The sequence below is a fragment of the Pyricularia pennisetigena genome (assembly GCF_004337985.1).
Source record: "Pyricularia pennisetigena strain Br36 chromosome Unknown Pyricularia_pennisetigena_Br36_Scf_18, whole genome shotgun sequence".
Classification (NCBI taxonomy): Eukaryota; Fungi; Ascomycota; class Sordariomycetes; order Magnaporthales; family Pyriculariaceae; genus Pyricularia; species Pyricularia pennisetigena.
In genome coordinates, this window is record NW_021940930.1 from 1 (window position 1) to 118,788 (window position 118,788).

General features: G+C 49.2%; 29 protein-coding genes across 29 annotated transcripts; 17 read left to right on the top strand and 12 right to left on the bottom strand.

The window, feature by feature from the left end:
- On the top strand, nucleotides 1–279 carry PpBr36_11260 (uncharacterized protein; the record flags this gene model as incomplete). The annotated part of the gene is made up of 1 exon (XM_029898362.1): nucleotides 1–279. A coding segment is annotated over one exon (279 nt), but the record flags the coding sequence as incomplete, so codon positions are not given.
- Nucleotides 280–413: 134 nt separating this feature from the next.
- PpBr36_11261 (uncharacterized protein) lies at nucleotides 414–2,651 on the bottom strand (the record flags this gene model as incomplete). Its single annotated transcript, XM_029898363.1, has 3 exons — nucleotides 414–1,758; nucleotides 2,075–2,323; nucleotides 2,503–2,651. Coding segments are annotated over 3 exons (1,743 nt in total), but the record flags the coding sequence as incomplete, so codon positions are not given.
- Nucleotides 2,652–8,412: 5,761 nt separating this feature from the next.
- Nucleotides 8,413–8,739, top strand: PpBr36_11262 (uncharacterized protein; the record flags this gene model as incomplete). Its single annotated transcript, XM_029898364.1, has 1 exon — nucleotides 8,413–8,739. The coding sequence occupies one exon, from the start codon at nucleotides 8,413–8,415 to the stop codon at nucleotides 8,737–8,739; it is 327 nt and encodes a 108-aa protein (XP_029743307.1).
- A 1,309-nt stretch (nucleotides 8,740–10,048) lies between these two features.
- Nucleotides 10,049–10,213, bottom strand: PpBr36_11263 (uncharacterized protein; the record flags this gene model as incomplete). The annotated part of the gene is made up of 1 exon (XM_029898365.1): nucleotides 10,049–10,213. One exon carries the CDS (start codon nucleotides 10,211–10,213, stop codon nucleotides 10,049–10,051), a length of 165 nt encoding a protein of 54 aa, XP_029743299.1.
- A 1,019-nt stretch (nucleotides 10,214–11,232) lies between these two features.
- On the top strand, nucleotides 11,233–14,394 carry PpBr36_11264 (uncharacterized protein; the record flags this gene model as incomplete). Its single annotated transcript, XM_029898366.1, has 5 exons — nucleotides 11,233–11,320; nucleotides 11,673–13,113; nucleotides 13,317–13,335; nucleotides 13,744–14,171; nucleotides 14,214–14,394. 5 exons carry the CDS (start codon nucleotides 11,233–11,235, stop codon nucleotides 14,392–14,394), a joined length of 2,157 nt encoding a protein of 718 aa, XP_029743302.1.
- Nucleotides 13,789–14,414, bottom strand: PpBr36_11265 (uncharacterized protein; the record flags this gene model as incomplete). The annotated part of the gene is made up of 2 exons (XM_029898367.1): nucleotides 13,789–14,109; nucleotides 14,346–14,414. The coding sequence occupies 2 exons, from the start codon at nucleotides 14,412–14,414 to the stop codon at nucleotides 13,789–13,791; spliced, it is 390 nt and encodes a 129-aa protein (XP_029743303.1).
- Nucleotides 14,415–18,088: 3,674 nt separating this feature from the next.
- Nucleotides 18,089–20,328, bottom strand: PpBr36_11266 (uncharacterized protein; the record flags this gene model as incomplete). Its single annotated transcript, XM_029898368.1, has 3 exons — nucleotides 18,089–18,313; nucleotides 18,370–18,897; nucleotides 18,946–20,328. 3 exons carry the CDS (start codon nucleotides 20,326–20,328, stop codon nucleotides 18,089–18,091), a joined length of 2,136 nt encoding a protein of 711 aa, XP_029743304.1.
- A 1,292-nt stretch (nucleotides 20,329–21,620) lies between these two features.
- On the bottom strand, nucleotides 21,621–23,859 carry PpBr36_11267 (uncharacterized protein; the record flags this gene model as incomplete). Its single annotated transcript, XM_029898369.1, has 9 exons — nucleotides 21,621–21,962; nucleotides 22,030–22,076; nucleotides 22,139–22,251; nucleotides 22,310–22,422; nucleotides 22,478–22,577; nucleotides 22,633–22,894; nucleotides 22,946–23,012; nucleotides 23,067–23,682; nucleotides 23,738–23,859. 9 exons carry the CDS (start codon nucleotides 23,857–23,859, stop codon nucleotides 21,621–21,623), a joined length of 1,782 nt encoding a protein of 593 aa, XP_029743305.1.
- Nucleotides 23,860–24,386: 527 nt separating this feature from the next.
- On the top strand, nucleotides 24,387–25,196 carry PpBr36_11268 (uncharacterized protein; the record flags this gene model as incomplete). The annotated part of the gene is made up of 2 exons (XM_029898370.1): nucleotides 24,387–24,474; nucleotides 24,784–25,196. 2 exons carry the CDS (start codon nucleotides 24,387–24,389, stop codon nucleotides 25,194–25,196), a joined length of 501 nt encoding a protein of 166 aa, XP_029743286.1.
- A 2,821-nt stretch (nucleotides 25,197–28,017) lies between these two features.
- Nucleotides 28,018–28,332, bottom strand: PpBr36_11269 (uncharacterized protein; the record flags this gene model as incomplete). Its single annotated transcript, XM_029898371.1, has 1 exon — nucleotides 28,018–28,332. The coding sequence occupies one exon, from the start codon at nucleotides 28,330–28,332 to the stop codon at nucleotides 28,018–28,020; it is 315 nt and encodes a 104-aa protein (XP_029743301.1).
- A 1,080-nt stretch (nucleotides 28,333–29,412) lies between these two features.
- Nucleotides 29,413–30,673, top strand: PpBr36_11270 (uncharacterized protein; the record flags this gene model as incomplete). The annotated part of the gene is made up of 2 exons (XM_029898372.1): nucleotides 29,413–29,911; nucleotides 30,561–30,673. The coding sequence occupies 2 exons, from the start codon at nucleotides 29,413–29,415 to the stop codon at nucleotides 30,671–30,673; spliced, it is 612 nt and encodes a 203-aa protein (XP_029743298.1).
- A 496-nt stretch (nucleotides 30,674–31,169) lies between these two features.
- Nucleotides 31,170–31,563, bottom strand: PpBr36_11271 (uncharacterized protein; the record flags this gene model as incomplete). Its single annotated transcript, XM_029898373.1, has 2 exons — nucleotides 31,170–31,315; nucleotides 31,431–31,563. 2 exons carry the CDS (start codon nucleotides 31,561–31,563, stop codon nucleotides 31,170–31,172), a joined length of 279 nt encoding a protein of 92 aa, XP_029743297.1.
- Nucleotides 31,564–32,260: 697 nt separating this feature from the next.
- PpBr36_11272 (uncharacterized protein) lies at nucleotides 32,261–32,814 on the top strand (the record flags this gene model as incomplete). The annotated part of the gene is made up of 2 exons (XM_029898374.1): nucleotides 32,261–32,332; nucleotides 32,554–32,814. 2 exons carry the CDS (start codon nucleotides 32,261–32,263, stop codon nucleotides 32,812–32,814), a joined length of 333 nt encoding a protein of 110 aa, XP_029743296.1.
- A 5,465-nt stretch (nucleotides 32,815–38,279) lies between these two features.
- PpBr36_11273 (uncharacterized protein) lies at nucleotides 38,280–38,714 on the top strand (the record flags this gene model as incomplete). The annotated part of the gene is made up of 1 exon (XM_029898375.1): nucleotides 38,280–38,714. The coding sequence occupies one exon, from the start codon at nucleotides 38,280–38,282 to the stop codon at nucleotides 38,712–38,714; it is 435 nt and encodes a 144-aa protein (XP_029743295.1).
- A 3,104-nt stretch (nucleotides 38,715–41,818) lies between these two features.
- On the top strand, nucleotides 41,819–43,510 carry PpBr36_11274 (uncharacterized protein; the record flags this gene model as incomplete). Its single annotated transcript, XM_029898376.1, has 3 exons — nucleotides 41,819–42,365; nucleotides 42,556–43,439; nucleotides 43,475–43,510. 3 exons carry the CDS (start codon nucleotides 41,819–41,821, stop codon nucleotides 43,508–43,510), a joined length of 1,467 nt encoding a protein of 488 aa, XP_029743300.1.
- A 383-nt stretch (nucleotides 43,511–43,893) lies between these two features.
- Nucleotides 43,894–44,679, top strand: PpBr36_11275 (uncharacterized protein; the record flags this gene model as incomplete). The annotated part of the gene is made up of 3 exons (XM_029898377.1): nucleotides 43,894–44,047; nucleotides 44,122–44,336; nucleotides 44,467–44,679. The coding sequence occupies 3 exons, from the start codon at nucleotides 43,894–43,896 to the stop codon at nucleotides 44,677–44,679; spliced, it is 582 nt and encodes a 193-aa protein (XP_029743294.1).
- A 2,470-nt stretch (nucleotides 44,680–47,149) lies between these two features.
- Nucleotides 47,150–48,761, bottom strand: PpBr36_11276 (uncharacterized protein; the record flags this gene model as incomplete). The annotated part of the gene is made up of 3 exons (XM_029898378.1): nucleotides 47,150–47,155; nucleotides 47,650–48,266; nucleotides 48,395–48,761. 3 exons carry the CDS (start codon nucleotides 48,759–48,761, stop codon nucleotides 47,150–47,152), a joined length of 990 nt encoding a protein of 329 aa, XP_029743293.1.
- A 1,109-nt stretch (nucleotides 48,762–49,870) lies between these two features.
- On the top strand, nucleotides 49,871–50,785 carry PpBr36_11277 (uncharacterized protein; the record flags this gene model as incomplete). Its single annotated transcript, XM_029898379.1, has 2 exons — nucleotides 49,871–49,896; nucleotides 50,032–50,785. The coding sequence occupies 2 exons, from the start codon at nucleotides 49,871–49,873 to the stop codon at nucleotides 50,783–50,785; spliced, it is 780 nt and encodes a 259-aa protein (XP_029743292.1).
- A 14,440-nt stretch (nucleotides 50,786–65,225) lies between these two features.
- On the top strand, nucleotides 65,226–65,901 carry PpBr36_11278 (uncharacterized protein; the record flags this gene model as incomplete). Its single annotated transcript, XM_029898380.1, has 2 exons — nucleotides 65,226–65,577; nucleotides 65,630–65,901. The coding sequence occupies 2 exons, from the start codon at nucleotides 65,226–65,228 to the stop codon at nucleotides 65,899–65,901; spliced, it is 624 nt and encodes a 207-aa protein (XP_029743291.1).
- Nucleotides 65,902–69,756: 3,855 nt separating this feature from the next.
- On the top strand, nucleotides 69,757–71,698 carry PpBr36_11279 (uncharacterized protein; the record flags this gene model as incomplete). Its single annotated transcript, XM_029898381.1, has 2 exons — nucleotides 69,757–69,961; nucleotides 70,317–71,698. 2 exons carry the CDS (start codon nucleotides 69,757–69,759, stop codon nucleotides 71,696–71,698), a joined length of 1,587 nt encoding a protein of 528 aa, XP_029743290.1.
- Nucleotides 71,699–72,652: 954 nt separating this feature from the next.
- On the top strand, nucleotides 72,653–73,774 carry PpBr36_11280 (uncharacterized protein; the record flags this gene model as incomplete). The annotated part of the gene is made up of 3 exons (XM_029898382.1): nucleotides 72,653–72,955; nucleotides 72,988–73,476; nucleotides 73,583–73,774. 3 exons carry the CDS (start codon nucleotides 72,653–72,655, stop codon nucleotides 73,772–73,774), a joined length of 984 nt encoding a protein of 327 aa, XP_029743284.1.
- A 2,400-nt stretch (nucleotides 73,775–76,174) lies between these two features.
- PpBr36_11281 (uncharacterized protein) lies at nucleotides 76,175–77,266 on the bottom strand (the record flags this gene model as incomplete). The annotated part of the gene is made up of 1 exon (XM_029898383.1): nucleotides 76,175–77,266. The coding sequence occupies one exon, from the start codon at nucleotides 77,264–77,266 to the stop codon at nucleotides 76,175–76,177; it is 1,092 nt and encodes a 363-aa protein (XP_029743285.1).
- Nucleotides 77,267–79,023: 1,757 nt separating this feature from the next.
- PpBr36_11282 (uncharacterized protein) lies at nucleotides 79,024–81,572 on the top strand (the record flags this gene model as incomplete). The annotated part of the gene is made up of 2 exons (XM_029898384.1): nucleotides 79,024–80,797; nucleotides 81,100–81,572. 2 exons carry the CDS (start codon nucleotides 79,024–79,026, stop codon nucleotides 81,570–81,572), a joined length of 2,247 nt encoding a protein of 748 aa, XP_029743282.1.
- Nucleotides 81,573–82,775: 1,203 nt separating this feature from the next.
- PpBr36_11283 (uncharacterized protein) lies at nucleotides 82,776–83,148 on the bottom strand (the record flags this gene model as incomplete). The annotated part of the gene is made up of 2 exons (XM_029898385.1): nucleotides 82,776–82,814; nucleotides 82,939–83,148. 2 exons carry the CDS (start codon nucleotides 83,146–83,148, stop codon nucleotides 82,776–82,778), a joined length of 249 nt encoding a protein of 82 aa, XP_029743283.1.
- Nucleotides 83,149–83,478: 330 nt separating this feature from the next.
- On the top strand, nucleotides 83,479–84,108 carry PpBr36_11284 (uncharacterized protein; the record flags this gene model as incomplete). Its single annotated transcript, XM_029898386.1, has 2 exons — nucleotides 83,479–83,797; nucleotides 83,867–84,108. The coding sequence occupies 2 exons, from the start codon at nucleotides 83,479–83,481 to the stop codon at nucleotides 84,106–84,108; spliced, it is 561 nt and encodes a 186-aa protein (XP_029743280.1).
- Nucleotides 84,109–84,206: 98 nt separating this feature from the next.
- PpBr36_11285 (uncharacterized protein) lies at nucleotides 84,207–84,782 on the top strand (the record flags this gene model as incomplete). Its single annotated transcript, XM_029898387.1, has 2 exons — nucleotides 84,207–84,373; nucleotides 84,434–84,782. 2 exons carry the CDS (start codon nucleotides 84,207–84,209, stop codon nucleotides 84,780–84,782), a joined length of 516 nt encoding a protein of 171 aa, XP_029743281.1.
- Nucleotides 84,783–99,807: 15,025 nt separating this feature from the next.
- On the top strand, nucleotides 99,808–101,108 carry PpBr36_11286 (uncharacterized protein; the record flags this gene model as incomplete). Its single annotated transcript, XM_029898388.1, has 3 exons — nucleotides 99,808–100,326; nucleotides 100,413–100,922; nucleotides 101,004–101,108. The coding sequence occupies 3 exons, from the start codon at nucleotides 99,808–99,810 to the stop codon at nucleotides 101,106–101,108; spliced, it is 1,134 nt and encodes a 377-aa protein (XP_029743288.1).
- A 12,738-nt stretch (nucleotides 101,109–113,846) lies between these two features.
- On the bottom strand, nucleotides 113,847–115,686 carry PpBr36_11287 (uncharacterized protein; the record flags this gene model as incomplete). The annotated part of the gene is made up of 3 exons (XM_029898389.1): nucleotides 115,534–115,686; nucleotides 114,050–115,420; nucleotides 113,847–113,976 (listed from the first exon to the last, which is right to left on the bottom strand). Exons 1-3 carry the CDS (start codon nucleotides 115,620–115,622, stop codon nucleotides 113,847–113,849), a joined length of 1,590 nt encoding a protein of 529 aa, XP_029743279.1. The 5' UTR covers nucleotides 115,623–115,686.
- A 316-nt stretch (nucleotides 115,687–116,002) lies between these two features.
- On the bottom strand, nucleotides 116,003–117,420 carry PpBr36_11288 (uncharacterized protein; the record flags this gene model as incomplete). The annotated part of the gene is made up of 4 exons (XM_029898390.1): nucleotides 116,003–116,328; nucleotides 116,389–116,471; nucleotides 116,538–116,911; nucleotides 117,265–117,420. 4 exons carry the CDS (start codon nucleotides 117,418–117,420, stop codon nucleotides 116,003–116,005), a joined length of 939 nt encoding a protein of 312 aa, XP_029743289.1.
- Between the last annotated feature and the right edge of the window lie 1,368 nt (nucleotides 117,421–118,788).

The window sequence follows — 118,788 nt, forward strand, 5'->3', positions numbered from 1 at the left end:
TACCTTTTCGATAAGACGATACAGTTCCTGGAGGTCATCTCGCATCGATCAAGCGCTCTCGAGGTTGACGGGAAAATCCTCGTTGGTCTAAGGGATTCTCTTTTTCCCCAGGCTTTCCCGACCCGAGACGCTTCCGACCATCAGCCCAAACCCGTCCCACAATCCAATGGCCCAGTCCGTCTTCCATCCCTGTCGATGAGTCCTGTGCACAAGAGTCCAATCGGTCCTCCATTGGGGAACATACACCTTGGCGGCAATTCTTCAGATCGTGAAGGGTAAAAGAATCATCCTCTGTCTGACACTCGTGTTCACTAAAATCCTGAAGCGCCTCCTCAGTTCTGTCGTCAGTGGGCTTGGAGAAGGATTGGCCTTATATATTTATACCTCCTCATCACCAGTAATAACTTGAGTTCCTAACTACTATCACGACTCTTCTCAGCAGACTGAATGGTTGGCTTTTTGTTTTCTTGCTCTCGCACTGACAATGTGGGCTCCTCTGGGAGGACATCCTCGTACGTGGCCTTGGTGACGGAAGGACGTATTTCAACGTCCGACACGTACTGAGCAGCCGGTCGAAATTTCTTTGTGTCAGCATTATACGTGATCCAACGTCCCTCTTTGACGCCGTCCTCTGACGTTTCAATCTGGGCGATTTGGTAAGCGAGCCATAGACACCTCTCACGACGCTGATCTTTCATCGATGGGGTTTCAAACGTCCTCTCGTCTTCTTCCATGTTTTCATTGACTCTGAAATGGTCGGCCGGGAAGGCCATCTCCGCCCACACAAGCCCTCGCATTGCCCAATCCTCGGGAAGCGGCCTCCTCTCGGCCGTGCGGGGGAACTCGCTCGTCTCGTATTTCTTGGGAGTCTCAAAACCCGCTGCAAAAGAGTTTAAGCATAAACTGAGCAGATGCCAAGGGAAAGAAGCCTCGAGATGCGACATCGCTGGTGGTTTAGCCTCAGCCCCGCCTGGGCCCTTCAGGATGGCCATCTGACGCAAGAACATGAGTCTAACGTTGAGATAAGCAAGTATGTTCAAATCCCCCAGCCGTGAAAGAACAATTGTATCTGTGCTTTCCACAAATTGGAGAACTTCTTTAAAGCGCTTGGAAAGGTCGACCACGTCATCTTTGGCCTCCGTGGCGGTGGCAATTGGAGCATTTTTATCATCAGTATTGGTCGGTTTTTGCGTCTCTGAAGCTTCTTGGGACTTAGCCGAAGCCGGCTCATCCCCAACTACGATTTTCCGCTTGGGACTGTCTTTGGTCGAAGCGTCAAGTGCCCTCATGAGAACGTTGGTAGGCAGGCCGTAGTCCAAAAGTGCACAAAGATTTGTCACGGCGATTTGATATCCTGCCTCCAGCCAGCGGCGTGCGCCCTTGGCCACGGCCAGGTCGAGGTTCGAAAGAAATTCATTGCGCGCATCTTCGAGATCTTCGGTGCCCTTGCCGGTGAAGAAAGTCCCGTGACACCTGACCAGCGCACGATCAACGGGTTGCAGGTTACCGTGTGTGCCAGCCATAATGGGTTCGAAAAGGGTGAGAATTGAGTCCCTGGCGCTGCTGAAGGGAATGGGTACACACAAGCTTTTGGCGTAGTAAAAAAGCTGTGCTAAAACATTAGGTCTCGCCAAAATTGCTAGATGGTGATACAGGCGTCCAGTGCTGGGCGCCTTATCGCTAGCTCGCGAGTACCAGCCGCGAGAAACAGCTGTCCAGACCTCCCTGTCGCGAACGTCGTCGTCTTCGATGGCCATTCTAGACTCACGCAATACCAATTAGGCGGGCAATTTTTCAAAGGAGCGGAACACAGAAAGGGGCATACTCACCTATATCGTGAAAGGTCTCCCAAACATTCTATCCAAGTATATTCAAAAGCTGGCACAGTTTCATACAAAAGTGCCATCATAGAGTACGAGGAGTAGATGAATGTGAGCATGTACTCAAGTGAATGTGGTAAACGGTGCCTCAACAGCTCCAAACTTCAAGTAGAGCAAAGGTCAGTCTCGCCTGCCTCGTATAAAAAAAAGAAAAAAGAAAAGAAAACCGTGACGAAATTCTCATGAAGTCTTACAAACTATGGATGCCGTGTCGCCACATGCGCGCCGGCATTGCATATTTGGCGGCAAGTCGTTTCAGCGCTGGGCTTGCCGAAGGATGCTGCGAGGCGAGAAAAAAGTCGTGGTGCTCGTGTAGCAACGTCCGGTGCAAGGCAATGAGAGCCTGCCATTGGTCGGTGTTGAGCTTGGGGGAACCCGAATCGTTATTGAGCGACCTTTGTGCATTGTCGACCTCTATGCATTTGTTCTCGACCACAACAAGACTAGATTATAGCAAAATTAGTACGACATGGATCTCAGATGGCAGCCTCCCTCCAGATGACCCACTCGAATGCAGGCAATAAGGCTTCTTGTCACACGGACCCCCCTTTCGGCAGGCAGGCAGGCAGGCGGGAGGCCGCCCGTATCTTGTGCTTTGGTCCACGCCGGGGCCGAGACTTACCCAGCATATACGCCTTTTGCCTCAGCCACCAACTGCTCCTGACCTATAGGACGCGTCTCTGGCTGCTTTACCAACTCGTTGACCTTTTCGACTTCACCGGTGGCGTCGCTGACCCCGCCACCTCCCCTTGAGCCCAAAGCGCGCCGGCTCTGTTGGCCCGATGGCCCAACACGCGCATTATTTGTTGCTCCGCGCGTTTGAGTGGTGGGGGCTCCCACCGCCGCCTGTGAGTTTGTCATTCCCGGGGTTCCATCCTGCCAACGTGATTTGCGCGCCCGGGGCATGGGTTCGAAACCATTGTTGGGATCTGTAGCCGGTTCTTCTGCTGTTCCTTGATGTGCGGTTGCTGTCGTTGCTTGGGCAGTTGAAGGGGTACCTCTGGGACTTGACGACGCGTTTGTCGCATTGGTTGACAAGGCTGGTTCTTGTGAAGGAGACCACTTTTGCCTCTTAGCTCTCGGCTTGTCTAGGCCAGCGTCGCGGTCCGCGTTTGGGGTAGAGGAACCTCTTGATTCTGATGCTCCAGCTCCCCGCCTAAGGGATCCAACATATTGAGGAAGATGTTGACTGGATGTCCGTCTAATGCCAGCCGGTTGCGGGCATTGATCAGTCTGATTGTTCGGCATATTTCCTCACCCCAATGCTCTGGGGAAAAACAGTCATACAAAAGGTGATTTACGGTCTGCGTTACTGAAATAAGAGACGCAAACAGACGATGATGATAGCTGGGCTTTATATGTCAATCATATACCGCATAACCTTGCCTTTGGCTTTCCAAAGGCTAGTCGGTTGCCTTCTTTTTGCGGACTGCACGAGCGAACCAATGAGTTGCGGCTCAAAGGCATGCATTTTTCGGGCAAAACGAGCCGATAAAAACAATCCATGCCGTAAAGTGACTTTGACTCATCTATCGTAGTCAGCGGGCGGTTCAGCGTCACCCAGCAAGCATGAGGCGTTTTGGGCTTTCCCTTACCTAGCTTTTGGGAAGTTGCAAGTAAATCCTGGTGTGATTCATGTGAAGATGAATGGAAAGAGCCGCTGGTTTTAAAAAAACGAATTATGACAGTTGAGTGTCGAACTATGTTTGCAGTTAAGTGATGTACCTGAGAGTAATACAGACAACCTCTTCTGGAGGGCTGACTTGCATCCATCATCAAACACCTCATTGCAGTTTTTTACTACATTCCAGATGGAAGCTAACGACAAGAGTTAAGCTAATTTGTCCACTTCCAAATCTGGCCGGGCCAAAAGGCTGCTATCAGGCAGCAATGTTTACTTACCCCTGCATACGGAATACCATCCGGTTCTCCGTCAAGCTATGCCTCATCCAATGCCAATCGGCAGCGGCAGTATTTACTGCTTCGGTCACTTCACATAGAAGTCGGGCGCACGCCACTTGAAATTGCAATCGGCTTCGAAACAGGCCTATTTGATTTTTGTGGAAGCGATTGGTCGGCCACGATCAAAAAAGAAGGCACACTGATTGATCGGTGCGAGGCTGGGATATGACGTATTGAAGCCTTGTCTTGGAATCCCTACGGATCATCGATATCATCATCAATGTGGTTGAAGAATCAGGGGTGAATTTAATGCTGACTTTTCTGCGGGAACCTTTTGACCAGCTTGTTCCTATTGGCCTTCACCTCCACGGAGCATCCCGGCACTCAACTTGGATATGTTCCTCTCGATCTGCACTTGGCAAGATTCTTCGCCCTCCTTGCTTTGCGAATGCGGTGTAGGTTGACAAAAGGAGGTCATGCAGTGTTCAGGGGTATTTTCTCTTGGCACATTTCTGCACTAAGTAAATGGGCGAAAGAACCTGCTTTGGTAATGCGCCGTAAAAGTATGACCAGTTTTAACGCAATTCATACCCCAGCGCCGTAATACCTTTCACAGGAATTCAACCCTTGCACAGCCGTGTTGGCAAACCATGACAAACAAAGGCAACCACCAACGATCTAATCTGGCCCGAGCGGCTTCAAGACCCGGTCTTGACTCTCGCGGCTGATTGGTCCCAAAAAGATCCCAGGGAGAGGCCGGACGCGCTCCCGAGTGTTTGTGCTCGGCCTCCCCGAGATTACGTTGCCGTTTCTGGTTTCTTTCATGTAGAGAGTGCGAGCCAAGAATGAAATTTCTGCTTTCAGTCATCATTCCCAACAGTTTGGGCGCAGTCTTTGGAGAGGTTGACTCATTTAGCGCATTTCTTTTTGGTTGCCTGGTTCTTGGAATAATGTTCAAGAATTGGAAAATTTATGGATGCGTTGCAGGTTCGAAATGACAAAAAGTATTTAAGATCCCAGGCATCTAATTACTGCCATTCAATCTATACTATCCCAGCCGCTCTTTCCCCATAGCAGCCATTCTCAGGCTTGTACTTAGTTTGATCAAAGTTCTTTCATTGGCAGCTCTGCGAGGTTGGGAACTATGTCCCAGCCCGATGGACTGCAGCAGAACCTTCTGCCCGCCAGTATGGAGCCATATTTCTCCAAAAAAATAAATATATCTCGTGGACAGCTCTAACACCAGTTGACATCTTAGAGCGCACAGCCCTGCCATCAGCGCGGCGTGGACCAACCAATAGTAAGCATCAATTTCTCCAAGCCTGTCGCAAATCTATCTGACGCTGTTGTCAAAAATGTTAGATAATGCAGCGGAAGCACCCGCTTCCGTGGATACCGCGAGTAAAACTTCTCAGAGGACTGCCGCACCAAAGAGAAAGCGCAAGGCGCCTGATCAGTTGTCACTCGACTCAATACCCAACAAGATGGGCTCAAAATCCGTATCTAACCCTGAAGACACGACTATCGACATGCAGATGTTGGAAATAAAGCAAGTTTCGCAGGTTTGGGAAGCGATACTTGCGAAGATGACCTCGCAACAACTCAATTTCCATCATGATCTAATGGCAGAGCTTCGGCTACAACGTCAAGAGGAGCGCGCAAGGGCTGGGTGGAGGCTGGCGTACGAGGGTGTGAAACAGCAGTTGCAGAAGAAAGCCCTGGAGGTGATCGAACTACAGAAGAAGCTCGATGCTAAGGAGTCATCCCAGACTGTAAATGTCCAGACGGTGGCTCGGAGCGGCAGTACGGTTCAAGGCTGTGGGGTTGGCCATAGAAGAAGCATGCAAGCAAACGCAGCCACCCAACCACATTCGCAGAACGGCATGCGCAATTCTGAATCATCATGCCCGCAACAAACAGCCGTCGGGGATAACATGAACAAAACCTACAGATTTATAAATGTCGGATAGCTGACTAATGAGATCTGGATCAATACGATTTATCTACCTCTTTATTGCAATGGTATCCAATAAAAGTCATCCGCTATCTGCGAAGTCTGCTTGCCCTGTATTCTTGCCATCCGCAATCTCCTAAACGGTCTCTAGTCCATGTGATGTCTGTTTCAAGTAACCATGAGTTAGGCGCCCTGTTCCCCTCGCTCGTGACATATGTTTTCTGTAAATCTTGGGGATGCCAGCCACGGCCTGCTCGCCTCCCGGCTATGCATACTGTTGACTTTTCGCCTTGGCCACTGTTACGACCAAGAGCTGGGCCCAGGAAGACCAGGTGGGTCACACTCCTCCTGACAATAGAATACTACTTCGATATTCCTGCAGAGCGTGATTTTACTACCCTTCTCATCTATGGGCTGTGGCAGCAGGCAACAAGAAGTTTGTATCAGTCTCCTGAATTTTTATGGATCGTGTATAGTATTGTCCCCTGGCTCCCATAGCACTGAGGTAGATATAATCCTAGAAGATCATGATGACAACTTCTGACAACAAACCACCCATATCGAATCCATACTGCGTTCTATGTCGGCCCATCCCACCATATTCGTCTTGTTAACTGTCGTTAACGTTGGGCTCCACATCTCCGACCCCCCTAAAGTCCGGCCCCTAAAAATATCTACTCAGCCACGTCAACCCTTTGTTTTATTTTATAAATATCTAGACGAATTTTTCACTTTAGAACTTGCATTTTGAAGATTCTTGCTCCAAACTTTCCAATGAAACAGTACACTGAAAATCAGCTTCTTGCTGCCATTTCTGACATAAGAAATGGCAAATCAGTTCACAAAACCTCGCAAAAATGGGGTATTCCTCGGAGTACCCTTCACGATCGTTTAAAGGGGGCCCAGTCAATTCAACAAGCGAAAAGATTTTGTCAAAGGCTTTCACAGGAGCAGGAGACCTATTTGGCAGATTGGGTACTTGCGCAGGCCGCGTTAGGCCTTCCGCCAACGCATCAAGAACTACGCTATTTTGCGGAACGAATTCTTCAGGCCGCCGGAGAAAGAAAAAGCCTTGGGAAACATTGGGTTAGCCGTTTTATAGCCCGATATCCAATTTTGAAAACCCAAAGGCCCCGGCGAATAGAAAATGCCCGGGTTAATGGGGCTACAACCGAGGTAATTAAATCTTGGTGGTCCTATTTGAAAAATCCCGTTATCGATACTATAAAACCGGCCAACCGTTGGAATATGGACGAAACAGGTATAATGGAAGGCAAAGGATCTAATGGCCTGGTGTTAGGGCGTAATAAAATCCGGCCATTACAGCGAAAAGAGCCTGGAACGCGGGGTTGGACGAGCATAATCGAATGTGTATCAGCTACGGGGGCTGTTATACCTCCCCTCGTTATATTTAAGGGGAAAAACGTACAGCAACAATGGTTTCCAGCTGATTTAAGTCCTTTCGATACCTGGCAATTTCATGCAACAGAAAACGGGTGGACAAATAATGAAACAGGTATCGAATGGTTAAAAAAGGTGTTTATTCCAAATACCCAACCTTTAACTCCTGAAAAGCGTTTATTAGTTCTCGACGGCCACGGATCACACGTCAGCGACGAGTTTATGCTTGTTTGCCTCCAAAATAATATTCAGCTTTTATATTTACCTCCTCATTCGTCGCACGTTCTTCAACCGTTGGATTTATCGGTTTTTGGGCCGTTAAAGGAAGCTTATCGACGTCACCTGGGATTTGTAACCCAGTTTTGCTGTTCAACGGTTGTTGGGAAACGAAACTTTCTACTTTGCTATCGAAAAGCCAGATCAAAAGCATTTATAGCAAAAACCATTCAATCTGGTTGGCGTACGACGGGGTTATGGCTGGTGAACTTGGCAAAACCACTTTTAAACCCTTTTTTATTAGAAAATAGCAACGTCAACGTCGAAAAAGGTAAAAATAACGGCTTCAAAAGGGATAAAACACCGGGAAATCCAACCCAAAAAATTAACAACCAATCTTTACTTATTTGGAAAACCCCTAAAACGACCCGAGATATTCGACTTCAACTACAGGAAATTTCCCGGTCCGAAAAAAGTAGCGCCACTTCACGGCTTTTGTTTGCAAAAGTCCAAAAAAGCTTCGAAACCAAGGATACCTTATTGGCTGAAGCTCAGCAAAAAATCAGTTTGTTAAAAGCAAAATTGGAGGCGGTACGGCCGATCAAAAGGAAAAGGGTAATTCCGGATCCCAACGAGCTTTTGGTCAGCAAAAAAAACGTTTATAAAGCACAGGAAAATAATAGGGACTGTTTAAAGGATTGGAACGATGGAGAAGAGGTTAGCGAACCGGGAGAGCCTGACAATGACTGTATTATTGTGCGTTGATAGTTTTATATTTAAATCGGTTTATAAAAGGGGTATTTCGTCGTTACATTTTTCAAAGGGGCCGGACTTTAGGGGGGTCGGAGATGTGGGGCCCAACGTTACCGGCTCAAACATCTTCTATCACTTCCACATACAGAACTCGTTTCCTTTTCAGATGCCCAGGCAGCGTCGGACCAGGAGACAAAAGAACTATAGATAGCCAAGCCACCTGCACACATTTATTCACCTTCCTAAAAAGAAAAAAAAGACGAAAAATCCAATGTCTGATGAAGAGAAATAGGTCCCTATCGGAGAATGCACGGTACAGCCCGTTTGCCGCGCCACTCCGTGCAGACAGCTCCCCCAGTCGTGGTTCGGACCGGGAACCGCACCCCAGGGATCGACGCGGTCGAAGACACATGCGTAGTCCTCGATCACGGCGGGCAGGAAACGGCCGTACCAAGAACCTTTTCGACTTCACCCATGGCGCCAGCTTGTAATGCCGTCGGTTGGACACCATCACTGACTCGATTAACCGGCGGCAGAGGCTCCTCGTCATCCAGGGGCGCCAGCAGTGAAGAGAAAAGCATCTACTTTGCCTTACACACGCTCGCCATCGGGTGGCATGAGACCAGCCCCTGACCCCTATGTCGCGGGGCTGGTTGTTTCTGAGCAAATCAAGGTTACTGATGGGAGCGCCCTAGTGAGTAGCATTGTATTCCTCCCCCTCCCCTCTTTTCTCCTACGATTTTTTGATAAAAAGGCTATTTCTTTTCCCCCACAGAAACCCGCAAACGGACACTGGTACCATTCCTTGGTTTGCAAACGCTGGCGATGTCTTGATATGACCAGCTCAGGAAGGGAAGTCCATTTCAATCGCATGCGTCATATCACCGGCATGACTCACCTCAATATTCCTGACCAACGAACTACGCCAAGCCTCATTGCTTGCGTATGCGAGGCTTTCTTACCAGGTGAATAAGTTCTGCTGAAGTCACGGTTACTAATTCAACAGAATGATACCTTTGAAAGGAACCCAACCCTTGCACAGTCGTGTTGGCGAACCACGCCAAGCAAAGGCACCAACGACCTGATCTGGTCTGAGCGGCTCCATGACCCGAATTACCGTTTTGATAATACAGGTGGCCAAGAGAATCGTGACATCTGTTCCAAGTCGGATGTGACCCGTGAAGCAAATCGGAATCAAAGCCATTACATGGGGTTTGGTTAGGAATCCAGTTTATGTTTCCGGTGCCTGTGTTGGCCTCACCATGATTTCTTCTGGATGGGAAGGCTGACCCCAAGGTGGGGCACGATGGGCTTATCACCGGAAACAAGGGCTTTGATTGGTTCGTTTCGTATTTTGAGGCGATGAGCGGCCCCCTGAACTCGAGCAAGGCAACCGAAATAATGTAGAGCTAGATTTGGCAGTTGCTTTGCGCCTAGTCTCGCGTCTATCTATTCTGATCATATCGGAACGTCAAGCATAGACAGCTGTCCAATGCGATAGTCTAGTAAGGGAGATATGGGATAGAAGTACAGACCGGGGTCGGAACCGCGAAAGAAAAAAACATGTTGGCAGGATGCTAATGATCAAGTGAAGACAATGATTCTGGATTATTTTGGTGACACTTCAAACAAGTTCGTTTGCTTGGCAAAGACGTCGTCATGGTCCCTCTAGGAAATGTCAAGGATACATTGGTAGACGCACGCCAGGGAGGGGACATCCGCCGTTCCCGTCATTGGTGCCCACGTTCGCTGTTTGACAGCAAATCGATCAAAAGCAGGGACAGGTGGTGGCACAAAATTAGAAGCACAAAGCCAGGGCCAAAAACAGGGGTTTGGGAGGGGCAGTGAGCAGAACTAGGCCGATCACACCGAAAAAACTCTCCATCGCCATTCGTCATTACTTACAATTGAAAGTGTTAACAGATGGTAGCTAAGGTTGAGGTTAATCCCCACAAGCTGCCGTTTGGGACAGTTGTGGCCTGCACTGGGCGGGGTCGAAATAGGGTCCCGATAAACTTGAACCGGACCCGTTCCTATTGGCAACCGACCCTAAACGGCCCGCTTCAGCGCCGGGAGGTCCCGACTTACCTTCTAAGCCCTTCACCATCAGACTCGTATCTCAACAAAAACAAAACAAAACGTCGAAAGCAAACTTTGTAACAAGAAAAGTCTGGAACAGTCTCGCAATGTCCAAAAGTCAATCGAGGGATCTAAATCTCTCAAGATAGTATTACCCCTTTGACAAACACCGAAAGCCGATGTGAAGGTAAAACTTATGTGAAATTCCATAGTTTGTCATCCTATCCCTGCCTGCGCCTTGAGAATATTAACTAGCATTAATGTGCTTTCTAATTGCATGTAATCTTGAGATGTAGGCCAATTGGGATGGATGCCGTTAAAAGGGACTTTAAATGTTAACTGGTAGGAACGTACCTGGTAGTACCAACAGGATAGCTAGCGTTGCAATCCTGTAACCAGCCGGCGACCGAATGTAGCCAAGACAGGCTTTTCGCTTAAGCTAGGCAGGCACTTTTATGACAACTCTAACCACGCATTGGCAAGGGGGCCTCATCCTTAGGGATGAAATTTATAATGCCTAAGAAGCGGAGGGTGAGATTGCCAAGATACCAAGAGACCAGACCGGGAGCGGCTGTCTGCGAGTCCAATAGGCGTGCATATTCGGTATATCGCTTGCCTTGGCCAAAGGTTTCTCAGTGCAAGGCTAGCCGTTCGAGACTGCACAATAGCGGGGGCAGCAGACAAAGAGTCCTGAGCAGAGATTCTTGAGCAATCTTGTCATTAATACTGTCCATAGACCTCGTCTACGCGTATGGATCAAGCTTGAAACGAATAAGTTGTACGTCTCGCTGTAACTTGCGTCTATCTATCTCCTGAGTACATTTGCAGTCTGTTCCAAATACAAGGTAGCCCTGTCCAGAAGACTCTCTCCCACTGCCGTCATACCACCCTGAAGTTCAGGCAAGCGAAGGGCGCTTTCAGGTAACGCAATACCTGAACCATGGTCTGAGGCCTCAAGTTTGCCCAGTCCGCATGATTTATTGACAGGGGGTACCGCACCCTTAAGTTTATCTAACTTACAATCGATTTAGCTTTGAGGCACACACCATGGGCCGCATTTTATCTCAGCCTAGCCCCGGCTGGTCACTTCGTGGTTATGGTGACGAGGTTTGCAAGGAACAGCTTTTAATCAAGGGTATAAATAATCTCATCAAAGCATCGCGCATATGGACGCTGCCCACATTGCCACATCGTTTCTCTTGAGGATCTGCTTACAACAGTCCAGAAAATACTTGGTTTCAAATTAACTACAATTCTGGTTCTGGCCGCATGACATTGATAATTCGAGCCCTTTTGTCTTTAAGGTTTTGCCACATCCACAGCTTCCAATTTTCAACTTTCAATTTATTTGTCCCATTGTGTTACAATCTTCAGCTGGGATATGTCAACACTTGCGAACCTAATCAGCGGAACCGCTGCGGCGGGAACTGCACTGGCAGACCTCGCTCAGAAATTCACACTGAGAATGAATTTTCCCTTTTTATTAGGGCTGCTATCACTAGCTGGCGCCATATTACATCTGGTTGAGCACACAAAACGTATATTCTATGGTATCTGTTGGATTGTGATACCTCTTTTTACGGTGTTAGCGTCTGTACCAGCCGAGGATCGCCTATATGTGGACGTCATCAACTACCTCAGCAGCGAAGACTTGGCCAAAAGGAGAACCGGTACCCTGGTAGCGCGCACAGAGACTGCCGATCGCTGCATAGTTCCCTTCTGGCACCAGAAAACTACGAGAGACGATTCCCATGACTGCCAGATTATATACACTTCCAAGTTTGGAACAAGGTTCTTCTGCCACGACGGTAAACCTCTGTTCCTCCGCCTCCGATTTGCGAAGCCCTCTGGTCCCCAAAATAGCAGGAAGCCAGATTCGAACGAGGAACTGTTAGAGATTCTCTGCCTAGGTTGGTCTCGAGACCCAATCGACAAGTTCCTCCGCCATTGTCATAAATTTAGACAAGGACAGCGCAAAGGCTCAGTTGCTGTCTACATCCACCGGGGCAGTGATTTCGGCAGCCGGGCATTTTGGGACACAACGATCGTAAAGCCTCAAAGGTCACTAAGTACGGTGTACTTGGACGAAGGCGAAAAAAGCCGGCTCGTCGAGGATATTCGAGAGTATCTGCGCCCGCAAACCAGGAATTTTTACAGAGATCGCGGAGTACCCTATCGACGAGGGTATCTCCTACATGGACCTCCTGGTACGGGCAAATCTTCCCTCAGCCTGGCTTTGGCAAGTGAATTCAATCTCGACGTTTACATGTTGGAGATTCCGAGCCTCCGCAGTGACATAGAGCTGAAGGCGCTGTTCACACAACTGCCACAACGCTGTATCGTTTTATTGGAGGATGTTGATGCCATCGGCCTTCAGCGTCGACGCGCCCTATCAAATTCAGATTTGGAAGATGAGAGCGATAGCGAAGATGAACATTCAGATTCGGTTGAAAAGCGGTCCGGCTGTTCACTTTCTGGGCTGCTAAATTTGCTGGACGGGGTGGCAAGCCCAGAAGGGCGCATTCTTGTCATGACCACCAACGCCATTGAGAAGCTAGACACAGCGTTGTTTCGAGACGGAAGAGTTGATAGGAAAGTTTACCTTGGGAACATGGACAAGGAATCTGCCAGGTTGATGTTCAAAACCATGTATCAACTCCAATCGGAAACACTCCCCTCCGTCCAAGTTGATAACAGCACTAAGCAGCAATCGTGTCAATCGTGTCAATCGGCGAACGTTAAATCCAGACACGTCGATCTTAACAACCTAGCGCAAGATTTTGCCAGTCAAATACCAATAAATAGTCTTTCACACGCCAAAGTACAAGGGTACCTTTTATCTCACAAAGGAAATCCGCAGGAAGCGGTGGCGAACTTCAACCAATTTCTCATGGCCAACCAACCAACCAACCAACCACACCACAGGCAGTGACCCAGCAGCCCATCCCAAACAGAAAACACGAACATCCTTGGCTGGCTGTTTCGCAGAAACGAGGCTTAGCATATTGTGCAGACCATTCCTCGATATGCATACGGTTTACAGACAGCAGGTACACCGACACAGTTGTAATGTGTTGCTAACGAGAGCAGCAATGACGTTGTCACCACCATCGTTCGACGGCAGGCTATAGACGGCAGAGGAAACCCCGGGTATGTGACAAACACGTTAGCCAATCGAAAGCAGCCCCAGCAATTTTCAGGCAGGCCTTGGCAAAAATTCGACATCACAGGCCGGTTGTTATACTCACCAGACCCCAACGGCGACTCATTTTCCACGCGACGTACGGTGCGCGCAGGCAACAATAATTTTGTATTGTTTGCGTAACATGCGAGGGGGCAAATCACGTGCATAGCCACGCGATTCCAGAACACAGCAGAATATAGATTCATGTGGTCTTGTAGATAGTAACAATTAGCTGGTATTTTTATGCATAAGGATACCGACAATTTTGAAAGCTCCTCGTAGACAGGACCCCAGTGGGCACCGGGTTGGATGGAGGTGAGGGTCTTGTCGGCATGGTAAATGGTGGTGTTCATGGCGCCTGTACAGTCGGTTAGCGTAAGATGAGTCAGGTTTTAGGCTTTTGTTTGACTTTTGGATGTCTACACCAACTCACTGAAGTCAATTGTTACGCCATCCCGGATGTTGTTGGCTCCCGGATTGGCAGTGTGCCCAGCACCACGCACAGCGAACTTGCAGCTCTGGTTGCAACCCTTCAAGTTTCCGTCGTTGTTATCGGTGCCCGACACGCCCAGCACCTCCACGGCCGTGGCGACCTCCTCGGCGGACTGCGGAAAGAAAATGCATGCTGGGGAAATTTGTGTGCTATCCAAGGGCCAATAAGCCGACAGAGTATCGTCATAAAGAGTCGAGAGGTTGCTGGACAGGCGGTTGCCAAGGCCAACAGCCTCGAGGATGTCACACTGAAAGAAGGGCCTGGAAGGTTAGCATGTCGCTCAACAGGAGAGCTCAAGACACTGTTGACGTAAACAGTGCTCTCCAAAATTCTGGGCTTGAGCTAGGGCAGTTACAGCCAATGTGGTAGCAAACAGTTGAAGCTTCATTATAATCTAGCAAACACTCAAAACGGGCATTCAAGGTCTATGAGGGATCAGAGAACCCGTTCATGCAAGATTCGTTACACATATAAATCCCGTACAATTAAGAACGTCGACTTGGTCCATAATCGCCAAGACCTCAATATCTGAACTGCCCTGAGCTGTGCCATTGTCTCATTTCTGGTCAAGTCTCCTGTGGCGAGGTTCTTGTTGGCCCAGTTTCGGCTCCTCAAAATACCATTCGGTATCCCCGGGCTTCCCTTTAGTACTGTATGTGGCAATAAATGAGAATGTCCCAATCGTCGGAATTTTGTTACAGTACTGCGATTGACAGCGTTTGTCCCAGCGATGACGAGAAGGCCGGCCCAAATTTGGGACTAATTTTAATATGTAATCAATGGCCTCTAAGTGGGACGCGAGGAACAGGGGGTACGTCCACTAATACGTGACCTAAGCGGCACCGACGGTCGATAACAGGAGGAGACACCTGTGGTGGCCCGTGTATACACGAGCTAACTTACATAAGTGTATTAATATATTTGAGGCATGCATCGACCGAGGCATTATGTAATAGGAAGGATATAAGAAGGTAGAAAGCACCCTTTCCACGATCCAGTTTTACCTGGAGCACAGAACAAAAGAAGGAAAAAAAACCGAGTACAATTGGTCGCTTTCTTCTCAAGCTGCAAGTTTAAATATCGTCCGTTAGCTCGTTTGGCATCATTGATTTGGCATCATTGACAACACTGGGAGGAGCCGGACCGGGCTGATGCCACACTTTACTTGATGTCGTGAGCGGGCGGGTACGTCACGATTATGAATGCAAAATATGCAACAAAAACTCAAAACCTGGGCCAGAAGACAGCACTAGCCTTGTTCTTTCTTTATCGTTCCAGGAACCTGAATGTCAGCACCAACCCGAAGCTTGAATGCGAAAGACAACGACTTGTTTAAGAGTATTGTACTGTACAGTACAGATACAGTACAGACAGACTGATATTGGTAGTTTGCAAAAATAGGGCCTGCGCTCTCTCGGAAAACACTTCAAGCACCGGTGCGATGGGTGAAGCCTAGCGCAGTGGCAAAGGCCCGTTTTTAGGCCTTCACCTAGACTTGCATCAGCAGGGATTAAAGACATAATTTGAGAAATGTACATGTATACTGTAACACCCCATGGAGCAGGTCAAGTCAACGATTAGTTTAAAATATCCCGTTTGCTACAAGATCCTCTTTCAAGGGAGTCCGCATGCATTTGAGCTTCGCAGACTATACATCAAATCACAAATGCTACATACCGCAGTATGCTGCAAAGCTGTTGAGACAGGGGTGTACACCACGTTGGAGGGGTCGTCAAATAGATTATGGTTGGATATTTGTGGAGGCTACAGATTGATGCTATGCATAACGTTGGGCTCCACATCTCCGACCCCCCTAAAGTCCGGCCCCCTTGAAAAATGTAACGACGAAATACCCCTTTTATAAACCGATTTAAATGTAAACCTATCAACGCACAATAATACAATCATTGTCAGGCTCTCCCGGTTCGCTAACCTCTTCTCCATCGTTCAAATCCTCTAAACAGTCCCTATTATTTTCCTGTGCTTCATAAACGTTTTTTTTGCTGACCAAAAGCTCGTTGGGATCCGGAATTACCCTTTTCCTTTTGACCGGCCGTACCGCCTCCAATTTTGCTTTTAACAAACTGATTTTTTGCTGAGCTTCAGCCAATAAGATATCCTTGGTTTCGAAGCTTTTTTGGACTTTTGCAAACAAAAGCCGTGAAGTGGCGTTACTTTTTTCGGACCGGGAAATTTCCTGTAGTTGAAGTCGAATATCTCGGGTCGTTTTAGGGGTTTTCCAAATAAGTAAAGATTGGTCGTTAATTTTTTGGTTTGGGCTTTCCGGTGTTTTATCCCTTTGGAAGCCGTTATTTCTACCTTTTTCGACGTTGGCGTTGCTATTTTCTAATAAAAACGGGTTTAAAAGTGGTTTTGCCAAGTTCACCGGCCATAACCCCGTCGTACGCCAACCAGATTGAATGGTTTTTGCTATAAATGCTTTTGATCTGGCTTTTCGATAGCAAAGTAGAAAGTTTCGTTTCCCAACAACCGTTGAACAGCAAAACTGGTTTACAAATCCCAGGTGACGTCGATAAGCTTCCTTTAACGGCCCAAAAACCGATAAATCCAACGGTTGAAGAACGTGCGACGAATGAGGAGGTAAATATAAAAGCTGAATATTATTTTGGAGGCAAACAAGCATAAACTCGTCGCTGACGTGTGATCCGTGGCCGTCGAGAACTAATAAACGCTTTTCAGGAGTTAAAGGTTGGGTATTTGGAATAAACACCTTTTTTAACCATTCGATACCTGTTTCATTATTTGTCCACCCGTTTTCTGTTGCATGAAATTGCCAGGTATCGAAAGGACTTAAATCAGCTGGAAACCATTGTTGCTGTACGTTTTTCCCCTTAAATATAACGAGGGGAGGTATAACAGCCCCCGTAGCTGATACACATTCGATTATGCTCGTCCAACCCCGCGTTCCAGGCTCTTTTCGCTGTAATGGCCGGATTTTATTACGCCCTAACACCAGGCCATTAGATCCTTTGCCTTCCATTATACCTGTTTCGTCCATATTCCAACGGTTGGCCGGTTTTATAGTATCGATAACGGGATTTTTCAAATAGGACCACCAAGATTTAATTACCTCGGTTGTAGCCCCATTAACCCGGGCATTTTCTATTCGCCGGGGCCTTTGGGTTTTCAAAATTGGATATCGGGCTATAAAACGGCTAACCCAATGTTTCCCAAGGCTTTTTCTTTCTCCGGCGGCCTGAAGAATTCGTTCCGCAAAATAGCGTAGTTCTTGATGCGTTGGCGGAAGGCCTAACGCGGCCTGCGCAAGTACCCAATCTGCCAAATAGGTCTCCTGCTCCTGTGAAAGCCTTTGACAAAATCTTTTCGCTTGTTGAATTGACTGGGCCCCCTTTAAACGATCGTGAAGGGTACTCCGAGGAATACCCCATTTTTGCGAGGTTTTGTGAACTGATTTGCCATTTCTTATGTCAGAAATGGCAGCAAGAAGCTGATTTTCAGTGTACTGTTTCATTGGAAAGTTTGGAGCAAGAATCTTCAAAATGCAAGTTCTAAAGTGAAAAATTCGTCTAGATATTTATAAAATAAAACAAAGGGTTGACGTGGCTGAGTAGATATTTTTAGGGGCCGGACTTTAGGGGGGTCGGAGATGTGGAGCCCAACGTTATTCTGATTCCGTCAAAAAAAAAAAGGTCCCGATATGTATGCCAACCGGGTATTGGAGCGGCGGGTACTTTGTGCCGGAGCTTATTATGATCGACGCGGCATGTCGCTTAGTCTGTATGTTAAAGCAGCTGCTCAGGCACATATANTAGTGGACATATGAATGGGCAAAGTGCCCGTTTTGTTCAACACTCTGCTCTAGCTTGGACCAGATGCAAAGCACTTAGGCCCAGCCCAGCACATTTGATGAAAATGCAGTTCTTGCACCGAAATTGACATGTGTTTTGTGGATCACCAATGTGTGACCTGCCTTTTTGGGGCCGAGATTTGCAACGAATCCACAAAATGTACCCATTCTCTGCCTGCCGGATTTCTATCATCATACTTTTGAACTTAATCAAATTAAAAGAGCGTATGACCTCCTATGCCCAACCATTTGTTAACCTTTCCAGTGTGTCGACTGAAATCAGGATATCGCTGGATCCGTAAAGGTCCGCGTCTGAAACCAACATATAACTGGATGAAAATTCAATTAAGGAAAACAGCGAGAAGTGGCTCCTCATAACCCCGAAGGAAGATACCCGTCAGCGTCGCTGGAGATTTTCAAGGCTGCTCCTCAGTTTCTTTGCCCTGGCCCTAAGCTCTTCCCGCTTGCGGTTTTGTTTTTCCGACTCGGATCCGATTTGAAGAAGCTCGTCGTCCGTGAATCGGGAAACAGTCACTGGACTGAAAATCTCGGGGAGGGGCGCAATAATGTGACGCTCGACGACCTGCCGACAGACATTGTCCACGAAAGTCTTCATGGCGACCTGTTATCGAAAAGCTTTAGTATCTGCACTTTGCAATGGCGTCGTGTAAAACATACCTTGTAGTAAGCTTCCAACCCTGCCATGGCCTCAGCACATGCCTGGTCGTCAATGTCGACGTTGACTTTGCGCTTCATTGCCTCAAGGAACTTTTCAATATCCATGGGGATGTTGCTAACATGGAGTTTGCCATGATAATCCGAGCTTGCTGTCTCTCTGATAGCACCTTCCACGGCCTCACGCAGAAAGCCATGACGGGACTTTTGAATGTTGTCAATGTAGTAATGGTTGTACGTAATCGGCTGGCGCTGCTCGTCTTTTTTCAGTTTATCAAGCTCCATCAAAGCGTCATTGCCGGCGTCCTCCATCCACTGAGAGCAAATGGCAAGCACATCACCACGAAGCTTGTCCTCGGGTAGAACCACTCGAGTGGCGTGCTGCAGCCACCCGGTGACGATCGCGATGATGCTTTCCACGTGGGCTGTGGCAATGGGGAGCCAACGAGAGGATTGTTCCAAGAACAGCTCGGCCAGCAGGACGTGATTGTAGTTCCCTGGAAGCTCACGACCCCGTGTGCGCAAATACACCTGTACCATGTCAGTCGTACCCGTTTAAACAACCATATATGGACATACCTTTTTGACCCAGTTTTTCATTTCCTCTTGGGTTACGAAAAGCTCCTTCTCGTTGTTTTCCTTAATTGAATTTTCATCCGGAGTCCAGTCGATCTCTGACTCTGCCGGCCTCAAAACCCTTTGTTTGCCATGGGTACGGATGTCGGTAGCGAATTTGCCATTGATCTTGTGGACCACGGCGCGCAACCGCGAATCTTCAACGTGATCGAAAAACTCGTAGTATGGCCCATGATAGTTGCCATCCAAGGCAGCTTGGACCAGCTGGGCAAAGCTGGTGCTAACTTGCGTTAGAAAAATGCGGATGTGCCCGACAGTGGGACGGGCTTGGCCAAGTCGCGTCAAGCTCTCCTCTGTGGTGCGCAGGACCTTCCGAATATCTTCAACCACCTGGGGCATTTCCTTCTCGATGTGGGCGTCCAGGAGGTCCTGCAGAAACAGCTTCAGATTCTCGGCCCCTACACGACTCATATCGAGATGCTGCTTCCAAACGGGCTCCGAGAAAAATCTCAGCTCCCTCTGTGACCGCTGCTCAGGTTTGATACCCTCTTCAATCTCGGACGGCTTCGGGTTTTTTAAGAGGAAAAAGCCAAGGTTGAGCTTGATGTTGGCCTGGTTGTTCGCAAGCTGCGCCAAGCTGGCCTCGCTGCCCTCGTTAATGAGGTCCGCCTTGGTGATAATCCCCACCGTCCTCTGACCTTCCGGGTCATACTGTCGCGCAAGCTGGATGATGACTTGGTTGGCGATGTCGTTGGTGGCTTGCACAACTGCTAGCACAATCGTGCGAGAACTTTGAACATAGCCTTTGACCATGTCTTTGACCAGCTGGATGTCTTCTTCTGTTTGCTCTTCATTGGCCACAGAGATGAGTCCAGGTAGATCGACGATGGTCAGATTGAGGTTTGTCTGGCCCACAAATTCAATCCGCAAGACATCAGACGCAAACGCGTTCCCGAGACTATGGTCCGCATACCCACGGATCTCCATCAATGCGGACACCTGCTCAATAACATCAGGGAGTTCCGATATGTCTGCTAGCACGCGGCGGTATTGTAGAAGGGCATCTCTCTTTTCCTCTGGTCTGGAGGCGTGTGGGTGAATAGTGGCCATAATACGCGTAGCCGTGGAGTTGTGTCGAAGGATGATTTCAGTAGGGAACCTCGTACAAAGTCCACTCTTCCTTGGGAACGGGATGTTAGTGACGCTCTCCAAGACCGAGCTCTTGCCGGCCGACTGGTCGCCACAGACCACCAGCTGGGGTAGAGAAACAACATCTCCAATCCCATAGGCTCGTACTTGATCGATCTGGTTGATGCGCTCCGTCGACCTGGACGAGTTCAGGCCACGCACAACAGAAGACGATGCGCTAGGCTCTTCGCTACGCATAGTTGGTTGATTGAGTTGTACACCACTGTGATATTTCTTCTAGAGCTGGATATCACTCGGAATCTCAAAGTGATAAGGACCTGAGGGAAAGAGCGAACTTTATATAGAGGATTTTAGTGCGTAAGCATCACATGTAACGAATGTGAAAAAGAGTAAAAGAATGAAAGTAGTTGTAGACTGTACTTTCAGGCAAGAGGGAACGTAGCAAGAGAGCTGCTCACTTTTTGGGAAAAAAGGCCAATTCAAGTCATCTGGTACTCCAGTCTCGGCTGCACCCGCGGTAGTCCTCGGCTTCAGGAGGCCGTGGAAATAATGCAAGCTGCTAACATCTCAAGATCACATGCTGAATATGTCCCTGGAGTAAGCAGATATACTTTTTGGGACAGAATGCATGCAGCCACCAATTCGTCAGATTAACGGCAAACAAGAAAACAACCAAGTCAATGCTGGTTAAATCATATTCTGTTGGGTTAGGACATCATGGCCGTGCCTTTACGTGCTCGTGCAAATACAGCAACTGCGAAAGTTCAACACTAATCTTCGGCGCATGTGAGACCGGCAGTATTTGTGCCTAAGGTAAACAAAAAAATCGAAATTGAAGTTAGTCGATAGGATGGTGGATCCATCCGATGTATGGCGAACTGCCAAAGTGCCAAAATGTTGCAACCGTACTTACTAAAACGCACTGTACTATTCAGGTGGCAGACCTAGTTAATTGCTACAAACGACGGCCAACAGTTGGGAACCTCTTCTTTGTTTGCAAAGTTCCCCCACGAAATCTAAATTTGAATTTTGTCCAACCAGATTCAAATGTGACCTCATCAAATCGCAACATGGTTTATTGTCAGAAAACCCAGCACACAAACCTGTTCCTAAGGGTAAAGGTACAAATGGTTGACATAACTGAACGTCGTGTTAGGAACGGATACAGCAACCGTAGCACGGCGAAGCGAAAGCTTCGAAACCTTTGTCTCGTTATCCCCTATTCCACACTTATATGCACGCACTGGCAGTGACCCACTGCAACGTCGTAACATCTCGACAACGTGACTGGGGTTCTGAATGACTGAGGTGTACTTATGATCGGTTTCAAGTATTGAGGTTAACTAAAGATTGATTGCGGCTAAGCAATCCTGGAAGTAAATCATGCACATAGTAATGACCGTGTCTTTATTAGTCCGTGGTCCAGTCTAGTAACCATCGAAGGTGGGCGACTACCAATGCAGAGCCCAAAAAGAAAGCACTGTCGACTCGACTTTTGATCTTCACGAATGCCAGCCCAGACAGCAGAATCACTGGAAGCGAACGTTGACGCTTCTGGCACCCAGCTTTCGTCCGCCGATGTAGACACCAAACTCGACCGAGGCCCCTTGCGGCACCATCTCAACCTCGAAATCCAGCTGTTTGTACTTCTTGCCCAGTCTGTTTGTGTGCTGAGAGTATTCGTCTTTGTCTATCTTGGAATCGAAGGTTATAGTGCACATGGACTTGACGGCGTCAGTCTTACGCATTGGTGCCACCGGCTCTTCACAATCATACAATGAAAGTTTCATGGTAAGTGGGACGGTTGTCCCAAAATCATGCACACGATAGAAAGCTGCCCTTACCGCCGCGCAGTCTGGAACGCTCGACCCCTACATTTGTGAAGCGGTTCTTAGTGTGGAACAGTGGCAGCTTATAGCAAGGATCTAGGTACATTACCTTATGCAGGAACCAATCCATTAGGTTTTTTGCGTTGTAGCGAAGCTCTTTGTCGCACCAGAACTTGTCTTCCTCGAGATGTTTATTTTCGTCAAACGGATCTCCATACCGGTGCTTGATCGGGAAATGGTAGAGGTGACCTTGACGGGCGAATTATCTTGGTCCGGGCGTGAATCCTGGAGGAAGCCCTTGAGCACGGCACCTCGACAGATGGCGCTCCGACTGAAGTATAATTTAGCGAGTTGAAATACACAAAAATGATCAGTCTGAAATAACATACGGTTTGTTACCAGCGGCCTGCAAGATCTCAACCCTTTTGGCCTTGTAGTGCAACTTGACATAGTCGTACAGGTATGGGCTAGACCCAAGGCCGCCAACGAGAATAATGCTGATCTGGAGTCGGATAAGGTTTTTTGGTTCGAATTAATGGGCAATTTAAATCACTCACCCTTGCCGCAGGATCTGATCTCCTGACCGCCTCATATTGGTCATCGAGCAATTCCATAATACAACGGAACTGGTTGTCAAAAGCTGGTTGGATTTCACGGCTTTGCTCATAGGTTAGTAAAGCTGTCTGAAAGCAATAAAATTGATATGGCCTACCCATGGAAAAATATTCTCCCCACTTTGATTCTGTTAAATCCTTTGCCTGCGTCGACTCCGACGCTTATCTCGGATGGAAACCGAACCGTAAAGTCCTTTTCAAGGCCGCTCATCCTGAATTGTGGCTTTATGCCACATTCCCAGTCATCTCGAATGATGTATCTGAGAGACGATTTGCTTAAAGAGCTCCAACTGCTACCCAGACGGGCTTTGCACAGCTCGATAAAAGCCTGGTCGATAGAAATACCACCGCAGAGAGCGCCTAGTGATGTTAGCCTGCTGAATATGTTGACCTTACAAGGCAAAAGCTTACCCTTTCCCTCAACCGCTTCCTTCATACTGATAGGATCGACTTGGTCGATCTTATAGCTGATCATGTCCTGTGTAAAGTCTCAGCTCTTGCTCTATCCTCGGCGAGCAACTACGAAACTCACAACTGTGCCACCGCCGGCGTCGCAAACAACATAAACGCCCCCTGTATTTGGCCTTCTACCCCTCTCAATTAATGTCGACATCGCTGCGGCTTCGGGCTCATTTGAAAATACAAGCTCCGTAGGCCCAGCGGCGCGTTTCTTCAATATGCCTGCTTGATCGGCAGCCTTGTGCATCGCTTGCCTCGCATACCCTTTCCAGATTGCGGGGACGGTAATTACAACGCGAAATACGAAGGCATCGACGACCATTTGCCCCCGCGCGCGCACAATCTTGGTGATGGTGTGTTTCCAAAGCGCACCTAGGAAATCCGACACGACGTCAATAGCAGTTTTGTTGGTGCGCGAGAGGAACTCGCGGGCGCTAACGAGGTATTCAGATACATCCATGTCGTCATTCATATCTTCTTCGCGGAGAAGTAGAAACTTGAACCATGATACCGAGCTTGCATCAGGCGGGACATCAAAGCCCCAATGGATTTTACCGTCGTCGCCGTAGCTAAGCTCTGTCGGGCACTTGCTTTCTTCGCGGCCTGTACCGGGCCAGTTCATAATCAAGTTGATGTCATTGGGATCTTTCTGAAGCTCGTCTGTCGTGGCCCAAGCAACGCCAGAAAAGCTATTCTCCCACTGTCAGGTGGTCCGCTTGCTTGGACATGAAAAGAAGAACTTACGTCGTGCCAAAATCAATGCCAACAATGACTAAGCCATCCTGCTCATCCAAGACTAGAAATTCGTCATTGCTGACATCGCTTGAAGGCGATCTCGGACGGGATGGAATTGAGAAGGATGACATTTTGGTTCTCTTTCGCGGTTTCTTGACCTGAAATGATATAAAAATGGGAGTTCGTATACGAAAAGTCGAAGTCTGAGTACCGAGTTCACATATTTGTACCTTGGCCCGGAAGGCAAAACCACGTAAAAAGACAAAGTTGGAATCAACGTCTTCATAGTAACACACACGAAAAGCAGCCATGCCAGCCGGAGCCGTCGACCTCGGCAGGCGTGGGTTACACCCACAAAACGGACACCTTAGCCCTCCACTATTAAACTTTTTAATTATTTCTCAACAAAGACAAAAACAAATTGTTGAAAGCGAGTTTGTTCGACGACAAAAGCCAGGAACCCATCGCGATGTCCCAAAGTCAACCGAACGATCAAACTCTCATAAAAACAGTTCTTCACCCCTCTTGACAAACACCGACAGCAGAAGAGAAGATGACGCGCATGTGAAATCCCACACTTGGCCGTCCTATTTCTCCCGTGCTGCGCCATGAAGTGATCGCCCAACATCAGGATCTCTTGCCCAGTACATCCACCAAAATGCCCGCCTACATAGACGAGGACACCAGCATGGAAGAGGCGATGGACTACATCCGCGTCAACAAATCACCGTCGCCTTCGTGCGCATGTAAGACTAGCAAGGTACCTGTTGAGAAAGATGGCGACGATTGTAACAGTCACAAGCCTGTGTCCAGCTTATGTGGCGACTTGGACCAAACAATGCGCTTGGGGCGGTTAGCCAACTGCCAGGAACAACTCGCAGAATGCAACAGACATATCCGAGAATTGGAAGAAGCAACAAACAACAATTCGAGATTGATACAGTGTTGGACGGAAAAGCAGCAAAAAGACTGGGAAGCTTACCTGCAATCCCGTATTACTGAAATAAACCAAGAATGGCATCAGAAGACCCAAAATTTTCAAGCTTGTCACCAAGCCGAACTGGCAAGCTTACAGAAGCAGTTTTCTGAAGCCCAAGCCCTCGTGCAGCAGCTGGAGTCTAGCCTTACCACAGAGCAGACGAATCGTGTATCCGCGGAGGCCGAAGCCCTCGAGAATCACAAGCGCTGGCGCAAAACCGCCGCTGAGCTTCGCAAACTTCACACCACCACGTGCCAGTCAAACAAGATCTCTGATCAGGATCTCATCGATGCTGCTAAAAGAATGAGGTGGATGGTGCGTAACTTGGCCGCAACCGGATTTTCTGAGATACTTGGCGAGCCTTCGAGCGATAAGACACGACTCTCGACCTATCCAAGGCCTATGACGGAGGACTTGAGGCAGATGCAGCTTTTTTTGCACACCAACAATTCCCCATCTACTTTGAGGCGTCTTTGTGGCACTATTTGACCAAATACGTGTTTGGTAGTTATATGTGGGCAGGCGAAGCTGCAGAGTCGATGCAGAAGCTGTATTCCGCCGTTTATGATAGTAACGTTGGGCTCCACATCTCCGACCCCCCTAAAGTCCGGCCCCCTTGGAAAATGTAACGACGAAATACCCCTTTTATAAACCGATTTAAATGTAAAACTATCAACGCACAATAATACAATCATTGTCAGGCTCTCCCGGTTCGCTAACCTCGTCTCCATCGTTCGAATCCTCTAAACAGTCCCTATTATTTTCCTGTGCTTCATAAACGTTTTTTTTGCTGACCAAAAGCTCGTTGGGATCCGGAATTGCCCTTTTCCTTTTGACCGGCCGTACCGCCTCCAATTTTGCTTTTAACAAACTGATTTTTTGCTGAGCTTCAGCCAATAAGATATCCTTGGTTTCGAAGCTTTTTTGGACTTTTGCAAACAAAAGCCGTGAAGTGGCGTTACTTTTTTCGGACCGGGAAATTTCCTGTAGTTGAAGTCGAATATTTCGGGTCGTTTTAGGGGTTTTCCAAATAAGTAAAGACTGGTCGTTAATTTTTTGGGTTGGATTTTCCGGTGTTTTATCCCTTTGGAAGCCGTTATTTTTACCTTTTTCGACGTTGGCGTTGCTATTTTCTAATAAAAGAGGGGTTTAATAGTGGTTTTGCCAAGTTCACCGGCCATAACCCCGTCGTACGCCAACCAGATTGAATGGTTTTTGCTATAAATGCTTTTGATCTGGCTTTTCGATAGCAAAGTAGGAAATTTCGTTTTCCAATAACTGTTGAACAGCAAAATTGGCTAACAAATCCAAGTTGACGTCGATAAGCTTCTTTTAACGGCCCAAAAACCGATAGATCCAATGGTTGAAGAACGTGTGACGAATGAGGGGGTAAATATAGGAGTTGAATATTGTTTTGCAAGCAAAGAAGCATAAATTCGTCCGTTATATGTAATCCATGGCCATCCAAAACTAATAACCGCTTTTCAGGAGTTAAAGGTTGGGTATACGGAATAAACACCTTTTTTAACCATTCGATACCTGTTTCATTATTTGTCCACCCGTTTTCGGTTGCATGAAATTGCCAGGTATCGAAAGGACTTAAATCAGCTGGAAACCATTGTTGCTGTACGTTTTTCCCCTTAAATATAACGAGGGGAGGTATAACAGCCCCCGTAGCTGATACACATTCGATTATGCTCGTCCAACCCCGCGTTCCAGGCTCTTTTCGCTGTAATGGCCGGATTTTATTACGCCCTAACACCAGGCCATTAGATCCTTTGCCTTCCATTATACCTGTTTCGTCCATATTCCAACGGTTGGCCGGTTTTATAGTATCGATAACGGGATTTTTCAAATAGGACCACCAAGATTTAATTACCTCGGTTGTAGCCCCATTAGCCCTGGCATTTTCTATTCGCCGGGGCCTTTGGGTTTTCAAAATTGGATATCGGGCTATAAAACGGCTAACCCAATGTTTCCCAAGGCTTTTTCTTTCTCCGGCGGCCTGAAGAATTCGTTCCGCAAAATTGCGTAGTTCTTGATGCGTTGGCGGAAGGCCTAACGCGGCCTGCGCAAGTACCCAATCTGCCAAATAGGTCTCCTGCTCCTGTGAAAGCCTTTGACAAAATCTTTTCGCTTGTTGAATTGACTGGGCCCCCTTTAAACGATCGTGAAGGGTACTCCGAGGAATACCCCATTTTTGCGAGGTTTTGTGAACTGATTTGCCATTTCTTATGTCAGAAATGGCAGCAAGAAGCTGATTTTCAGTGTACTGTTTCATTGGAAAGTTTGGTTTGACGTGGCTCTCTTCCTTTGTCGACTGTGACCGAAAGCCTTGGGCGAAGTTGTGGGTGAAACTGAAGCGTGGGCAGCCACATAGACGGGAGAAGGACAAGGTCTTTCGAAAAAAGGAGTAGCGCTGTCCTAGGACCTAGCGGACATCACTGATGGTGGCTGTATGACTCGATTGTAATATCCATGGTTTGCCGATGTAAAAGGGGTAAATGTCGAGACATCCGGTAAATGGAAAGAAAAATGTACCGGACCTGGACAGTTGTTTCCGTAGTGTTGACCGCTAGAGCATCCCCCGTTGTCATGGGAGGGGCCATGTACGTGTTACTGAGTGATACCCGAAGGCACATGGCAAGGGGTAATGGGCCAGGGCATACAGGAACAGTGTTAAGTGATGGGTGGAGGCTGTGGTGACATACTCATAGGCATGCCGTGGATGTTGCAGTGAATAAAGGATGAGGATGGTGATAGCGGTGATAAAGAGGGCTCAGATGTGGCCGAGATACGAAATAATGCTGGAATCCCTGAAAGGTCTGCGATACTTAAGTAACGGCTGTCCATATCACTTCCGTGCTCATATTTTTACACTTGGGAGGTAAAAATCCATGTTTATGATGGTGATTGCTTTCCTCCGTTAAAAGGATCAGAGTGAAAGAAAACAAGTTATGTGGAAAGCCAGATATGAGAATGATGTGCTTATTGCCGGGAGACGACTAAGATGATGATAGAAGATGAGGAGGTTGGAATCCGAGTGAAGGGAGGAAAAACGTGCATATTTATATTCGATATAGATGCTAGGGGTGACGGCGGGCTGAAAGACAGGAGGAGTAGTAGTAGTAGTAGTAGTAGTATTATTTAACGCCGGGCTCGGCCCGGCTCATTAGCCGGCCGTTAGCAACCTCCCGAGGGGTATCTCGGCGCGCTTTCTATTTTTCTCTATTTACACAGCGGAAAACAAGGGCATAGAAGCGAATCGAGCCTGACCGGGTTCGTGCCCGGCCCTGCTTACAGGGTTGGTTCACTGACGCGACCCCGTGCCTTCAGGCGCACGGAGGATTCGTCTGACGGCAGTTGACGGCTCTTCGTCGAGAGGGGCCTGTGTCCAACCAGCGGTGCTGTCGGTCGTTTGTAGCCATGTAGACGAAGTTCCCAACAAGTGTGGGCTCGACGGCACAGGCGGGTGGTTGTTGTCGATAGCCAGCCGGGTTATCCTTGCCACATTAAGTGGGGAGGAGGTGGAGGGAGCAGGATTCGAACCTACGTTACACAAGTAACAGCCATGGCGCTTAACCACTGCGCCATCCCCCCGAAAGACAGGAGGAGAGGTTAGCATTAGCGGACAATTTATTCAATCGCTTAGCACACCCCGAACTTAACATAGCCTTGCTTCCATACGCGCTAGATCCATACAGGATTACTTAACAAGTGAAAATACCCCTGAGAGACTGCGTGGCCTCCCTTTGTCAAGCTAAAGGATTAAGTGGATACAAAAAAGGGGAAGATTCCGGTTATCACCGAAAGTTAGTGTTTTCCTGCTGGCCCTTCTGCCGAACTACAACGCCTGTCTCGAATTTGAAGCACAGAGCTGCTCCGCTCATTTAATGACCGAGGGGAAATGTAGTCAGTAATCTAAGGTTACATGAAAACAGGCGGGACAATGTCATCTCTGGGCAAACGCCGTATGTACCACGCCGTTTCTGCTTGGGTATGTCATTGATATTACAGCAATTCCCTAAGCCCCAGATGCGATCTCACCAACAGCGCAAACAGAAATAGTTCAATACTTGGTAAGTTTGCTTCGTATCCTGAAAGATTATTTTTTACACTTGTAAAGCTATTGGTGGCATGTTGCACCACCCTAGCTATAAAGGGATGGCCTCGAAAAGAATATATTGGTTCCTTATCTTTGGTTGTATGCTCCGTTTCATTCATCGCTGCAAGTTCTTGGCTCGGGGACGCCGAAGACTAGCAGTAGATATGTACCCTATAAGCAAAATCCTTGCTAATAGAGGGAGCGAAGCAATCAAGCTCGCAGCCTATTCGGCCGACTGGGTAATATAAAGTGAGGAAGCAGACTCAGAAGATGCAAGAAAACCACTTCAGGTCAAATCCCAGATGCATACCACAGAAGTCGCCCCCAGAGAAGTAACAGTAGCCTCCACTAAGTCCAAAAACACATTTATTATTGGGTGCGTTAGCGGAAAAAAACCTTTTCAGCATAATAACACGATTGAGACTAACCCTTCTATGCTCCTATTCCTTAAGACACGGACCCGCACTGAAGCAAGTCCAGCTACTTGCGTTGCAACGTTCCAGGCATCCAGTTGATTCACAACAGTAATGCTTCGGGTTTAATGGCTCAACAAGGCCCCGGCTTTGGGAGGTACGATTGTGAGAGCATTATCGTTTCATCATGCCTCCTATGGTATATGACGAAGATGCAGTCGGAATATCTTCCATGCAGCAGCGTGATCCGTTTCAAATAGCCTTTTATGGCAAACCCCCACCTGGAACCTTCAGTTTCAGTGAGCAACGCAGTTCGACTGATGGCGAGATCCCGATTGTATCCGACCCGCTGGCCCCCACGTTATACTGGGAAGAAACCCCGGACTTCTTGCCGCTGTCCTCAAAGTATAAAGATAAATGGGTGCTTGTTATAGGTGGCATGGCCCAGGCTCGGGAACAGATCAAAACACTAGGCTTCGGGAAGGTTCTGATATCCTCGGATCTTGTCAAAGAATCGGCAAACTTTCACGTTCAGCAAGCATCAGCGAGCATTCACAACGCCGTTGGCATACCAAGGTCTTTTGCCGAACAATCACATCCCATTGCGGCAATCTTCGTCCTCAACGCGCCTGAAGATTGGGTTCTCGATTTGCACATTCTTCTGGCTTTGCTTTCCCCAGGGGATGGTAGGTCAGGCTCTGATACAACCATCCGTGGCAGTACTCAAAACTTCAGCTATCGGCACAACGGCAACCCCAAACTGTACTGCAAAAGCAACCCCGAATTTGAACGTCCAGCGCCAGGTGGTACCATTCTGGCAGAGGGGGCATTCTTGTGTGCACTCAAAGCTGTTTGGAAACATAAAATGATCCGAATGGGTTTTAACCTGGGGTAAAACTAAGCAATGCACAAAACCGGAACAGGCCGGTGGGGGGTGATTCAACTTGTTTGAGATATATCACAATTCCAAATCTTATTACTTGCTTACATTTGAATTGGTGCTAGACCTGTAACATATTGGTGCGTAGATTTTGAGAGCATGAATTGGGGTATCATTCCGGTGTTCAACTGGGTTGGAATCCTTTCCAAAAGGTGTGGTTGTTTTGGGGTGTCCAGCTGTATAACTCGCCCGACAGATATTCCATACAGAAGGTTTGATAAACTTCTATTAGCCAGATTCGGGCCAGCGAGGCTTGATTGTAAAGTAAATTGGGGCTCCACGACACAGGTAGCCTGTGCAGAGGGAGAAAGTCCCTGGTCGCTATATCACGCTTCTCTGGTTCCTGAAGGCATTAAAGCGCAAGGTGCTCACGCGTGGCCTTCTGGGTCAAAAAGGCATGGCCGCCGTCGCTGATCAAATAAGCCACAAGGCTGCAAACATTGACAGTAGCCATGTTCCGGGCCCTGGGTATCCGGAGAATCGCCAGGAGTTGACATACGCAACTTAAAGAAAACGTTAACACGGGACGCAGTTTGGACATACCCAACGAGAAGCCCTGATTCTCAACTGCTTTAGCGAAGTAGGGCATGCTACTCTCGTGAGCTCCAGGAGCTGCAGTCCCTCAAACGGAACTTTCACATCCAATGCTTCAGCCAGGCTTCACCTTGGCATAGGATGAATTGGGCCATCCTAGTACGCAACTAGTTGTTTCTCAGGAGGGCTCGTGCCCAATGACTTTGCACAGCTCAAACACAGTGCTCGTGTAATCGTCAGCGTCAAAATATACTTTCAAACCTCTATCGACTGTGCTTTGTACATAGAGTCTATTGTAAGGGTGTGTGCAGTAATCGCGTATATGTTGCATATGTTTGAAAAGTAAAGATGTAGCAGAGTTCGATTAATGTAACTTAATAACTACCCAATTCTTCACTAGAAACTAGATTCAGCGCAGACTTCTGCAGTCCTCTGATAGACAGCAAAGCGTACTAAACTGTCGGCATAATTCATTCGCGGTCAGAACCAATACCGGACAGCATCTCACAAATGACAGTAATCAGCTCGCCATTGGCTTTTAGACCTCCAGGCCTGAACGCAATCCACAAAGTCATGCGGTCCCAGATGCCCATCCCGCGGCTGACACGCGTAGACTCTTTCCGATATCATGTGACTAGCAAATCCAAAACAACCAAGCAAGGAAAGCGCCTTCTCTATATTTTGGCCACCTTTTACCAACACATTTTGTCCGACGATGTGGACAAACCCACCAAATCCGGTGGCTCGCCAGTCCCTAGCGGAAATAAGTAATGCAACTCCTTCCATCCACTTGTCAAAAAGTAGAGGTTTGATGCCAGAAGTACCAAAGGTTATTATCAGCACATCGTCCTTGACGCTCGCCATGATGTTTGGTTGGGACTTCGTCTCGGAAGATAGTCAAGTTAGCATTATGATCCCAAGCAGCAGCGAGGCTATTTAGCCGCAAGTCCTTAGAATAAGTCTTAAAACACCCAATTTGAAAGTTCTTATGATCGGCTGCTTGTTATCCAAGCTGCCCTTACAAATATAAGCGCTCGGAACGTAAGCCGTTTAAGTATCACCAATGTTGATAACTGTCGTCGGGCAAAGTTTTCAATTACCCCTCCTCCCGTAATGCCTTAGGTTCGGCGCATGCAAAAAAGGTAACAAATTAGAATCCAAAGGTACGGCGTGAATATGCCTTTTATAATCAACTTTGTGGACCTCCGATCACTACTTAGCTCTACATTCAGCGTGCGTTAAAAGTTGGACACAATTGACGCTTGTTTCAGGTGAAGTCTACAGACTTCGAAACGGTTGAGCCGAAAAGGTGGCTAAGCCGTTAAAACGAAAACCTATCATTGAACCCCATAAGTTCAAAAAAAGAAAGAAACAAAAAGAAAAAAGAAAAACTCGCTGTTAATTTGGAATTTCGTTAACATAATGGCCAAGTTTTGGTTAGCCAATTTTGGAAGGTCCGAAACTAGGATTTCAAAGAACAAAACTTGGATGACGGAGTGGCCGAAATTGGGCCAAGCTTTCCCGGTTTCTGGTTGGGGTAATTTTACCCGAGGGACCAAAAATGGGCTTGGCGACTGCGCCACACGCTCAGGCAGCACTCACCCTTCGCTTAGCCTTGGTAACATCAGTTCAGGTAAGATTCAGCCTTGGTAACATCGGTTCAGGCAAGATTCACCCTTCGCTCAGTCTTGGCAATAGCAGTTCAGGATTATAGACAAGAATGGAAATTCAAGAGGGCAATTCATGCGTATGACAATGTTCTGAATTAACTGGCAACAGGTTTTATGTGGGACCATCAGAACATCACATTTTCCTGGATCCAAAACAAGATCGCTGACTTTTGAACGTTAACAGGTCCAACAAAAGGTCTTCATCGCCAATGTCACCACCCAGGTGATCGAGCGCCATATGCTGCGCGACCTCGACCACGTCTTCTCCCCCGTCGTAGTGGCAAACATGAGCGATGATGAAGTTGCTTCCGTCACAATTGAGAGTCCTGCTGTACAAAGGCAGCGTATCTTCCTTTCGGAGCGAATATCTAAACTCGAAGAGGGCCGAAGTATTTTTACTACTGCCATGGGATCAGTAGCGGTCTTGAGGGCTCAATGGTATTAGAAGACTCCAATTGAGCTTCAGTACTTAGCTTTCAGACTAGGGTCTTACGGAGGATAGTTAATTATCGACATAAACACGCAATTCAGCTGATTGTGAAATGGTATTGACGCTCAACTATGCCCTCTGTTAATGTAAGGTGACCCGGTTTTGAAAGTATTGCATAGGCTTTTCAACTCGAGTGAACTCGGGAAAACTTTTGCATTATTTGTCAGTCACTATTCCCAACTCCCTGACTTTGCTCATCGATTTCGCTACCTAACTCAATTACATTGAGGTTATTCGTAGAACAAGAATCATCTCCAGAATCTCGACATTCCTCTGCGATGTTTAGATTTTCCGCAACATATTCCTGCGCACGCCTGACATCCTGGATATCGACGAAAAGGGTATTGGGGTCCATTTGCACCTTCTTTCTTGTCGATGGCCGCCGCGCCTCCAACTAAGCCCCCAGAACATCAATTTCGTCTTTTTTCTCGGCCAATTCGGTATCTCGAGCATCCCGGCACTTCTGAGGCTTGTTACAAAAGAGCCGCACGGTAGAGTCGTAAACTTATTGGCGTTTATAAGTTTTAACAAGACCGACAAGTTGTTTTGACCGCACCGGTGTCTCTGAAGCGACCGCAGACTGTGGGAGATTGGGGTCGATCGTACCCTCTATATCCCGTCCATCCGCAAGGATCTTGGAATGCGTTCTTTTCGCCATATTTCTGCGTATATTGCTACTTTCGAGAAGGAGAGGGATTACTGTCACACCTGTGAGGCTATTGAGGTCTTGATTGGGTGCGAATCCATAGCGATTCGCATACCGCCCTTTTGCCTTGGTGGTATTATTGCCGCGGTCACAAAGCCCAATCTTGTGACAATCAGGGGCTTGGAAACATTTACAGACCAGTGCTTGAATACGGACTTTGTGGTAGCAGAGTAAAAAGTAGCGCTTTCCTATTATTGTTGAGTCGCTGACATCGCCTAAGGAAATGATATGACGCCTGTATGCGTTTTTAACGGCAAAGAACGGCAAAATCGAGCGGTTGCAGTACGTCAGAGCTGTGAGGTAGATATAAGTTGGACGCATGCACAAGGGTAATGTTACTGTTGGCTCTACACTCTGTGAAATTTAGCGACCAAGTGCATGCATTTCAAGACGCTTGCGCCTTTGCAAGGCCATTTTAAGAGGGCAGTAGGCCTCTCGCATAGCATTGAGTGTTTCCGGGCGAGGTGCGAATGGGCCAAAGCGACAAAATGTTACTTTACAAAATGCGCCTGGTGGGCTCACTTCTGCATGGAGGCAATATAGGTAGACGTGGAGAGAATATGGTCACATGGATGTACAGTGATTATGGACTTACCAAAACCAATGTATTTGATTTTCTAGAGACTGGCTTGAGTGGTAAAGTGGCGAATGTTGATAAAATTAATCGACATGCAACAAAAAGGCAAACAAACACACTCTCCAATTGAAATCAAACGCCCTTGCTCCTCCGCAGGAAGTGACGATAGACCTTGGCTGCTTAAAAGTGAATATAACGTGGAACGAAGAGCAATTGATGTGGCTTTCTCAACTCCCTGCCTATTTGACACAACAGCCTTAAACCTGAGGAAACCCCACACAGTTGTTGTCCATCTCAGCCGCGCCTGCAGCCGTCTTAACCAGTTTTTTTTTTTCGTTTAATAAGAAATAATCCAGGAAATGGTAAACATTATGGCAAAAAGTAAAGTCAGCACAGACCCGTAGGCTGCCTGGGCGACACCTCCATAGTACATTATATCGTAATACGGAACATTGTCACCGGCGCCGAACATCTCGAATAAGTCCTTAAACCTATGGACACGGTCGGCAATAAAACCCCCTGTGAAAATCATAATCAAGGCCAGGATCGACTGAGCGAACAAGTATGGGAACAGAATCGAGGGGTTCTTTGGCAACCACCTCGGGTGGCCAATGATAACAAGCCCATAAATGGCGAACGCGCCGGCTGCGATAGCAGCGGCTAGCGTACAGGTGAGAACATTAGTTTGAAGTAAATGTATCGTTCAAGAGATTATTGGCAGTGTTGACATAGTCGGGTTTTGCTCGCTCCCGTAAGACGACCGCGAAGCGCGCGTTGGTAGCGTTAAGGCCAGCAAGAGCCAGTGAAATAAGAGTCAAAAACAGGATGGCAAGTCGAGTCCGGATCATGTATTCAGAGGACATAATGGGAGAAGTTTTCTTGATTCAATGGATGATTTGAAGGCCGATCGGCGTTGGCAAACGTATCTTCAAGTGGGAGTAGCTGCAAGGAGGCGATGAAGTGTGAAAAGGCAGAAAATTCCCATCGATCTATACTAGGTAGAATAAGTCTACGAACGGTAATTCTAATGCCCGGTTGGCCCACAAAACCATTACCGGCACACAAAGCCTGCCTTCTTTAAGCGCATTTAACGTTCGTGCCTTGTATCAGGTTCGGGGATCATAGGCCCGTTACGTAGACGTCCCAGGTTTCTATGCAGTTCCACCCTAGGAGTCAAGAAAAAAGGACTTTTTTGAAACCTGGGCATGTCAGCAACTATCAGACCACTAAAGACTTTTAAAGTTATTCGATATTTAGATGGTGAATCATAATATGATACTTCGCTGGGCAATTTCGCAATATCCGGAACGTTGAGAACGGGGTTGCCCTCCAGAATATATTGAATATTAAGTGTGAAGCTCTCGTATTTAACCTCTAAATCTTGAACATCAAAGCCTGAAGATCTCAAGGATGGCCGTAATAAATGTTGGTATGTATTTGTATTCTTGTTCCAGTTCGCTTTGTTGTTTAGAACGACCAAGATCTTGTAGGAATTATCGAGTTCAATGATAGCAGGGTATGATCCATTCTCCCTAACTTTCTTAATCCAAGTCATATCGCAAAAAACTGTGCCCCAAAGATTTATTTGGTCTGATTGGTCCGCTAAAAAGTAATTTCTGGCGTCTCTATGACTGCCTTTGAATTTCGCTGCTTCAGAAGGAGCAAGTAATCTCGCTATTTTCTGCCACATTTCTAGCGGAAGATATTTCATTGTGAAAGCTCGATTTTGTTACCAAGATAATGTACAGTATAGCTTGGTTGGAGTGTTTGTTTAAAAGGCGGCTACCTGGGCGGCTCCTCCATTTATAATGCCTAGAGCAGAATCCCACTGTTGGCCTCAGAGGTCAAGTTTTCGTCTTCAGAGGAGTAGACAGTACATACGGTACAGTATGTATAGTACAGGAAGTAATTTTCGATTGAATCGAGGTGGGCAATGTAGTCCAGCGAGGCGAGTAAAGGTCAACTTTTTGGGACGCCAAGAGGTTGTAAGGTCCGAAACTAGGATGTTTCGCCCATCTAAATTGACGCGGGCCTGTTTTGGCGTTTCCCAGTTTTTGGTCTGCACCTATAAGGTTCATGTGGAATGTACGCCACATGAGCCATTAGCACCATTAAAAGTGTCAGCCAAGGTGTCGGTCAAATCCCTATGTCACATCAGCAACAAATAGCTTCAAGTCAACTGCACGAGCTGGCAGGAGGAACAAACGCAACACATAGTATACATGGCATAATGCAACAGCAACATCACATAAGAACCACTTCTTTCTAGTTCCAAATTAGGGAACCGCTCCATTTCGCCACAGCGACCCGGCCGTACATCTTACGCCAAGGCATGATTTGTTATCCAGTTGGTGAGCAGGGTTGCTTTGCGGGTCCTGCTGCAGGGGCGGGGTAAGCGCGGGTCGTCAGGATGCTGTGAACAAATTTCGAAAACAAGGGCTCCTGATTGTTCGACAGCGTGTTGGGAGGCTTGGATCAATACATGTGTGTACTAAAATGTGGATAGTCACTTCTAGAGGCCTGTCCACTCTATACCGGTCCTCTCTGACGCTGTTAGTGCTTGTTGGGTTGTTGCAGCCCATACCTCATTAAGCCTCAATTAAACAGGCCAGCCCGTCCGTTGCCACTCGATGCCAGCAATGCGGAATGCTGGGGTTTGGGCGAATCGTTTACGAATAGGGGGCCTCCCGTATACCATAAATACTCAAGGTTTTCAGGGTTGCTGAGAGCGATGGCTTATATAAAATCACAACCACGAATCGCATTCCTGCACAGCAAACCCTCAAACTGCCACGCCATTTATTTCTTCGACTTCAGCACTAACGGCATCGGCTCCAGCTAAAACAGCTCTGACTACCAAGAAATACTCCTATAGAAACTCCATTTGGTTTCCCGATCACCGCACAATCACTGTTTGCCAGTTGGACCAAAGGAGGAGGCGTATAGGTACTTGCAAATACTTTCCGAACCTCCTGTGTATGTGAACGATGGGTCTTCCTTGCTGGCCAAAAATGCAGGAGCAAGGCCACTGATCACATTGCAGCAGGATAAGAGCCAATCGATAGTGATTGGTTGCCCAAAAAGGAGCATGCCTCCTGCATAACGCCGTGCAGTGACTCGGCGTCCTACGATACGGCCTAAATTTTACAATGTCTCCCTCCCAATGCATGTGGTGGGTGTTTTCAGCGAACGGGCTGTTTTCTCCGGGCACTTGTCCTGCAAATATGTTGGCATTGGCGTTTCTGCAAATTCGGGGGTCAAAACATAGTGTCAAAAGCATTGGTTCCGCCTCTGGAAGGGCATCACATAATGCCATGCGGGAGGCTTGCCACCCTCCTTGTAACAGTCCTGGCAGAGTGGTGGGCGATTCGACTACAAAGCAGCATTCTAAATGCAGGAGGCCCTCTACCGGTTGCCGATGAGTTCAGGATCTTGGGGTTTGCCAGAGTTGCTGGGAGGCACAAGACGTCGCCGTCTCGAAAAAGATGTGGAGAACGGTGTGACAGGCATAGTGATATGTGATCGTCGAATCTGCAATTATTGATTCGTGTCTTAGACATCTGGAAGAATCCCTATCCCACTAATCAAATTACTTAATTCGGGTGCTAACAGTCGAATGGAAACAACCATCTACTGGGCGAACAGCAAATCAATAAGAAATCGACGCATTATGCCAAAAAAGAATGCATGCTATGATGTGTAACGTTGGACCAACGGACTCTCCGAGTTGCATCGCCCTGGAAAGTAAGGACTATGGTTAAACTCCATGTCGATCAACTCACTAAATTAGCGGCAGGTCACAGTATCGTAGGCCCCAGTACAAAGGACAGCCTATCCCCCACACTCCTTTCGATATTTCGGTTTCTCGGCCTAATTAAATTAACCTTCATTTCTGTTTGTCCATTTTGCCTGTCAGTTCCCTCAACGTAATTCCAGAACTGTTCCACCACTCCTTGGGCCAAAAAGTAAGATACTTACAGATGTTATTGCCTGCAGATAACACACTGCTTTTATATTCATTCAAATCGCCTTATATCAATCTCCCGCTGAAACAGCAATTGTTTCAGTCCTCGTCAATCACTTATCATGAAGAATAAAACCGGCCGCCGACGACAGAATTTGGCCACAGAGTCACTGATGTTTCCGCCGCTTCATCCCCAAGTCGTCGAGGCTGTCGGGAGAGATATATGTCCAGCTTGGGGAGGCAAAGTGAATCAACAAGGTCGATGTACCAATGAGTACAACACAAATGTCTCTGGCCGATTCAGATGTTCCAATTCGGCGTGCTCCAAAAGCTGGAGCAGCGGCCTGGTGGCGATACGAATAATGGCATTCCATGACAATCGCTACAACGCCACCATCTACAACCAGCATTGCAAAACATGCAACAGTCTCGGGATTATAAAGCTTGACGAAGCGCGCTATGTCGAGAGAGTATCTTATCGGCTGAAGAAATGGGCAGGTGCTCCACAGGAAACACCACCGTATCAAGAGAAAAGCGGTCTCCCACATATGAGCCGACTTTGCGAAGGATGTATTCAAGGCCATTGTCGGCAGGGAAAACGGGACTAAATCGTTTCTGGATTCTAAAATGTGACTAAACTGATTTGGGGATATGGAATATATTGAGCGATGTCCGAAAAGCCGTCTCCCATCATACCGCGCTGCATCGACGGAGCGATCCGTCCCTTGGAAGCCTTTCTACTAGAGGCAATCGAGCCTTGGTCCCTTCTTCCAAAGCCTGGTCTGGAGTTGGGTGTTTGTTATGACGGGAAGTCATGTTCTTTGTATCTAGAACTTTGATGGTAGCGCCAGCAGATCACGGCATAGCATTCATCGTGCAACTTCGTTATCCTGTTACAGCCCATGGACGTTTAGCCGAAGACACAGGAGTCCAAATTGATTGAAACACATATTCGGCGCTACCTAATCGTTCCTGTAGGGTATTTCTGGCAAACAACGGATGCACGACCTGTAAAGTATTTGTATACCAGCCACACCACTCTGTGGCTGTTTTGTGTAACAATTTGGGGGGTGGTAACCTTTCGCTGCCAGTTTCAGCTGTTGCGCTTGGCGATTTGAAGAGTGTGGGCAACCTCTTCAGGCATTTGGTTATGTTCGGCAACTGGGGGTGGGTATGTGGATAACCTCTGCGGCTAGTGTTGTGCAACCACCCATATCACCCTCATTGCCAGGTCAAAAAGCCCAGGCTGAAAAGTCTAGACCTTCCTTCGTCCTCTCCCTCCGCCGTGGGTTTATATATGGGGCCTTTCGTAGCGCGAGGGCGTGCGCCACGCATGCGTGCCGCGCGCCAGGTAGCTTGCTCTTTGTATGCGACAACGAGTTTGTTTACTGCAACCTTCAGCCAAATTGTTAGTTGATCCATTATGAGCTTAGCAAGCACCTCGATGGTAGCCGGGAAACAATTTGAATAGATGGAAAGACAGATACAGATAATTTCTAAAAGTCTGCTCATCCAGTACTGTATTTCCTGCGCCATTGGAAAAATGGTGATTGTAATGCCGCTGCTACAATTAGTATTGGGTCGTAAATTCGATAAACGGCAGCTTGCTCACCTGATTCTAGATGCCAATATTACCCAAATATATGGTTCTCGGAGCTTGTGCCGCATGACGAATACCATAGCGCCACAAATCAGAGCTTCTGTAATACAGCTTGATGTCCCGTGTGCGAGCTCCAAATCAAGCCCCGGACACAGGTTCCAAGAAATGGCTGCTCCGAGTGTAATCAGAAGGAGAATAATAAGCATGATGAATGAGCAACACTGAAGCCGAGGATAAATTGTGGGTTGCCATATGAAACCGCCAAACGGGGAGCATGCGATGAGCTGAAGGACTAGGAGGCACATCGGAGCTTGTCCGCATGTAGTCGCTAGGTACTTTAAAAGGACTGCCTTCGATCCAGACTGAAAGGCATTAGCAGATGTTTTATCATAGATTTTGGGTCGCTTACCTCGGTATAAATTTTTGAACCGTTTGCTTGCTCCCATTCCTGGTAGGCCATCACTGACTGCGCAATCACAAGTCCAGCCCCAGAGAAGAGGAAACCGTGGGACAATAGTTCAATAGGAGATATTCGAGGAGTTCGGAAAATTGTCGACGGGCTCGAAGTATCCAGCTTGATACCCCTCCAGAAAGTCAAAGCGACCACCGAGAGTCAAGCGACTGTGGTACCAAATCCAACGAGCAAACGGATTATTCAGAGCCCGAGCCCTATCCGGGTGACATTTTGTTGGCCATTTACGGAGTATAGCAACCTTTACGTTGATTGTTTACCCGCCTTTTGCCTATATCTGCATTTGGTTGCCTCCCATTACCGGAATACAATATGCAACGGCGCATTCCTTTGTGGTAGGAAAAAGAGCAATCAGAGCAGCGCACTTATTTAAGCCTATGGCGCAGCTTTCTTTGCCAATAGAAGAAAATCTTAGGCCATTTGCCTTGCCCTCACTCTCACTCTTACTCTTATGGCACAAGCACTTACTCTTACTCACTCTCACTGTTTGAACGAGTGAATCAATCTGTGTAATTACCTGTTGGGTGGCCATTTCTGATTAAGCGGACGCCTGGCGCGGCGAGACGACCCATGTTGCGCGTCACGGAGTTGCAACGACGTTACAATTCTATGTGGAACGTAAGAATCAAGTAGGCCCTTTGTCGATAAGACTATGATAGATTTCGATTTGTGATAAGGGTTAGGGTATTGAAAAAAGGAGTGATTCCATCTTGAAAGAACGTCCCTAGGCACGCATGGGCTCAAGCAAGCTGAACCTCCATAGGTTTCTCTTCATGCTCTATAAATATGACGCATACCTAACTTACCTCCTAAACGCCATATTCGCGCGATGAAGAGCGCATATGGACAGACTTGCTTTGTCGTGTACGTGCAAACTGCAGCCTCATTCATGCTGTGACGACAAGGCCTATCATAGTCCGTGCTTACGTTTTGCGGGGTGACCGTTCCCGCACAACAAGCACTGTACCTGGTCAAGGTCATTCAGTATATTTGGTTTGGCTAGCAGCCAAGACTGCAAGTCTCCCTTGTTTCCGCCTGCAACCTTCGTAGCACACGCACCTCCTCTGAGCATGAGGTTATCGCCAACTCGCCCTCAACCAACTGCGTGCCCCGTCCTGAGGCCAGATACCGTTCAGGAACAATGACATCCAAACGTGGCTTTGAGTGCAAAAAAGGCCGAGTCGGATCGCGAGACGAGGATGCAAGGCTGCGCGCTGCCTGATTTCTGCCTTGGCAAGGCTGACAGGGTCTTGCCTTTGGTTCCACGCCCCATTTCAACGGCCGCAAGCCCCGGGTTGGCCATTGGTCCTGGCAGTGCCCCAATACCTGGAATGGCAGGGGCCCACACACTGGAGAAAGAGCGCCCTAATACTCATTCGGACCAGGTCACACGCTCGGCTTCAACAAGATGTAAGCTGCGCCTTTTTCAATGCATGACTTAGCAGGGTAATTGCACTTCTTTGGACGCGGACCACTGTCTACGGAAATACTTAAAGGCCTCCCTTTGCCCGCTCCTGTCGGGTGGACAGCATATGTGTTACCATTGGCTTCTCACTCCATCTTTCTCAAGCCGTTGTCTCGATCTTGTTGAGCTTTAATCTCCGTCTCCATTGCAAGACACTTGCCACAATTCTTTAAAAATGGGGTGCGGCATGTCCATAGAAAATGCCTCTAAGGACTCGAAGAAAACTCCCACCGTTACAGAGGACCCAACCTTGTTGCCTGTTCAGAAGAAGTCGGTGCCCACGCAAGACGGCCTAGATGTGAATGCACAAGTACCGCAGCGGTCGTCAAGCAACAGCAACAAACCTTACACACTCCAGGTCTTCGACAAGGCGCCGCCGAAATACGAACCGAGCTCATCGACCCTCCCATTAGGTTTCGATAACTTTCCGACCGGAGTCATAGTTATCCTCAATCTCCTCAAGGCGGCGGCCAAGCTGATCTACTGGGGTCACAAGGGTGCCTGGGCTGCTTTAAATGAGCGACATGGGCAGATATGGCTTGACTCAGCGTACGCGCTGCGCCCAATCACCCATATGGCCATTCTTCTCTACGCCGCCGTTCGATTGCTGGTCGGGAGTGCGCTGGGTAGTAACATGATCTTCTACTTCACAACCTTTCCCAATCTCGAAATCGAGCAGCTATCTGCCCTAAAGCTTAACCCTAACCCTAACCCTAACCCTAGTTAGCGGCTATGCGGCGATGGTTGCCCAAGGGGTCAGCCCTTGTTTGCCAACTTCCAACATCCGACAATCACCTGTAATACCCAAAACGAGTTAACTCGCCTATAGCATCCTTTGGACAACGATCTTTTCACACACCTTCGCCTACAGTGCTGAAGAACATTCAATGGCCCATCGTAGCTATTCTACAGGCGCGGCGCATCCCACGAATGTCATACTACCTCCTCGAGATTTCCAGCATCTGCCGCCATCGCAGCCAGCACACCAGATGAACGGGTCCTCGCAGTCTTTTGGCATACATGCCACAGCTTACCACGGGCATTCCTATTCGCCGGGGCAAGTGAAACGAGAAGGGCACTCGCCTAGCTCGCCTCGCCGCCAGACTTCGATGGGAAATGCGCCTGTGCCTCCTCAGAGCCCGCCGCCTCATAACGGGCTTTACCTGCAGTCGGAGCTCGGCGATCATGGCCAACCAAACTTCCGGCCGCAGTGGTCCGCGCCAGCGCCTCCTGCAAACGACGGCCAAGTGCCCCTACTATCGCAGAGATATCCGGCACCTTACCAAGGAAACCACGACCTTTATCAACCGCCAGGCATGCAACGACATCTACAAAGTCCCCTACCATGCCAACCCTGCCAGATCTCGACGGTAACTCCCAATGGCCATCCTGCGCATGGCATAGGGCCGCAATCATCTGTGTCGCCTTCACCTCCCCAGCACCCGCTGCATATGGATGGCCGTAGGCAACAGTCTCAGGCGTCTCTGCCACCCCCTCTCCCGAACCACGGCCAAGAACCTCCTCCTTCGTCCCTCCCACAGCAACCTTCGCAATCGCCACCCACGAAAAAGGCGCCTAGCTTTGGTAATCCGCCAGGACCACCAGTATCTCCACAGAATATGCCGACGCCAATGCCTCATAATCCTTCTCAACCTCAAACGCACAACCACACTCACATTCAGTCGCCGTATAAGCAGTCCCCAACCCACAATAAGTATCCAACACCTTTCCAAGGCAACCAAGAATATAGCCCATACGGGAGTGCATCTTCGCGGCCCAGGCACCGCGTGGCTCAGGTATGTTACTCTGTTACAAATCTTTCGTCTCTCAGCGCTACGATAGCCAGCTGACTAGCAGTGGTTCATAGGCTTGCGATCGGTGCCGACATCTCAAAGCAAAGTGTGACGAGCAGAAGCCATGCAAGAACTGCAAAGAGAAAAACGAACTCTGCAACTACAAAGCCATTAAGCAGTAGGTGCTAAATCTGCATTTTCATCCACTCTGATTTATATAAATACAAGGCTAAACTAATTTGCCGTAAAGACAAGACAAGATAACGGAAATGCTCCAGGTGGTCACCAGCTTGAATACGAGTTTGTCCGACATGAAATCGTTAATGCCTCTTCATCCTTTCTATGCCTATTTCATCCTAACCTCAGCAAAATCTGAGCCGTTTGAAGATACACAACTCTTTCCTGTCTAATTATCTGATTAACATATCAAACTCCAATCAATCGATACCTACCCATCATGTCGGCCGGCGCTTACTCTAATACCGCCTTCAACACCAATTACGGTATTAAGGCCAGCAACGGAACCATGGGTATTCTCCGCATGGGTACGGAAGTTCTGATCATTCAGCGCCGGCTGAAGAACGAGGAAGTTCGCGAGAATGGGGCCCCTGGTAAGCGCTCCCCTCACTCCAGCCAGCAGCCACCGCAAAAGAAATTAAGAATTTGCCCTAACCTGCACGTGCAGACACCTGGTCCTTTCCGGGTGGCGGCTTAGACCCCGACGAAACGCCAGAACAGTGTATTGTGCGCGAGATGAAGGAGGAGCTTGGCGTGGACGTGGCCATCCAGCCCATCGGCGACGAGGAGGTATGGGGCACGACCGACGACGATGTGCAGAACAAGTTGTGGCGCTGCAGTATTTTTGTCGTTGCGCAAACGAACCCCGCGCAGACCGTCAAGGTTAGTTGATCTCTTCTCCAGCTCTGCTCCAATCTTTTTCCTCCACTCTCTTTCCGAGCCATCTATGGAATGAGTCTTTTCAAGAAAGAAACGCGGAGTGGAAAAGCTAACTTGAACCCCTCCAAACTAGATTAATGAACCGCACAAACATGTTGGCTTGAAGTGGATTGAGTGGAAGGAGATGTGGGCCCAAATCAAGGCGGAGGTAGAGGGCCACGGCGAAATCGACGAGTCGGGCGAGCTGAAGATGCGCTTTTTCCCTACTATGAAGAACATGGTTTTGAAATACCCTAAACGCGAGGAGCCGGCTTGTTTGTCTGGGCGCTTGGGCGACCTGGCCTAAGTATTTGATGCGATACAGGAGAAGAAAGGATACAGGAGAAGAAAGAAGAAAAAACTATTCAACATGAGGAATTACGGAGGTGTAAATGTATGACAGTAGGGTAGCCCAGACTCTTCACACCGCTTTCAAACTTATGCCACATTTAATAGACAATACCCTGAGGGGTAGCTTTCTTTATCAGGCTCTTTTCGCTGTAACTTCAATACCTCTGTGCTTACTCTCCAATCACAGGTGCAGTTGGTCACTGCCACCGTGTGCATGTAATTTAGAATAGGAAACAAATGAGACGTAAAATTATCAAACAACGCTGCAAGGCCGGCAAATAAGAGTGCGCACTTGCTTTCTGCCCCGCTAACAGAGCTCCTGCATTTGGAATGTTTAATGGCGGTGGCAAATGTTTACCAAACGCTTACACCTTTACAGATGCTGCCACCATGATTTAGTGGCCATGCAATACAGCCCCTGCATGTTATCAGGTCATTCTGAACCAGCTATCCTAATCCAAAACCGTTCATCTCCAGCCTAATAGGTTCTTGATTATGCAGGAGGCCCCCGATTGCCGTGGTACGCTATCCATGGGATGAGTGTTGGTAGAATGCGGCTAGTCTACATTGAAGCGTCCAATCCCTCACGAACCACTTGCGATCCTCGAAAAGAGGGTCTGTGACGTGCTGGAGTAACGGCGTCAGTCGTATCCGTCCACAAGTAAATGTCATAGTTCAAAGCCCTGACCAGAGAAAATGATATAAATTAGGTGTTTGCAATCAAACGATTAGTTAACCAGAGATCGTTGTCAAGAAAAGAATATAGTAATTCAAGCAGGGTGTAGCTTGTTGCCGGTCAGTTTTGACTTGTAAAGAGGGGGCAAGGGGGGAATATATGGGAACGCGAATGTGGCGGCAGTGGGTACCACCGCCCAGACGCGGAATAGAAATGTTCTGCCGTGGTCTCAGCAAAACCAAGTGCTTGTGCTACCGGACGAATCACTGCTACGAGACTGCCACTCCAAAGGATAGCCGCCATCGCGATTTTGTGAGGGGATTATATTATTGGTGAATAAATGCAAGCCTCCCGCATAGCTTTCTCCCGTGTTTGAGTCCCGTGCGATTGAGGACAAGCAAATGGACTTTATCAACCGCTGGACGAAGCGATTTGCCCAGCGTGTTCCGACTGGTTGCACGTTCCGCGCAGCTATATGATCGGCCATTGCGGCCAAATCAGCGATCTAAGGCGGAAACCCTCGGGAATTTAAGTCCAATATGTATCGAACAACCACCCCCTCGTCGCTTTCTGTGAAGCTTTGCAATTTGGGCCGACGGTCGGCCAAAGGAGTGGCCGTTTGTTCTGTCCTGCAAGGTTGATCGCGGCATTATAAATTGCAGCGATCTTCCAAATGCTAACTTTTCCCCGATCGAAGCTCATTCAGAGCAAGAATGATTTGCGCATCGCGATTTGTTGATTTCATAGTGAAAAAAACGCATGTTGCAATTGAAAGACGGTGTTGGGCTGAAAAATGGCCGGGGTACTGTATATCCACGTTATACGATTTGCATTTTCGGTGTTTAAGCCATTGAATCACCGAAGCGCAAACGTTAGTGACTGAAAAGATGGAATAAGTTTGTCTTTCTAGAAAGGGTAGCTCGTGAGATTTATGGGGCCCTCCGCCATGACTTCAGACGATAGCCAATGTATTTGTTTGCTTATCGAATGAAAGGACGAGATGAGGGTCTACCCAGGCGACCGTAACCTGGAGGCCAAAACGACGAAGGCGCACATGCAATGGCTTGCTGGTCAAGATTCAGAGCACATTTAGCATCACACAGGAACCGCCCTATTGGTCCCAGCGGAGTGTATGCGCCCCCTCCCCTCTCCCAAGCTTCTTTGGGTACAAGACACAAAATCCCTGTCACATTACAAACTGAGCGGCAAGCACATCAAAGCCCCACAGCACGTTTGGGCCTAGAAGCGATGCAATAATTGCAACAGGTTGAGTAACGCAATCGCTACTTGGCGTACTTTTTACAGATTGCTCATGATAGTAGATGTGAACGTTCAATTTTGGTTAACTAATCGTGTGCGCCTCATGCAAGCCAGGTTGCGATGCATGGCCGCTGTGAAAACCCCATTGGTTGTGTCCGGCCTGATAATGAAATTGAAGGAGCATCTTTGAGGCAACCAGTCTTCATCGGCCAAGAAATGTGGCTCATCCTTCTCTTACATCGAACTTCCATGCAATGACGCATACGTCCGAATTATAACGTCCACATTGTAAAGTCCCTCGTTACGTAAAAACTGCAGGCAAGCGTGAAACTGACGCTCGTTCTCAACCCTCAGACAGCGTCCCACAGCCATAAATTCCTTTTCCTCATCGAAGCATACAGCAGAACGGTTGCAGCTGTTTAAAATTCCAATCAACATTCGCCAAGAGGGCTTTTTTGCAGAATCTGTGATGTCGTCCAGAGAAACAAGGTCACGCCTATCGGTATTGTCAGCACGTGAGATGTTGAAAACAACCGATGGAGACTTTTGTGTGTTGCGACTAGCTGGCTGTGGTGTTGTTGGCAACGCATCGTCGGCCGAAGGTGACTTGGCGTTATTTTCCCATAGAGATGCTCCTTCAATTTCATCGTCAGACCCTGAATGATCAGTCGAGTCAGAGGTACGTGTAACGACGGTGTTGCCTTCAGACCTGATAGGATCTTTCAAGCCCGACAAGGACACTCCGGCAGTGGAGTCCAATGGAACAGAGCGATAATGTCCCAGTCGATTATTCAAGTCTCGTTTGGCGACCAACTCCATTGTTTTACTCATGTCTTTGATTATCAACTTGTAAATTCTGTACAGTTTCGATCCCGTCGAGGGCGGAACTCTCCATGACAGGTAGAGTTTTTGATGGCAAGAAGAGACCGAGTAGGATGACGGATGGCTTAGAAGGAACCTATGGCACAAGTAACAGCTTTTCTTGCTCACCCCTATGAACCGAAACAAAGGGGCAACATTCGGATGTTGATCGTAAAAGTTGACGAGCTGCATCTCGGCGTGCACAGCAAGGTGCAGAGTACAGGCCTTCCTGAAGCGTGCTTCGGGGTCGCCAACGTTCCACACAGAAGCCATCCTCGTTGCGAATTCCTGTTCGTGTTCTCCAATTACTCTGCGGAGAACTCGACTCAATGGCCGCTCGGTATTTGGTAGCGAGAAGCGGACCTTCGGGAAGGGGCGGACGGTCTCTATCCGCATCGGACAGAACAGTGCGGGAAATTCCGATGCAAGTTGGCATAAAGCCCTTGATGCAACTGCGTACCTCCCAAGCTTGTATAGACTGTATATAAAGCGTGGCGGCTGAGAACCTTGAGCAGAGAACGCCACATCGAGATATTTCGAGTACTCCCATTTGGCTTTCTCCGCCCATATGACGTGAGGCAATAGCTGCGAAGGGGATGCATCTGCAGATATGACAGCTGCGATTGCTTTGAAGCTGCTTATCCATGAAGAAAATTGCTGGACTTCATCGGGCTCGAAACCCAAGGCTAGTCGCGAGAGAACTCTTTCGGTATCCGCAATTTTCGACCGAACTTTCAGGAGCTCCGCTAAGTAATGCCGGATTTTGTGAATGTCGATACGAATGATTTTTATTAAAATTTCTGTTCTTTGCGCAGATCTGAATCCTGAAAATGCATTAGTTGTGGGTTTTACAGGGGCAAAAGCGCTGTCTTACCTGTAGCGGCTATCTCGTTAAGGTCTGACATCAAGTCTTGAAGACGAAACAGCGTCGAGTCACATACACCAGCATTGCTAGCAACGCGGACTACTGTTCCGTCGGGAGCGCCTTCCTCCAAGGTTGCGGCTGATACTTTGTCTCCATTCTTGTGCGTTGAAGCCACGAGGGCCAAAGAATCGAGAAATTTTCGCTTCAGGACACTTTCACGGGATTCACCTGGGTCGGCATTGCGATCGAGACTGTTGGCGGTGGGGCTGCCGCGTACCGGATCAAGCAGGTGGAGAAGTACCGCATTCTCTATGAACCTCTTCTGTATATTGCCCGTTATCTCATAAGCAGCCATTATGGTAGCATAGTAGCGCATCCATGGAAGAATTTGAGCAAAACCTAGCACTTTTCCACATGAGGGTCGCAAGATGTTGCGAGCCATGAGCTACAATTGGGTGCGACGTTTCCTCTTATGTTACGACACTTTCGGCTCCCCTCTAGCAAAGTGCGTGTTTTGTAAAAGGTTGTGTAGCAGTTTAATAAGTGCGAGCTCCCTGATCAAACTTCTTGTCATAATGTATCGTTTAGAACTGTGTCGATGTACCAGGCGAACTGAAATCCATTCTGGAAACGTCATTTAGCTTTCAAGAACGCCTCTGGTATGGAAAACGAAGCATCATGGTATGCTTTGTGCTTATTTTCAGGTGAGGTGAGCTGTTCAAATCGAAACCTTAATATGACTGAAGTGCGGGGAAGGCGATACGATGCCAGTGGGGAGGAGACATGCGTGTGGGACACTAAAACAAATCAGGCATAGTTCGCAAGGCAACATGATATTGCGCTTGCGTATAAAGCTTCGATGTGGGCAGGATAGCACCTGATATAGTCTTCCTGGTTCAACTCCTAATTCTAGTGTAACTCGCAACAGCCATGGCTCGACCACTTACTTTGCGTATTCGGGAAAGGCAATCTGGTCATCAAAGAACGATAGACTGTGTACGATGGCCCTCAATCTGGGCTAGTTCCAAGTTCCAGACGAATACTAGAGTCGTATTCGGCAGCTGCTCATAGTGCTCATAAAAGTGGAGCGCGAGCCAACTGATCAAGATATTCTCGATGGGACCAAAGCAGTGTTGTAAGCGTCCCAAATGCCTTCATCTTATATCTTTGTCCAACGTCCCACCCTCCACACAATTCGCCAATCATGTGCACTTATCAATGCGTGAGTTTTTGGACTGCAAAACCAGGCAACATGGAGAGCTAAAAAGGTTAGCGGCCGCCGTGGTAATGCGTCCAATACAAATACATGTGGTGGTTTGTCTGGAATCCACGAGTGACAAATTTTGTGGGGCATTTCACGTGCCTCAACCCAGGATGCGCCAGCGATGGGTGGTTCAGCAAGAAGATCGGAATCTGGATCCGGCAATTTCTCGGCGGCCGCTACAAGTCCATAGCTCGCCGCTTTGCGCTGTCAAGAACGCAAACATGACTAAAATGGGTGGAATCAGGCTGTAAATTACCGGCTGCTACGCCTGGCGCTTCCAGCCGATGGATTTGTTGACTTCGAGCCTTGGTAGGACCTTTTCACGTCTTGTCCGCCCAACACAATTTTGTTGCTGACCTTTTGCGTGGCCAATACTGCTTAGCACAACCGCAAGAATTACTCCCGAAATCCTCCCGAGGTCTTCTTCGTCGGGGAAAAAGGTCGATTACTGTTTTATAATCAATGGTGCGTCCGCTTTCGACCAGCCGGCTATGGAGGCGGCCAACAGGGCTGGCACATGGAAGACACCGGCACAAATCATCGAGAAACTGCGGCGCAGAACGCCCGGAACATCAATCAATCATACCGACTTTGGCCCACTGAACAAATGGCCCATCGCCCTTAGCGTCGAAACGAAAAGACCCGGCGAGTCGGGCGAGAAGGCAGAGCTGCAGGTGGGGGTCTGGCAGGCCGCACAGTGGAGGTTGCTCGAATGGCAACGGCAGGAACAAAAGCACAAACTGCAGATTTCACGGCATTCACAACAATCACTGGCCGCTATGGATGTGGAAGACGAGAGAATTGAAGGAGAGGCGATGGTCCGGGTCATGGGCCAGAATAATGCCGCAGTTACCGTAACCAGCCAGACCTCGATACCTCCTATCACACCTGATTTAGCGTTTCTCCCGGCACTTATAATTGTCGGCCACGACTGGAAATTCGCAGCCACGACTCGAGAGGATTGCGATGGCGGCCGGACAGTACTGTGGACGGAATCTACGATTGGTAGCACCAGCAATCTGCTCGGCATCTATAGGATTATCTGGTGTGTCCGCCGGCTGGCAAGGTACGTAGAGGAAAGGCATTGGCCGTGGTACTCTGAGCACATTCTAGGCCTGCATCTCGAGACAGAGTGACAAAACATGACAGAAATGGGCGATGACGAGAGATAAACCGATATAAAGCCTTCTGTGTGAGGAATGATGGCGACAAGGCAGCTGTTGTATTATTAGAATTCGTTAAGGGATCCGCGGGGCAAAGCGCGTAGCATTAGGGGTGGGGGCTCGAGAATGCAGAGATAAAGAGCATGCGGCGAGGACTTTGCTCGAGCTTGGCGCCGATATGACAATTGTTAATGTTGCTGTCCAAACGGCTTTCGAATCCGGCGCGAGTTGGGATCGTAGCTTTGCTGATGAGCTCGGCGAGAACATTGTTGGTATAGACGCGTTATAATTAAGATTCAATGTTTGCCACAGTGCTATCTGGTGAGTTCAAGCATCCTCCACCATTCATGGGTCAGACCCACCTTTGTTAGCGATTCACACCCAAACACACCAATAAGCTTAACAGCTGAAGAATTTTCGCCCTCCGGGCGCCGGTCGTCATGGCCTCACCAGAGGTCTCAAACCGCCGCGCGCGCCCGCAGAGCACGCCGCAGGCTTTTCCGCAGGGCCAGGCCGAGTCGGAACACGTGTCTTTCGATACGCGCACCGCTAACGCGCCTGAGCCGGCCGGCCGCGGAAGGTACTCCAGCCTCCCGGCCCTGGCCATCAAAACACTGCAACAGGAGCTGGAAAACGTGGAAACAGTCGGCAGCTGGCTCGAAGAGGTCTTTGCAGCCAAGCTCGAAAGCTTACAGGCCCCGGAGGACGCCGCGCTTAGGAGAATTGTTCTCGAACTTGACGATGTGATCAGCGGCTGGTTCCTCAGTCGCACCCTCCCTGAAAAAGAGCGTTCGCGCTCCCCGTCGCGTTCGCCGACCAGTTCCAGCGAAAGGCGCAGCATTTTGATTACAAGGACGGGCACGGCGTCGTCGGCCTCTAAAGGCAAAGGCACGCCCACTAACAAATCGGTCACATGGGCCGAGCGAGCCGCCACGCCACCAGCGGCGGCCCCAACGCAAATTTTAACCCCGGCCACGCGCTCGTACCCGATACGTACGACGCCCGGCAATGCACCTGACAGCTCCGCAACTCCCTCCCAATCGGGCCGGGACCGCCCCCAAGCCCCGAAACTTTTGACAGAACAGCCGTCCAACCGCATCCTGATCCGCGTAAATGACAAATTGCGGATGGTGACGAGGGAGCCATACGCGGTAACGACCAAACTGGCCGAATTGGTCTCGGTGCCACACAGTGAAATCCCAAACGCCAAGCGTACCCCCACGGGCTGGGGTGTTACGGTGGCCTCTGAGGAAACACGGCAAAAACTCCTCAACCCCAACGCAGTTAAGGCCATTATGGACGCATTGGACGCGCGGGAAGTCACTGTCCCGACAACCTGGCACACATACGCCGTCTCTGGAGTGCCCCGAACGCTCAATTGCCTGGACGGAAGAAAGGACGTACATGAGGTAATCCAGGAGGAAATTACCGTGGCAGCAGGCCAGCAGCCAGTCAACTGGCATATTTCCAAGCATGGATACGACCCGCATACGGCTGAGGGCACGTGGATAGTGTCTTTCCTTCAACCCGTAAAGCCTTTTCAGCTTTTTGGAGTGTCGAAACGTGCGCGGAAGGTTGAAAAGTCACGCAAAATTACACACCACCACGATGGCTGCCAGGGATATTGCGAAATACGTCGCTGCGTACGGCAAGCGCGTTGCGGCATATGTGGTGAAGCAAAACATGCGACAGAGGAAGAGCCGTGCAAGGCAGCCCCCAAATGCGTTAATTGTCATGGCCATTTCCCATCCGGACATGAGAACTGCCCTGCCCGACCTTTAGTGGTAAATGGGAAGCTTGAACGACCTTCACAGCGTAAACTAAAGGGGATCCGCAGAATCGGACGTGCCAACCGTGCCGCGATTATCAACGACCGGGCTGAGGCGGCCCGCCGAGAGCCAGCACCTGCAATCCCGGTCCTAAGCACCTCATCGCAGCATTCGCAAACCTCGAGCTCCCGATCGAGCATTTCAAACAAAAGAGCGCGGCCATGCGAGGCGGCAGGGGCGGACATCCGCAACTTCCTGCAGGTTGAACAGGAACGCGTGCACGACGAAATCGTTTGGGCAACCGAAATGGAGGAGGACGCAGCGGCTGCCGAACCTTGCCCCGCTGATGTGATAGACTTGGAAGCAACCCGTCGATTAATATGACGAAAAACTCGCTCGGCAACATGCAGCGGGAACGCCTCGACGTAGTTTGGGCCAACGTAGGCAAAAGGATGGGTATGCATCTGAGCCTATTGGAGCTGTGCCACCAGAGAGAAGTGGACCTGGTTAACGTCCAAGAGCCATGGTGCGGGCTAAATACGACTACACAAACGCACCCGGGCTATGATGTTTTTGCGCCAGTGGACGAATGGCACGCCAACACTTACGAAGCCATGACTGGGCTCCGGCCCCGGGTGCTCACCTACGTCAAGAAGGGGGCAGCCCTAGGGGCCGCACAACGACGGTTACCGCAGGGCCAAAATACGCGGGATATACTCTGGCTCGAAATTAACGGAATATTGTTTGTTAACGTATATAGGGCTCCGGGCACTGAGGCCGCGCTGGAAATGGTATGCAATACCGTGCCAAATGGACCCACGGTGCTAGGCGGCGATTTTAACGTAGCGGCTGCTGCATACCAGCCGGGCCGCGCAAACGCACGCGGAGGGGATCAACTGACGGCATGGGCGCAAGCCCAGGGGATGAGTTTCACAGGAAATATCGGCGTGCCCACCCACCGCGACGGGGGTTTACTGGATATGGTCTTTTCCAACCTCCCCAGCACAATAACTGTGGTTGACAGCAGTTTTTACACAGGCTCCGACCACGAATCCCTTTATACCACGCTGCGGACGCGCGGCGCCCCCCGCCCGGAGGCGGTCAACGTTTCGGTTAGGGACGACCGGCTACCAAAGTTCGCGGAGCTACTTGCTTTTGGCATGCAAGACATGCCGGACCCGGGATCCGCGGCCGATGGCTACGCATTGGACGCGTGGGTAGCTGAATTTACAATTTTATGGGAGCAAGTGACGTGGGTCGTGGGTACGCCGGCGGGAAAAAGGGGCAGTTCGGCTCCCTGGTGGACCGAAAACTGCCAGCGGCTCTGGTCCGAATTCCAGCGGGTTAAACGGAGCGCTGTAAATAGGGCAGACGCCTCTGCCGAGGAAAAAGCCTATACGAAAGGGGTGCGGGCCGCGAAGCGGGAGTACTGGAGGCACCGGATCGACCAACTGCGCGACGATAAGGATTTGTGGAACATGGTGGGCTGGCTGGGAGCCGGACCACGCCTCCGGTCCCCGCCGCTGGTTATTAACGGCGAGCAAGTGAGCGAGCCTTTAGCAAAAGCGGAAGCACTGCAACGGGAGGTGCTTGGCCGATTTTCGGCGGAGGATGACCTGCAGGGAGACCCCTTGGAGGCCTGGTCGCCGGACGAGGCTAAAATCCCTTGGGACACCCAGGTTAGTGCGGAAGAGGCGGAGCGCTCCTGCATTGGGGTTACGAGCACGTCCCCGGGCATCGACGGAATGACCGTCCGGCTACTAAAAGCCGGATGGGCTTCGTTGGCCGAGCCGGTGCGCAGGCTCTACCAACGTTGCCTGGAACTCGGACATTTCCCAGCGCCTTGGAAGAAGGCCGAAGTCGCGATGCTACCGAAAACGGGGAAGAAAGACCGGAGCAGCGTTCGATCCTGGCGGCCTATAGCCCTCCTCTCCTGCATCGGAAAAGGCCTCGAGAGGCTCGTTGCACGCCGGATAGCTTGGGCCATACACGACAACGGGCTCCTTAGCTGCACCCACGGCGGTGCCCTACCCAAACGATCGGCGACGGATCTGGTTTGTGCCCTCGCCCACGATATCGAGCAGGCTCTAGCTCGCGGGGAGGAAGTCACCCTTGTCGCATGCGACGTCCAAGGCGCCTTCGACGCCCTCCTCCATGGGCGATTGATACGGAAAATGCGGAGCCTCGGGTTTAGTAAAATGCTCCTCAGGTTCGTGATTAACTTTTTAAGCGGCCGCCAGGCCCGAGTCCGGCTGGAGGGTACGACCACGGGCTTTAGGCGGCTCGGGTGCGGCACCCCGCAAGGGTCTCCCCTTTCCCCGATCCTATATATGCTATATTTGGCGTATCTCGTCAAAAACGGTACGAAGTGGCGGTTGGCATATGCAGACGACGTGCTTACATGGAAATCGTCACCCTCGTTGGAGGAAAACGTACGTTGGCTGGAAGATAAACTCCGGGATATGCACGAAATTGCGGCGGAAGAGAAAATCCATTTTGCAGCGGAAAAGACAGAGGTGATCCATATCACTAAGAAAAGGCACGGTCGCAACCCGGAAATCCGGATTAATGGTAGAACGGTTACCCCGGTCCAACTACCGGGCGGTCGACGCGGACAAAGCGCCTCCGGGGCCGAGCGCTACCCGGGCATGCGTTGGCTTGGTTTTTGGTTCAGCCGACGGCTAGACGGGCGCCGCCACGTGGCCGAAAGGGCTGCCAAAGCAATGGCGGTCGCTGCTCACCTCAAAGGCTTTGGGGCAGTAAAATACGGACCGCCTGCGGCTGCACTTCGCAAGGCAGCGGTGGCATGCGTGGGTTCCTCGGCCACCTACGCAGCCGAGGCATGGTACAACCCAGCGCACAAACAAAGAGGACTCCTCAAAGCACTGAACAAACCGCTGGTTTTAGCGGCACGGGCAATCCTCCCGGCGTATAAAACCACCCCCTCGTCCACTGTTCTCAGGGACGCAGGATTACCCTCGGCCCGCGTCGCGCTGGCCTACACCCGCCTGAAATACGGCGCCCGACTAAGGCTCGCGGACAAGGGGCACCCCCTTGTCAGCCGCCTGCGTGAAACACCTCGTGCCCGCAACTCGGGCCATTCGGCCACAACCCTGCAAACGGCTGCACAACTTCTCCCGCGGATCCGGAGACTAGAGTTGCGCGCACCTCGCAATGCCCCGGATTCTCGCACTGACCCCACCGGAGGAGTCCCGAAAGAGGAAGCGGCCCGCCGCTTTATCGAATGGCTGGACATGGTATCACCTGACGATATCGTGGTATATACGGATGGTTCGGAAAAACACGAAAACAACTGCGTCCAAATAGGGTACGGATGGGCCGCTTTTAGGGCGGGCCTGGAATTTGCCGCAGGCTCCGCATCTATTACGCCGGAAAGCCACGTTTTCGACGCCGAGGCGATTGGCGCCCTAAAAGGGCTACAGGCGGCAGCCAAGGCCCAGCCAGGCGCCCGGATCTGGATTTGTGTGGACAGCACCTCGGTTATTTGGGGTCTTAGAGGCGACGCGCCGCGTTCGTCCCAATGGGCCTTTCTGGAGTTCCATAACCTTGTCGATCTACTCCGAAAACAAGGTACCGAGGTTCGGGTCCGTTGGTGCCCTGGGCACCAGGGAATCCCGGGAAACGACCGGGCTGACGAGCTGGCCAAGGCCGGCTCCGCCGGACCGCCGGACCCAGACCCGAGGGCTCAGCAAACCACGTATAGCGGTGCCGGCACGGTCCTCAGAGCCATTCTTTCGAATATAGAGAAGGACTGGTGGCGTAAAGAACTCTGTGAACGGTCCCCCGCATATAGGGAATGGAAATTCAAATACACACCGAGAAAGGAGCCCGAGGAACTGCGTTTGCCAAGACCCCTACTGGGCCATTATTTGGCCATGAGGACCGGCCACGGCGATTTCAAAGCCTACCATGACCGTTTCAACCACCAGGATGCAAACACCTCGTGTGCCTGGTGCTGGAAGCGGACCTCCCCTGAACACCCGGTGCACTGCCGCTTTTCGCGGGCGGTGTGGAGAAACTGGCCGTGGCTTGACAACGAGCGGCCGATCGGGCCGCCAGACCGCGCCCAACGCCGCAAATTCTTCCAGACAAGCCTCGGGCAACCGAAAAGCTTTGAGGCGTTTTCGATAGCCACCAACTACTTCAGCGCCCGCCCCAGAGCGGCCCGCCAGCGCCCCGCGCGCCACGAACGCACTTTACGCCTAGGGACACCGATCGTAAACGACTCGAACTCTGACGAGGAATAGACTTACTGCCTTTTCACCCACACTTCACGGCACAAGCCGTCAGACGAACCCTCCGTGCACCTTAGGCACGGGGTCGCGTCAGTGAACTAACCCCCTAAGCAGGACCGGGCCCGAACCCGGTCAGGCACGATCCGCCTCTGCCCTCCTTGTTTTCCCCCTGTGTAAATAAAGAAGATAGAACGCGCGCCGAGATACCCCTCGGGAGGTTGCTAACGGCCGGCTAACAAGCCGGGCTGAGCCCGGCGTTAACTAATACTACTACTACTAATACTACTACTACTACTACTACTACTATCTGGTGAGTTGTATTCCTGATTAAATCTTTCATCCCAGAGTCTAATGTTGTTACCCATCACGGAACAATCCTAAGCCGTAATCAGATCTAAATGATAAACTAAGATATAACGAAGTGTTAGTCGGGGTGCTGTTCGGGATCGTGATTTTTGGGCTGCTCGGTTTGGGGTGGGGGGTTTGGAATGGGGGTGGTCCGACTTAGGTTTTAGGTTAAAAGTGACGTAAAGCCTGGGTGGGTATTGTGAGTTGAAAAGCCATTTTAAGGAAAGAAAAGTAAAACATTAACTGCCTAATCTCAAATACAAAAAATCACCACCATAAAATTTTCCAACGTTGCGTGACATGGATTCACAAAAGTCACCCTAAAATGTTGTTACTTTTGACTTATAAGTAATAGGGCAGATGCATTTTCCTAGCTGTCCTATTTTCGATGCGGTAAAGTAGTTGGCGAAAGGATTAGAATCGATTGCTCATCGGACCACGCTTCTTGAAGCAGAGAACCGCAGCCTTCGGAAGGCCAATGAAGCGCTTAGCAAACGACGAAGGGCCAAAAAGACACATATCCGTAAAGGAGGGTCATGTACCGTACATGAGGTTCAGATTTCGTTGCAATTAACAAGCGCAGATAATCCAATAATAGATGACGAAGGTGAAAATGGGGAGGGAAATAATGCGCGACTGGCGACTAACCGGCGCTGTGGCAATTGTGGCAGTATAGGACATAATGCACGCACCTGTCAGGAAGATGCAGAAATGTCTGATGTACATATTTCCGACTGCATTGAGGTAAAATAAGCAATGCAGGCGTTGCAATTGAAGTTAGGAATGGTGTGGTATAGGAAAAGTGGCCAGGGTACTGTCCTGGCCAGGGTCCTGTACATCCACGTTAGTGAAAGTCGGGACGGAACAATGCTCAAATGGCTTTGGAGGCCCTCCGCTTACTATTGCTTCAAGAAGAAAAGGTTATATTACTGCATGAAGTGCACTGGCTCAGGAGGCACATTTGATTGGATTGAAAGGGATGTTGAATTTTGGGCAGATTTTCTTAGCTTAGGGTTTTAATCTTGATTTTATTAACGTGATTCATCAGTACCCTGGAAACTGCACCTTTGAGCCGCTCATAACTCTCTCTTGCCGATTCAGAAAAGTCATTTATTTTGAAGTTTAAGCACTTTATACTTTACATTTGCCAATGGTTGGGAAATATTCCTTCTTTAACATCGTTCCATCGCATCCGTCGGGGCTTTCTCTATACATTAATGAAAATAGGATTGATAACGACGAGCTGCACAGGAATTTGGGCAGTGAATTCGGAAAAGATGGAAATTCTATGGTGTTTGCATAAAGATCTTACTAAACGGAAGAACATCTACATTTAACCCCGCATGTATAGGTGGCTTTATGCTCTACTGTGTTCTCTTACCGCCCAAGGATATCGAAAAAGGGTTAACTTGGGATCGGGAGTGTCACGGCCAGGGAAAACATAGCACGGAACTAGTCTATTGGCATCTATCGACGAAGATTCTACTCTGAGGAAGAAAGGAAACAAACAAAGTTGCTGAGTTTGACGTTTGTTGACAACGTCTGTAGGCAGGTTGTCGAGCGACACATAATTGCACCCCTTCCCGAGAGTTTTAACCATCTCCCGATTCACGGATGATGAGCTTTTTCGAATCGGGGCCGAGCCGGAGAAGCAGAAGCAACGGCGGGAAGAGCTCACAGCCAGGGCCAAGAATCTGAGACGCAGCCTTGCAGATCTCCAGCGGCCCTGATGAGTTGCCACGCTACTTCCACGGGCTACGAAACGCCACTGCTCGCTGATTTCCTTAATTGAATTTTTATCCAGTTACGTGTCTGCTCAGACACGGAAGTTGTTTTTTTAAACTCCTGTTACATGCTGACGTGCGTCGGTGTGCTCGAGTATTTCGACGGGCCGATTTAACATGGGCATGAACTTCGAGTTTGAAATTATTGAAACCAACCCGCCAAGTGTAATAGGGATTATGGAGTTGCAAGGACGTAACAATTCTATATGGAATGCTAAGAATAAAGTAGCCCTTTATCGATAAGACAAGGATAAGTTTCGGTTTATGATAACGGTTAGGGCAATTTGGTGATTCCGTACACTTTCAAAGAATGTCCCTGCGTGCTCCCAAGGGTGAACATTGCCAAAGTCGAAGACTGTAAGTTTCGGCTTCAATATGCCAGAAAGTCTTGATTCCTATGAATAGCGGCTCTCCTTGAGCCTCAATCTGAGCATATGGAAGGCGACCTCACTCCCAGGAGCAAGAAATATACAGACATAATTCACCGCGGCACCAAGAGGGTAGGGGCTGAGTCATAGGCGGCCGATCATGAGTCAGCTAGCCAACTTGCGCAGGCTAGGCTCTTCGTCAGGGCCCTACTTACGTCTGGGCTATGTAAACATGAACAACATACGGGTAGGAGAGCCACGTGACTGACTACGTATAGTTGATAATTGCCTAGCTAGTTCATATGACCGTACGGTGAAGGCACAATTGGACGCAGTACGACCGGTCAAAAGAAGGAAGGTGCAAATGGACCCCAATGAGGCTTTTGCGGACAAAAGGCGCTTATCGGATGCTGGTGCTCGACGGGCATGGCAGCCACCAATCGCCCGAGTTTGAGGGCTATTGCAAAAATCATAATATTATTCCGCTTTGCTTGCCTGCTCATTCATCTCACCTAACCCAGCCACTTGACGTCGGAGTGTTCTGTGTCCTTAAGCGGGCGTACGGTCAAGAAATCAACAGCTTCATCCGGGCCCACATCACTAACATTAGCAAAGTCGACTTCTTTTTAGCTTTTACCGCGGCTTACAAAAATTCAATGACGAAAGAAAACATAACCGGAGGTTTTCGAGGGGCCGGACTTATCCCCCATAGCCCGGAAACGGTTATATCCAAATTGGATGTAAAAGTACGGACGCCGTCACCCAAAGAGCTTGCTTTTCCCAATGCCGACCCTGGGTTTCCCAGACGCCTTACAACCCGACAGAAGCTGTTTTTCAATCAACGCTTGTTAAATCTCGAATCAGCCGTCATCAAAGCAGCTCTCCAACTCCGATTTTCGAAGCAGTAAAACAGCTAACAAAGGGGCTGGAGTTAATTGCCCATCGAACTACACTTCTTGAAGCAGAAAACCGCAGCCTTCGGAAGGCTAATGAAGCACTAAGCAAACGGCGCAGGGCTAAAAAAACACGCATCCGCGAAGGAGGGTCGTCTACCGTACAAGATGTTCAAAACTTGTTGCAATTGAACAATGCGGATAGTCCGATATTGGATGACGAAGGTGAAAATAGGAGGGAAGTAATGTGCGACCGGCGATTAAACGGCGCTGTGGCAACTGCGGCAACATAGGACATAACACACGCACTTGCCAGGAAGATGCAGAAATGTCTGATGTATACAGCTCCGATTGTATTAAAGTAAACTGAACGACATTGCCGTTGCAAATAAACCAAATATTGGTATGGTGCAGGAAAGTGCGCGACTCGGTGTCCTGCGCGACTCGGTGTACATCCACGTTAAAACTTACCACCAAAAAAAAGGGTTCCAGCCTAAAAAATACCTAATTTTGCTCCAGCGCGTTGGCGACCTCGCGGACGCCCCTGCGCTGCGTCGTTATCTTACAGCATTGTTTTGTCATCGGAGCTGCCAAGGCTCATTGGTAACGTCCATACGCAGCTGTTGATCCTTCTGTTCAGGGTTAAGGACTGTTGGACCCACAAACTCCTGCTTGCCCCGCTGTCTGGAGAAGACGAAAAACGAAAGACACCAACGCTTTCCAAAGAACGGTTGGCCAGTAACAAGGCTGTCGAGAAAGACCACCATCCCGTGGCCAGGGCATTTCAAATAGATGCAGTTCCATCGTCCGGAGGGTCCCAGTAATTAGATAAAGCCAATATAACCTCTCCTGCCCGTCTTATGGCGCCTTTTCATCAATGTGGGTACATATCCGAGAAACTTTCTATAACAACCTTCTTCTTAAGTGTGGAGGCAGCAGCCTCAGGGAGCAGGTCTAAGCCCCGTTGCTCTACTTTATTTACTCTGAATAAAGGTCACCTAGCTGCAAAGACCCCACCGGCGGCAGCGGTGCACGGAGCACTTTCGATTGACTGCAAACCATGACTTTGGGCCGGTTTACAGCTTTCCGGGGCCAATGGTAGCCAATTGGGCAAACGAAGCAGCGGGGCTGCTGAAACAATTGTAGAATTTGTTGAAAAAATGGCGAAGATTTAGCACTTGCGGCCGACAGATCTCACACCTTCCAGCGGCACAGGCATCCGTCAACGCCAGCCTGCCAAGCACTATAATGGCAGACCAAAGGAACTCGGGCGCCAGAGGAATCAGGCACGTCGCAGCTCAAAAAGGCTGCACGTATGAGGAGGAGTGGGTTATACGGTCAACCTCCTCCCGTATCTATCGCAGAGTTTACCTCTGCCGGCCTTTTGCCATATACCGTAGCATGGGCGAATTATCTCCTCGCCAAAGCGCCGAGGTTTCCCGCCGCCACAACTTCCTAAGCCTTCCCAGCCTACTCAACTTCAATACCGACAGATCTGCAAAGCTATTCAGCTTGTTTATATGTATTTTATAGTCTGGAATTCCTCCACAGTTGCATTGCGGTTTTTTATCCTTCATATTTATTCTCTGCAAGCTTCTCCCAGCCTTTAAAACCCATAATGAATTCTCGTTCCGATTGCCAAAAGGCAAAGTTTACTTTTTGGACGAAAAAATATACCCCACCCCACCACAATCACCTAGGCAGTTTCTGTCATTTGTTTTTGAAGTAAACCCAGTTCCCAAGCATTGTTTGCAATCTTTCCCGTCCCTAACCCCGTTGGTACAGTAAGAGCACCCTTTCCCGCATGTAGGACATTTTTGTATCGTGTATTTGTTTTCCATGTTTTCTTGGGTGGCTACTACAACAAAAATTATCAATATTAGCCAATGTATTTCCCAAATTAGATGCTATGCAAAGAACTTTTACTCAGAAGATTCCTTACGTGAAATAGTAGATTATTTTGATACTTTTGTGATAAAATGTCCTTCGAGGTAGGATACCAAAGGTTTGTATGAAGCAAGAATTGAATTATAGATAAGTTGGTAGATGTTATATATGATGTTGACTGGGTGATGAGGCCAAGTTAGGCACTTGAGGAAACCTAACCGGTTATAAATCACACTGGTCGAGAGGAGGGAAGAACTTACCCTTTGTAACGGGCTGAACCATGCCTTTTTATAACACAGAAGCTTGGAATCTCTCATAGTCTGGGACACATTAAACGACCCGGAAAAGAGCATGTGGAATCACTGTGCCCTGGCTAGCCGACACCGCATCTTTCCAACGTAGGCCGGCACAAACCTTCCCGGCAGAGTATCGGAATGCTACCTCAACCATCCGGTCAAAATGAGATTCGACTTCCATGCTTAGTGAACATGAAATCACAGATTGCTGTGTCATCGTCACACCGCTCTTTAGAGTGCGGTAAAGTGTATTCGGAAGACAACAACCATAGTACGATCAGGGGAAACAATGATCAACCGGGGTGGGGCTGAAATGGAGTGCGGCTTGTGGCAAGCCTTCGCGCTCGATGTCTGTACAAAACTGTCGTCACGCCCAGAAGAGGCAGCCTGCAGGAACCCTGGCCTGAGGTTAGTTGCTCTGTACCGAGCAACAATGCCCTTCAGGCCAACCGTTATTTATGGAGCCCATGAGACGTGGCGTTGCCAGCAGGGTAGTAAACTCAAGCGAGAAAGGGATTAAATCTGGAATATTGGTGTAAGGAAAACCAGGGGCTGACGTTGACGGTGGCCTTTAGGGGTGCTGGTTGTAACGGGCTCGTTCCTATTGGCCTTCACCTCCATGGAGCGAAATAATAACTGGGTAGCATTCCGGAACTCAATGGGATACATTTATGTCGATCTGCACCTTAAAGCATTCTTCACCCTAGCTACTTCATAAATGGGGTATAGGTTGACAAAAGGGGATCATGCCGTTTCAGGGGTATGGCCACTTGGGCACTATGTAAATGGGGAAAATAACCATGATGGTAATCCAAGCCTAGGCCCATATGCAACGAACTTTTTGGTGGCGCGAAGAACCTTGCAAGGTGCAGATCGGCACAAATATATCCCAGTTGAGTACATAGAGGAAAAGGCCAATAAGAACGAGCCGGTCACAAAACACACCCCTAAAGGCCCTATCTGCCTGAACCTCCCTGCTCGAAGTCAAGTGCCAATAAAAAGTTCGAAAAAACCCACTACGGCAGCAAGTCCGAGTCCTAAGATATCCTTGCAATTTGCAACCGAGGTGACCAGGTAATGTATCTTAATTTGTTATTGGTGTTTCTCAGGTCTATATCCTTGAAGCAGCCAAAATTCATCGCAGAGGCCTCCTAATTAATTCAGCTGTGGTCACAGGAGGACCATTATTTCAAAGTGTTATGGTTGCATTCCTGAAGCCAACCGGATATTTAAGGTAGTATTCCCGTATTTTGCAGATAAATGAAACTTTGAAGCAGTAGTGGTAATTATACTAGGGATTTTCAAGGCTAAGCACGGTATGTGGGTAGACAGGTGCACGTCGGGAACGAATTTGGAAGATCCCTTCTTATTCAAATCTTAGTATATCCTGGTTCTGAATGTACGAACTCAGTTGAATAAGTGTATCAAGATCACGGTGGACATTTTGATATGCGCTCAAGGTTTCTTGACTTCCGTAAGAAGGCATGTAAAGATGCAGAAAGAAAGCAAGATTGGCACGACTGGTCTCGTCCAGGATGCCATGTTGTGATGATAGTGAGCAGCAAACCGCATCCAGAAACTGGAAGGTGGGTGTTAAGTTTATAAATGGAACAAATTCCAGTAGCAATTAACCCTGGCAGACACCCAAGCCGTTGTAGTTTGTGACCTGAATGGTAAGGGTACGAAATGCGGGGACCCACAGGCTTGGAAGCACCGGTTTTCAGAATCACCTTTCTATGGGCCTTCTTTGGCATATTAAAACATGAAATATTCACTTCCAGGATTACTCAATTTTCAATGCTTTATTAAAATATTGCTGGCCATACGCAAATCTGCCCCCCCCCCGCCTAACCTTCCAGCAAGACGTACTAGTGAACATAAACTCCCACTCATAGCCCCTTGTACATCTCGTTCGCTTTCTGGAAGGGGAAGTAAGTTGCCGCTCCCCCTTAGGAATGCTACGCTATGATTTTTCTACGTCAGGAAAGGACAGCAACCGGAGAGATTGATGACATACCTTGTTTGGGCTTGTCAAAGCCCATTACCTTCCTTTGACCCTCGAATTGAGTCTGCGTCGGGCGGTGGAGACGGAGGAGGCTGAGCATGAGGAGCTGCTGGAGGTTGCTTAGGAGCATCCATTCCGGCTCACTTTTCAAGGCCGAATGTTAAGCTTGATAGATTTCAAGTGACTTGTACTTTGGCTATAAGATATGGACTGCCTTACTGAAGAAGGCAAACAAGTGAAAGTAGGAATTTGTATCCATCTTTATACATATGCTACCGCGCATTTGGTACAGCCAATACATCTATGTTACCCCATGATCGAGATGTCTTGCCTTTCATTGCTTTGACGTGATGTATATTGGTCGTGAGGAGCTCGAAATTGAGGCCAGCAAATGTTGGCCGGGCCGCCTTTTCGGTCGCCAGAAAATAAGGAGCAGTCGATTCATTGGTAGCCGAATCCAACCCTGGTTTTTTCTTTTTGCTTTTCTCATAACACTGTAAGAAACAAAGTCTTGGTCGCTTTTTTGCAGGCGAGGTTACAAAATCGTCCGTGCCCCTGCGCAATGCAGACGCGTTACATTTTTGACAAGGGTGACGCGATGAAACAAACAAAATATGGACCCATATAAAAGTCTGCAGAGATTCGCGGATTTCCGCAACAATCTGCAACAATCCACAAATGTTCACAGATGTCCGCAAATGTCCACAGATGTTCACAGATGTCTGCAGAAAATCTACTACAGAAACTCCCTAAACCTGTGCTTGCTATTCTGGCGACCTCGTAAACATTCCCGACATCGAATCAACCATGGTGAAAGAAGTAGATGAAGTCTTGCGCCAACTCGAGACGAAATCTAGTTTGATAGTGGAGGCAGGGAGATTTGATCCCCAGCAGAAAGAACGCATTGATGAAGCTTGTCAACTAATAAGAGATGGCGGGCCCAGGGCGGGATCCCCGGCCTTCAGGAAGAAAACGGTCTACACACAATTTCTGCAGCTAGTGCTTGAAGCTGTCGGATCAAATGGCGTCATACTTTGTGCGGCTGGGCTAGGGGCCACCTACATCGAGGCGATGGGGAAACAGGCTCGTAGCGCCGTTCCGGATAGACTGCAAGACAAGCTGTCCAAAGAGTTCGTTCAAGTCGCGTCGAAACATCAAGGTAAGCTGTTCACGCCATCCGTTACTTTTGTTTCTCGTGCTAAGTTTACTAGTCGCCTTGAATGCCAGCCCAATAGTCCCATCTAATCAGCAGCCTTTCTCTGTGGACGGAAGACAACCGCCCTCGACGCTGTACGACCCATTGGACAATTTAAGGTCCTACCAGGAAAATCGGTCGCTCTTTTGGGATGACTTGCCGATGTGTTTGGAAAATCGCGCAGAGGGAAGCCCAATGTTGTTCTATACTTATTGGGATACCCCGGCATATGTGGCATTTCCTATCAGTTGGAATGCTGAGATGCACCTTCTCGCAAGAAATCACTGACCAATATATATATCTTGACCATCTCGATTGGCCACAGCAATGCAAAATAGACCTCTGAAGGCTCGATTGTATTCATCCTGAACCGCTTTTCTCCCCGCTCTGGAGAGAGATCCAAGCAACACGAACATCACCCCTCGAATAATACTTCCATGTCGTATTCCAGTTGAGGACTACCATATTACCCTTATAATTCGCACCGAATGTGTAGAGAGCTTTGGGGGACTTTATGTCTTCAAGATCGCCAGAATAAATATCGACCCTCCCTTGACCCTGATGATGGACGACGATAGCAATGATATCTTCGGAAGGTACGACCTCCTGGTTTTTTTCTGTGTGCCAGCTCAACGAAACATACTACACGAAACTGTTAGCGAGGTGTGTTCTCACGAGACGAGGCCTGTTCATACTTGACTGGAAATATCCAAAATTTCCTTGTCGGACAGTTTTTCTTCGTAGACGGTCGGTTGTTTCGAAGCCATGCTTTGATGAGTATCTTGTCGGAAGCCCAGTTGCCGAGGCACGCAATTCCAGAGTTGAATTTGTTGGGGAAAAGGTTGCAGAACTGTCATATGGCGCCTTTAGCATCCATCTTTCTGCGGGTCTCAGCGATGATTACTCTTGGACTCGTCGCAAAGTCGTCGTCGTTCTGATGGGTAAAAATGTGTGAGCAGGGCCATCATTCATTCGACTTAGTGGCTCACACCCACGCCGGGAGACATTTTGGGACTGTAGAGGACGATATTATGGAGGATGCGCCGGAAGATTCTTACCTGCGTGACAAGATGGTTTTGTCGGCGTTGGTAGTTCGGAACGACAAATCGACGGGCGGGATCTTTGACTCAGAGATTTGGAGGGGTTGTTGCGGGGTTGTTGTAGCTCAGGACGGCGTCAGGTACCAAACTTTGGGCAGCAATAGTTCAGATTGTTCGTGTAAAACAATCATGATTACGAAATCTGTTTGATGGTAGCTAAATAATCAGTAACTACAACTGCATTTGCATCTGCGTGTCATGTCAAGAATTAGGGGCCTTGACTTTCGACAATGATCGTATTGCCACACCTTGGGGATAATGCAAAGTCCACACGACCACAAAAAATGGAACCTTTTTCTGGGCGTATGTGGCTGGAAAACCGGCGGTGCGAGCTGACACGAAGCTGTGGCTTACATTCCTTATCGCTTGTACTCTTATCAGTAGGAACTCAATCACCTGGCGCCCTCATGATTCGTCGCACATATTGTTCTACTACAGCCATCGCATCCTCCACAGCATGGACCGTGCATAGTACTTGAACCCCCCATCTGGCCAACCAACCCTATACATGAACCGTGTTCGACACAACGTCCGACACTTGGAACTGACCTTGAGCGTCAACGAACCGTATTTCTAACCTTCTTGTCACCCTTTGACCTACCGTGCATTTTGAAGTAGAAGCGTTCTCGTATCTCCGTAGGTTGCATTGTTTTCGTCCCTTGCAGCTTCTTTTCGCTCGGTGTTGTGGAAGTGGCATGATTTGAACGCTTCCGCGGGACCATGCTGGAGCCATCACCGACAGGTCAGGCCGATGCCCTTGCTTCACCCGTGCGGAGCGTCATGCTTAATCTCAAGTGAAGCGAAAGGAGTATTCTTGGAAGTGTCGTGCGCGTTTTGGAGGGTGGTTGGGTGCTCGTATTGGGTTGGTGGGAAGCCCTAGCTTGTTGTCTGTTGTTGGTTTGACCCCTGTGTATGGCAACCAAACGACACTCTAACAGCGAGTTCTTCTCGAAACTATCAGCCACGTGAGACAGTGCTGTCCAGACAGCATCCTGTCCTTGTCTCAGAACGTTGTCTATGGGGATCAGTCTTCTGGGAAAAGCTCGGCACTGGAAGTCAATGTGTCCGTGTAGGGTTTAGCAGGCGGGGTGCGCGATGTCCGCCGACGCTTCCGGTTTGGTTCAGGACTATGCTCGAACGTGTTATCGACCGTCGCTTGCGTTTGCGGGCTCGCGGGCCAAAAGGTATAACTGTGCAGAGAGCCTTTCTCTCTGTGAAGATGGTCAGCTTTGGAGTGATGCGAAGGTGCCCGGAGGCCCAGAAACTGCTTTCCTGCCAAGTATCAAGGGAATTCGTACATTGTCGCGGGGGACTATTGTTGGCTTGCGGATTTGGCGTAGCAATAAACCAATCCTGGGCCGCGGTCTGGGGACGGATGGGAAGGGGTTCAAGGTGCAATGGCACTGAAATGGTTGGCGACGTATCGCCCACTGCTCACGGGTTTTTCCAGAGATGGATGTGAGATCAGGCGTAGCGCCAATTTATTGTGGGAAGATGATTGAGAGGGCCTGTGCGCCAGTTGGCCTTGTCCCCTCGCTTATCGATACAATTGATAACTCGCAAAACCCCCGCTATTCAAATCTCACAACTTCGCTGCACAACGACCCAGCTAACGTCTTGGGTAGCGCGTGAACACAGAAAAGTTATTGGCTCTGCCCCAGGATGCAAGGCTTTTACCGTATCACAAACCAAGAGGATCTTAAATCCAAGGCAGAAAAGGTCCTCATACCCACTCGGAGTATCTGTCCAATGCCAAATAATCTAGGCAAGAACTGGCATGTAAGAAGTTTGACTTTTCGTACAGTGGAGCTGTCAGGCAAACAGGTTCCACAATCCCCAGAACTTCCAGCAGAAGCGAAGCCTGTCCTGGATGTGTTTCGTGAAATATATGTATGTATAATATTCAACCCGTTCTAGTCACCGCTAATAACAAATGATAAAGTCCCCTGCAGTTCGCAGTTACGCGGAATCTCAGGGGAAAAAATTGACTTATGACGGTCGCCTCGATATCATATGGATCGAAAGGGATTTTTGGTCAGATGCTCAGAGAACATTGGTACTTGTTGTGCTTCCCAAGCCAATTGGCGGAGAGACAATTCAAGGAGAAGGCACAACCGCCTCGATGGAAAGATCGTTACTCAGATCCGAGAGTTTTCTCAAAATAGCCAATCTATTGGAGCCCAGAGAGCCGAAGGTGGGTAAGGGATCTCAAAAGCGACAATTCAGAGGTTGGAACTGCCCAAGGCGAAGTTGCCTCGTTGGGCAAACCAACGGTTTGTTTGTTTAACTAACCCCAGCAATAGATGATTTCCGCCGATACCTTAGAAAAAGAAGCCACTGCCTTATTTTACAGGTCAGACACAGACCCTTCAGCCGAAACCAAGATTTTACAAACTGGTGATGTAATCGAGCTCTATGGAGGCGCCGGGATGCAAATGAAAGAGGGAGGTGTTTTGGCCATTGCGATCCGGTACAGAGCAGAGTAAAAATGTGCTCAAAAGTTAGAATGCGTGAAAGATTACAGCGCGTCAAACCCTGGATCAGTGCTTAAATAAACACGAACTTCATCGCCAGCCGAAATTCCCGCAGGGCCCAAATGAGAATTACTTTGCAGAGGTGCCGGATCGAAACTACTTTGGAGAACAGGCTGCAAATGGGCTCTGGTAAGGATGTGACCAAAATTGGCATCGTCTGGCCGAGGATTGCACAAATTGTCGGAGATGTTGTCCGATATATTGGATGAGACATCCGACAACTCAACGTACATGGGGTGGCTAGCGGCTAAGGCAGAGTGAGGAGTCGATAACCATGTATGATGTTGGACCTGGAGGTCTGGTCTGGTAAAAGTTTGGGAAAAGTCGTCTTGTGGATTGGAAAGGTTTTGTTGTTGCCAGCTAGCCGTAAGGGGGTTGGCGTTGAAGGTTGATATCGTCGGAGCGGGCGCAGATGGGTCTAAAACTGAGTAGTGATTTGGGGCAACCGTGTTGGCCACCCAGGTGTTACTAGACAAGGGTGGCCGTGGCTGAGGCGACGACATGCCGCGATGTTGCTTCCGATTGTATTCGATATCGGCTCTGTGCCGCCTCCGGTTCAGAACGGCATCTTTGGGCGCGGTGTAGCGTGTGTGCCCTCCCAGCTCATCGGCGCCCCGCCGCTTCCGGTTGGGAGATTGTGGCTGTCGAGCGTTGTTGGAGGGAGGTCTATTGACTGCGTCGGCTTTACCTCCTTCTGGCGAAGGCTCAAGGCCGGTAGGCACGGGCTGGTTGAATCTGGTTGTTGATGTAGCGATCGACAAGGCCTGCCCTGGTGGCACGGTGTGGCTAGCGGCTGGGTCAGCCTCACTCGTTGGCGCCACTTGTCTTGTCTTGATTTCGGGTTGGTGCTCTGGTGATTGGGGGGGTTTCGAACAAGCTTCTAGGTAGGCTTTCCCAAGCTTTTGTATTAGCACGTTCCAGCAGCCATGTGTATTAGAATCAACTAACCAGCGAGAAACGCAGTATAATCAGAGGATGGGTCGATTTAAAACCAACAGGAAAGTTACTGGGAATCTTGACGGTAACCGACTCCGGACGGAGTTTAATTCAAAGCCATGCACCCTTAAAGGCTCAAGTCGGCATTGGCTACGGTTCAAATTCTGCAATCGTGGTGCCGACCACGGCCTGGAGAGCAAAGCGTTAGAAAACTGGCTGGAAAGTCTGTGCCCTCCGGAGGAGAGCAGAGTACGATCGGCGTTGCGCAGCGACCGCCGCCATGTTTGCACTGTCATGCTGGATCAGGTCGAGAAAAACGGCCTCACCGACCTCAAGACGTTGTCGCGAGAAGCATGGGGGGATTTCGTGCCGCCTCACCTGATTAGCAACGGGGCCGGCATAATATTCCCCAGCATCGACGGAATGTTGCCCAGCGACGACCTTGGACTGGAACTGCAGAGAGCGCGTCACCGGCTCCCGCAAGAAGCAAAGTGCTTGTCAGTTTACCAGCTCCCGCCCGTATCCAACCATTGTGAAAGGGTCCCTTTAAACCACGGTTACGCAGCACTCTGGGTGACCAAGGCGCTTTTGCAATGTAGCAAGTACCAGGAAAACTGTGAGCCCCTCACCGTGGTCGTGGATGCGATCCTAGACGGACCGATGCTGCAGATGCCGGCAGCCTTATCGTCACAGCTGTTTCTGTCCTGGAAGCCAGAAGAGCGCCAAGACAATAGAAGGGATAGGAACCAAGAGGCGGCAATCTCGCCCAATCTGAGACCTAAGCTGGTAATCGCCCCGTCCGGTAGCTTCACCGACGCTCACATCGATATGGGGTCTCACGGACTCGCGGCAATAGGTCCTGGTGTGATGAAGCTCTGGGGGCTGTGGCCAGGGACCGAGAAAAACGTGCGGATGCTTGGGAGACTCAAGTGCGAGGCAGCCAAAAAGGCCAAAGAGACGACGACCTGGGCCGAGTTCGTGTTGGCAGATGCAGTGTCGCAGCTGGAACACGGCATTTGGGTAATGACGGAACCTTTTGACCTGCTGCACATGTCACCGGGAACAATCCATGCGGTTTACACCATCAGCGGCGGGATTCTCGTTGGCACCAACTTTGTTTCGGCCGACGATGTGGCGGCAACCGCGCTGGCAGTTGACAACGATCTAGAGGAGAAGGAGGTGCTGGGCGACAAGAGTAAAAGGAACGAGTTTGGGTTTTACTTCCAGGCGCTGGAGCTTTGTTTCCGACGACAGGCTGAGGATGGCGGCAGGACGAAATCATGGGTTGACCAAGGCCACGCCGCCCGGGCAGATCTGTGCTTTCATGCGGCCAAGTTGCAAAAAGCAATGGGGTTTAATTCTTTCGTGGCGCAGAAGGCTGTTGTTTTGGCTAGCACTGAAAGCGACGGTAGAGGGTACAGAGGAGGCCGGCCGAGAAGAGGCGTTGCCGATGCGAGGACAATGCTTTGTTCTGAGTGCAGTCGTGTGTGGATAGATCATTGGAAGGTATTGTGAGGTCGCTACACTTGGACTTCCAAGACAGGAACAGCTGTGATGAACTTGGGTCTGGCGGTTGTGACCTCAACTCTAACGGTTTTAGAAGTCGAAAACTGATCCGTCGTGGAACGGAGCTGCTGATCATTGATTCACAGCGGTCCAGGGCCCAGTAAAAATTTCGAATATTCCCAATCGTATTCGACACGTTCGCCTCGTAGAGATCGCAAGAGGTTGTTTGTGGATGCGCCTGATATTTTGTGTGGCCCTAGCGGCGCTTTACCAGGGGGGAATTTCTTTCTTCCGGGTTTCCCGTTCCGCAATACTAACAGGCCTAGCAAATTACAGTGTGTTTTTTTCATGACATATCATAGGCGTCAACCAACACCTTTGTAAGCTCAGAAAAGATCTCTAGTTGTCCGGGCTAATATGTATTTTAAAAAGATTCAGCTGGTTTTTTATATTTGTTGCTCGCCACCTGCACGGAACAGTTATTTGCCAAGGTCTCTTTCCCACCACGATATTTCCTTGCATATCGCTGGGCAGACGAGAAGCCAGACGCAAAGAAAATGTGGAGTAGAATTGCTCTCATGATGCTCTTCTGCAAAAAACCGTAGTTTATTTTTTATATATACGTTTCTGTGGTGGGAAAATCCCATCGGAACCTGGGTATAATCAGGAGTGACTTTCGAGAGGGTCACGTGATTCCCAAGATGCTGCAACTGCAACGCGTTTCAATCAACATCAAAGACTACGCCCATATGGGCTACGTCTTTTCTCAAGGTTCTCAACCTTGCGGCCCAGGAAATTCCCACGCTCCGAAATCTAGACCTGCTCCAATGCTGTATACGATGTATCCGGGTTTTCATGCTCTGGTTTGCTCGTTTGTCCCTCCAATGCGACAAAGGAGTCATCCGAGGCTGTCGCATTTGTTTTTCTTCATTTACTTTTTTGCATTTAAAACAAGACGCAGTGATGGACTCTGCTTCCCTTTCGCTGGCCGTCCGGCTGATGCTGGAAGACTTGGATGCTCTAAAGTCCGGAATAAAGGGCAAGGGCCGGGAAGACGATGGGCTCCCTGATATTGATATCGTCACGGAGTTCTTCCGGGAGAAACTCGCAGCGCAGGCCATTCTTACGTCCGATCGAACCATGTGCGAGAGTACTGCTGAGGCCGTGACCAAAGATGCTGACACAATCAGGTACCTTGACTCAGAGCAGGCACAGCGGGATGCTCAGCTCGACGACGAGCTCGTCGACAAGTTGAAGCTCCTCTACGTCAGCGACCGGGAAGAGCCAGAAGAACACAGCCGAGCTCCCTGAGGCGGAATCTTCCTCGTGGGGCGCTAACCGCGTTGTCAAGCGGCGGCCAAGGAGGAATTGCACCGGTGGCGCGTTGTCCCTGCTCTCACGAATACTGCCGAGGGTGCCTGAATTCGCTCTTCCAAGCCTCAACTGTTGACGAGTCGCTGTACTCCCCACGCTGCTGCCAGCAGCGCATCCCCCTGGACCAGAATCGCATCTTTCTGACCCCGGACCTGGTAGGCCGCTTCAAGGCCAAGGAGATGGAGACGTCCAGCAAGGTGTACTGCCACGGCCCGAATTGCTCCACGTTCGTGTCACCAAGGTTTGTCAACGAGGTCAAAAACACGGCTGTCTGTGTCAGGTGCAACAAGAGGACCTGCACGACATGCAAGGGGGCAACGCACGCCGGGGATTGCCCCCAAGATTCTGGCGTCCAGCAGGTGCTGGAATTGGCGGCCCAGGAGGGCTGGCAGCGGTGCTACAACTGCTTCCGGGTCGTCGAACTTGGAACTGGCTGCTATCACATGAGTGAGCCCACTTCCTTAATGTGCTCCTTCTTCGCACGACTGTTGGCTAACCGGGGCATTACCTTTTGCACAGCATGCCCTTGCGGAGCACAATTTTGCTATCTCTGTGGCGAGCGATGGAAGACTTGCGCTTGTCAACAATGGGAAGAGCGTCGCCTGTATAGTCGAGCCGCAGACGTCGTCGCCAGAGACCCACAGGCCCGACTTTTGGACCCTCTGGCGCGTGAGGAACGGATGCGAGAAGCCGCTGCTCATCTCAGGGTGAACCACCAATGCCAACACACCAGATGGGAGTGCCGACCGGGTAGGCATCGGTGCGAGGAATGCCACGATTACCTCCCGAACTATATCTACGAGTGCGAGAGATGCCTTATCATGGCATGCCACCGCTGCAGATATAATCGGCTGTGATTTCGAGGGAGGTGTATAGGCGCACAAGGCCTTTTAACTAGAAATTTGGATGATATACCGTCTGGAGAGAAAACTGTTGGTAATTCTCAAGATTGCGGCTGAATGCTGATGTCAGGTAGCTGGGACTTCCCTTTCTTCACGAAGCCTAAACCTTTCAACATCTTCCTAGGTCAATACATTGAACTTGACCATGGGAAGTCAAACTTTAACCCCCCATAAGGGGTCACCACCCATGATTGGTCAGCCAAAATCCACAACCACGAATCCTTTTCCCGCAATACAATCGGCAATGTCTCAATCAATTAAGACCCTTTTGGCACTGGCGAAGACTTTTGAAAGCAGGCGTTTAGCATTTTGTTGGCCCGCGCCCAACTGTGTACCGTACTTTGTTTCTTGATTTTGTATACGAAGACACCTTCTAGGGTTAAGAATTCTCAAACGTAACGAAAACCGGCACTTCCGTGGTGATGATGAGTGTGCTTTACGGACGAATTTCTCATGGCCGATGACCTTTTGGGTAGCTTGAAACCCTTTAGCGATGACCACGGGATAGTGATAGTATGAAACGGGAACGATTACCTTTTCCTTCTTGTACACGCTTCCACATATCTTTTACTGTCGGAAGGTCAGGATCTGAATCGACAACTTCATCTATATTGTTCAGACTCAATGTCGTTTGGATTTTTGTGGAGGTCATAATTGAATGAGCCTTTGAAGATTGTAAAAGGGAGATCAGAACCAATGTGGACAAAAGCATGGTTGGATGAGTTGCAAAACGAAGGCCCATCCTAGCTTTTTGACCATTTGCACGCATGATGTTTGGGACTTGCACAGGTGAGAAAGGCTTTGCGACAGGGGCTTTTTCACTACAACTAACAGCCCCGGAGGCCTGAAGATGCAGCTGGAGTACAGGCTTCTCCGAATGAAATGACAACAAAATACAATCCAGTTGAGTTTTGAATCGCAGTAGCTCGGCAACCGCGATAAGCCGATAAGCAAACGATTGAAAGATAAGCCGATAAGCCATAAGCGATAATTTGATCACCCGTCCATGCGCTGACCGTGTCTACGCAATTACCTGAGCAAGTGGCTTACTCTTACTCTTACTCTTATCGAATGCGATGAAATGACTAGATTTTTCTTGGTTGTTTGCGATCTTTGTATATTGAACTTGGACAAACATTATAGAATCCAGAGCAGAGCCACCAAATATCCCAACCACGGGACCCACCCGACCATTCAGGTCGCTCGCGTCAATCGGTTCGAATCGGGCTGGTTGTGACATAACAGCAGAGAGTGAGAGTAAGAGTGAGACTGAGAAAGACCCCAAAACCTCTTGATACAGAAAACCATAGTGGGCTTTTACTGAGAGCCAGCAGGCTTGTCTGTGATGCCGTTGTTAGTGACAGACCTCCTTGGGGAAGAGTCGAGATACGCACGGGCCGAGCAATAGAGGCCGCCACTCAAAGCCCAGCTCGTACAGTCCGCCTGAGCACATCTTTGAGCCATGTTTTGCAACTGAGCTGCCAGGATAGTTCTTTTTTGGTTTGTTGAGAGACGTGTTATAGGGTTTTTTTCTTGCGATAGACTTATTGGGAGGCAATCGTGTTTCTTGAAATGGTTTCTATAGATAGAAGCAGCGACCTATAGTGACGGAAGGGGAGGGCAAGCCTTTTCTATGTTCTTTAACGGAGGCACAATGTCGCTCAGCAGCTCGTGTTAGTCGAAGCTGCCCTCCACCATCCCGTCCAACACTATAGGATATGTGCATGCCTAGAATTTAGCAAGAATGCAAATCAACGAATAGGTAAGCTCCACGTGGTAATATTGAACACCAAAATCAATTCAAACGTGCGGGGTATCAGCTGCTTCCTTGAGTGGTGATGGCCGGGGCGACGGCCCGGGTATCGACGGCGGCGGGAGCGATTTGATGTGTCGGATCAGGTCGCTATCAAGCAACAGATTTATAATACTTAGTGACACCCAATCAAAATATCCCGTCAAATCAGCGTCCCCAATGGATCCTGACCTCTGCATACCACCCATCGATAAGAATGCACTCAGCTCTCAAATTGGAATATTCACATGTCAGCTCGCAGGTAGGACAATTGTCTCGGTTGCAAACTGGCCGTGACGTTTGTGAGAAGACCCTAACACACCGACTAGCAACTTTTCTTCATCAGTCATGGCATAGATTGGTACCAATAAGAGTCAAAACTTAACAGCCTTAGCAAAGCGTTCACGCTAACAAAATTCAGTCGCCATTTCCCAGTAGGATACCCCGCAGCAAATCTTCATTCTTCCATTTCTCGAGGGCTTCGCATTTCCACTGTTCCCACCCCTCATAGTGTAAATCGAAAACCCGTTGAAGTCCCATGAAGAGGTCCGTACCAGTCTTCTGGTCCGAAAAAGCGTCGTCGGGCCCAAGAGCGAAGAGGAATCTCTGGACTTTTCTGCTTTCGATGATACAAGTAGCAAGATCTTCACGGCCCCGCTCTCGGAAAATGCCAGCGAGCCGCATCTCATCGGCCGCCAGTTCGTTGGACCCTTCGTAAAACTTATTTACCGGCCACATCATGGACGGAGAGCAGAATGCCTCGGCTTTGGAGACTGTCTGGGTCCATTCCCAATCTATAACACCAATGATGTTGAATGAGTCGTCGACCATGATGTGGTCTCCTTTGTCGTCCGGATGTTTGAGGAAAAACTGGCTCTCTGATGCATCGTTTCCCCAGACGTTTCCAATAATATCTAGGCGGAAACGGTGCACAAGGTAGGCATCCAACGAGCTGCGGGCGTTGATTTCGCCGCTTGCTATCATTGCGAGGTACGATTCAATGATAGAACGCGACCCCTTTGCTGACGACGAAAAAGGACCAATTGGGCCTTCACCGCCACTTTCGAACGTCGATGGCTGTGCAAGACCTTGCACTTGGAATTGTGGAATATCTTCGTTCAAAAATATGAGAGATCCCATACTGTTGAAAGGATGTTTTTCAATTTCGATGAAGATGTCCACCAGCTGTTGCATGACATGTTCTTTTTGGGCATGAGTCACCGTCGATTGCCAGTCGAGTGGCTTTCCTTCCAACTTTTCCATCAAAATGTAGCTAGTTCCAAGAGGATTCCCCGGGTCGGACTCGCAGCCCCAGTCGAAGATGGCAGGTGTGGGGATGGTGGTGTGCTGGTAGAGGTAAGCCATGGTAGCGGCCTCGCTGCGCAAGATGTAGTCCCTGACCTCCTGCGGGGGTGATGATGTTCTTGAGAGACGGAAGCGCGCGAGCCATTTCATGCCATCTTGGAATACGATCTCGGCGTGGCAGTTTTGGCCCCCCATCATGGCCATCAGGCTCTTGCGTGACAGGTCGACGCTACAAGGGATACCTCCCCTGAGCGTTGACGCGCGGGAACACAATTTGACATCGTCTATACGACTACGGAGTTCATCTATGTGCCGGGCTTCCGTTGCTGAATACTGGGCCGAATAGGAACCCCAGTCCCGCTGAAATGACGAACGTGAATTGCGAGCCCATGGCTGATCTAGCGGGGATTTGACTGACCTTAGGATCCGGACAATTGTGCCATTGTTCTTGAAGGTGAGTGCGACAAAGGTGTTTGTCACACAGCAAACAGTCGCCGTCTCTTTGCACCGCAGGGCGCTGGCAGGCTTGCCACTGACATAACCAAAGCGGCATTTGTAAGAGATGGGGGTTGTAGTGGATTTTAACAGAAAATAGAGTTGACGCAGAGGAGGAAAGAGGAAGCATGAATCAAGAAAAGTGGATTTTTGTGTGTGAGGGTGAGCAAGGATACCCGACTTAGGTCACGTGCTGCATGTACTCCTCAGCTGACTAAGAAAACGCTGGGTTGCATGCTCAGCGGCGGATGAGGCCCTGGACCAAGTCTTTCCCCTTTAGTCCCTGCGCCTCCTGCCATGTCTCTTGCAGGTGTCAACCAGACACACAATCTTGCCAGCAAAAACTGTCCTTCGAACGTAAGCCATTTTGGCTTATCTAAAGTCTTGTGACCACATGGCTCTGTCACGGCCAAAGTGCCTTCCAGGCTAGGCACACGCAAGGCCACAGTAATTAACGGCAAAATAAAAGGAGTAGTGAACGACTGCCTTCAATATTTCCCATACCTGCGTTGAAGCCTAGGAATGGCTTCATATGTTATAAAAGGAGCCCTGGCTAGTAGCTGAAGTGTGAGGAGAGACCCGGGGATGGCCTTGCCAGCTTGAACCAATGGGACAAGATCCGGTAAGATTACACTGAAATTGGTGAGAATCCCCCTTGCCCCTTGAGGAGAAGTGAGGGGACACCGCTTCCATCGGAACTGATGCCAATGCCTTGACTTCACCGAACCCTCGGGGACGGACTATGTTCTGCCCCTTTATTGGCTCGTTTGTCCACATTAGGGGAGAGGTAGATTTCCCCCCTCTTTCCACTGTCAGTATCTCGATCTGGAGCTTCAGAAGCCCCTGGGCGGGCTGCGATAACCGTCACGCGCCTCACGCAAGGGCATCCATGGGACAATCTTCGGGTTTAATTGCTCATGGCAACGAGCTGTGGGGTCCCACTTTAGCTCAAATAATTCACAAGTACCCATATTGTTTCTGTGCACTTTTGCACCACGCAGATTCACCTCGCAGAGACCTGCGCAATTCATCGCTGGCCTTTAATCCAGCACCGAACATGTTATTACTGCTATTTCGATATGGCAACAAACTTCCCGTCACAATGCGGAGATAGGAAAGCGAAACAGTGACGGCGCCAGAGGGGTGGGGGATAGAAACACCTTTACATATACGCGCCTTAGGGGTCGCATGAACCGTTGAGTAGGCTGCAATCAGCACAACCCCGCCAGTAGTCTGGCCCTGAAAATGGCTCGGGAGCTCAGATTGCAAGTCAAGGTCTTCCAACCATGACCCACCTTTCGGCGTCGAGAATGAGTTTACCCCGCCGAAACATGCTTGCGGGGCAGCACGTTCTATAAAATAATGACGGGTAAGCCGATCGCATTGTAGCCCGGTCGTTCCCCATAGTGCATCCCCTTGCTACGCATATTCACTACGCAACCCCACCAAACTACGTCAAACGAAAAATGGCTGATCCGCCCCAAGATATGGACATCACGGACCAAGATTTGCCCCAGACCGACGCTGAAGATGCGAACGACCATTCCAAAGCACTTTGCTCCATAATCGGCATGATCGAAGTACACGGCGCCGAGCGTGCGACCTCTGTCATCTATCAGCAGCAACACAATGAGTTCAAAAATGGAAACTTGAAGCAAGCAGTTATGATTGGGAGGTTAGGGCTGGAAGCGATGCAGAAAGTGGTCGGGAGGGAAGATCCAAGCACGCTGACATGCCTGGCTAATCTCTCTGCGTTGCTAGCGGAGTCTACGGCGGATAGCTGGAACGAGGCGGAATTTCTAGGACTTGAAGCTTTCACTCAGAGACAACAGGTTCTAGGGCCTCACCACCGTCACACACTTCGCTCCTTGCTCAATCTTGCCGCAATTTATCGGAAACAAGCCAAGTTCGAACCAGCCGAACGACTATATCGGCAAGCGCTTGGATATCCCCAGAGTGGTCTGACGCTTGAGTTTATGGCCGGCTTGCTGTCAACATGCAGGCATCAAGGCCGAAAAGATGAGGCTGAAACTCTGGCCAGGCAAATATTGGAAATTAGGGAGGCGCTGTATCAGGAAGGAGATACAAAGTTGCTAGCAGCTTTGCTAGCAGCGAAATCCGATCTCGCAGGGACATTAGCTGAGCAATGTCAATACGATGAGGCGAAAGCCCTGGTTACTGTAGTCAGGGTTAAGAGACTACAGGTACTCGGGCCGAGGCATCTTGATACGCTTGCTTCCACGGCCGATTTGGGTGCCATCCTTATCTGTCAAAGCGAATGGGTTAAGGCAGAACAAGTTTTGCATCCAGTCGCGTTGATAATGGAACAAGAACTTGGCAAATATCACCAATACACACTGTCGACCAAATCGAATTTGGCCAAAGCCTTTACATACCTCGACCGATACGAAGAGGCAGAGACGCTACAACTCGAATTGCTTAACATACGGAAGCAGGCCTTAGGAGAAGAGCATCCTGATACGCTAGCCTGTCTTGCCGACTTGACGTCGACATATCTCAACCGAAGTGAATTCGAAAAGGCAGAACAAAATCAGTTAGAATTGGTGGGATCCAGAGTTAAGGTCTTAGGTGTGAAGCATCGTGACACCCTTGTTGCTCGAGCCAATCTCCTCGAAATATATGATCGGCAAGGACGCCATTTGGAAGCAGTTCGATATGGAGAGTCGGTGGTGGAAGACATGATGGAAATTCTTGGCAAGAAGGACCAAGAAACTCTTATTGCTTGCAGCAGCTTGGCTTGGGCATACTGCCAGCTTGAACAGTACGCCAAAGCACACAACCTTAACATTAGTGTGGCAGAGAAAACAGAGAAAAAGCTGGGCCCGGATCACCCTCAAACGGTTGAAGCGAAAGCCAATCTTGCCTTTTCACATGCGCACATGGGAAACCCCGAATCTGCAAAGAAGCTTGCGCTGGAGGTTTTTGGGCGAAAGGAACTGCCGGTGAATAGCTATTCGAGGCGGATGTGGATTAACAATCTCTGCACAGTTTTAACCGATATGCAAAGTTTCGATATTGCAGAACAGCTAGGAAACAAAGTTTTATCGGGGTTCGAAAAAGCGTTTGGGCCAAACCACCGTGACACCATTGTGGCCAAGTCCAATCTCGCCTTGGTATACAAAGGTCAGGGCAAGCTCCAGCAAGCCCACACATTGGCACGAGAAGCAGCCGAAAAGAGCTCCATCCAGCTTGGCAAGAATCACCCCGTCTCGCTTATATGTACTTTCAACTTGGCTTTGATCAGCTTTGAACTTGGGGAGTGGGAAGCAGCATGTGATGTATGGCAAGATATCCTGCCAAGTATGAAGGCTAAATTGGGAGAGAAGCATCCTATTACTATTCGGTGCGGAGACTATTTAGCCAAAGCAACATTGCATTAAGACATTTGTTCTTATGTAAGTTTTAGACTAGATGGTATGCAGGGCAGTTTTATGGATGGATGAGAAATCCGGCGCACAGTCGGGCGCTATTTTATAGGCAGATGATACATATAGGCCGTTCGTGGCCCACCCGATCTGCAGTCTACGCGAAGGCAAAGGTCTCGTATAACGGTGGTCACCAAAACATTATCAAATTTCACGGCTTACGAGTCCACCGCGGCCGCATCACGGGCATAGTGCTGAAGAAGCATGATCGGACGCTCAAACAGTGCCTGGAATCGGACCCCGCCGCCTTTGCATACCTGGACCGGGATGCCATCATAAGCGGGCTCCAGTCGGCAGTCACTTTCCTTCACAGCCTGAAGCTCGCGCACAACGATATCAGCCCGTATAACGTTATGATCGACGAAAAGAACCAGCCTGTGCTGATTGACTTTGGGTCTTGCGGAACCTGGGGACAACATCTACAAACCTGTGGGACTAAGGGGTTTTCAGATCAAGAGTTCTGCATATCGAAACAGAGGAATGACTTTTTATCTTTAAATGAGCTAAGGGGGTGGATGAAAAGGGAGCAGGAGAAGGTCAGGCAGATGGCCTGGGATGTAAATCACTAAAAGTGTCCACAGATATGCCAAAGTTGACATTGAGCCAACTCACGGCATAGTAATCTATACTTACCTCCTCAGCTTATTTCGTTGGTATGCCCCATACTCCTTACTCCCGACTCCTTGCTGGTATACCACAACTGGGCCGAGTCGAACCGATTGAGGGCGGGGGATAGGGGGGATCAATCGGTTCGACTAGAAACGAGGTCGAAATTGATCGAAATGCGCTAAGTGCGTAGAAACCGGGGACGGCGGTTCGAATAGTGTCGTCGGTTTGTTGATGCGACGCGTGGTTGCGAGTGCATCGTCAAGGTTGGTTAAATGGGGTCAAGCCGATTTTTGACGCGATGCCACTGGCGTGAACAAAAAAATGCAGTGCAAATGCGATGGAGGAACCTCGGTGTGTAATTTACCCCACCCTTCATTCCAGATCGGCTAGGGCTCTGCAATGCGACAGGACTAGAGCAACATCTGGGTCGAACCCAGCACTATGAATATACTGCGGTCTTCCAGCGATCGCCAATTCTCCACGGTAGATCCGGTGTAAGCACCTGGAGTTCGACCACACGACGAAACAGCCTTCCAATATCCTCGGAGGATTCCGTTGTATAAAAAACCAAAAAAAAAAAGCTTTCGCATCATTTTGCCACTCTGTCTCTGGCGTAGGTATCTGCGAAAACCAGACCTGTCACTGGGTTGTTGGTGTTGTTGTAAAAAAGAGCCCCTGTCGCGAACGGTCAAATTAAAGCCAGGGTGGAAACCTTTTGCTGCAAGGAATGTGCATCCAATGGCTCCGCTCCTATCCTATGAGTCATGAACCCATGACCTCGTCCGACTAGGACAATATGATGAAGCTGGATGTTTTTTTTTTTTTTTTTTTTTTTTTTTCGTACAGTGCAACCTTTTTTCGGTATTGTAGGAGACATCGCAGTCGCAAGCCAGGCAGAAACCTTGATAGACATGAAGAGGCCCATGCAAGCAAGGCAGGAATCTACCTAACCGGCGACAAGCAAATTCGTTGTCCTGATGCGGCTTAAAGCCTTCTGACATGAGCCTGGATGCATTGTTAAAACCAACGGTTGCAACAATCAGAAAGGTCATGCAGGAGTGCAAGAAGGAGCCCTTCCCTCCGGGATTGAACATGGACGAAGGTCGAAATAGTGGATCACCATCCACCGACCCTGATTCGTTTGAATCCACCAGTATATATCCTCACGGGAGGCGAAGCATGAGACCAATCGGAAGCGATTCCTGTGTGATGGCTGCTGCAAATTAAACAAGTAAACTTGCGCAGTTGAGGTCTCGGTCTGCTGGTGCATTCTCAGCTACTCTCCCAAATTTCACGCTGTCCCAAAAATGATCGAACATGACAAACATAGCGCCAAGCAACACCGGGCAGTATGCCATGCTCGATGTAAAACTGGTACATCTCCTGGTTGGCCACAAGTATGTCCAGGTCGTATCCTTGCGCCAATGTTAGCTCCTGGGCCGTCCCGTAGTGTTCCTTCTGCTCCTCCGAGTCAACACTGGATGCCCCACCAACGACGTGAAGTGGGGTACCTTCTTCGTTCAGCCCCCACTTCATCCCCGCTCAGGCGCTTTTAAGAGCCTTTACTCCTGAGCAACCGATGCGTGACGCTGACGTACTAACTTTAACACAAAACAAATTAGCAACGATAACCATCCTTCAATTAACGACTTCACGACGTCAATTGGACGAGTGCTTTGCGCATTACAGCCTCATAGATTTACTTTACGTGCTAACATCTACCTACCGACGCGCTCTCACTCAAATCTGCGATTCGCGACGCGTTTTCCGTGCAAGACTTGTCTTCAGCGCGACCCGACGGTCGCGATCCGACCTCCTGTCCCTCTGGAGCAACCTCCGCCATACCTCCAACACCGAGCTATCACCATGGCATCTACGGCCTTTCCAGTACTTGCGCCTCTAGAACCTCCCCGAGCCGCAAATGAGCGTCCCTTTCCAGTGCACTTCCGACACCCAGCGTATCCCGAAAACGCGCCTCCACTACTGGCTCTCTTTGCTGCAAACGGGGTTCTCGACTACGACTTGGCTCTTGTCTGCTGTTGTATCCTCGCGGCAACAAACTGGGATAAGGGATACTTAGCTGTTAGGCAACAGGGTCTGGTGTTCAATAGAACCCAGCGCCCGTCGGACGGCCTACTGCGCGGCAGGGAATATTTCTTTTGTCTGGAGGACGCTGCTGTCTCGGGTAAGCATATTCTGGCCCATCTCCTGGTTAATTAGCTACGCCATTCGCTAATGCATCGCATCGTCAAAGAAAAATACCCTATCATACACTCTTTCCACAACTGGCGGTTCCCGCATGACAACCTGCCACCACAATGGGCACGACTCGATATACCCGAATATTTACCTCCGCCGCCTTTGAGCGGGCCTCCGGCAGTCACGGTGCGTGATGGAGGCTGTCGCATTTCGGGCTATATAGATGCGGTTGAACTGGCGCATCTGATACCGGCAAAGGAGAAAGAATGGTTTGTGTCGAATCAGATGTCAAAGTAGGTCACACCTATGGGCATTTGAACAAGACCAACATTGGTAGAACTTGGTTGACGTCATTACTTAGGTATTGTCGGTACACTACCAGCCAGCATCGCATAATGTCGGACGACCAGAACATGCTCTTATTGCGCAGCGATCTGCACCATCTCTTTGACACGCGGCGCATTGCCTTGATCCCGAAACAGATCGATCTCGACACATCCCGGCCTCCCCAACTGCTTGTCCATGTTCTGGAGCCAAGCAACTCAGCGCAACTTGTCCCACTGTACCACAACCGCTGTTTGCAACACATCCAGGGGTTAAGCAAAGAGTTCATTTTTGCCAGGTTTGCTTGGTCCCTCTTTACTGACGAGCGCATCCCATTTGTATCATGGCCCGGTATGTTCAATATTCTTTTATGGAACAAAATTACAAATTCGGTTGAAACGCGGGTTTGTACGAGTAAAGACGTCTCTTCGTTCTCCCAAGTATTTGACCCATCAACAAGGTCTCAAAGCCGGAGTGTCAGCCCCAAAAAGAGACAGATGACGGATGCTTCGGAGTGGGGTGATATTCATTCAGATGGGGAAGACACCTTGGGTGACGACGGATGTTTCGGTGATTCATCTTTCGATCAGGACGAGTCGCTGAGAGGCCGGCCATTGTTCCGGAGGCCCGTGGCGCCGCTTCATTGAAGTCTGCTCGACGCCGTGGATGTGAGAGGGAGGAGGGAGAGATGCTATGGCGGGCACCTGCCGAAGCCCCCCCCCCCGAACTTGGGCGTGGGACCCCGTGGCTTCAAGAAGGACTGTGCGGTCTCCTCAATGTTCAAGGGTCGATACATGGGCGGGCAAATTGGGCCGTCCAGGTTTCTCACGCTCGAGCACGTCAACCAGATCATCGATCTGAGTCTGCTTGAGCGAGTTGAGCCCCCACCCCCACTCAAAAAAAACCTGCAGCCTTCAAGGAGAAAGCGAAGAAGCCGATCCTACAATAAGTGAAGAAGCAGCGCAAGAAGGTTGTCCACGGCGGTCGTCTGACTCCCTATCAGCTTATCCAAGCCACTGGCCGTGGAGTTGGCCTTTCCAGTCTTGAAATTCAACTGTTGGTGCTAGCGACTCCTCCAGCAGGGAAAGAGGATTCTGGAGGCCTTTATAAATAATTTACATCTCGAAAATAATGAAACAGATGTTTCTATTGAAGCTGGTAGGCTGTGTTAGAAAAACTAACTAAACAAACCAATCAAATACAAAATTGACTAACGTGGATGTACAGTGGGTGGGCGAGGACAGTGGGTGGGCCACTTTTCGTTCTAGCATCACCCTCCCTCCAACTCCAAAACGTGTTCTCTCTACCAATAACGATGGCAATACCAAACTGTGAAGCGCAAATCAATCTTGCGATGAAGGAGCTTCGATCTAATCAAAAAAATCAGCATTAGGAAGGTGGCATTGATTTATAATGTGCCTTGATCGACGCTTCAACGCAGAATAAATGGTCGCGCTTCTTTGGCCGATTATCGGCCCAAAAGCCAAAAATTGACAGAAAGCGAAGAGGACCTGGATTCCCGAGGATTTCCGCCCCAAATCGCTAATATGGCCACAATGGCCGACCATCTTCTCGCAGCTCGGCAGTCAGCACATTGAAATGCACTGCCAACGAGCGGCCATAAACAGGCTTAGTGGCTGTCTCAAACCAGTCACAAGGTGAAGTCGAAACTGTTTTCCATCCAGTTTCACCGCTGTATCCAGGCCACATGGAATTAATAGCTAGATCAAGAGCACAGCTGTTCTCGGAAAACGACGTAAAGCACGTCGATCGGCGCTCTCTGTCGCCAAACTCTCGCTTGTAGCTATACATGATTTAAGAAATATTGAAGCACGTTCTGGTGCTTTGAGAAAGCTTTGTTAGTGTGGCATCTGTATGTCAAAGTTGTGATTGCTGTAATGCTGCCATCGCTGCTTTTCTGCGAACCTTGGCAAGCCAAGTAAAGGCAATTGCACGGCCATTGCGAAAACATTTGCGGCAGCAGAGTTGTACGTCCTCACAACTTGAGAGTGAAAGTACTCGAATGGCGGCGGAAACAAAGATGGATAGGGCACGGGCTGGTTCCCAGTTCCTCCGAACTCTGTCCGTGGCTTGCTGGAGTTAATTAACTGTCTTCATGCAAAGTTGGGGGCAGTCAAAAATAGAATGAGCTTCCCGTAGCTCTGATTGACTACGTTCTTGGTTACTGACATCCAGTATGGTGTGGTGATCCAAACCCATTAGTGCTTCAATGGTATCCCTGACTATGATCAAGAATTTAGCATGGTATTCTGAGCTAAGGCTAGGGAAATATAAGTTAAACAAGTTTGCAATTCATATCAATCACTATAAAAAAGGTCCAATCTGAACTTGGGAATCAAATCAGTTCAATTTCCACGCCCAGTTAGGATGAGTCCGAGTCCCAGTCAAAATCAGAGTCACACCCGTATTCATCATCGGTTGTCTCCTCATCATCCTCCCATCCACTGTAGTTGGGCTCTGTCAGCGGCCATTTGTCCAGCGCTAAACGCTGCTTATACGTCAGGGAGCAGACAGCTTCGAAGGCTTCTCGGACCATCTTGCGTGCCCTGTACCCGAAAACGCGGCGATGCGACACTACGTAGTTGACCGCATTGTAGGCGATGGCTCGGTCCTGTGTTGACAGCGCCGGTGATGGAGCTGACGAAAATTGTGACGAGGATCCGTTTTTGAGTAGAAGGTATACGAGGCGGAACGCAGCGTTACGAGCTACTGCTTTGCTGCTCCTGTTCACTAGTCGTTCCTCAGGGTCATAGTCGTCCGACTCCACCTTTAGTAGCTTGATGTTGTCTCGGAGATTAAGGCCTTGACAAACATCAATGCCAAGGCTATCAAGAATCTCGCAAACGGTACGGTAGTCGCCAAGCTGATGTGGCATACGTCTGAAAAGGTTCCGCAGTCCATGTTGGACACTGTAATTAATTGCCTCAAAGAACGGAATGTCCTCATGAATTGAAAGTGCCTTCTTTGACCCCGGTGACTGGGATACCATTAACCTTTTGAAAAAAGGAATGGTATTTGGGTCAACGAGATGCTGCTTTCCTTCGACGATAACCGTTATGACGTTGTTGCCATCAGATGTCATGCCTGGAGTCTTGAGAGGGGCCAAATCTTCCGTCTCTGTCGTCGAGCTCCATTTGATGTAAAGGTCGTCCGGTAGCATCCTCCCTGAGGAATTTTTGTACAGGGCAAGTTGGCTCTTTTCTGCGTTATATTCAACCCGAACAGAACCATCAAAGTCTCTGGCAACTTCGAGGATCTTTGAAATCACCGCCGCGAGCTTGTTCAAAGTGCGTTCCTTATCTTTCTCCCATGTCTTCATCTTTTCAGCTACATCCTCAACAGCCGAGGGCTGAAAGAAGCCACCAGTGTGGTAAGCTCGCACAAGCTTCGTTGTTTGCGATGTCCAAAGTTGTGGCATAATATCTTGGATGAGCAAGGGCTTGTGGGCGACTCGGGTCTTAATCTCTAGGCATTGCTCTGACGGGATCGTTTCTCCCTCAACCACCACCTCCAGCTTCGATCCTGGCCATCTATATGACGCTGGCGATGCCCCCGGCGCCTCCGGCGATGGTTTTGAAAGTTGCAACAAAGACAACTTGTGAGCAAGGGTGCTTCTTGCATCTCTTTCACCAACTGGAGAGACAAAACCGTCCACTTCATATCTTACGAGAAACTTGAATCCACCAAACCAATACTGAGCAATCTTGTAATGCCCAGTGCTGCCCCGTATGCTGTTCGTAGTGTAGGCCTTCTCGAATTCGTGGCCGTGGCCCCGGAATTCGTTTGGTGCGACATATCGCCTGACCTCGTTTTCTTCACGGGAGAATAAAGCCGTCGTGCCGACGACCTCAATGTTGATTGCGAAATCCTCAACTCCGTTGCCCCCGATGCCAGGTTCGACAAACGACAGCAGTTTCCGTATATTGTTCCGGTCAGTCACGACATCAAATGATCGAAGGTCAACCAAGGGATTGGTAAGGAGCATGGAGCGAAAAAGAGGCTCGAGCGGGCTTTCGGGATGGCGTGCCAGTTTCTGCGCCGCATAGAAGTAGCCGGTGTCCTTGTTCAGCCGGGTGGGCCCGGTAGGTGGTGACCATTTGGCGGGGCTACCCGGAACGGCTATGGTTGGCGTGGGACACTCGATCCAGTTGTAAGAGGCGAGTTGACTGAACTCAGTGATGCTAGCATCGAGAGGTAGGACCAGTGTTTCGAGGCTTGAGAAAGGGATCTTAGCAAGTAAGGCCATTATTGGAGTGTTGGTTATTAAGTCGGCGTGTCTCATGGGTATAGCAGGCGACAACGAATGCGTGGATACAGGATATCAAGTCAAACTTATGCCACATTTAATAGACAATACCCTGAGGGGTAGCTTTCTTTATCAGGCTCTTTTCGCTGTAACTTCAATACCTCTGTGCTTACTCTCCAATCACAGGTGCAGTTGGTCACTGCCACCGTGTGCATGTAATTTAGAATAGGAAACAAATGAGACGTAAAATTATCAAACAACGCTGCAAGGCCGGCAAATAAGAGTGCGCACTTGCTTTCTGCCCCGCTAACAGAGCTCCTGCATTTGGAATGTTTAATGGCGGTGGCAAATGTTTACCAAACGCTTACACCTTTACAGATGCTGCCACCATGATTTAGTGGCCATGCAATGCAGCCCCTGCATGTTATCAGGTCATTCTGAACCAGCTATCCTAATCCAAAACCGTTCATCTCCAGCCTAATAGGTTCTTGATTATGCAGGAGGCCCCCGATTGCCGTGGTACGCTATCCATGGGATGAGTTGGTAGAATGCGGCTAGTCTACATTGAAGCGTCCAATCCCTCACGAACCACTTGCGATCTTCGAAAAGAGGGTCTGTGACGTGCTGGAGTAACGGCGTCAGTCGTATCCGTCCACAAGTAAATGTCATAGTTCAAAGCCCTGACCAGAGAAAATGATATAAATTAGGTGTTTGCAATCAAACGATTAGTTAACCAGAGATCGTTGCCAAGAAAAAAATATAGTAATTCAAGCAGGGTGTAGCTTGTTGCCGGTCAGTTTTGACTTGTAAAGAGGGGGCAAGGGGGGAATATATGGGAACGCGAATGTGGCGGCAGTGGGTACCACCGCCCAGACGCGGAATAGAAATGTTCTGCCGTGGTCTCAGCAAAACCAAGTGCTTGTGCTACCGGACGAATCACTGCTACGAGACTGCCACTCCAAAGGATAGCCGCCATCGCGATTTTGTGAGGGGATAATATTATTGGTGAATAAATGCAAGCCTCCCGCATAGCTTTCTCCCGTGTTTGAGTCCCGTGCGATTGAGGACAAGCAAATGGACTTTATCAACCGCTGGACGAAGCGATTTGCCCAGCGTGTTCCGACTGGTTGCACGTTCCGCGCAGCTATATGATCGGCCATTGCGGCCAAATCAGCGATCTGAGGCGGAAACCCTCGGGAATTTGAGTCCAATATGTATCGAACAACCACCCCCTCGTCGCTTTCTGTGAAGCTTTGCAATTTGGGCCGACGGTCGGCCAAAGGAGTGGCCGTTTGTTCTGTCCTGCAAGGTTGATCGCGGCATTATAAATTGCAGCGATCTTCCAAATGCTAACTTTTCCCCGATCGAAGCTCATTCAGAGCAAGAATGATTTGCGCATCGCGATTTGTTGATTTCATAGTGAAAAAAACGCATGTTGCAATTGAAAGACGGTGTTGGGCTGAAAAATGGCCGGGGTACTGTATATCCACGTTATACGATTTGCATTTTCGGTGTTTAAGCCATTGAATCACCGAAGCGCAAACGTTAGTCACTGAAAAGATGGAATGAGTTCAGTTTAGAATGGGATCTCTTGAACAATTCGTCAAATCTAACTTTCCGAAGGCGAGACCAAAAGATTACACCCTACAAAGTGGTTATCTGTTGGATGAGAAACTCCAAGTGCACAGAAAGCCGTCAACTTTGGCATGTGCCTTGCTCAACGAGCTAGCGCTCACCGTGTACCTTAGTACAGACGGGGCTGACTATATCAAAATTTGCTCGCATTCTCTTTGCGATCCCTTTTATTAGGTAGCAATACCTGCGCCTGCCCGCCAGAAAAAAAGCAGCATCGAAACCTGGAGCTTGAGTGAAGACACGCCTCTGACTGGTGTTGAGAGGGGCCAAGTGATCTGAATTGATGAAATGGAAGCGATTTTAAACTCCAGAGAACAAAAACATAGGTTTCGGGCACCGGACAACCGCAGCTTTTGTTGGACAATGAGCGCAACGTGGCGGACCTTTCCCTCGTTTAATGGCGTAATCGTTATTTCTTGCCATTGAAAGCATTGGATGCAGATTTGGTATTAACAAAAAGACGTTTAGAACCAGGGTATCAAAACCGAAAAGGAGAACTTTATGATTTCCATATTAAGATTGCCAATTAGTGAAACTGCACTGAAAGTCCAGTTCCCATACTGGCCTCCATGCTGGCTTCCATGCTGGGCCACCATTAAAGCGACCGCATTTGCCTCCTATTTTCTAAAGCATCCCTGCAATCTCACGTATATAGTTAAGGGGAGAATATGATTTGACAGCATAAATGGGTTTGACATGTACGTGTCTAACACCGATAAAGGTTGGCGCAAGCTAAAGGAGGAGGGTCCGATATTATGATGGCAGCAGGCGAGTGCGTACGTCAAAATTTCAGAGTAGTTATCGGCACAACCGCAGGTGGCTGTGACGGTCGATGTGTTTGCAGTCTAGAACTAGTACGATGTTGCATACCAGACCCTGGGAATCCCACACAGCTATATTCAGCTTGAAGCCCCTTTGATAAACGAGGCATTAGCAAGGGCATTCGCCTGTGTCTTCCAAATCGGAGCTGACATCTTAAGCAGCTCGGAGCTGAAAATTTCGAGAATCTCTTCAGCAGTCCAACGATCCTCCTGCCATTCCACCCTCTCCTCCCCACTTTGAGTAGGAAAGGTCGCCAACCGCCATACTTCTCTCCACCATTCGATCGCTGACAGAGCTTCTAGTGAATCGCTCTGCACGTTCTTGGCAATAAGGTAGAATGATGACCGTTTCGCATGCCCAGCCGTGGGCTTGTGCAGCACAACGTCGGCGAATCGGGAGAAGGTATATAAAGTTTGGATTGATCTCCATGCCTCAACTTTGTGCATTAGGAAGATAATTGTACCGCCGGGCCTGAGACGCTTGAGGCCTAGAACGAGCTGCGACGCCGTCAAGCGCCTGGCTTCGGATTTTTCTCGGTATGGTGCCAGTTCCTGATTTCGGAGAACTTGGCCGTCGCAGAGGACCAAGTCGAACATCCTTTCGTCTATGAGGGGCCGCGACAGAAACTTGTCAGCTTCGGGATGGTCGGGCGGGACGTTTGCGATCCCCATGTCTGCCGCAAGCATCGTAATGTCTACAAAGTGCTTTTCCAATCGAGTTGTTTTCGGCAGCAAACATTTGTGGCCTCCATCAACCACAGGAAGACTAAAAGCTACAGCCTTCGCTTTCGGGTTATACTGTAGGGCTATGTTGAGAAACCCTCCGGGGGCCATGCACATATCGAGGATCCACGGGTCGTCTTTGCCGTTGGAAACGATCTTGAACACAGACACTGCATCTTGCAGTTGGCTGCCGATTTTTTGCATCAGGCTATAGAAAAATCTTGCGTTTTTTTCGCTTGGCTGATCTGCGCTTCTGCGTTGTCGCTGGAAAAACTGATCGCCTTCAGGGTTTCTCCACCCCTGGAATCCAGACTGTCAGTAACTACAGGCTCCAGCTAGTCGCTTCAGACGGGTTACTCACCTGTTCGCGAAGAGCATTAAGCTCCCTTAGCTCCGGAGAGTTCCTTGTCAAATAGGCAGTGACAGCATGCCACGGACCTGGGCATTTGTGATGATCGCCATCAGTGGCAACCAATTGTTTATTCTCATCCAGCTCTGGACGCTCTTTTGGTGTATTTTTGTCAGCCCTCCGCATTATAATGTAATCATGTTATATTTGAATCTGGATGCCGGTATTCAATTCTCGAAAAGACCAGCATACGCTCGGTTACTTATGTCTTTTCATGGGTTTGAAAGTTCTGAAACAGTGTGTGATACAGTGCCATTATTTCTGGCCCCGCATTGCATGCAAGCTGGTACTAAATTTCTGACGAAAAATACGGGCCACTTTCGAATCACAACATGAAAGTACCATATCAAAATTCTTTCAAGGTGCCACAAGAGGTCAATGTAATAGGTGGTGCTTGCGTAGTACTCGTCCGATCAGAACCAGAAGTGTCATGGAATTATCATCAATTCAGATGCTTGTATCGATTTGGCTCGCTCACCCATAACGAGCTTGGAGAGCCCTGCATAACCAGCTCTAGGGCAATTTCTCCTGACCAATGGACAAACCAGACAGCTTCACGCTGGAGATTCTCAATACGATCGAAACAGAGAGCTTCAAAATGCTGTAATATTGATGGTCCCCAATCTGACAAGGAGCCATAGAGGACACGAAATAGAAGCTAAGTGATTAAGAGATCACAATTATGTAGGGATCTCATAGCTGTGAGGCGTAAGTCTTAATTTGTTCCCCAGAGAAACATTGGCCCTAACTGGACCGTTACGCGACGTTCCAAAGGACAGTGGTCGTATCCCTGGACCAGTTACTTTCGGCGCTTGACAAGCCCACAAAATGTCAAAACGTCGTTTTCCGGTTGCAGGACCTATGACCAGTAAATGTCACGTCACAAAGCAGGCCCAGCCGGAGTTTTATTATCGTTGACCAGTGAAAGAGCTATTAAAACTTTATCTCTATGCAGGAGGCCCTCCATTTTCGTGGCTTGGAACAACAGCGCAATCCGATTCGCGGGCTGGGCGGCAAAATGCGGGGTCCAGCGTCGCAAGCGGTCTGTCGTTGGGGCTGGTAAACAGGCAGAATTTTCCCGTCCCGTTTTGCCTTCAAATCCGCTTTACTCCTTTGGGCTGCTTCCGTGATTTTCATACGTCATTTACCCCGGCATACATCCTTTCACCTGTTAAAAACACTCCCCTAGCATTCCGACCAATCAGAGCGCCTCGTGTGAAACAGCAGGAGCCAGGATGGGGTAGAAAACGCAGTCCCGAAGTCAACAACACTACGTAAACTTGGCCCTCAGCACCAGTCAACTTCAGGTTTTAAAGGTATAGGATGGACAAATAGCTGCCCTCGCTGTTGAGAACCAATTACGATGAGTCCGAGCCCCAACAAAATCAGCACCACGCCTTCGTCAGGGAGAAGGTAGCTTCAAAGGCTTCTCGGAACATTCTGCGTGCCTTATAGCCGAAGATGCAGCGATGACACAATGTAGCCCGCATTGTAGGCGACGGCTCGGTCTTATGTTGCCAGCGCCGGTAAGGAAGATGATGAGAATTGAGAAGAGGATCCGCCTTTGAGTAAAATGTAGACGAGGCAAAATGCAGCGTCACGGGCGCCAGTTTTGCTGCTTCTGGTCACAGGTAGTTGGTTAATTCGATGGTAGGTATTGGTATTTGTTGACTACATAAAACTACTATTGGTTGACGATGCCAAAAGAGCTGGTCTGACATGCACCCTCGAAATTCGCACGCGTGATGTTCAATGGAAGGTTAGCAGGGTAGTAATGCTAAGTGAAGGCGTGCGCGGGTTTGTAGCGTTAAGGTGGGATGTTGTTACCTATAATTAACTCAAGCGGCAAGGGTTGGCTACGTGAAGTGGCCCAAACACAGCTAGCTACCCTCTCCTTTCCCATCCAAGTCACCATACAACAAACGGACAAACGGACAAACGGACAAACGGACAAACGGACAAACGGACAAACGGAAGCTGCTTCTCCACTCCTCCATGAGACGGCACCCACCCATCTTTTTACTGTGTCAAGTCCGACCAGCATGTGCTGTCAGTTTATCTTATACTCTTCAATAAACGCTCATGCGTTGGGGCGACAACCAAGATGCGTTTATCTAAATTAGAATATTTTGCCAATTGGATCGTGACTACTATCAAATATACCCAAGCCTCGAACGGCCCCACACTATCACAACGATACAGGCCCGATTCTTGCCCCAACCGGAGTAACGTGATTTATCATCCTGTCATACAACCTCCCCCGCCGCCAACTTGCTTCTGGCAGCATCATTGCTACCTTCGATGTCACAAAATTTAACTTATGGTCACAAAATCTGTAATCACAAATCAATTTAACCGTTAATCTTCCAGTTTTCTTTTCGAGAAATCTTAGCAATCCACTCCTGGGTGCTAATTACGGCAATGCTTTGGATTCTGGGATTGACAAAATGACCTTCACTTGTGGCACTTGTTGGCGCGAGTTCCCCGCAGGCTGGAACTCCCGTGAGCAGCATATGAAAGCTATGGGTCACGAGCAACCGCAGTTCGAATGCAACGATTGTGATCGCTATTTCGCAACACAGCAAGCTGTGAACCAGCACATGGACGCCCTAGGTCATTGGGCTGAGTCGGATGAGTCGGAGTACGAATGCGATGATTGTTCCGATGCGTTCTCTGATGAAGAAAACCTCCGCGATCATGAGATAAGCGAGCACTTCTACTGTGACCTTCATGATCGGTATTTCCAAGACGAGAATAGCATCAAAAACGTACGTGCCACAATCTTCGAGGGTAAAGCAGTTGGACTGACTATCGTTCACAGCACCTTCATGGTAGTGGTCATCGCAAAGCGGACCTAGCCTGCCCTTTCTGCAAAACGATGCGTACCAACGCAACAGGGTTGATCCATCACCTGGAGCGCGGATCCTGCCCAAACGCCCCCATTGACCGAGCAAAGCTCCACGATGAAATCCAACGCCGTGATCCCAACAGCATCCTTACCAACAAGCTTCTTACGTGGCAAGACACTGATACCTACGAGGCCACACAGAAGGCTTGGAATGCAAATTCCAACGGGTTTGATTGCTACTTTTGCCATCGTAGCTTCAAGAAGCTCGAATCACTAAATCAACATCTCGGGTCACCGAAGCACCGGCAGGATATTTACCACTGTCCTAATCGCCAATGCGACAAAGAGTCTCCAACCCTTGCTGCGATTATCAACCATTTAGAAAGCGAGAGTTGCCAATTTATGCGCTTCGAGGTTGTTCAGCAAACTGCTCAGCGAATCATCACCCCGGGGCGAATGATAGCCTTTTGAAGAATTTTGTTCACATGTGGATTGCTGTTGTAATCTTTCCCCGTGTGTCAAAGGCATGATTTCGCTCGAGCTGAGGGTAAACAGCGTGTTAGCTAGAATCTCTGGAAGCTGAATCTATCTCAGTAAGCTCTTTACGGTACTACTATGGCTTTGTATTACATATTCTTATCCACGACAACCTCCGTAACGCCCATAAGAATCTTCACATGCGAAAACTCAATGTGGTAAACTTAAAATCCTTGCAGCTGTTGTGTGATTTGAACAAGCTTCGCTTAGTTTTCTGTGAGCGCTTGCTGGGAGATTTTGCCGTACAGTGGTTAGCGTATGACATTTTCAGCATTGCTAACTGCCGTTCATATGATTTTCGCTGCAAACGTGGTGTCGCGGACGCTTACCCCACCATTTCCCCATCCCCCCGCCCAAAAAACCCATTAATCAAAATACGACGTTAAGACCTGCAAGCCCGCATGTTACCGCCCCTTGCCCCACAAATCCCTCAATGGAACTCTCGACTGTGTTGCCTCGCTGGTGTGAACGTGCCGATGATTCGATCACTTCTGATAGGGAAGAAAAGTATTATTGATGGAATGTTTGAAAATGGCGGATAGCAGTGATTTCAGCTTCTTGAAGCTGAGGTTATGTTTTCGTGCAGGCACTAAGCAGTACTTCCGCCTTGCTCTGTTGTGGAAGGGTTGGTCGTCGCTGTGCTGCTCGTTCTGGGAATACCGCTCTGCACCCGGCCTCAAAAAAGAGAAACTGGGATTCTTCAGAGGATAATTGTACGTAATCATTAAGAGGCCCTGTCACGCAATACGCAATCCGATGTTCGACATTGCTCCAGATTTCACAACCCCGACTCCATTCGCCCAATTACAGTTCCAGCTGATGCAGCCATGGCTCCTCCTACGACCTGGACCGCTCCAAACACTGTCGCTGCTCCGTAACCTCCCATCGCTGCGCTCTGACAAGTGGCGAAGAGTGAAGGCGCAACCACGCTGCCTAAGCCACTTTGCGTAGCGGCTGCAATACTACCTATGGACAGAAAGGCTTTCGTTAAATGACACTCGGATTTTCCATCTCTTTATCCCGATTTCGGAAAGTCTTGCCCCAAATACCCAAACTCACCTGCAACAGGCCCCGACACGCCGAAGCCAACCGCGCCCAGCGCTGGGAGCGCAAGTACAGCTGGTGCAGCAACCATGGCGATTCCGGCTGCCCCTACGATTACCGTAGCTGCTTTACCGTAGTTTCCGGTGATGTCTCGAGCTGCCTGGGCTGCGGCATCGGGAAATTTTTGCCGACTTCCTCGGCGACGAATTTGGCACCATCGATTGCCTCGCTTGCCAGCTTAACGGCTTGGTCCACCAATCCTGGAATTTGTTTTGTAGCTTTCTCGGCTACTACAACCCATTTCACCTCTATAGCGAAACTTATTTCATATTCGACTCCTTTGCTCTATACCATTCTGGTATCTGATCGTCGGCGTAGTCCCAACACAGCGGTTTCTCAAATCTATACAAATCGGATGAAAGAGGCGTTGCATTTGAGAGATTAAGGCGGTGCGGGCGGCTCTCCGGCTCCATTTTGTACAACTCAAGCCAGGCCCAACGCTGTAATCGTGGACTCACATAACTGTCCCATTCACTGCTGGCAGTACAGTATTCGTAGCGTAAGGCGGGCGATTCGAGTTTGGCCGCCGTGATTGTTAAAAAGGTACTCCTTATGCCCAGATTCTGAATGTTCTGCCGAGCTAAGAGCGATGCCGGCCGAGGTTCGATTGGGAAAGTCCCCGGCTGACGTAAATTCCGGTTGGAAACACGAAATTGAGCATACTCAATCACGAAATCTGGTCTCGATGGCTGTTAAATAGTGTTGGTGTCCAATGATATTACCAACGCACAGTCATCACCAACGCGCCGAAGGGTGTCGATTTTGTGAACGTTGGGGAGATCGGGCCATATAATATTCCGAGTTGCCCAGCCTTGATCAGAAAGTTCCCTCAAATTTGAGCCGAACTCATCATCCATAGGTCCCAGTGGGTAAAATTGATGATTGATAAGGGTTTGTCTGGGAAACATCGAATATGCCTTGTTCCACGTAATAAAGTTGACACATGCCGTTGTGCTCGAAGTCGTAAGAATTGTTCGTACAGGGCACCCGCTAGTTTGAGTAATTCAGATCTTCATGTCTAGCCGCGTACTAGTGCCGTAGATGTAGCGTGTTTGAGTCTCCTGGTGCGGAGTAAGCATTTGATAAACATATGGGTTTCTGTCTTCTTACCGTATCGCCGCGCGGACTCTCATTCTGATAATTCTTATTTTCTTTAATGTACCTCGTGAACCGATCGGCATCATCGCCATTTTACACAAACACATCTAGAAATCGGACGATTTGATGGCCCAGCTCAAAAAAGTTGAGGGCAAATGTTCCCGAAACCAATGCGTCGCAGTTCCCGAGTAGGGATCGAAACTTGATAGGGTCATCCACAAAAGCCTTTAGGCGGATATTGATGTTGGTGACCTTCCTCAGGATACAGGCTTTAAGCCCATAAAAGCCTTTGCATACCCGAAACAATGCCAAAAAGTCGGCCAGGGTTAAGGTACGAAGAGAAAGCTTCGAGGACAGGGAAGTACTTTCCCGGATCAAGCAGCTCGACCAGCCTTGGCTGGCGCCTGCATGCACTATTTGGAAAAACTGCCGTCATATTGCGGGGTTTTATCGATTTCTCAGGAATCGCTTTTGGCGAAAAATATCAAGACGACGACCCACAACACCAGTCTCGACTTTGGCGGGTGGGAGAACTAATCATCTCTGATTTTCGGGATGCCGAGTGGTACCAAAGCCAGGGATGGTTGGTGGTTAATATAGATGGAGAGAATGAAGACGAGCAGCAGGAGGAGGAGTCTTGCTTGGGGCAAACTAGTTATACCAAGGAGGACTGCAATTTGGTCGAGAATTTGGGGCGTGGACGGTCGAGGAAAAGAAAACGGCTGACACCTGACGAGTTTTGAGCTGTATGTAGTTATTTAGGTACATGCTGTATCCTGCCAGTCTGAAGTGGCCTTTTCTCAGTCACTGTAGCAGGACTTTCGTCCGCAATGGTTGTCTCGACTACTTTACCAAAGCAAGGGGTGTAATCTTGGGGTCAGAAGAGTCCAACTGTCCTACGTCCATCTGGCGATCCTTGCTCGTCGTGACCAAGGCACAGCAAAATCACATTCAAACACACCGACTGCTACAAGAAAAAGAAATTCTCTTGCATTTCCCCCTCACATCAAAAATTTCAAAGTGTTCTACGGTCGTTGAGAAGAGGATTTGGCCCTGACGGATGTCATCCACCCCATCTATTTCATACCAGGCTTTAGTTATGTTTCCATTTTCTACAAGTACTTACGAAAAAGAAACAAAATAAGTCCCAAAATATACTCACAAACAGCCTTTATTATCAAGTTTTAAAGACAAACCACCCTCAGCCTCCCCACATATTCGCTGTTGTGACTGTAGGCCTGATCGGCGGGAAGTACTGGAGTTCATCAACAAGACTCGTCCAACCACGGCCTCCAGGCTGTTTTTTTTATCACTGCTTTGGTGTTTCTAAATCCCAGAACGAGGCCGTTTGATCCTTGGCCCTCTAAAACTCCGGCCTCGTCCATATTCTAGCGGTTTTCCGGTTTAATGGCGCAGACCTCCGGAAAATCTAACCGTTGCCACCACTCCCTGATCTTTTCAGTTGTAGCTCCATTAATACGTTGGGAATCTATCCGCTGTGGTTTTTGTACCTTAAGGGATGGATGCCGGGCCAAAAATGCGTTGATCCAACGTTTCCCAAACGGCCGGGAATCCCCCCGAACACGGAGGACCCGGCCAGCCAATTGACGGAGCTCTTCGTGGGTCGGTGGAAGCCCCAAAGCGGCTGTGTTAATGCCCAAGAAACCAAATGTGCTTCTTGGGTACCAGAAAGTCGCTGGAAGGGTTCTTTGGCTGTTATATGTGGTTGGGCGCCCTCACTCTCACTGCCATGCCACAATCAACCCACCGCAGGTGGATTAACGCGCGCGCGCTGTGTCTGGCTGGGCGGGGCAGACGCACGGATGAAACAGGCACGGGTTGTGTGGGAAGGAGGGGGGCAATCAACCCGTGGGAGAACGTTCGTGGAATTAGATAGATCCGACTGCGACATATGCGTCAAGATGCGGCGGTCTCAACGATGTTATTTTCACAGCTGTGCGATGCGTGGATCGACGCTAGACCCACAATTTGCCCGCCCTACTAATCCAATCAATCAGATTGAATTGTGGTACTCTAATCGAAGACGCAAACCGACACGCTTATTAGGCGGCAATAACCCTTAAATCTGCTTGGTTTCTTGCTAGTTCATGCCTGAGGCAAATTATTCTTTTGCCCTACATATTGTAAAATGTTCACCACCTAATTTCAATCTCCTTTTCAATTTCATCTCGTCTCAAATGCCGATGGTGTCCGCATCCATGATTCCACAATGACCACTCAACCCACCAGGCTCCTCCTGTCGCAACTGAGCTGGGGAACGATAGACTCCACTCCGAAACAACTTCCCATCGACTATCCCGCTCTTTTAGATTATGCTTTGAATGTCAGACTATCTTCACTACAGGTCTCCTCGCCGCCCTTTTCAAAATGCGTTTTACTCCCACAACTCAACTTTGGTGGGCTTCATCTCGTCCGGCTCATCAAGTTTGATGATGATGAAATCTGGGTGGTGCGCATCCAGCTGAATGGCGGCACGCAGCAAGCAAGGCAGCGACTGGTTGGAGAAGCTCATGCCCTGTCTCTCGTCCGCGAGCGGACTCGCATCCCTGTTCCTTTTGTCTTCGCATTTGAAAGCACGACTCAAAATCCCGTCGGCGTGCCATTCTTCCTAATGGAGTTCGTGCCAGGTGATACAGCGATGGATTCGTTTGGCGGCTACGAGGTCCACCGTGGCCAGATTCCCCAACATCACAAACCTAGCTTCATGCGACAGATTGCTAAATTACAGGTATGCTTAGGTCTCGTTTACTACGGCTTCAGAGTGTCTAAGCATATAATTAAGTCTTTTTCAAACTAACAAAAATATACAAACAGGTGGAGATGGCGTCCGTTCGATTCTCCCAGATTGGAATGGTGATTCGGCAACATGATGGTTCATATACCATTGGACCCTTGCCAATCCTAGGCGGACCATTTTCCACAGCAACCGAATACTTTAAAGCATGGGCTAAACATGCCAAGTTCCCAAAATCCGAGGAAGAACTGCAACGGTCCCTACCAGAGGGACTCGAAGAACTGAAGTCTTCCATCCTCAACTTCCCTTCGTTTTTGGCGGCTGCTGCAAATCAAATTCCCCTCCTCAACGGGCCTTTCCCGTTATATCACCCCGATTTCCGCCACAGTAACATCATCGTCGACACTAACTGCAATGTCCTGAGTGTTATCGACTGGGAAAATGCCTCGACGGTGCCATGGGAAATTGTACAACCACCACTGTTCCTCAGCACGGTCCCGGCCCCGATGAATTTGCGATCGGACTATGACGAGAACGGACTTCCCATAGACCCAGAAGAGAGAAGATCGTGGCAAGATCAAGAGGATTATGTTCGCTTCGCAAGGGAGGTGGAGGTAAAAAACAGACAGGATCATCGCTTATCAACAACACTGGGAAATCAAACTGTGCAGAATTTGGCGGGTGCATTCAAACTGTATCTCGATCCAGGAAAAATTGGGTTTTACTGCAAAGTTCTGGATCAATTCTCTGCCGATGCTAGAGGTAATGTAGTTTGAATGTATCACTTTTTGTTAGAGTAGCATTCTCCGGATTACAGTTTTTATTTGGTTTGTTAAACAGGATATAACGTGGATGTACATCTAGCAGCGCATGACACGTGCCGGCGCACTTTTCTTGGGAAACGTGATCCCCAACTTCAATAGGCGTCCTTTTGCACAACACAACAATTCAATCGATACGAGTGAATCACAGATATTTCTTGCTATTAAAGCCCTTCAATCATCTAAAAATTTAAGCCGGCGAGCTGCTGCTAAGCTTACAATGTACCCGAATCGATACGCCGCGCCAGAATGAACGGCAGACCTTCAAACGCCGAACGTCGGGCCAACTGTTGTAAATTAACAGAAAGCGAGGAGGAGGTTACTACTCAGTATATACTGAATTTGGTTTCCCGAGGATTTCCAACTCAGATCGCTGATGTGGCTGCAATCTGGTGGCCAACATAATGCCAAATACGACATCCAGGACTGCGATATTTACAACTTTGACGAAACCGACTTTATAGGTCAAATTTGCCCAGGTATGGTCTTAACTGGGTCCGAACGACGCGGGAAAAGCAAAAAGGTACAACCTGGCAATCGAGAATGGGCGACTGCGATTTGCTGTATTAGTGGCGACGGCTACGATGTGCCCCCATTTCTTATCGTTAAAGGCGTCCACCACCTAGCCAATTGGTACACAGAAGGCGGTCTTCCCGGCTTATGGCGCGTCAACTCCCTAAATAGTTCGATATATAAGAAAAAGGGCGAAAATGGAGAAGGAAATAGTACGCAATTAGCCATTAAACGACGATATGGCAATTGCGGCAAAACCGGATATAATGCACGTACTTGTCAGGAAAATAAAGAAATGTCCGATGTATATATTTCCGATTGTATTGAAGTAAATTAAGCAATGCTGGAGTTGCAATTGAAGTTGGAACTGGTTCGGGGCCGAAAAGTGCGCCGGCACGTGTCATGCGCCGCCAGATGTACATCCACGTTGAATGCTGAACTGAGGGCGAGAAATCCTGCCCACTTTCGGTGCACCCACTCTAGGTAGTTTTGGTAGTGCTTCACTTGCAATATGTTGCGCAACATGCACATTATGTCGCAATGGTTGTTAGATTGGTCACCCCAGCCGGACAACCAAGCTGATTAGTTAAGTCAGTGAGGGTGTGCTTGAGCGGAATCCGATTTGTGGACCTTGAGTGGCAAATTGCGGGGTCCAGCGTCGTCGCATGGTGACGATTCGGCCTCTTAGTGGGCCGAGCACGGGATCTGTTACAAATTACAAAGGAAATAAATTGGAATCCTGGACTTTTTGAAAGACAACTACAGGCAATCGAAAGCACGGTCATTAGAGCGGGGTAAGTATCCCGACTATACGGTGGCAGCGCCAATCAGATATGAAGCTAAGAAGGGTATACGAAATAAATTCCTGGTTCGGTCATACGGCCTCTCTCCGGGGCTGTTGGTGATTCTTGGTTGCACGGCAACCTGCGTTTTGCTTTCTCAGTGAACAATGGCTTGCTTCCCAAAATGCCCGTTGTTGGTTTCCCAGAACAGAGAGCCCTTAAGAAAGTTATACCCCGAGGAGAAGGAATAGGGACGGCCAATATTCGCACCAAGAATCCGCCGCTCTTCGGAACGGGCAAGTGGGTCGCAAACGAAGGAATGAAGCTCTTTGTAGCAGCTACCAAACCTGCTCTATCCGAAATGATACTGAATATATAAATGGGCGCGAGCGGCCAGGATTCGTTAGCCAAGCGCCCGGAGATGAAACCCTTTCACGACACTAACCCTTTTTTTGAGTGGGCAAATATCCCTGCCCGGCCTTGGCTGTAAGATGGCGGCCAATTCCCCACCAAACCACCTGGTGGCACCCACCCACAACACTTCCATCCGTCGCGTTTGCCATCATGAGGGAGCACCTAGGCTAGCAGGCTGGATTGTGTACTTGCAAAAACCGTGAGATTGACATAGTTCTGTTGACGGGTGATTATTGCCTACATTAAGCTATCCCAAGATAAAATAACTAGCTTCTGTAGAAGTATCAGTATCTTCAACCGTTGCTCCAGTGTAGCCTAATTCTGCATCCCGCAAGAGCACTTCTCGCCACGCTTAACCTCCTTCTTGCAACTGATAGCACAGCACGTCGTATAAGCGCTTCCAGACATGTTGACTAAGGACTGAGAAAGCTTTGTGTTACAAAATAATTTCAGTACAGGCTCACACTACGGGAGTATGGATTGGCACATACTTTATGGGATGTATAATGGTCGAATTGCAATAGAGCAGAATTTGTGAAGCTGTCGTCCTATAGCAAAAGTTAGTAATTTCGTAATGTGCTTAGCTACTCCATTGAAGTACGGAATCGCTCTGTACTTTTGGCAATGGGGGGTGGGGTGGGGGGTTGAGTATACCAAGGAAATTATTGGAATAGTCCAAGCAAAAGTTTGTATGCATCTGAGATATTTGAAGACAAGTAGTTGGGAGACTGCGAGTCGGAAGGCAAGGAGATCTTTATACTTTATCGAGCCGGGTTTGCTAACGCTACGCCCACCCATCCTTTGAAACTTATATAACAGCCAGTACTTTGATCGGGCTCAAAACTGCCTAATTCAGAAGCTTTCCCAAGGACTGCCTACTGGCAGCCAGATGCAGATGCTGTCCAACACACCCTCACGTTTATCGGAAGAATTATTGGAAGAATTATTGGAAGAATTATTGGAAGAAAAAAGGCAAGTCGGCCTATTATTTGAATGGATTTAATACCGATTGGTTGAAAAGCCATGCCGGAGGTGCTGCAAGCTTATCATGTGCACCATTCAGTCGGATGCAAATGTATCTTGCTCCAAATCACGAAAATGGAGGGCCTCCCGAATAACTGAGGATACATAATCCTACGAGGAATAGCTATTTCACTGGTCAAAGATAATGCACAGGCGCTTGGGCCTGACCATCCGGCTTGCTTTGTGACGTGGCGTGTTTGCTGGCTATGCCCTGCAACCCGAAAATGACGTTGTGATATGGTGTGGGTTGTCAAGCGCCGAAAAGGTGACTAGTCCAGGGATACGAGCGCTGTCCATGGAACGTCGCGTAACAGGTTGGTCAAGGTTGGTTTTTTTCTGCGGGACTATGAGCCTCGCTAAGTCGAATTTGGAGTGGAATTCGTGGCCAAACAACTCTTTTAACGTGGGAGATCCGAATGATTGCACTAGAGCAACCTCCGGTCAAGAATGCTTGTTAAAGTGCTGAATACAGGTGAGCATAATCTCCGCGTTAGAAAACCCTGATTCTGACCGCGTAAATACAGTACCTGTTGGTAGCATATCTCATGCGTGAACTGCAGGATTGAGTCACGTGCACGCCCACGTGACTCTTTTTTGGCTGGTCCCAAGCCCTTAAATGGGCCAGTCTAGATAACCCTCTCGTATTTAGGTAGATACAATATACATGAATGAATCACCCGAATACTAGTAATACTTAGAAACGCGTTTTACCAGATCATATGATCACATGAAGCCTATCCACAGTACTCGCAGGTAGATCAAGCGACAACCAATCGCTCGTTGGCCATTTCGTAAATATACAGAATGGTGGTAAAGTTTTACCGTCAGCGCTGCCCGCACCGATTAATGTACAACTCTCTCTGTTATTGGGATCTTCTGTGCGTGGTTTTTCATGCCTCTTTTTCGTTACAATCAGCACCGGTATCCGGCCATCTCTCACGCCCAATCTGGTACCGCATTCGTCACCGTTCCAAGCGGCGGAAGCCGTTATCCCAAGTTGAATCACTCGGGCGGCAGTACGGCTATACCATTTTTCAACCAAGTCGATCTGTTGCTCAAAGCTTAGGCGATGCATTTCCACGGGCTGTTGCTTGGTAAGTTTCAATTCCGGATGCTTTTTAAACCATTGACCGTACCAGCTCCTGTTAACCGGTGGACTAGGCGGTATTCGATATCGACGCATCAGATTGGCGGCATATATCACATGTTGTGAAGTAGGGTGCGCTCTCAGTTCGTCTAGCTGAACGATATACGCAACGAGCGCTCGATCTTCGGCCGCATTAAGGGTTGCTGGCCGCCCGGTAGCTTGTGGCGATATCTTCGGCTTCCCGTCAATCTGGAGACTCTGGACATGCTTGGCAACGGTCGGATACGTATACACGTGCCGGCCACAGAACACCGTGAGCGACTCCGACTTGGCCCTATTCCCCCGGGCAACGCCCGACCTGTTGTTATACATCTGAAGATATCGCCAATATCGACGGGCTGCTTGTATAGCGGGCGTCTCTGGGTCCGTCACGATACCAATATAATAACGTCAAGAGGTGTTTGTTGCGTTGAGATTTAAATTTACATTCTAGAAAGGATATTTTGCTAACAATTTTGGTGGTGGGATTCCGATTGCAGATTTATCGGGCTTTACTGATTTATCGGACTTTTCATACCCCCTCTTTGAGGGGGCCACAACGCACAGCCCCCAAGTAGCCCTGTTTGCAGACTCAGTACCATAGTGGAGGAGCCAGAAGAGATGGAAGATGGGCGCGCGTAGAGTTGCATCAAAACGCTTCGGGCTTGGGAAGACATTACAAGGCAGTACGAATTCAATATTGACGCTTGAGAATCCCATAGCAGTCCAAAAACGACCTTAAATTAGAGCAAGTTTTTAAAATCGGCCCATAATAGCTGTAGGCAACACGCTCATCGATTCCACGCTTAACCATGTGTTCCAAGCTATGGTATGGTATACTTTGCTCGTAATTACTAATACCCGACTATCGCAAATTCAACTCGGCGATAATGTCACTGCAAACGAGCTGGTCACTGTCTGGGATATTTGCCCCTCTGACAAAAATGGCCAAATAAATTGTAGGAATAAATTCGTTTAATGGTTGATGACAAGGCTAGCCAGCCAGTTGCCGTGCCCGCCGTAGGCCTTGTCCGTGGAGCGCTAGGCCCGTGCCGAGTTGGAGTCCGATGTTTTCTGGCTCAGGATAGTGCGCACCAGCGCGTCCAGCACCGAAAGAGCGTCTACTCTAATTTAATTCTCGTGAGCTGAATTATTACTGCTAAAATATGTGCGGCCTGGTTATGCCAAAGATCGTCTTCATCAGCCCGATGTCCTCGAAAAACACGTTGCTGACTTCACCTCGATCACCTGACTTCCCTATTGGCTTGCTGGAATCTACCATATCTGGCTTCCATCGTCGTTTATTCGGCACCAACGGAGCCAACGGAGGTCGAGGTGGCTCCAGCAGCAGTGCCCTTTCGAAGTCGATCATCATAACACCCTCGGTCTCCGCATTAAAAAGCATGTTTGCCCCTCGTACATCCTTATGCGCCACTCCAAGTTGATGCATCGCGCGCAACGACAGTATCGCCTTCCCTTCGAGCTCTCCCTCGCCACCACTTGCAATCCCTGTCACATCAAGATTATATCCGCCCCACGACAAGAACGTCATGTGTATTACGTAGACACGGTGATCATAGTAGTATACCCTATTCATCAACCGGAGATCGATGGCCCCGAGAAAGACGGGCACATATACACCTTGGATGGGTTGCAGACGTGTGTAAACCGCCGCCTCGTGCTCAAGGTCTTTGACAAATGCCTGAACCGTGCCCTTGCCGACAAAGGTATAGCCATAGTAAACCAGGCAAACCTTAAATAATACGCCGCGTGCACCTCCATACCCCAGCGGTGTAATCCCGTCGTCTAATGTCCGTTTTAGCTGCTTGAAGAGCAGATTGACGAATTCGGTGTGGTCTATCGGATGACGGAGACAGGCGCGGCTTGGGCCACTATCGCGGTTGCTGTGAGAGCTGGGCTGCCTGTTGTGTAGTGCCATATTAGGGCATTTTGCGTCGAGTAATCCGCCCTTAACGAGCCCTAACAGACACTTTTGGGTGCAGTAGGGCCTGTCTTGCTCGTTACTTCCTCCTCCGCTCCCACCCCTCGGCCGTCGAGCTAGAATCCGCTCGCTGCGTCGAGCTCCCTGACCTCCCCGACCTTGACGCATCCGCCGTTCTGTCGGACTCGGCGTGTCTGGCAAATCCGGTCCTGATTCATCGTCTGAAGATTCTCCAGGCTCTCTATGTTCGTATTCCTTCTTAGGCTCATCTCCCATATGCCGACGTCTTCTTCTCCGGAGAAGATACGGAGATCGATCGACACCTTGATATGTTTCAGGTTGATAGCCGGGTGAACTGTTTGGCGCATGTCGCTCGTCCTCTGGAATCGATCTTAGCGTTGTCTCGAAATCTTCCACCCACGTCTTGAGTTTTTCAGTAGCCTGGTGGCGCTCGTCTTGCCCGTGCAATCGTTGCTCACCCGGCAGACCCAGCGCCATGAGACTAAAGGCAAGATACTGCCCGACTGCTGTGCACAAGTGAAAATGGCCCGGATGGGCCAGCACTTCAGCAGTGGGCTCTGCAAGGTGATAGAGAAGCGTTTCAGGCTCGCGCCAGTCGATCTTCAGAAACACGATCGCCTCGCCCGTCGTCAATAGACCATACTCGAGTCCCCCTTCAATCATGTAGTGGTAGGTTTGCGTAATCGCCGCTGCAGTCAGTCTTTCGGCGTGATACTGGAAACGTGCGTCCGGGTCCACAGACGTCGGGATGGTCTTCCGGTTGACCACTTCCGTGTAAATATTCATCGGACGTAGACCAAGGCGAAGGTGCGGCGCGGTTAGCTTGTGGGGCGGTTTGTACTCGGAGATGTAAATCATTGTGCGTCTTTCCGAGCCCGCGTCCTCGGATCGGTAGACGCAGATCTGATCGGGTCGCAGCCGGTTGAGGTCGAGACTGTGGTTTGGAGTAGCCGGTGGTGTCGATGGGGTATCGCGGTAGACGACTTCCTCTGCAAGATCGCTGATTGCATGTGGATGGTTCTCGAAAATGATTCCGTTTCCCAGCTCGAACGCGCTTCTAACATCTTCCGCCTGTTTGAGTTGGTCTATAATCGCTTTGACGGGATCCTCGACACTGTTGTGCAAGAAGGACTCGAGCGCCTTCTCATCGGCTATCCTGCGCACTGAAATCCTTTTTCCTAAGCCGGTGAGGAAGGCTCGATTCTCAAAAACACGGCTATCGGCAGGGAAGGTGTCGTAGATTGTGCCGAACGTTATTCTCTGCTGCTGAATAAAGTCGGACCATGGCTGGATATGTGTGGGACACCATTTGTTTCGTGGGTTGGTGATGGGTCCCTTCGAGGTCAGTTTCCGGTTCCGTTCAATGTTGAAGCTGGAGAAAACCAGATGATGACAGGCAGCGATGTACTCGTCAAGTGTCGTGGGTTGAGTTTGTTGTTCTGACGCTTCGGCGCGTTGCTGTTCCCTCTTGGCGCGTTGCTGTTCCTTCTCGGCGCGTTGTCGCTCCCGCTGTCGTTCTCTCTCCGCTTGTTCCGCACGTTGTTGCTCTCTTTCTGCGCGCTGCTCTGCCTCTCGCAGCTGCCTTCTCAGCTCTTCCACACTCGTCGATCCATCCATGACGCGTAGGGGCATAGGTCATGCTGCGGGTTGATTAGGACATAATTGTCGCAACCCGAATGTTTTGAACTGCGGCGTTGTCTGAGTGGAGTCGTATTACGTACGCATGTTGCGAGGGGCAACCTGTCCGAAACACCCAAGTTCTAACGAATCGACCGATGCACGGACGTACTCAAGCGTAAAATTAACCAGGGCCTTGGGCCGGGTAAGTGGATCACATTTGATCCCATGCTCATCAACGATTCTTGGCGGCCATAAAACTTCGGCCTTCCATACTCATATGCACATCTGCAGGGACCAACTGTGCGGTCGTAATACTTAATGGCATTCATAGGCGGTTTGGACGGTGCTTAGCCTGTGTAGGCGATTGGCGATTCAGGGCTTCAGATAACGGCCGGACCACTGATTTAATCGCATACGATTGGCTGACCAAGCTCTTAATCCCGCGCACGGTGCTCTACCACCTGGCGCCAAACAATGATGGCTTCCTGGCTGCCCAATTTAATGTACTTCATCACGCGTTGAAGCAGCAAGTACCACACAATATTATATTAGCTGACCCTGAACGTACTTGACTGCGCATGAACGACGGCGCCTGCTGAGATAATTTTACACCACTTTTGCCCGGTGCAGGGATTTTCTTGTACGCCCCATCCATAGAACTCCACACCCGCACCGTACAAAAACATAGTGTGACCCATGATTACAGGGCCACCCTCCGCCTACGGAGCATGGTTCCGGTGGGTCTACCCAGCTCGACCACAGTGATTGCTTCCATGTCCGGTGCTTTTCTAACCGCCATGGACTATCAGCCCTGCCTTTCCGAGAAGCCGTTTGGACCGTTACCGAGGGTGCTTAGGTAATTCAGTGTGGACTTCCTAGCTTTGCATCCCAGAGTGGCCGGCGTCTAATGAAAAGTGAATAAAGCAGGAGCATGGGACGAAAATGACGATGGGCGTCCAGGAGCTTTTGGACGAGTTTGGTTCCCAATAGGTTCCAAGCAGGGTCTGTCTTGGCGCATCCAAATTTTTAGTCTGTTAGTTTGCCTAGAAGTCCAACAACACGGCGAGTAATCAAATTCTGCGAGAAAAACCCTCACTTTTATATGTCGCTTTTTCAGTAAGGCTACAGCGCCTTGACGAGGGAGTGTGTATTCTGGCCGCTTGCTGCCGACCCAACAGTGCCAGTGGCAGCAACAGGTGCATATGGCAGGCTCAAATTCCAATTCTGTTTTTTACCCGCACTTTGGGGTGAAGTTAATGCTGACTTTTCTGAGGGGTACTTTTTGTGACGGGCTCATTCCTATTGGCCTTCACCTCCCATAGAAAGATGTACATCAGAACGCATCGATCCCATCATCACACTGGCGGTGTCTTTTTTACTATAGTAGGTTAGGACTAAGCTAGACCCTAACAGGTAGGAATATTTGCAGCTCGAGCCACAGAAAACCAATATTGAGGAGCAAGGGGTTCGAGTACTTTCCTCCCACTTACCTGTAGCTGGTTGCCTGTGGGCTTCTCGGAATGCTACGTTAGTCGTCCGGGCCGGATGCGTTGTTCCGTGCAGCAAATTAAAAAGCGGTGAAGATCAGCAGAATGGGGGAGGGTAGATACGGACCAGGCCATTTTAAATGAGGAATGTTAAACATCCGCGCGAAATTGATTTTCATCCGCGAACTAGCCTAAAATGGAATAATATGTGGAGGTACTCCATAAATTTGTCCCCCCACCCAGATTTGTATGTACCTCGCAAACAACCAAGTACCTCAACACACTTTTTGCTCTCAATAGTGCTGTCACGAAAGCGATCCCAAAGAGACAAGGCTGCAATATAGGGGCGATTCTATTCGAAGATCTAAAGCTAAGTGTAAAGAAGAAGAAAGGCACGCAGTGCCAATCGCGTACACGCGCCTAAGCGAGCAAATAACAAACTTACCCTGGCGCCTTGTCACGTGAGGTGGAGCTAGTCACGGTTGGCAGTCGCCCAGGCACGCCACTCCGTAACAAGTGCAATGGTGGAATTTCGATCGCGCGTTTAACGCTTTTGTGAAAATGTTTCCGAAGGTGCAATACCTTTATTTTTGGCACATTATTAAAAATGTTATTTTGCATATAAATATATATGGGATAAAATATTGGGCGATAATGCATTTGTTAAAGGTTAAGGGCGTTGAAAATTGTAGATTTTGAAGGTTGTAAATGTTAAAAATTGTAGGCAAAATGAAAGCGTTTTAAAATTGGAATAGTCACGTGGATATCGGAGCGGATCAAGCTAGTTCCGGATGTAAATAACCAATCAAAATTGGTGAAAAACGTCCGTGCACACGCGCGCATTTGAATTTTTTAAAATTATTTCGAAAATCAAAACAATCAATTCGCCAACAACGCGATTTGCAACCACGAATTTAACGATTATCGTTTTTTTTTTTGCTCCTATTTGCGACGCTAATACGTTGTCTTAATATGCAAAACTGTCGCTGTTGCGAATACGAAAAAAACATTTATTTAAACCTGGGACGCGTAACTTTTACCTCCAATTCGCTGCCTTTACCACATTTATTGAGAGCAAAAATTTTGCATTGTGTTAAGGTACTTGGTTGTTTGCGAGGTACATGCAAATGTGGGTGGGGGGATAAACTTATGGAGTACCTCCACATATTATTCCATTTTGGGCTAGTACGTGGATGAAAATCAAACTCGCGCGGATGTTTAACATTCCTCATTTTAAATCCTTTATTGCGAGGATTGGCGATCAGTAATATGGTGGGGTTTCTTGTCCTTGTGGCTTGTTGGTTCGCTTCATGGTTGCTCGATAACAAGCTAGGCAACTAGGGGGGGGTGGGTACTCACTGGATTCGCTGCCTCGACTAACGCCTCCGGAGACCTTGAATGGCAGGCAGCTCTGTCGACTTACATCATCCCAGCAAAAAACGAGCCCCTCCTTTCCACAATTCCTGAGCACGGACTACAACGGGTGTGGCATCTTCTTATTTTACGCTGACTGTCTGTTTTGTCTATCCTACCCGTAGTTGCCGTAGGTGGACCATTCGTTCTTTCCGTTTCGTGCACATGCCACCATGGAGCAGCACATTAGCCCTTTCGACACTCTTGGTTTGGAGTATGGAATTTACTCAAAAGAACAGATCCAAAGCGCCTTCCGAGTGGTATCTTCGATAACTCATGGAGATTCTCGTAGCGAGAGCACGTCCAATAAGCCAAAATGGCTCACTTTCGAACAAGTGACCAACGCCAAAAACTTACTGCTTGATCTATCGCAAATGGGATCGCAATTTACGGAAAATGCAAAGAAATTCAGCATTTTCCCTGTACAGTTTTTGTGGAAAGAAAGGACAGAAAGAACCAAATCACATTCATATCCCCCTCAAAGCTACAGATCCACGAGTCATTAGCTCTTTGCGATGAATGTCAGGCTATCGTGCATAAAGAAGATCTGCGACGACATCGGCAAATCCACAACATCTACTGTTGATTGTCTCTGCAGGCATTGCAACGCGACAACGGGCTAGAAGCTGCCAGGAGGTACCGGGTTATGTTCCATGAGTGAGCTCGTCAGGTTGGCAACGCTTTCTACTGGTCGCAAATCCGGCTCTTTGGCAACTGTTCGACGCGATGTCACTAACGAACCTCAGGGCACCGCGCGTCGAACAATGTGCCGTGCGCTGACCAAACAATTATGCAAGGAGTGAATACTTCTTTCTCTGACACCGTTTAGCTGATTCGAAGACTGTTCAAGGAGTTCAGCTTATGACAACCGGCAACATGCCAAAGACAGTTAGCCAAGAGAATCTGTTACATATGTTCCAGGTCGGGTGTGACCCGTGAAGCAAATTGAAATCAAAGCCATGACATGGATTTTGGATATGAAGGCTCCAAATAAGCTGCATCGTATCCCAGCCTCGCACCGGTCAATCATTGTGCCTCTTCGTTTTTTGATCGTGGTTAGGCCTGTTTCGAAGTCGATTGCAATTGGAGCGGCGTGCGCCCGACTTCTATGTGTAGTCACAGAATGCAATAAATACTGCCGCTGCCGATTGGCATTAGATCAGGCAAACCTTGACGGACAGCCGGATGGTATACCGTATCCAGGGGTAAGTAAATATCGCTGCCTGCCACCCTAGTGGCTTGATTAGCCTACCTGTCGTTGACAAGCCGGTATGACGGGCTTGGAAACACAGCAGCCTTCTGGCCCGGCCAGATTTTGAAGTGGACAATTAGCTTAACACTTGGGATGTGTGATGGGAAGCAAGCACTCTCGCTTGCACGGGGAGGCTGAGGACAGACACCCGGAAACACTTCCGGTGGGGTATGGAAATCGGTTTGTGTCGGACTCGTTCCTATTGACGTTTCCCTCTACCGAGCCTTTTGAGAGGTTGATTTGGGGTGGCATTCCTGCACTTAGCTAGGAAACCAAAATGAGGCCATGCAGCCTCTCAGGGGTGCTGCCGCTTGTGTAGCGGGATCGCCCACTGCCAAGACTGTTAACCAGTTAATAGGAGGGTGGTGGGCCTCCCACATTGCAATTTCTCGGACGGGCAACCAATCGCAGGCTCCCAAGATACCTGGCAGAGAAGATCGTTTCCTTCCTAGCATACTGCTGCGTTTTGTTGGTCGAAACCAATCAGAATATCGGCTGAAATTTATCAAAAACTCGGATGCGCATGGCCCCTCCCCATCTATGGGATGCGTGATATGTCTCATGTTTTTTCCCTCGACGTGCCGGATGTCAGCAAGGGCACGGTTCAGGCATTTTTTAAAGACGTTGAACACGAGGCGGCGGTTTACAAACGTCTGCAACCCATCCAAGGTACATATGTGCCCGTCCTCCATTGATTCAGCTGGTGCCTAACAAACGAAGATGGAGGCCAGACACAGCAGAATCCATCAGGTCGATAGGCCAGTCAGATGACCGAGGTCTTTTCAGGTCTAAGGTTTGTAGAAACTGTGATTGCGCTTCTGTGGTTGTAGGAATTTACAATTCTTCCTAGACTCTGCGTTACGTCGGTAGCATTCCCTGTTTGTCAGGCCAGCGCGTTTCGCCCAATTGAGCCCCCGACCTTCTTTGGTCATAGCATTTTGAAACTTCTCAAGTGAGATTAAGGATATGCTGGTCTTAGGCTGATGTCCTCGTCTCAAGCTTCCCCAAAATGGTGTTATTTGAGGGTAGTCTGCCAACGATGCGCTTGCTCTGTTTCAATCCATGTAAACCATGACTAACAGAACTTCCACATTTCGAGCTCATGCAAGGCTGAACCATTGTCCAAACACATTGTTAGGATCACAACGCTTCTTCAGCTCCTGGAGGCGGGGTAGGCTGGAGCCATAGATGGCGGCCAGGTCTTCATCACCATGAGCAAAGTTGATGTAACTACAGCAAAAGGGGCTTTTGTGAGCTTCTATCATTTCGAAACTGGAAGGGAAAAAATGAAGAGAACACTTACGCAGGGTTGTGTTTGCCGCCGGCGGGACTGCCCCAAATATCACGCACTTTGGAAGCAAAGTCAAGGGCTTGGCCATCGAGGGCTGCGTCCTTGTACCAAGGAATGACAACGGCCTGACCGAAGGAGTTAAAGCGCAGCTCATCATGAACGGCGGTAGCAGTGCGACCAACGGACTGAGCCTTGGTAAGGTTGTAACGCTCAACAAGGACAGCCGAGTTCTGGGCACCGGGCAGCTTCTGGAAGCTGTCGTACAAGTCCCAGACGGCGGGCCAGGACAAGGCCTTCATGTTGGGGAGGGCAGTGGTGAAGGCGGGCTTCCGGTCGCCACGGGCACAGAAGAAGTCGTTGGGGGCGTTCCAGGCGGTGTACGGGGCGACGTGGGAGCTCTGGGTGAGCGGGGAAAGGGCATAGAGGGGTGCAAACGCCTTGCGGCCAGCCTCCTCGCTGCCACCGCGGAGGAAGCCAGTGACCATGATGGCCGAGTTGGAGAGAATGAAGAAGACGACCTGCTTGGGCAGGAGGGGTAGGTCTTCCACGGCCTGCGCAATCTCGGCGACCCTGGAACCATCAAATGTCAGAGTCATGAGCCAGGCGTTGCGGTTGGCGGTGGGGACGGCCTTGTAGGTGGCGTGGGTGACGATGCCGAAGTTGGGGCCAGCGCCGCGCATAGCCCACCAAAGATCCGGGTTAGAAGACGGGCTGACATTGATCGCCTCCCCGGCGGCGGTGATCACCCGGAGGGACAGCATGTTGTCGACGGCCATGCCCAGCTCGCCGATAAGGTTGCCATAGCCGCCACCGAGGCCGGCGCCGAGTGCGCCGACGCAATTACAATTGCCAGTCTGGACGAGCACCCCGGCCGCATCAGCAGCGGCGACCACATCGGATATGATGGCGCCGCCGCCGACGCGGGCAGTCTGCTTGTCTGCACTGACGACGACCTGATTCAGGCCCGCGAGGTTGAGGATGACGCCAGGGGTCTTGAAGTTGAGCGAAGCCCAGCCATTGCCGCCGCTCTGAGGGAGCAAGGGGAACTTGTTCTTGCTGCAGTACTTGACCACCGCTTTGATGTCGTTTTCGCACGTGGCGTTGACGACAACAACCGGCACGGGCGCGTCGAACTCACTCCATCGCTGGCGCACAGACACGCCCACGGTGGAGTACATGACGAGGCGCTCCAAGTCGGTGGCGACAGCGCGATAACCAAGTTCAACTGCCGCAGATGTTACCACTGTGATGAGCTGCAGGCCAGCCAGAAGGCGCTGCAGGTTCAAGACCGCCATTGCGCAGTCAGGATTTTCGCGCGGGTGGAAAAGAGTGTATGAGGTCGGGATGGAACGAGCATCGGTTGGTGGCCAAGGTACAGAGGTGCTTTAGACAGAGGTGCTCCGGTGGTTGCGCTTATGTACGGTCCTTGAGAGGCACGGACTGTGTTGTTGGAACCCCCTGGAATGGACACGGTTCTTGACAGGCCGCGAACTGACCAATGATTATTGTGGAGACCCGTTAATACCTTTGACGGGGGACCCTTGAACGATCCAGCCCGGCTGGCGTCTCGTTGGACGCTGTTCATCAAAAGGTACAGCGTCTGCCTTGCCACCGACTGCAAGTTAAAGGGGTTCGGCAGCGTCTGTTTAATCCCGGATGCTACCATCATCAGACCAGGTTGCAGTGCCCTGCGACAACGACCGCAGACCCATAGGTGGTCCGGCTCCCTCCCCCAATTCTAAACTTGCCCTAATTATTGTCGTGCGTTATTACATGATGCGGGATTCTTGGATTATATATAGAGGGAATGTGCCACTTTTCGGCACCCCGTGGCACATTGCCTACCTAGACATCCCTGAAGTAAGTACAGTACTGCGCGTGACCAAGGCCTAGCCTACAGGCCTCTTGCCAGCAACCCCACCAGTGATCATACATCGAGCCTACTCCCCAGGCCACAATCCAGCCTCAGCTGACCGCAGGCGTGGCAATTTCCACCGTCTGAGATATCACCGTCTCCTTGAGAATATTCCTGCCAAGGGGCTGCCCCGGCCGGGAACACTCGGCAGCATTCAGTTCCATTTCATTTAGCTCCATGTATGTCTTATTTTTAGTGTTGTTCCTTCTGGGAACCTTTCTGCTAGAACCGTAGCCGAGCTCGTACGAGGTGTTCCCGGTAACGGTTTTCGTGGGATAGAAATGGGTCCAGATAGGTCGCAGCGTCGGTAGGCAGGCGCAAATTACCGCCATTGAGAGTTCAATGTTCGTCCAGTAGAAAACCGGAGCAGTATAGTCTGGTCATCCAAATATCAGTTCCCACGCATTATTCCTATCAGAGCAGTGGCTGGTCTTACAAATGATATCGTTGGGATGTTTGGTATACTCGTGGGCGACGCCATAGATGGCAATCACGCGGGTGACACTGACGGCACAGGTTCTGTGAACAATGTGTCTTGTCAGCCGAGGCTTTTCATCCGACGACCAAGATCTTTCGTCAACTTACGCGGCCCCTAGACTTAGCATTCCAATGACAGCGATCTTGGTCTTGAGCTTGAGCTGGAGGCGCATCACCAAGGGGATCGGCAGGATCAAAATCGCAAAGTCGGCGATGACGTTGGTGTATAGGACTGTAAGGAACATGGCCGTCTGATTGACGCAGTTTTTGCTCTCGAAGAAATCGATAAAGGTCGTGATGGGGTAGCAGGTGAAGAGATGCGAGAAAAAGAAGCTGACCGTCCATATGATGACGTAGACGAGCATGCCAAACACAACCCTTTTGAACAATGCATTGGGAAAGAGGTGGAGGTAAAGGACAAGAATGGACGACTTGACCAGGCCGAGGCCGAGAATCGATAGCATATTCATGGCAAACTTAGACTGCGCAGCGGATCGATAAGTCGGTAATGTATTCGACAATGCGAGCAAAGGAAAAGGGGATGAAACGAAGGATAAACAACGGAATCGAGCTGAACGAACATCTTCAAAGAATACTAGACCCGGATCGTTCATGTCGGCTGTTCCATCGGGAAGTAGTGGCTGGTGAGCACCCAAGTGCCCACGAAAGGCTGCTGCGGGGGGAATCAGTGTCGTCCAAATTTAGATAAACGTTCGGGCGCGATCTGCTCACCTGCCAACTGCAAAGAAGAGCAACAGATGGAAAGGATCTGCACATTTCATATTTAGCAAGAAAACACAAGAGCCACCTATGCGCATCTAATCAAGAGACGTACGAGTGCTCCTCCAGCGAGGTAGTCATCCAACATAAAGCGGCTGATCAGTAGCCTTGCCCATACTCGGAGTCCGTAGAATGTCATGGGAAATATCATGAATACAACCGCCAGAGCGATCACCTGCTCCTTGGAGTATTCCGTAGACATGGAGACCATGGTGTCGACAGAGCAGGTCTTGGGGGACCTGGAATACGGGAAGAAAATTACAAACTGACGTGTCAGTGCACGTTTATAGAATTAAGGGGGGATTTAGTAGAAGTAGGTCAACTAGAAAAGTTTGCTCAACGTTGGACAGCACGATGGTATTTCGACCATGACCTGGGAGCTTTGTGTATGACGCAGATGCCAAACCACCTTGTGAAGATATATCGTCTTATTTATTGGGCGACGGCTACGTCGGGGAGCCTTGAAGATAAGAGGATGAAACCCCCGCGTCATAGCAGCGACAGTGAAATAAAAGTATCCAGGTAGGGAGATATCCCGCCTCGGACCTTTGCTCATATCAATATATTAGGTTGACGTAATGACAATGCTTTTGTGATAGGGCAGGCTGCCTAATTTCAGTGGTGACAGGAAGCTCCCCACTTGCGAAGTCACCTTGAAATTTCAATTCAAACCGGGTAGGGATTCTAACATCGCAAGGGGTTTTTTTGGTTTTTTTTTCACTGCGAGAACTGCCTGGACCCCTTTCGAAAGCACCCTGGACTCCCTAAACTTTATGCCGCTTGGGGGCTAGATTTCATAAAGGCCAATGTGAAAGACCCGTCACAAAATTCACCCCTGACCAGCATCAACTTTACACCCAATCCTTCGTCATGGGCCCGTAACTCGCAACCAACTTTGATCGCGTAAGCAGGTGGATCAGATGGACAGCGACCTGTCGGGGGTAGGATATTATGGCAGCGAGCAAGTATCCTTGCAACTTGTAATCAAGATATCCATGCACTGTAGCTCCGTTGTTCATGACTTCCCCAGTCTACATCCTTGGGGCCAGAAAAAAGGGTCCAGAAATGCGGACGAGAAAAGTAGAGTGGCGTAAACGAACTCTGAGTGCTTACTTAAGGCGGGAGATCTTTTTCTCGTGGAGATCCCGGCCTCAGAAGCACCTTAGCCGGGTTCCGATGTCGAGTTGGTGCTGTCAATGCGCCAATAATCCCTGAAGAGAATCATGACGCCCGAAACATATATACCGACGAGGATGTTAGCCTTAGGCTGAGTCCTGACCAGCACCGACTTGAAGATGAAGCCACAGCGTACAGATCACTTGCAGGCGGTATTGTTATCCCTTTTCTTCAATTGGGTTGCCCTCAGCAGGAGGGTAGCCTTATTGTCACCACCAGGCTTGGACCAAGTCTTGAAGAACCTTTCGGTTTTTGCAATGGTCTGTTTTCACTTAAGTCGATCTTGCTCATTGCCGATCAGGTAATCTCTTGCCTGGAGCTTATACATAGAAGATCACTCATCCACAGGGATGTCGAACCTGACAACTCGGCAAAGACACCGCCAACTATGGAGCCAAGCAGT